The sequence below is a fragment of the Myxocyprinus asiaticus genome, chromosome 4, assembly GCF_019703515.2.
Source record: "Myxocyprinus asiaticus isolate MX2 ecotype Aquarium Trade chromosome 4, UBuf_Myxa_2, whole genome shotgun sequence".
Classification (NCBI taxonomy): Eukaryota; Metazoa; Chordata; class Actinopteri; order Cypriniformes; family Catostomidae; genus Myxocyprinus; species Myxocyprinus asiaticus.
In genome coordinates, this window is record NC_059347.1 from 6,682,292 (window position 1) to 6,826,470 (window position 144,179).

The window sequence follows — 144,179 nt, forward strand, 5'->3', positions numbered from 1 at the left end:
TGTGTGATTTTGATGAAAATTCAACTGTATGTTTGGTAATGGGGGATGATCACATGGATGTGGCTATTATGGGTCATGGTCATAGCACCACCATATGGCAGCAGGAAATATGGCACTTTTAACAGACTTTGAAATAGCCCTCTTATGTTTACATTAATTGCTTCAAAATTCTTTAAAATTATGTCAAGACACTGCTGATGTAAAGCTGTCAAGGGATATTTGATATCTTAAATAATGTTGCCATGGCAACACATTAATTGCTATTATTCCTATCGTCCTATATTTGGTTGTTTTTGAGGCACTTGGCATGCTTAAAATTTCATGAAATTTTGCACACTCATCAGAGTTGTTGGCCATTAGGGCTGGACAAAAGTTCACGTATGGGCGCTTAGGGGGGGCTCTGTAGCGCCCCCTTTAAAATGGGCATGTAAAACAGTCACTGTAGCACCCCCATTTTCACCAACAGTCACCAAAAGTGGTACATATATAGTTCTCGTCAAGCAAGACAACTTTCAAAATTATAGTTATTAGCTCCGCTCAACAGGAAGTCGGCCATTTTGTATTTTCTTTTAATATTGCAGTCTCTGAACTTTTAAATACTCCTCCTAGGGAGTAAATCAATGGTGAAAAATGGGAAACAGGAAGTGTCACATATCTTCTGTGTGCAAAGTGTGATTTAGATCAAAATTGAGATGTATGCTTATTCTTGGGGGCTAATCACATGGATGTGACTTTTTTGGGCCACAGTCATAGCGCCATCGCCAAGGACAGGAAGTGTGGCTTTTACAACAGACTCTAAAATAGTCCTCTTATATTTACCCAAATTGCTTCAAAATTGTTTAGAATAATGTCAAATGCCAAATGCATGTGTCCACCTTGCATTGTTTTCCGAAAGCCACCGGGCAGAAATGGATCCATGGTACTTGGGCCCATCACCCCTGCTTGCAGCTATATTTTATTTTGAAACTGCAATCACACTGTGAAATTTTGGTATGAACTTTGTATTATCATTAAGACCAGCATTAAATCTGATCTGATTTTACTTAACATGTCTTATTTGGTTTTCATAATTATGAAAGAGAAGGCAGTAGAAAGTATTATGCAATTAATCTTATGTTTCTGTTGGCAAAGTATCACATACATAAATGCAAATTTAGTAATTCAAAACCCTGTATTGCTATATTTTTAAATGAACTGCAACAATATTATAGTGCCATAATGTGCTCAAAACACACTTAAGCGATTAGAACTGTGCTTCTGTTGGAGTCTTACCACATATGTGAATGATTTTTTTCCATGTATTTATTTTTTCTCTTATTATGTAAATGTTGTTTTTTTTTTTTTTTATAAATGTACCTCTTTCTTACACCCTGATAATTGTTACAACTAATGTTGTGTTGTCTTATTTTATGTGAGTTATATCTTTATTAATGTATTTTTCAATAAAAAATAATTAAAAAACAGATTCTGGAGGTACCTTCATACGCAAACGGTGTCTGTTGAGTCATTGACTGGTAGGGCAGCGAGGCAACAAGACAGTCCACATCCCTGTCCATTATGGTGAAATTATGAGTAGTTAGATCCCATAATTTTTAAGGAAATGTGCTCCTAAGTCTGAAAATCACTACTAAAAACATATTCTCTATAATTAAATCAAACTTATGGGGTTTAATCTAAGATATAATGTGTTCATATATAATATGAACTGTTGAAATCTTAAAATTAATGGTTGGTTGAACATAACATTTTGTCACTAATCACGTCACTACCAAAACTTTATCATATGTTTAGTTGGTGACTGCTTTGGTAGAGACAATTTTAGCTCATTTTGAGCATAACTCAAAAGTGCTAGCCAACACATAGCTGGCAAACACAGTTTTGAACAGTAATAAATAAAATATAATATTTTAGATTAAAATGTAAAAATAAAAAATGAATTGCAGAGTGTGTATGTATGGAGTGTGTGTTTCGTATTGACAATTCTTAATGTTACACACTGATTTACACAGGCTCACCAAAACTGGACAGTTAAAGACTGGAAAAACATAGCCTGGTCTAAGGAATATCGATTTCTGCTGAGGTACACAGATGGTAGGCCCACTGCAGCCTCAGCTTTCTGTTCTTGGCTGACAGAAGTGGAACCCAACATGGTCTTCTACTGTTGAAGCCCATCTGCTTCAAGGTTCGACGTGTTGTGCTTTCTGAGATGCTATTCTGCTCACTACAATTGTACAAAGGGGTTATCTGAGTTACCGTAGTCTTTCTGTCAGCTCAAACCAGTCTGGCCATTCTCCGTTGATCTCTCTCATCTACAATGTGTTTCCGTCTAAAGAATTGCCGCTCACTGGATGTTTTTTGCTTTTATTTACTCATTCAGAGTAAACTCTAGAGACTGTTGTGCTTGAAAATCCCAGGAGATCAGCAGTTACAGAAATACTCAAACCAGCCAGTCTGGCACCAAAATTCATGCCATCACTGAGATCATATTTTTTCCCCATTCTGATGGTTGATGTGAACATTAAATGAAGCTCCTTACCCGAATATGCATGATTTTCTGCATTGCACTGCTTCCACATGGTTGGCTGATTAGATAATCACATGAATAAGTAGGTGCACAGGTGTAAATAATAAAGTGGTCACTGAGTGTATCATAAACTTTCTTAATTTTTTTAATAGTTCTTTTTTTTGTGGGATGCATGCACAGCCATTGGCCAATTACAGACCAGGTCAATGGGGCCAGTGTCAAGTCGCAAAGCCCATCAATATTGAAAACAAATGTTTTTATATGATTTTGTGGGTCCCACATCCTATACAAGGCCCCTTCAATGGTGGCCTCTATGAGGGCCCTCTATATCCCTCTTTTAGGACCCTTTTGCCTCCCTGTTTCTAATAAAAAAAAATAACCACTCTTTAACCATATAAAGCCGCACATATCATATCTGATACATGACTTTCTAAACCCTCTACATCATCAACATGATCAATACTGATCAAAACCTTTTGTATGCAATGCATGTCTACTGCCTCTTGGTGAATGTTTCCGTGCTTAATATTGTGATGTACATGTCCTTTTGCTTCTAAATTATTTTATTATAGTAACATGTAAAAGTAGCTATATATTCATACTGCAAAGTCGCCAGCTGTGTTTGTCATTGCATTCCACTTATGTAATTATATGTTTTAAATACCACCTTACCTACAGATATCCAGGGTTGACCTCAGATTATTGATTCTTCATTTCACATTTTATCCTTTTTCTCCTAAAATCGTAATTACTTGAAAAATTTATAAATCAGCCTATATAAGCATAGAAAATTCATTTAACCACAAAATACATTTAGTTATTCACAATATTTATTTACAAAATACAAAGGAGTATTAGAAATCTAAGAATCTGTACAAATTACTACCCTATCAACAAGTTGGCCTACTTCCTCCACCCAGAGCCAGGAAAACTGTGACTACCTATTTGGTGCTTTCTTCTTGATGGGAACCTGTTATTTAGTAACACAACTATTCCTGTTCTCCCTAAATCTGGATACTTAGATCCAGTGGTGTAACTTGGTTCTTGTGGGCCCCAGCGCAAAAAAAAATGTCGGGCCCCCTTCTTGGGGGGCCTTTGTCATCTCTCATCACCCCTCAAGCCTGCTGTCATTTTAATGGTTTCTTTTGGTTGACCATGCTTGGATCCATCTGTAAAAATGTCTACCAAATGTAAGGTGAAAAAAAAAATTAAAACAGAAGACTGGATGGTTAAGGCAGTCTGGTGGAATGATGGTAGTAAGGAAGCTTCTGGAATGAAGAAGAAGACAAGAGCGGAGCCACGAGGAGCAATCAGGGAGACAAGGAAGGTGACTGTGACAGTAGAGTCCTAGGCAGGCGACTGTGACAGTAGAGTCCTAGGCAGGCGACTGTGACAGTAGAGTCCTAGGCAGAGCATGAGAGGTAAATACCAACCAACTGCACAATACAACACACACAAGGGAGTTATATAGGGAGGGAGAGTAATTAACTAAACAAGACACAGGAGAGACTAATCAGGCCATGTGCTAGCATGAGCTTCCACCCCTACCGGGAGACCCCACATTTGTTACCAGCACATGGCAAACAAAAACAGAAAGGAACACTGGTGGACTCAGGAGGGGGAGGGGAGAAAACGTGATGCAGTGCCCTCTAAGAGGCAACTACGTGCGAGAAAACGTGATGCAGTGCTCTAATGGGTGCACTTCCAATGGAAAAATTGTGATGCAGTGCCCTCTTGGGTGCCACTATGTGTGAGGAAATGTGGTAAATTGTCCTCTTGGGTACCCCTATGTGCAAAAAACTTGATGAAGTGCCCTCTGGGTGCCCTTCCAGTGGAAAAATTGTGATGCAGTGCCCTCATGGGTGCCCCTATGTGTGAGGTAATGAGATTAAGTGTCCTAGTGGGTGTCCTTCCAATGGAAATAATGGGATGCAGTGCCATGTAGGCTGCCCTACATGCTAGAAAATAAGTTGGCCTCTACGTGCTCCTACATGCAAGACAATGTGCCCACATGGGATGCCTCTATAGTGGAAAATGCCCTTCTGGTGCCCCTGTTTTTTATTTTTTATATATCCTTTTAAAAAACAGTTTAGTGGCAGCTTGATTCTACCTCAATTTCATTTCTGTTTGGAACCAATAAACTCATCCAGGCAGTTTTTAGAATATTTAGCGTGTAGAAGTTAAAAGGTTAGCATGGATAATTTAAATGTAAAATTTGTTTTGTTCCCTCCTATGGGGCGATTTGCTATGTTCACAATATTTTTATTATATATATATATATAATCACAATATCTAATTACATCATCAACCCCCCACCTGAGGGATCGATGAATATTCTTGATTTAGTGATTTTGCATTGAAAATTAATTTCATTTATTTAAAACTTTGGTGCCCCATCACATGCAACTGGTGCTCTTTTTTATTATTTTTTCTCCCCTGCCTTACAGACAGCCTGAGTTCGCCACTGGAAAGGAACACAAAGGGAATGATGTGAACATGCAGACAGAGCAGACTCACCGAACAGATCAACCAGCAATCCTGACAACCAAAATGCTGTTTGTGGAGGTGAGGGTGTGGTCGAGCGTTCGTCTGGGGTGAGAGGATGTAGTAAGGGTTTTCACCTGAGATGAATTGCTGGTAATTACTGTTTCTATGTTCGTGCTGAGAGATGGGGAAATAAAAAGGTACCCAGTCCATAGAGTGAGAGAGAGAGTAACAGATGCCACAAAGCTGTGTGTGTGGATGTGACTGGGAGAGACACCTTAAGCTAATTATGTGTTGGCCATTGGCATATATGTTTTGCCCTGTGAAGCTTCACCGTTACGCCTGATGCGAATGTGTTTATGTTGAAGAGAATAAAGAGTGGCATACCTGAGTTGGAATCGCCATCTCCCGCTTCCTCATTCATTGAACCTTGTTACACTGGTGCCAAAACCCGGGAAAAGAGGAAGAAGGATATGCTATCATGGAGTCATCGCCGCTGGAGGAAGCCTTCCAGGCCGGGCATTCACGGGGATGTTCGCTGGTGGTGTGCAGCATGCAATGAATGTCAGCTAGTGAATCTGTCCACTACGCGTGCTGTATAAATGATTGGGTATTAAATATATTGGGACAAGCGTGTACCATCCACAAACGTACAGCTTGGTCGAACGATTTAATAAGACCTTAATGAATATGATTCTTAATTTGTGCATGAAGGAAAACTGGGAGGAGGGAACTTCACAGAGCAAAAATGAAATTCAATACGTTCTTGACCTGAAAGCAAAACTCCACACACTGGGGCGACTATCACAGGAGAATTTGCAACAGGCACAAGAACATCAGTCCCAGCTGTATAATGGGAGCTCGGCTACAGGAGTTGGCACAGGGAGATAAAGTACTTGTATTGCTGCCCACGTCGAGCTCAAAATTACTTGCAAAGTGGCAAGTGTGACCTCAAAGTGGCCCTTTGAGGTCACACGGCGAGTTGGGGAAGTCGACTATGAGGTAGTGCGTACGGATAGGGGTGGGCCACGTCAGATTTACCACCTCAACCTACTAAAACCATGGAGAGAGGCGGTTCCTGTATCTTTTGCAACGGTAGTTCCAGAAAGGGAGGAGCTCGGACCGGAGGTGAATCTAAAAGCCAATCAGTTGACCCTGGTCCGTTGTGGAGGCCATCTCTCGTCGTCACAATGTACGGAGGTTGCCAGGTTGCAAAATAATTTCTCGGATGTGTTCTCGCCTCTCCCCAGCCGCACTAATCTCATAAAACACCACATCGAGACAACCCCAGGGGTAGTGGCACGTAGTCGTCCCTACCGCTTACCCGAACACAAGAAACAGGTAGTACGGGAAGAATTAAAGGCCATGCTCAATATGGGGGTAATAGAAGAATCCCACAGTGATTGGGCCAGCCCGCTGGTTCTGGTACCTAAGACGATGGCTCGGTCCGGTTCTGTGTGGATTATAGAAAAGTTAATGCGGTGTCGAAATTTGATGCTTATCCAATGCCTCGGGTGGACGAACTGCTCGATCGGTTGGGCATGGCTCGCTTTTATTCAACATTGGATTTAACAAAGGGATATTGGCAGATCCCCTTAACGCCAATGTCCCATGAAAAAACTGCCTTGTCCACACCATTTGGTTTACACCAATTTGTGACCCTTCCGTTCGGTTTGTTTGGGGCCCTGGCTACGTTTCAGCATCTTATGGACAGGGTCCTTAGACCGCAAGCTACATATGCCGCTGCCTTTTTGGATGATATCATTATTTACAGTAATGATTGACATCTGGGGGCCTTTCTGAGGTTGCTGCGATGAGCAGGGCTCACAGCAAACCCGAAGAAGTGCGTAATTGGGTGGGTGGAGGTACGGTATCTGGGGTTTCACTTGGGTCATGGTCAGGTGCGGCCCGAGATTGATAAAACCACAGCGATTGCGACCTGCCCAAGACCCAAGACCAAAAAGGAGGTGAGACAGTTCCTGGGGCTGGCTGGCTATTATCGAAAGTTTCTGCCTAATTATTCGGACATCACCAGTCCACTGATTGATCTCACTAAAAAGGGTGCTCCAGACCCAGTCCAGTGGACGGAGCCATGCCAACAAGCATTCACGCAGGTAAAAGCTGCACTTTGTGGCAGGTTGTTTCTGCATTCCCCTGACTTCTCTTTCCCTTTTGTTTTGCAGACGGACGCATCGGACAGGGGGCTGGGTGCGGTAATGTCCCAAGTGGTGAAGGGGGAGGAGCACCTGGTGCTGTTCATTAGTCAGAAGCTCTCTATGAGAGAGATGAAGTACAGCACCATAGAGAAGGAATGCTTGGCCATCAAGTGGGCAGTCCTCACTCTCCGCTACGATTTGTTGGGACGAGCATTTGGAATATGCCCCGCTCCAATGGCTCCACCACACGAAGGATGCCAATGCCCGGATCACCCGTTGGTATCTGGCACTCCAGCCGTTTAAGTTCGAGGTGGTCCACAGGCCGGGGGCGCAGATGGGTGTCTCGGACTTCCTCTCCAGAAAAGGTGTGGGGGGGGGGGTGAGTAGGCAGACCAGACGGTTTCCCCAGCCCCAGAGTCAGGCGGTGGGGGTATGTGGAGGCGAGGGCGTGGTTGAGCTTTCATCTGGAGAGAGAGGAAACGGTAAGGGTTTTCACCTGAGATGAATTGCTGGTAATTGCTGTTTCTATGTTTGCAGTGAGAGACGGGGGAAATAAAAAGGTGCCCAGTCCATAGAGTGAGAGAGAGAGAAACAGAAGCCGCAAAGCTGTGTGTGTGCGACTGGGAGAGACACCTGAAGCTAATTGTGTGTTGGCCATTGCCGTATTTGTTTTGCCCTGTGAAACTTCACCGTTACGCCTGATGTGAACGTGTTTATATTGATAAGAATAAAGAGTGACATACCTGAGTTGGAATCATCGTCTCCCATTTCCTCATTCATTGAACCTTGTTACACTTTTATTTTGTTTTATTGGTTAATAAGATATTTTGGGTGATTCCATGATTGCGGTGCCATATGGGACTTTCATCTCTTGAAAATTAAACTAAACTTTCTGTCAATTATCAATATTTAATCTAAGAAAACATGCTTTTAGCCATTTAAAAAGTGTTTTTGCCTATCTCAGCTCATAATATTTCATTTTTTATGTTTTGTTTTTTTTTGGACAATGGCTGCATGTTTCTCAACACTGTTACTAAAACATTTTCAATTGTTTGAATATTATTTTGTATTGTTTATAAAATTAAGCACATATAAAACATGATTCCTTTTTATTAAATAAATGGTTACACTTAAAAATAATATTTGTGCCAAAATAATGACCATATTCACGTTATTTGCTTTTCAATACACAAACCCAATTCTGTCCAGTTTTTAGAGCATTTTATTTATTAAAGCAGTAAAAAAAAAAATATGGACCAAATGTGATTGAAAAACAATCATGAAAAACATGATTTTATTTTTCATTTTGTGATAAAACAATAATGTGACAAGTTTGAATGCCACTGTGGGGATGGGGGCATGGTTGTGTGTCTGTATGCGGGAGAGGGAGAGCGGTAAGGCTCATCACCTGTGCTGTCATTATCATTAACACCTGTCTCTCGTTATAGTGATGGTGGAGGGAGACCTGAAAAGGCCGACAAGGTCATCAGTCGGCAGAAAGTGAAGCAGAGAGAAAGTCGGCTGTGTGCATGTGACTACAAATATTTTTTTTCTTTTTTTCCTTTTCTTTTTTTTATTGAACAAAACACAGCCGCTCCACCACCGCCGGCAAGCACAACCAACAGACCCCCCTGACACAGATACCAACCCCACCTCCGATCCACCTGGCCCCCCCTCCCCGCCACCGGCAAAACCCAACCCCCCTACCATCGGTTAAGCCTCTGTGCTCCGCTGTGTCTTCCTCCACAAAGGTTGCTGGGGCACCACGACAGGCACCTCCAAATCAAGCTTACCTTGTCTGTTTTGACATGACAGATAACCAAAAATAATTGTTTGTTTGCCCTTTTTAGATTGTAATCTGTGGCTGGAACCGTGGTGTGCACCAGTTAGCTCCCCAGCCAGAGACACCACATCCAACCCAGATAGCACTCCGACACAGTCACGATAAATGAGAGAAGGGACCGCCGGCAGGGGCGGCAAAGGGAAGGGCCAGACAAACCAAAAACCGAACCGGTAATGCACATGCCAAAAAGACGTGCCAATCGCACCTACTGACAGCACAAGAACAGCTGCCAGACCCAGACAGTTTATAAAGTATATAAATTATATGTGTTTATATATAATGTTTTTGGAATTGCATTTTATAAGGGAGGAGAGAGGGAAGGAGGACAAATTGTTCTATAATAATATAAATATCAATACTACTACCACTACTACCACCACCAACAATAACAATAATAGCAATAACAATAACAATGATATGCTAAATTTACAAATATAGAAAATAAATGAAATAAAGTATAGCATATAGAACATTATAATAATATATAAATGACATCAATCTATAAATAATTGTAGAACAGTATATTAAAGGGGCAGTGGTGGCTCAGCAGTTAAGGCTCTGGGTTACTGATCAGAAGTTCAGGGGTTCAAGCCCCAGTACTGCCAAGATGCCACTGTTGGGCCCTTGAGCAAGGCCCTTGACCCAATCTGCTCCAGGGGTGCCATATCATGGCTGACCCTGCACTCTGACCCCAGCTTAGCTGGGATATGTGAAAAAAAACAATTCACTGTATATGTGCAAAATGTGTGATAAATATAATAATAATTATTATTAAATAATACTCGTGACTACGAATATTGATGTGAACTCTCATTTGATTTGCTTGTGTGTTTATTTGGCCACAGAGTACCCTTTTTGTTTAAGTTTTGTCTGACGCTAAAGGAGTAATAAAAATACTTGCGTTGACTGTTCCGCTGCCTCCTGACTCCTCCATTTGCCCTGAAACTACAAACTCTGTTACACTGGTGCCAAAACCCGGGAACCTGGAGGATAACATCGTCATGGACCCTTCACCACTGGACGAAGTAATCAAGTCCCTCGCAAGCATCCAGCAGAACCAACACGAAGCCCTGATGGATTTACGCCTGGAGCAGGAACAGCGTTTCCAACTCCTGCTCCAGGCCCAAATGGAGGATCGGCAGGCGTTCCGGAGCCTGATCACCAGAGAGGGGGCTGCAGCTGCAACCCCGGTGCCCACAATCCCTGTTACCCTCATCAAGATTGGGCAGAGCGATAATCCCAAGGCCTGCCTCGACTTATTTGAAAAGACATCCAAGGTGTGGAAATGGCCACCCAACCAATGGGTGGCCCACCTGTTAACTTTTCTCTCCAGGGAAGTGAAGCTAGCAGCCCAGCAACTTCCTGCCACCAGCCTCCTCAACTACGGAGATCTGAAGAAGACGATTTGGCCGTGGTCCTGAGTAGAACCGCCAGAACTTCAGGACCCTGAACCGCCACCTGTTTGCCTTCGCACAACAGCTCCGGGATGCCGTGGATGTCGTCGACCTGGTGACACTGGAGCAGTTCATCTCTCAACTCCCTCAGGGGATGGCCGAATGGGTCCAGTGTCACTGCCCGGCGTCACTGGAGGAGGCCGTCCAGCTGGCAGAAGACTACATGATGGTGTTTCCAGGAGACAGAGGCTCTTTCTCTTCTACCTCTCAACCCCGTCCTGTTCCAGCTCCCCGGAAGTGAGGAAAACCCTTCCCTTGTCTGTGTCTCTCCCCTCCCCCCCAGGTTGTCGAGACTGCCTCCATGGGCATGGTAGGGAAGCCTGGGCCGGTCTGTGTGAGCTGCGGGAAGCCGGGCACTGCCAGGATCGGTGTCCAGTGATGGAGGTGGGATGCTGATCCGGATCCCTGATGCTCTGCAGGCCGCCCCCGATCAGGCAAGGACATATCGGATACCGGTGAGTTTAATAGGGGATCTTTGTCCAGTTGCGACTTCAGGCTGTGGGTCAGTTTCAGAAGTCGCTTCTCTTCTTCTGCCGGGTTCACCGTACTGCAAGCAGATAGGAGAAACCACATCGGATAATCATCCATACAATTAAACACAGCACCACTAATCTTAGGCCTCCTCCAACTGTATAGAGTATGTATTTCCCTATTCCGATCACTATTTGTTCAGATGCTTCTATGAATTCTTCCCATGCTTCTTCCACAAATTCTTCTACTGAGTCTGTAATGTCCGTAAATATTGCTCACACTGTAAAAGCAAACATCCAAGCTATTGCTAGTGCCGATGGGTCTGACAAAAAGGGACTTCCATTAGACCTAAGCCACACTGAGTTCAAGTATTCATAACCTTCAAAAACTTCCGTAGACTTGAGTTGATTCAGAAAGGCTTCAATGTACTTGCACCCTCTCTGCTTTTAGTTTAGGGAAATATTCAGTGCTATTTTCTATCTTGGCAAAACGTAAATCTCTTTCAAAACATTCAATAGTTCGGCATTTCTCTGCTGGATGCCACTCAGGCCCTATTGCGTGCACAATCTTGTGAGTTGTGCACCTGTCACCTCTAGGCATCACTTGGAGTTCTCGCATCTCTTGTACTGACGGAATTGGTCTGAAGAATGGACAAAATTGTTTTTCTTGATCAAACCGTTCATCCCCCGTGGCCACATCCATTACGTGTGGCCACATAAACACTTGAGACGGGCTAAAATCCTTCCATACTAAGTCATCCACCTTCAAGGGTATGCACAAGCTAGTTTTCCTACTAGCAACCACTTCTGAACACAGATGAAACATGTTTAAATGCATCCAAGCTGTAACATTATAAACCATGGAGGTAGCACTGTTACATGTTTCCAAATGCTCATGCAGCTGTTCCATTCTTATTATTGGCTTAATTGCAAACATCATGGCGAAATCGTATTGTATTAAAACATCAGTAAAATTAGCCCATGTGTAGTCTGAGTTCACAAAAGTTGAATTACATATCTCCCAGGGTGCTGACATAATTTTTGTACCAGTCAGTTTCTCAGCAATAGCTACACATTTTTCAGCCAATCCTGGAGGAAATCTGTCAATAAACCACTGTTTGATTTCTCTACCGAGGCATCGTTCTACACATATCATCTCCTTCCAGGGGTCATCTAATTTGGTATTCCTTGGCCATGACAGGGAAAAGGCATTTATCAAGGGTAACCCGTTTGAACTTCCATTCAGATTGAAACACTTTGTTTTATTCATTCTACCCAACTTCACTTACCTGTCGCAAATCACTCTATAAGGCCTATCTGAGTCCCATCTTACAGCATGAACCTGAACAGGTTTAAGCACATTCCATCTCCTCAAAAACTTATAATTTACAATGTCCTGGTATCATTTGGAAGAGGGGTCTGGCTATTATATTTTTAGAAAGGTAGCTCTGTACCATGGATTTAACCACTTTCTTTTAATCTAATTTGTCTTTAGCATGTGGTAGGAAGTAGAACATGACATGACGTGGGTCTGGTGCTCTAGGGTGCAGCGGTAATTTCAAAGCTTTGCCTCCTGTGATTACGTAGGATTCCTCCTCTTCAGGAGTTGCTCTTTTACGTCTTTCTGATGTAGTAACGGGGTTATGATGTAAAACATATCTACTGACTCGTTCAACAGGGAAGTTACAGGCACTTTGATTTTCGTGTGCTAGCATCAAGGGAATCCAGCTGAGAGAGCCAAAATTAGCCTCAAACACATTCACTCCTCCTTTGTTCACCCACGCCTTTCTATAATATGAGGGTACTCTCTGGAAAATTTGGGGATTGACCAAGCCAATAGGTCACCATGCTATTGCCGTCCAAACGATTACATTTCTGTTTGCCATTAGGCTCTAGGAAAGATTGATATAGTGCTGGATTTAGTTTTAGACCCTCTTGTAAATTTTGCCTTGGATATCTGACCCATGATGGACGGCTACCAAAAAATTTGAATCCACATGAGAAATGATAATGCAACCATGATTACCAGCACAAGTGAGAGAGGGATGACTCACTTTCAGCCTTTTTTCTCTGCAAACTTCTTTTTGCAGAATTAGCACCTTCAGTAAGTCTTCTGGGTCAGCCATCTGTATCAACAAGAGACTGGTTCCAGAATCAGATTAGTAAAACACCCAAATACAAACACATGAATGCATTTTTTTTTTCGATTAACATTTTTTTATTGATTCAACCATTAAATATATACATAGCAGAACACACATATACAGAATCAATATACAACACCCACTACACCCCCACCCCACCCCACCCCCACCCCCAATCCCCCACCCGACCCCCAACAACACCCTAGTGGTCACACAACCATAGACACACAACAAAAATACATTAATTAATTAATTAAAAAAAAATAATAATAATAAATAAAACAAATCACACACATAAAACCCCTACACCTCTCTCTCCACTGTCCCTCCCCGAGAGCCCTCCAAAAAAGACAGATATCTGCCCCACTTCTTCTCAAACATGTCCAGACTCCCCAGTCTTCTGGATACCCCCTCCTCAAGAGCTGCCACTCTGGCCATCTCTGAACACCACTCCTGAAAAGGGGGCGCTCCAGCCGACTTCCAACTCCTCAAAGTGATCTGTCTGGCGATCATAACACTAGACAGGACCCAGATTTTCACGTGCTTATTCTCCAAATTAATGACTGCCCCATCTCCCAAGATACAGAGTCTGGGGTAAAATAAAATTTGAGAGTCCAAAACCTCACACATAAAACTCTGAATCCTCATCCAAAATTTCTGCATCTTAACACATCCCCAAAAGACATGGGTTGTGTCTCCATCTTCTAATTGACATCGCCAGCAGGTGGGTGTCTTTAAGACCAAGCCTATGCAATCTAGAGGGGGTCCAAAAGACTCTATGTAAAATCTTAAATTGCATGAGGCGAACCCTTGCATCTCTGGATGTAGATTTGACATTTTTTAGAATCCCAGCCCACTGTCCCTCCTCCAATATTAAATTTAGATCTTTCTACCATAATCTCTTAAGAGAAGTTGAAGTTCCGTCTCCCATACTCTGAATTAGTAGGGAGTAATACACTGATGCCTCGTGACCTTTCCCAAAATCAGTAATCACCTATCCCAGAGTATCTGCCGCTTTAGGAGGGTGTAAACCACTCCCAAAAACAGTACAGAGCAGGTGACTCAGCTGTAAATACTTATAGAACTGAGATCTAGGAATCCCAAAAAGTTGAACCAAATGTTGAAAGGATCTCAACACTCCATTCTCATACAGGTCACCGAGTGTAGTAACCCCCCTCCCAATCCACTCTGACCAGCAAAAAGGGGACTTGTTGATGCATAGTTTGGGGTTCAGCCATATGCTCGAGGCAACATTTAAAAAAATGTCAGAATTAAACAGTCTGGACACTTTAGTCCATACCGAGTTCAAGTTCGAGATAACGGGATGTACTTCAGCTTCTCCGATTAATTTGATAGAAAGGCTCTGCAGTGGCGAAATAGGGGCAAGAACTTCCTGTTCTATACAGAACCAGGGAGGGGCTCTCTCAGGTGGAAGCGACCAATGAGCCAAATGTCTGAGACCGAATGCATAATAATAAAATAAAATCTTAGGTAGGCCTAGCCCACCTTTGTCAATCGGCCTATGTAACTTATTGAAATGTAATTTGGGACGCTTACCATTCCAAATGAAAGACTTTGCTATGCTATCAAATTGCTTGAAATAAGAGAGGGGGACATCTACAGGGAGAGACTGCAGTAAGTAATTGAATTTTGGAATACAATTCATTTTAATAACATTAACCTTCCCAATCATAGATAAATGAAATGAAGCCCACATGCCCACATCGCTCGAAAACCGTTTTATTAAGGGGTCAAAATTAACTCTAACTAAATCACACAAATTTGCTGGAAATAAAATACCCAAATACTTAATGACCTGTTTGGGCCATTGGAAAGTGCCCGGCTGGAAAGCCGTTTCTGGGCAGTACGCTGTCAGAGCCAAAGCTTCGAATTTAGACCAATTGACTCTAAATCCTGAAAACTTAGAAAAGGAATTAATAATTCTGTGGAGGAAACGCATAGATCTACTGGGGTCAGAGACAAATAATAGAATATCATCTGCATAAAGCAAGAGTTTATGCACCATACCTCCCGCCACCACCCCTGGAAAATCATCCTCCTTTCCTATAGTGGTTGCTAATGGTTCCAGGGCAAGACAGAACAATAATGGGGAAACAGGGCAACCCTGCCGGGTGCCCCTGTCCAAAGTAAAATCATCTGAAATTAGTCCATTTGTTTGTACCGCCGCTACTGGGTGTCTATAAAGTAACTTAATCCATCCAATAAATGTACTCCCGAACCAGTATATTTCCAAAACCTTAAAAAGATAATCCCATTCTACCATGTCAAACACCTTTTCAGCGTCAAGTGAAATGGCAGCGACCGGAGATTGATCATACGCTACTGACCACATGATATTGATGAGACGCCTAATGTTATCAGAAGAGCCACGGCCTGAATAAACCCCACCTGATCTATATGTATAAGTGATGTCATAAATTTACTTAATCGATTAGCTAAAATTTTTGACAACATTTTTACATCTAACTGGATCAGGGAAATTGGACGGTAACTTTTACACTCGCTTGGATCTTTGTCCTTTTTAAGAATCAGACTGATCCGGACTTGTGTCATGGTTGGAGGAAGCTTTCCGTTCTTTAATGATTCTGTATAAACTTCTAGCAAAAGTGGAGCCAGTTCTGTAGCATAAGATCTAAAAAATTCAGCAGCAAAACCATCTGGCCCCGGAGCTTTGCCAGTAGGTAAAGCCTTAATTACCTCGTCAAGCTCCTCCAAGGTTATCTCAGAATCAAGACAATTTCTTTGCTCAGTCGTCAGTTTAGGAAGTTTTAATGGTTCCACAAAGTTTCTAATATCTTCATCAGTAGATGAAGACATAAAACTATAAAGATCAATATAGAATTCTTTAAAAGCATTATTAATATCAGTGGCCGAGGTAAATATTTCACCACCAGCAGATTTCACTGAGGGAATTGTAGAAAAAGACTCTCTCTGCTTTATATATCTAGCCAAAAGCTTCCTTGCTTTGTCCCCTGACTCAAAGTATGACTGTCTTGCCCTGAATAATCGAAACTCCACTTTCCGTGACAAAATAGCATTATATCTGTATTTCAATCTAGTCAATTCTCTGAGGCCATAAGACGACATTCTGCACTTCAGCTCTGCCTCTGCACTTTTAATATTCTCTTCCAACTCCACGAGTTCTCGTGCTTTGGATTTTTGGTGAATGAGGCATACTGTATGATCCGACCCCTAAAAACTGCCTTAAGTGCCTCCCAAGCCATGCCCACAGAGGATACTGAGGACCAGTTGGTCTCCATATAAACACTGATTTCAGTCTTTAACATTTGTTGGAATTCAGGATTTTGCAACAGGGACACATTAAATTATATAATTATAATTTTCTTTATTTATCACACATTATACATTTGCACATATACGGTGAAATTCTTCTTTTTCACATATCCCAGCTAGGCTGGGGTCAGAGTGCAGGGTCAGCCATGATACGGCGCCCCTGGAGCAGATAGGGTTAAGGGCCTTGCTCAAGGGCCCAACAGTGGCATCTTGGCAGTGCTGGGGCTTGAACCCCCGACCTTCTGATCAGTAACCCAGAGCCTTAACCGCTGAGCTACCACTGCCCTAACGCCAACTATATGATTTATTTTTCTCTATATAGGGCAACATCTCCAAACTCACCAGGGCGTGATCTGAGACTAAGATGTTTCCAATTGAGCAATCCGCAACAGATGAAATGAGGGACTTAGATATCAAAAATAAATCTATTCCAAAATCAATCTTATGGACTGATGAAAAAAATGTATAGTCCCTACCAAAAGTCACCAAATATTCGCAAGACCAAGATTTTTACACATCTTGTGAAGTGTCACTGTTGCTCTAGGGGGCTTACACACTTTTGCTTCACTATGATCAAAGACTGAGTCCATCAAAAGATTAAAGTCTCCTCCCAATATTATATCATGAGGGGTGCCAGCGGCTTGCAACATCCCTTCAAGATCTATAAAAAAGCCCTGATCATCAGTGTTAGGCACATAAATATTAGCCAAAATCAACCTTTGCCCCTGAATTTCAGCGAAAACAATAATGACTCTTCCTATTTTATCTTTAATCTGTTTGAGAAATTTGAATTGTAGATGTTTATTTACCAATATAATGACTCCCTTGCTTTTACTTGAGCCAGCACTAAAAAAAACATGTCCACCCCATATCTTCCCAAATTTTTCAGCTTCCTGCGGGGAAAGATGTGTTTCTTGAAGAAACACAATATCATATTTCTTATGCTTAAGAAAAGAAATAACCTTCCTTCTTTTTATGGGATGCCCCAACCCATTTACATTCCATGTGGAGAGAGATAGTACACTCATATTAACATTTGACATTTTGATATAATAAAAATATATAAATTGTGTGTCAAAAACAAGATTATACAGACCACATTCCCCATTAATGCAACAATCAAACCCTGAACTTCCCCCCCGAACAAAACATACAGAAAAAAGAAAAACGTGCGCATTAACCCCGCGCACGACAGCGCCAACCGGCGTCCATCCCTTAAAACTCAAAGAGTCCATGTATGCCTACGAGAGCCCCTGCGACAACTTTGCCATCGGATTGCTCAAGTCCGGTGCTTCTATACAAATTTTGTAAGGCAAAATTACATAACAGAAAATACTTTGTAAAACAGACCCCAGCCAACAGGCAGAATAACAGAAAAAACATGTAGATTCATTCACAGAACCGTCTCGAAGGTGTGTTCCTCCACAAAATAAACTCCAGCTGATATAAAGCCGTTCAGTTTTCTCGGACAGACAAACAATTGTTCAGTGAGCCAGCTGTTATGAGTTCAGTGGATGACATAATCATTCCATTGTCCCGCAAAAATACTCAACAAAACAGACTCCAGCCAGCAGGAGGAATAAGCACGAAGAACAAACAGATTTATCCACAGCTGTTCCAAAGGAGTGATATTCAACAGAACAAGCTCCAGCCGCTAGGCGGAGCCAGCTCGAAAAACAAAACCGGCATCCCGGTTCCTCGGATGATCAAGAGCCAAACTAACTGGGAGGCCGAAAAAAAAAAAAAAGAAAAATACATCATAACTTACTCAGCCCATAAACTTTATAAAAGACGTCCTTTATGTGAGCATGTAGATATTTTGCGGTCATCCATAGTGTCCACTCTCAATCTGGCCGGAAACTTCAGTGTAGAAAAGATCTTCCGTCAATGCAAAAGTTTCTTGGAGTCATGCCACAAAACAAACTCCAGCCGCTAGGCGGAGCCAGCGCAAAAAGAAACAAAAATGGCACCCAGCTTCCTCAGATAATACAGTCCCTGAACCGCGAGTCAGTCCACTAATATAAGAAACATCAAATGGCTTACTCACTCCAATGTATTTATGAAGGAGAGTGCCAGTTTTGGACAAGTAAATACTTTGCGACCATTCTTCGTTTCTATTCTCAGTTTGGCCGGAAACATCAGAGCAAACGAGATCTTTTTCTGATGTAAGAGTTTCTTACATTCCTTGAACCGATCACGTTTCTCTCTTGTCGAGTTCGCAAAGTCTGGTAACAAGAAAATATTATGGTTCTTCCAAGAAAGCTTCCCTTTGATCCTCACCTGGCGCAACACGAGATCTTTATCGGATGATCTCAGAAATTTGGCCAGAATGCATCTCCCTCAGCAGATCTGTGAGCTGGGACTCTGTGAGCTCGCTCGATTTCCAGCTTGTGGCCTGTTATGTCGAGCAAACTCGGGAAGAGCTCGTTCAGGAATTTCACCATATCTCTGCCCTCTTCATGCTCAGGAATTCTAACAATTCGTATGTTATTCCTTCGGCTCATATTTTCAAAATATTCCAGGTTTTCCTAAATTAATTCTAAATCCGTTTTGGACGCGGGCGGATTAGCGGTTAATTCCCTTTCCGATGACTCAAGATAATCAATTAGTTTTTCAACTTCTGTCACTCTTATAAACAACTTTTGTTTCCATCGCCATAATCGATCGACGTATTACAGCGAGATCTTCCAAGTCAGCAAGAACCTTCGTCAGCATCACCGACATATTGGACAACTGACGCTGAATTTCATCTACCGACGTGCCATCCAAATCGAGACCCCATCTCGCAGTCCCGTCAGAGGCCTCAGCTTGAACACATAAGTGTCTTTTAATGTCTCCAGAGTCTGAGGATTTTGACTTCAAAGAGCAAGTATGTATTCGAATCTAACCAGATTATAACATGAAAATAATTAAAAAACTAGCAAAGTTCGCAGAGCTCGTGTCTCACACGTCTGCTTCTCGTATGGCTTCCCCAGAAACTCTCCACATGAATGCATTTAATATTTAAGGCTAACTTATGAAGTATGGCAGTTGTTTAGTTGTGACCTTTCTCGATGAGTTTCACCTGTGACCAGTGTCTCCACACTGTACTTATTATTTATTGTCAATAACACCTGATAAGGCCCATCAAAATTTTAGACTTAGAGGAGAGAAAATGTATTGCTGTAGCATCACAGTGTCTCCTAGTTCAGGAATGGCTGGCATGTTTACTTGCTCTTAATTATCTTTGTCAGATTGACACTGACACTAATCCTAGTACCTTTTCAGGCAGTCATCTAAGGCTCTTAAATAATTTTGAAGAGCATCTTCCAATGGACCTGACAGTCCCTCATGCTGTAACAGAGCATCCCAAGGGAGACACGTGTATCTGCCAGTCATTATCTCAAAAGGACTGATTTGAGTCATTTTGTCTGGGCTGGCTCTCATGCTAAAAAGTATCATGGGCATTGGCCAAGTGCCATCCCTTCCCTTTTTGCTGATCAAATAGGCAAATATAGCTAAAATTTTGTGTTTTTCTTACTCTTTCTTTCTTTGTAACCAATCAAGTTGCTGTTCGATTTTCCAATCGGAATTTAAACCCTGACTGACCATCTTTATGATGAGCTCAGAAAACTTTTTAGATTTCAAAGCTTCAGAGCAAAGCTGTTTACAGCGTTTGCCCTATTCTGTTTCACCGTTTGAGCTATCATTGCTCCTCATTTTTGAGGACATATCTGGTTCACATTTTCAACCCAAAGGAAATGGTCACAATAGCAGTATTTCAGTTAATAGTGAAGATTTAAAAGAAAAGAGCTTAACTTATGCACACTGGATTTTGCAAAGGACCTCTTAGGACATTGGCCCACTGGTCTGATCGAATTAGGGCCAAATTTACTTCAGGACAGATGTCATTGTACCCCTTATCAACTGTTCCTAAATCTATTCATTTTTACTTATTCTGATAGCAGCTAGGATAGGAAAACCCTCATCACTGACTGTCTGACCGCTAAATTCGGTGATCCCCTATCTGAGTGGAAAATCTTGAGAGAGGTGTCGGTGACTGTGCTGCAGGCGACTGTATAGGACTTCTGCCCTGTCTAAACAGTGATCCATGCTCCTATTTGAGTATAAAAACTCTACTAAAACCCAATGTGAGCTCTTAGTGTGTAACTGATATCCCACATATTTATGGAACAATTTACGATTTCCACTGACCTCATTGTGCTTGGTACCATTTGTCAGAATCCACTGACCTAGGCCTACATCTCAACAAGGGTGCAGCCTGCCACACTCAACCTCCTCAATTTTTCCCACCAGATAACCCTAAGAATGAAATCTACCTACTTTATCTGTTGGTTGATCAGGGGTTACACTGAAAATCTGCCCACATTCTCCACCATAAAGCTCTAGGGGAATACAGCTTGGGCCCGTAGACCAGTAGGCTTGGAATGAAGACCAGGAGTCGAGGTTTCAATCAATTTGTTGAAGTTTTTACTGAAGAAAGTTGTTTGCAAAATCAAATGGCAGAAGTCATCGATTTTGTCATTGATCTTTAGTGGATTCAAGATGGCGCCAAGTATGGCTGCTGCATTGTGAGCTCTGACACAACACTGCAGTTTTTTGTTTGTTTTGTTTACAATTCTATGTTTTTTGTCTTGGATGTTGTCTGCCTTATTGTCTACAACAGACAAACACTTTTGACATTGGTTCTGCAATAGCACACCAAAAACCGGACTTTAAATACCTCAATGCCGACCCGCTGTTTACAAACACACCAGCGGAGCCCTTTGCCTGGGCAGCCCGGCCGCAGAAACACAGAAGGAAAAGGGGAAATAGAGCCGGCATTCTCATCAGAATAAGACATCGCGCAAATCGACCCCCGCTACCCAGTTTTCTACTGGCAAATGTTCAGTCTCTGGACAACAAGTTCTGCAAGTTGAGAGCGTGGATCTCTTTCCAACGAGAGTCGAGGGACTGCTGCATTATCTGCTTTACAGAGACTTGAATGTCTGCTGAGATTCCAGATTCAGCCATCGAACCCGTGGGGTTCTCCGTGCACCGAGCGGACAGAGCGAAAGACCTCTCAGGTAAAAGCAGAGGTGGTGGTGTATGTTTTATGATCAACAAATCCTGGTGTGACCAGAGGAACGTACATTTTATCAAGTCTTTCTGCTCTCCTGATCTGGAATTTCTCATGCTTCTGTGTCGACCATTCTGGCTACCGAGGGAATTCACAGCGGTCATTATCACAGCTGTGTACATCCCGCCACAAGCCGCCACAGACCGGGCACTCAAGGAACTGTATGGGAGTATAAGTGAACAGGAAACCGCGCACCCTGAGGCCGCATTCATTGTTACCAGGGACTTTAACAAAGCCAATTTTACATCAATTGCACCAAAATACCACCAACACATCAGTTTCAACACACGAGGGGACTGGGTTTTGGACCACTGCTACTCTCCCTTCTGAGATGGCTACAAATCCCTCCCCCACCCACCATTTGGCAAATCGGACCACTCTTCCATTCTGCTTCTGCCCACTTACAGGCAGAAAATGAAACAGGAAACACCCGCCCTCAGAACGATCCAGTGCTGGTCGGACCAATCAGATTCCACGCTACAGGACTGTTTTGATCACGCGGACTGGGAGATGTTCCAGTCCACCTCTGATGACGACATCAAGATTTACGCTGATAGCGTAATGTGTTTCATCAGAAAGTGCGTAGAGGATGTTGTTCTGACCAAAACAATACAGATCTACCCCAACCAGAAGCCATGGATAAATAGCGATGTAAGCGCTGAACTTAATGCGTGGACCTCCGCTTTTAATTCCGGGAATGCGGAGGAACATAAACAAGCCAGTTATGCAGTCTGCAAATCTATCAGAGCAGCCAAACGCCAGTACATGGACAAGATTGAAGGACAGTTTAACACCACCAACTCTAAAAGCATGTGGCAGGGAATTAACATCATCACGGAATTTAAAGGGAAAAAAACTCCGCCGTGAACACTGCTGCCTCTCTCCCGGATGAGCTAAATACTTTCTATGCTCGTTTCAAGGGAAATAACACTGCCATCGCGGAGAGAGCTCTCGCGGCTGAAACTACAGAGGTTAGTTCACTCTCCGTCTCTGTAGCAGATGTAACCCAATCCTTCCGACAGGTGAATATCCATAAAACCGTGGGTCCAGACGGCATTCCGGGCCACGTCATCAGAGCGTGCGCGAACCAACTGGCAGGTGTTTTTACGGACATTTTCAACCTTTCCCTCTCTTTGTCTGTGGTCCCCAAATGCTTTAAAACATCCACCATTGTGTCTGTACCAAAGCAATCCAAAATCACTTGCTTAAATGACTGGCATCCTGTTGCTCTGACCCCTATCATCAGCAAATGCTTTGAGAGACTAATCAGAGATTACATCTGCTTGTGCTGCCTCCATCACTGGACCCATTGCAGTTTGCTTACCGCAACAACCGATCCACTGATGATGCCATTGCATCTACAATACAGACTGCTCCCTCCCACCTGAAAAAAAGGAACGTTTATGTGAGAATGCTGTTTATAGACTACAGCTCAGCATTCAACACCATAGTGCCCTCCAAGCTTTATGTGAAACTCCGGGCTCTGGGCTTAAACAGCTCACTGTGCAGCTGGATCCTGGACTTCCTGTCAAGCAGACGCCAGGTGGTTAGAATAGGCAGCAACATCTCCTCATCATTGACCCTCAACACTGGAGCCCCACAGGGCTGTGTTCTCAGCCCACTCCTGTATTCCCTGTACACACATGACTGTGTGGCAACACACAGCTCCAATGCCATCATTAAGTTTACTGATGAAATGACGGTGGTAGGTCTGATCACTGACAATGATGAAACGGCCTACAGAGAGGAGGTGCACACTCTGACAAGCTAGTGTCAGGAGCACAACCTCTCCCTCAATGTCAGTAAGACAAAGGAGCTTGTGGTGGACTTCAGGAGAAAAGACTGTATATGTATATTTTAAATACTGTATATTTTATATATACTATATATACTATTTTTATTGTATAATGTGTATTCTATACTGTGTGTATGTGTATTGTATATTGTGTGTATTGTATACTGTACAATATTCTATATTGTGTGTTTACAATTCTTATGTTTTTTGTCTTGGATGTTGCCTGCCTTATTGTCTACGACAGACAAACACTTTTGGACATTGGCTCAGCGATCTCACACCGTAAACCGGACTTCACATTCCTCAATGCCGACCCGCTGTTTACAAACACGCAAGCGGAGCCCTTTGTCTGGGCAGCACGGCCGCGGAAACGCAGGAGGAAAAGGGGAAACAGAGCCGGCGTTCTCATCAGAGTAAGACGCTGCGCAAATCGACCCCCGCTACCCACTATTCTACTGGCAAATGTTCAGTCTCTGGATAACAAGCTCTGCGAGCTGAAAGCGCGGATCTCTTTCCAACGAGAGACGAGGGACTGCTGCGTTATCTGCCTTACGGAAACTTGGATGTCTGCGGAGATTCCAGACTCAGCCATTGAACCCGCGGGGTTCTCCATGCTCCGAGCGGACAGAGCGAAAGACCTCTCAGGTAAAACTAGAGGAGGTGGTGTATGTTTTATGATCAACAAATCCTGGTGTGATCAGAGGAACATACATTCTATCAAGTCTTTCTGTTCTCCTGATCTGGAATTTCTTATGCTTCTGTGTCGACCATTCTGGCTACCGAGGGAATTCACAGCGGTCATTATCACTGCTGTGTACATCCCCCCACAAGCCGACACAGACCGGGCACTCAAGGAACTGTATGGGAGAATAAGTGAGCAGGAAACCGCGCACCCTGAGGCCGCGTTCATTGTGACCGGGGACTTTAATAAAGCCAGTTTAAAATCAGTCGCACCAAAATATCACCAGCACATTAGTTTCAACACACGAGGGGACCGGGTTTTGGACCATTGCTACTCTCCGTTCCGGGATGGCTACAAATCCCTCCCCCGCCCACCATTTGGCAAATCGGACCACTCTTCCATTCTGCTTCTGCCCGCTTACAGGCAGAAACTGAAACAGGAAGCACCCACCCTCAGAACGATCCAGTGCTGGTCGGACCAATCAGACTCTACGCTACAAGACTGTTTTGATCGCACGGACTGGGAGATGTTCCGGTCCGCCTCTGATGACGACATCGAGCTTTACGCTGATAGCGTAATGTGCTTCATCAGAACGTGTGTAGAGGAAGTGATTCCGACCAGAACTGTGCGAATCTATCCGAATCAGAAGCCGTGGATCAACAGCGATGTTCGCGCAGCACTTAATGTGCGGACCTCCGCTTTTAATTCCGGGAACGCGGAGGAGCATAAACAAGCCAGTTATGCCCTCCGAAAAACTATCAAAACAGCAAAACGCCAGTACAGGAGTAAGATTGAAGGACAGTTTAACACCACCAACTCTAGAAGCATGTGGCAGGGAATTAACATCATCACGGACTTTAAAGGGAATAAAAACTCCGCCATGAACACCGCTGCCTCTCTACCGGATGAGCTAAATACTTTTTATGCTCGTTTCGAGGGAAATAACACCGCCCTCGCGGAGAGAGCTCTCACGGCCGAAGCTACAGAGGTTAGTTCACTCTCCGTCTCTGTAGCGGATGTAACCCGATCCTTCCGACGGGTGAATATCCGCAAAGCCGCGGGTCCAGACGGCATTCCGGGCCGCGTCATCAGAGCGTGCGCGAACCAGCTGGCTGGTGTTTTTACGGACATTTTCAACCTTTCCCTCTCTTTGTCTGTAGTCCCCACATGCTTTAAAACATCCACCATTGTGCCTGTCCCAAAACAATCGAAAATAACTTGTTTAAATGACTGGCGTCCTGTTGCTCTGACCCCCATCATCAGCAAATGCTTTGAGAGACTAATCAGAGATTACATCTGCTCTGTATTACCACTCAATCTTGACCCGCTGCAGTTTGCTTACCGCAACAACCGCTCCACTGATGATGCCATTGCATCTACAATACACACTGCTCTCTCCCACCTGGAAAAAAAGAACACTTATGTGAGAATGCTGTTTGTAGACTACAGCTCAGCATTCAACACCATAGTGCCCTCCAAGCTAGATGAGAAACTCCGGGCTCTGGGCTTAAACAGCTCGCTGTGCAGCTGGATCCTGGACTTCCTGTCAAGCAGACGCCAGGTGGTTAGAATAGGCAGCAACATCTCCTCATCACTGACCCTCAACACTGGAGCCCCGCAGGGCTGTGTTCTCAGCCCACTACTGTATTCCCTGTACACACATGACTGTGTGGCAACACATAACTCCAATGCCATCATTAAGTTTGCTGATGACACGACGGTGGTAGGTCTGATCACTGACAATGATGAAACAGCCTACAGAGAGGAGGTGCACACTCTGACACACTGGTGTCAGGAGCACAACCTCTCCCTCAACGTCAGTAAGACAAAGGAGCTTGTGGTGGACTTCAGGAGAAAAGACAGAGAACACAGTCCAATCACCATCAATGGAGCACCAGTGGAGAGAGTCAGCAGCTTCAAGTTCCTGGGTGTCCACATCACTGAGGAACTCACATGGTCCGTCCACACTGAAGTCGTTGTGAAGAAGGCTCATCAGCGCCTTTTCTTCCTGAGACGGCTGAGGAAGTTTGGAATGAACCGCCACATCCTCACACGGTTCTACACCTGCACTGTGGAGAGCATCCTGACTGGCTGTATCTCCGCCTGGTACGGCAATAGCACCGTCCACAACCGCAAAGCCCTGCAAAGGGTGGTGCGAACTGCCAAACACATCATCGGAGGTGAGCTTCCCTCCCTCCAGGAAATATATACAAGGCGGTGTGTGAAAAAAGCTCGGAGGATCATCAGAGACTCCAGCCACCCGAGCCATGGGCTGTTCTCACTGCTACCATCAGGTAGGCGGTATCGCAGCATCAGGACCCGCACCAGCCGTCTCCATGATAGCTTCTTCCCCCAAGCAATCAGACTTCTGAACTCTTGATCTCCCACGATCAAAATACATCATCCCTGCACTTTATTAATCTTATCTCACACCGGACTGTCATAAATTATATTACTGTCATTATATTATGTCTCTCTTAACAACTGACTATCAACCGACAGCCTGAATGTCAATACAGTACAATACTGTACATTCTATATATATACTTTTTTCATATATATTTTAATTTTTATTGAATAATGTGTATCTATATAGTATCTATATAGTAAAAAAACAAAAAAAAACAAAAAACAAAAACAGCATATTGTATACTGTGCAATGTATGTTATTATTGTATATTGTTGAGTGTAATTGTGTATAACAGATGTTTAAATTGTGTTGTGTTAATTTGATGTTTTAAGTTGTGTAATTATGTATAACAGATGTTTAAATTGTGTTGTGTTAATTTGATGTTCTAAGTCGAGTTTAATTATGTATAACAGATGTTTAAATTGCGTTGTGTTAATTTGATGTTTATTGTAGATTGGTATATGTCTCATCACTGTCACGACTGCTATGTTGATCGGAACTGCACCCAAGAATTTCACACACCATTGCACTTGTGTATATGGCTGTGTGACAATAAAGTGATTTGATTTTGATTTGATTGTATACTGTACATTATTATTATTTGTATATTGTGTTGTAATTATGTGTATATGAGATATGTTAATTGTGATGTGTAAATCTGTTTATTGTAAATTGGTATATGTCTCATCACTGTCATGACTGCTATGTTGCTCGGAACTGCACCCAAGACTTTCACCCACTATTGCACTTGTGTATATGGTTGTGTGACAATAAAAGTGATTTGATTTGAAGTCAGCAGTACAAAAGCCTCTGAGTTCATAGACAGGAGAAACCCATGCAAAATTACGAACTGAAATCAGGTCCAAAAACGTTAATACTTATAGTCAGAGGTGAGTCGCGTGGCGCCATGCGAGGTTCGGACGTGTGAACGGCGAGCTCTGCGCACTTTGCTAGTTTTAATACTTTTTGTGTCATAAACCGGTGAGATTCAATACACCCTGATTCTTAACTGTTCTAGGAAGACAATATGTCAAAGAATTCAAAATCCTCGGGCTCTGGAGATATTAAAAGACACTTACATGCTCAAGCTGAAGCCCCTGAGCAGCAGGCCGAAAGACTGGGAGTCAATTTGGATGGTGAAGTGAAGGAAATTCGGCGTCAATTGATGAACGTGTCGGCAATGCTGACAAAAGTCATTGCTGACTTGAAGGATCTTGCTGTAATACGTTGATCAATCACTGCCATGGAGACGAAATTCACTGAGATGGTTACATACAAGAGTGGCGAATGTTGAGAAATGGATCGATTATCTGGAGTCATTGGAAATGGAATTAGCTGCTAACCTGCTAGCGACCAAGGTAGATCTGGAGTGCATCTAGGAAAAGTTGGAAGACTTGGTGAATCGTAACCGGCGAAACAACATCTGAATTGTTGGAATTCCTGAGGACGAAGAAGGCAGAGATATGGTGAAATTCCTAGACGGGCTCTTCCCGAGTCTGCTTGACATAACAGGCCATAAGCTGGAAATTGAACGAGTTCACAGAGTCCCAGCTCGGAGATCCATGGAGGAAGACAGACCCTGATCAATTCTGGCCAGATTTCTGAGATCATCCGATAAAGATCTCGTGTTACGCGAGGCGAGGAGTAAAGGAAGGCTTTCTTGAAAGAACCACAGCATTTGCGAATTCGACAAGAGAGAAACATGATCGATTCAAGGAATGCAAGAAACTCATACATCAACGGAAGGTCACTTTTGCACTGATGTTCCCGTCCAAATTGAGAATAGATGCTAAGGATGGCCGCAAAGTATTTACATGTCCCCAACAAACATTGTCCTGCATAAAGTCAATGGAGTGAGTAAATCATTGTGTGATACTCATGTTGCAGCCAAGTGGGCCTGACTCACTGAACATTCACTTGACTGTCCGAGGAACTGAGCACCTTTTTTGTTTCTTTTTGTGCTGGTTCTGCCTAGTGGCTGGAGTTTGTTTTGTGGAATAACACTCCTTCAGGACATGGGTTGTGGATTTATCTGCACATTTTTGGTGCTTATGCCTCCTATTGGCTGGAGTTTGTTTTGTGGAATTTTTCTTGCAAGACATTGGAGTGATTAGGTCATTGTTGCACTCATGTAACAGCTGAATGAGCCGGCTCACTGAACATTTGTTTGAGTGCCCAAGTGTGAGAAATATAGATTTGCTCTCAGTTTCAGGCCTACTTTTTCATTTTGGGCCTCCATTGCCACTAGTCTTTACTGACACATAGCACTTGTCTTTCTGTTCCTTCTGCTCTCCTTATCTGAAGCTCAAGGATTTCTTAAGCTCGTCTTTTAGTACAAACTGGTATAAACTGGTATTCTGATAGCGGAGAGCTTAGACTGGCACACAGATAGAGATGTCTGTTATTGACGTATGATGATTTTCCTTGACGCACTTTTCTGGTATAAATATGTTTGATTGTCAATAAACCTTTGAAGATGCTTTGATATCAATTTTGTGTCAGAGTCTCTTCCCTTGAAAGCATATTCCTGAGTGAAAGGACAACAGAGAGTGCTGGGGGCGAAAAGGTCGAACTACATAGATTATAGGAGAAATAATCTAACAACTCTGGTGACCCGTACGGGGATTTCTCCGGACAGGTAAGAGAAACATATTTTTGTTTTCACTCCTGTCCGCAGAGAAATACATTAGTTTTCGCCCAAAAGATCTTTAACATATTTCAGTATATGTTATTATAACAGATCGGTTCTTCCGCTGGGAAGTGGAAGCCTCATGAGCTATAGATGTGGGAAGAGGAATAGATGAAATAATTTTCTGAAACTTTTCAGTGGGATCCTATTCCTATAGTACTCTTTGTGTCCTTTGCTCATGAATGAATTTTTATACCTCTTTATACCAAAAAGAGTGGTCAGAGCAAAAGTAAAGCCTAAAAAATACATATATTTTTTGCAGAATATTTGGTCATCAAATTGATTGTGTCTATTGTATCACTGAGGAAGAAACATCCTTGTTGAGTTGTGAGAATGGGGAACAAGATAAGTCTGCCAATTCCAGGGGAAACACCCAGAGACTGGATGTTCAGAAATAATAAAGGCTTTAACACAGAACCATTTTTGAGTAATCTGGCAGGATGGTCAGAGGGTAAAACTCAAATAGATCCTTATCCAAGGGAAGGTTCATTTAAAACTGCAGACATGGCTAGCATGAAATCTATGGTCACGGGAGGCTGGGGAGACCCAGCATGGGATTATAATTACATGAAAACTTCCTTTTCTATATGGAAAGACATGAAGCCGTTTTGGGAGAAGGGCCCCGTGAGAAAAAGAACAGTAGTCAGAATCAACAATCGACCTCTGGGTCATGGGCCCAGCATGCTTCCGCTGCGCAAGTTGCTCTAGGTCTAACCTTTCCGCTGAGTGCCCCTCCTTGTGTCTCCCCCCTCAGTGCACGGAGGTGGGAGACACACAGGATCGGCCGCCGCCGCCGCAGTATGAGTCTGTTGTAAAACAACAGCTGTGCCCTAATCTAAACACGCTGTTGAAAAGTCAAAACATCTCTCATGAGATATAGAGTGTTGAAAAAACACTCCTTACGCAGACTTTCGATCCCCCACCTGTTAGCTCTGTCCATGCGTTTCCATTCGTACAAGTCCCAAATGGTTACAAAATACCTACTCTCTCGGTGACAAAAGCAATGGCTATCTGTAAAGAACTTCCAAACCCCATTAAGAAGCCACATCAATATGTGGCGGTGCTTAAACGTCTGACTTCCAATAGTCAGCTTACAGGCAGAGACTATCATTTCATACTCTCCAAAACTCTCCCTTCGGAATGCAATGAATGTGAGTTGATAAAAGAGGTGCCCACACTAGATCCAAAAAATTACATGCCCATTGAAACTAACAAAGTGGTGAGGTAGATGAGGTAACTGAACCGCCAGAATTATTATGGGCATCCACTGCCTTTGTTGAAGGTTTCTTTAAACACTTGGATAAATTCTTGACTACTCAGGCAGCATCAAAACAAGACATTTCATATGCTGCTAATACCAAACAAAAGAAGAATGAAACACCAACTGCGTTCTTTATCAGGTTTAAGCAGGCATGGACTGAAGAGTCAGCCCTACCAATCACGGAAGCTCATAGACAGTTGTTTCTCAACACACTTTTAAATAACATGGACAAAGAGATCGCCTCTTTAATTAGAATCACAACCACTAATTTAGGTGATATTTCAGTTGAGCAGGCTGCGTGAACTGTCTAGTGCAGGGGCATATACAGATTCTAAAATGCATGCTTTCGTCCAGGTTCCAATGAAAACTCCACAATGTTATCATTCCTAATTCACCGTTCTCATTGCTCGGACGTGACTTAATGCATAAGATTGGTGCAAAAATCTCATTTGATGATAACTCTGTACAACTCATTTTTCCTGCAGTTTTTTCTCTCACTACAGACACAGGAACTGCTGAGATAGCTGCTGACACACAGACTAAAGAGACACAGGAAGTAGCTAACATTAACCCAAAGTTGTGGGCCGCCCACAAAGAAGAGGCAGGATTTATTGACGTCATTCCGTACAGAGCAGCGCTACAAACAGATACACCAGTATATTGTAAACAATATGCTCTCTCTGCTGAGAAAGAGCAAGGTATTCGACCAGTTATTGCTGAAGGGCATCCTGGTTCCCACTCACTCACCATACAACACACCCATTAACCATGTAAAGAAATCAAATGGTACTTGGAGATTAAGGACCTTAGGAAGATCAATAGTTTGATTAAGCTATTATCTCCTATTGTTCCGGACATGCAGACTTCCATTAATTCTATTCCATCTAATCATGAATACTTTACAGTGATTGATTGATTGATGTTCTGCTTTTTTCAGTGTGCCGGTGGATCCCGTGACACAGCCACTGTTCGCATTCACGCAATGTGGGGTCCAATACGCGTGGACACGCCTTCCTCAAGTGTTCAGAGTTTCCCTGGCTGTGTTTTCTGCTGTAGTGCACAATGCCCTGAAAAATGCACAACTGCCTCCCGACACCTGCCTGTTGCAATATGCAGATTATATTCTGGTCACTCGACAGTCTAAAAACTTGTGTGTTGTTGCATCCACCACTGTTTGCAATATCCTCGCTGCTGCAGGATTTAAAGCCTCCAAAGCAAAACTTCAATGGGTCCAGAGGAAGGTGGAATACCTGGGACATATCCTCACAGGTGGCATAGTCTACCTGTCTCCAGACAGAGTGAAAACTATCACTACATTCACTCATCCAAAGAACAAGAAACAGATGCAAAGCTTTCTGGGACTGGTGAATTATTGCAGATACTGGGTGCCAAACTGTTCTCTATGTGCATGAAGGTGGGGGCATAGCTGCGGGGATCCTGGCCTAAGAGCATGGTGGTAACTACAGACCTGTTGCATACCTGTCCAAAACACTTGATGCAGTTGCGAAAGGATTTCCTGGTTGTCTGCTGGGAGTAGCTGCCACAGCTCTCATGGTACAAGACACTGAGTGAATCATCTTATCACACCCCCTTGTGGTGCACACATCTCATCAGGTAGGTGTTATAATGCATAACATAATAACTCAGGGTATGAAGCAATTTTATTAGCAACTGCAAATGTAACCCTAAGTGAGTGAACATATACACTGATTCTAAATACGCATATGGTGTAGTGCATGATTTTGCAAAATTATTGGAAGAGAGAAGCTTTAAAACTTCAGGGGGAAAACCAATTTCTAACATAGCATTGTGGCCGATTTTATATCTGCAGCACATTTGCCTTCTAAGTTGGCAGTAGGCAAGGATGCTGGACATGCTGCAGGAGACTCAGATGAGGCAAAGGTAAACAGATTTGCAGACGAGGTTGCCAAATGGGCAGCTAAGGAAGCAATGGTTAGTCCATTTCTGGACAAAGCGGGCACGGACGTGCCTATGATGCATTCTACGTTAACTGAGGATTTAGACATTAAAGTTTTACAAGCAAACCCAAGTCAGAGTGATTTAGAACATTGGACTGCGAATTATGTAAAACCTGATGCACAAGGATTTTTGAGAGACAAAGAAGATTAGCACTCCCAAACACTGCTCTAGTAATGTTGTGTAGACACTATCATGGTATATCACACGTTGCCAAGGAAAAGTTGTTAAAAACATTAACAAACTGTACTGTATCCTGAATGTGAGAAAGATTGTCTCTTTTTTGCTAGATTCCTGCTTGGTAAGCGCCCAGACGAATAGGCATAAATCAGTGGCCCATGAATCCCTCCCACATCCGGAACTGCCTTTCCAGCATCTACAGATAGACTTCACATGCATGCCACCTCATGGCAACAGTAAGTATATGCTTGTGACTAACAGAACTGTTAAGGAGAGAATAACTAAAGCCTGCTTAGATACAGGATTAAAGTGGGTAGATGTACTTCCTATGGTGTTAACAGAGATAAGAATGACCCCATGCTCAACCACAAAGATGTCACCTTTTGAAATATTAATGGGTAGACCTTTCCCGACCCCATGGGTCAAAGGTCGTGCTGGCAATCTTTCCACAGGAGACGTGGAGGTGCTGATTTCAGATTATGTGGATTCCCTAATTAAAACTTTGAATGGAATCAATGGTGATGTTTCTTTGTCTCTTCCTACCATGATCCCTCACGTTACAGTAATTCAAAACATAATGGAAAAAGACATGGACTGCCTTTTCTTCTACAGCTGTTGGCTGGTTTCAGATGCATCAAAGAGGAGTTTAACTGTCCATTGTGCTGGTTTAGGGGCCATTAAATCCTTGCCAAATAGCCCTAGTCCATTAATGATAAGTCCACATTTTGCACAAGAATTCAAATTTGACGTCTGCGTGGAGAATGTTAAAGGCAGTGTCTCTGTGGGTGAACTTCCAACAAACAAATGCCTCAAACGCGTAATGTACTGTGAAGTTGATGAACAAGCTTTTCATAGAAGTGATACAAAGACATTCAATTTCTGGCGTCAGACACCACCTTCAGGTGTTACCTTTCACTAGTTAGCACCTGGCCCTGGAGGAATGAGAAATTTGGAAAACTGGTACTGGCTTTGCAGATCAAAGTTCTACATCGCTTTGCCAAAGGACTGGACAGGGAGATGCGCACTAGTCACTCTCGCAGACTACGCACTGGGACTGAGACATCCACAAAATCCACACATAAGGAATGTGCATGACTTCTCTTCTAGAGTACAAACCTCTAGCCTTGAAAGAGACAATCCTGTACCTATGGACTACCACTGAGAAATTCTTTGAAGCATTATTCCCTGGTGTGGGAATTACGCAACTACAAATGGAAGTAGAAGTCACCAGATATGAGCTAATCTCCTTCATCAATAGCACTACTAACACACTGATTGCAGCAAAGGAAGAACTGCGGGGGATCCGACTCACTGCCCTGCAAAACAGACTTGTGTTAGATCAGTTAACTGCTGCTCAAGGAGGAGTTTGTGTTCTTGTAGGAGTAACATGCTGTACATTTATCCTTGATAATAATGCTGATGGCCATTTGATTGATGAAGGTTTGCAGAACATGTCAAGAATTGCTAATGATTTACGAAATAGAGAAGTAATTGATGCTGAAAATGGTATTTTGGCCTGGCTGAATAGCTGGAAGAAGCTATTTCTGAATGCATTAATACCCATTGGTGTAATCCTTTTGATATTAGACTTTATTGCTTGCTGCATTTTGCCACTGCTTAAGTCTTTGATTAACAGAGCAATGAATACCCTTGTATCTACTCAGTATGCTCTTTTTCATGCTAGAACTGAATCTATGTACAACTAAGAATACCACTCTTTGATTATTTGTGTAACCAGAAATCAATTGTAATCAATTTGTTTCTGAAATCAATTTCATTGTTTTGATTGGTAATCAGATTAGTGGATGCAAATCTTTTACTCTCTTCTAGTCAGTTCAGGAGAGAGATGTTTGGTTTGTTGTCCGAATAATGGTACTATACAATACGTTTGATTGGTAAGAAAGTAGGTGACCCATGATTGGTCAACAGACAGTGCAGAAGGATAAACTGGGTTGTAAAGTACCACTCTTGAATAGTTTAGGTCACATACGGTATTTTAAATCATGCATTTACTGAACTAAACTGAGAGCTCGTGGTTCTTTTAGAACCAAAGCAGACACTGTGAGAAATATAGATTTGCTCTCAGTTTCAGGCCTACTTTTTCTGTTCTTTCTGCTCACCTTATCTGAAGCTCAAGGATTTCTTAAGCTCATCTTTAATACAAACTGGTATAAACTGGTATTCTGATAGCGGAGAGCTTAGACTGGCACACAGATAGAGATGTCTGTTATTGACGTATGATGATTTTCCTTGACGCACTTTTCTGGAATATGTTTGATTGTCAATAAACCTTTGAAGATGCTTTGATATCAATTTTGTGTCAGAGTCTCTTCCCTTGCAAGCATATTCCTGAGCGAGAGGACAACGGAGAGTGCTGGGGGCGAAAAGGTCAAACTACATAGAAACTGAATGGCTGTTTTTGTGTGTGTGTGTGTGTGTGTGTGTGTGTGTGTGTGTGTCCTGGTTGCGCTAGCAGCTGGAGCTTGTTTTGTGGAACACACCTTCTGGACAGTTATGTGGATGAATCTACACACTCTTTGTGCTTATGCCTCCTATTGGCTGGAGTTTGTTTTATAGATTATTTTCTGCTGTGAAATTCTGTGTCACAACTGGACTTTCACAATCCGACAGCAAAGTTGTCGTGAGGGCTCTCGTAGGTGTACATGGACCGTTTGAGTTTAGACAGATGGACGTCAGTTGGCGCTGTCGTGCACAGGGTTAATTTGCATGTTTTTCTTTTTTTTGTTTTTTGTTCTGGGGGATGTTCAGGGTTTGATTGTTGCACTAAGGTTGGAATGTAGTCGTTATAATTTTATTTTTGACACACAATCTATTTTTTTCTAATATGTCAAAATGTCAAATGTTAATATGAGCAGATTGTCTCTCTCCATGTGGAATGTGAATGGGTTGGGGCACCCCATAAAAAGAGGGAAGGTTATTTCTTTTCTTAAACGTAAGAAATATGATATAACGTTTCTTCAAGAAATGCATCTTTCCCTGCAGGAAGCTGAAAAATTTGGGAAGATATGGGGTGGGTTTTCTTTAGTGCTGGCTCAAGTAAGAGCATGGGAGTCATTACATTGATAAGTAAGCATCTACAATTCAAATGTCTCAAACAGATTAAAGATAAATTAGGAAGAGTCATTATTGTTTTAGCAGAAATTCAGGGGCAAAGTCTTATTTTGGCTAATATTTATGCACCTAACGTTGATGATCAGGGCTTTTTTTATAGATCTTGAAGGGATGTTGCAAGCCACTGGCACCCATCATGATAATATTGGGAGGAGACTTTATTCTTTTGATGGACTCAGTCCTTGATCATAGTGAAGAAAAAGTATGTAAGCCCCCTAGAGCAACAGTGACGCTTCACAGGATGTGTAAAAATCTTGGTCTTACAGATATTTGGAGACTTTGAACCCATCTGGTAGGGACTATAATTTTTTTTCATCAGTCCATAAGATTTATTCTACAATAGATTTTTTTTTTTTATTTCTAAGTCTCTCATTTCATCTGTTGTTGTTTGCTCAATTGGAAACATCTTAGTCTCAGATCACGCCCTGGTGAGTTTAGAGGTGTTGCCACATAAGGAGAATAATACAGTATGCCTCATTCATCAAAAAATCCAAAGTACGAGAACTCGTGGAGTTGGAAGAGAATATTAAAAGTACCGAGACAGAACTGAAGCGCTGAATATCGTCTGATGGCCTCAGAGAATTGACCCAATTGAAATAAAGATATAATACTATTTTGTCACGGAAGGTGGAGTTTAGGTTATTTAGGGCAAGACTGTCATATTTTGAGTTGGGGGACAAAGCAGGGAAGCTTTTGGCTAGATATATAAAGCAGAGAGAAATCTTTTCTACCATTTCCTCAGTGAAATCTGCTGGTGGTGAAATATTTAACTCAGCCATTGATATTAATAATGCTTTTAAAAAAATTATATCTTGATCTTTATAGTTCCACGTCTTCGTCTACTGATGAAGATTTTAGAAACTTTGTGGAACCATTAGATCTCCCTAAACGACGACTAAGCAAAAAAATTATATTGATTCTGAGACAAACTTGGAGGTGCTTGACGAGGTAATTAAGGCCCTGTCTACAGGCAAGGCTCCGGGACCAGATAGTTTTGCTGCTGAATTTTTAGATTGTATGCTACAGAACTGGCTCCACTTTTGTTAGAAGTTTATATGGAATCATTAAAGAATGGAAAGCTTCCGCCAACCATGACACAAGCCCGGATCAGTCTGATTCTTAAAATGGACAAAAAGGCATTTCTTCAATATCATGTGGTCAGTGGCGAATGATCAGACTCCAGTCGATGCCATCTCACTTGATGCCGAAAAGGCGTTTGATATGGTAGAATGGGATTATATTTGTAAGATTTTTGAAATGTACAGGTTCGGGAATACTTTTATTGAATGGATTAAGTTACTTTATAGATACCCGGTAGTGGCGATACAAACAAATGGATTCATTTCAGATTATTTTACTCTGGATAGGGGCACCCATCAGGGTTGCCCTCTTTCCCCATTATTGTTCTGCCTTGCCCTGGAACCATTAGCAGCTGTGATAAGAAAGGAGGATGATTTTGCAGGGGTGATGGCAGGAGGTGTGGCACATAAGCTTTTGCTTTATGCAGATTATATTTTATTATTCATCTCCGACCCAACTAGATCTATGCCTTGCCTCCACAGAATTATTAATTCCTTTTCTAAGTTCTCTGGATACAGAGTTAATTGGTCTAAATCCGAAGCTTTGGCCCTGACAGCGTACTGCCCTGTAACTGCTTTTCAACCGGGCGCCTTCCGGTGGCCCAAGCAGGGCATTAAGTATTTGGGCATTTTATTTCCAGCAAATCTGAGTGATTTAGTTAGAGTTAATTTTGATCCTTTAATAAAAAGGTTTTCGAGTGATCTGGACAGGTGGGCTTCACTACATTTATCTATGACTGAGAAGGTTAATATTATAAAAATGAATTGTTTTCCAAAATTCAACTACCTACTACAGTCTCTTCCCATTGAAGTTCCCCTCTTTTATTTTAAACAATTTGATAGTATAGCTAAATCCTTTATTTGGATAGTAAACACCCTCGATTGCATTCCAGTAAGTTACATAGGCCAATTGATAAAGGTGAGTTAGGTCTCCCCAAGATTTACCATTATGCTTTTGGTCTCAGACATTTGGCACACTGGTTGCTTCCACCTGAGAGAGAGACCCTCCCTGGCTCTTTATCGAACAGGAGGTCCTTGCCCCTATCTTCCCATTGCAAAGTCTTTCTACCAAGCTGCCCAGAGAAGTAAAGACACATCCCGTTATCTCGCACATGCATTTAGTGTGGACAAAAGTTTCCCGCATGTTCAATTCAGACATTTACCTGAACATTGCCACAAGTATTTGGTTGAACCCTAAATTATGCATTAATAAGTCCCCTTTCTGCTGGAGAGAATGGATTGAGAAGGGTGTTGCTACACTGGGTGACCTGTATGAAAATGGAGCATTGAGGTCCTTTGAAAATATAATACAGCGGTTTGGGATTCCCAGAACTCAATTTTTTAGGTACTTACAGCTGCGCCATCTACTCTGTACCATCTTTGGGTGTAGTACGAAGCCCCCCTAAAGAGGAAGACACTCTTGAGATGGTACTTGCTGCTTTTAGAAAAGGTCATGAAGCTTCAGCGTACTATTCCTGGCTAATTCAGAGTCTAGGGGATGGGGTTTTAACATCTCTTAAGAAGTTATGGGAGAGAGACTTGAATTTAGTACTGGAAAATGGAGAATGGGGTAGGATTTAAAAAAATGTCAAGTCTATGTCTAGGGATGCAAGGGTGCGCCTCATTCAATTTAAGATTCGGCATAATTTTTATTGGACTCCCTCTAGATTGTATTGGCTTGGCCTTAAAGACACACCTACTTGCTGGCGATGCCAGTTGTAGGATGGGGACATAGCCCATGTGTTTTGGTGCTGTACAAAGATTCAAGGGTTTTGGTCGAGGGTTCAGAATTTTATCTGTGAGGTCTTGAGCACTCAGATGTTATTTTGCCCCAGACTCTGTATTTTGGGTGATGGGGCAGGTATTAATATAATAAACAAACATATAAAAAACTGGGTCCTTACCAGCATGATGATCGGCAGGCAGGTAATTCTTAGGGGATGGAAGTCAGCTGGCACATAACTGATAAAAGTTGATTCCATGTATTCTTATGCTGTTTGTTTAAATATGTGTATGGAATCAATAAAAAAAATGTAATGACAAAAATAAATATATCAGATGTTACAAATAAAGCACACAGGCATTCAATACAGAAGCACTTTGTGTCTACACATTTTGAATTTTAGGGACATTTTTGTTACTTTTGATGGCATTGTGGCAGGGCGGAGGGCAGGGCCGGGTCGTGATCCACACACCCGACCCCTAATTAGGCTGATTAAGCCTGAGAGGGATAAGGCTGACCGGAGATGGCAGTGCGACAGAGAGAGAGTTACAGACTGCTGTCCGACACCTGTGTGTGTGTTTGTCTTTTTGGTTACGTCTATCATTAAACTATTATTTATATTGTAAAGCCGGTTCTCGCCTCCTCCTTTCCATTGATGTGTTACATTGGTGCTGAAATCCGGGAAGGAGGGATACACCATAGTAGAGTCCTCGCCAATACCAATCCCAATGAAGCAGCCGCGGCTATTTGCCGGGGGACGGAGGAGCCCGGCCGCAAGAGAACGGAGGAACGGCCGCCGACCACGAGGGGAGGAAGGGCTCCTAACTGACCACCAGGAGCGGTCAGGGCCACTGCCAGGGGCGGAGGAGACCCCTACCAGCCGCTGAAATGTGGCGGGGTCTGAGACCATGGACTGCAAACGGGGAGGGGCTCCTGGCCGACCGCCTGGAGTGGGAGGACTGCTGCCAGGTGCGGGGGAGACCCCTACCATCCACCGAAAACGCAGCGGGGCGTTCCATCCACCAGGGGCCGGAGGACTGCCTCCAATCCGCCTGGGGAGGCACGGCTGTCATCCACCAGAGGGTGGAGGAGTGGCCAAGGACCAGGCTACAGCGTTTTTATTCTCTCTCTCCTCTCTCTCTCCCGCTGCCACTCCATGTTGGCCTTTCCCTCTCTTTTTAAATATTATTTTTATTATATTTTAAATTGGTATCATCACCGTTACGGTGTGTATGTACCATGTTTTTGTTGTTGTTGTTTTCCCTCCCCTTGTCCCCTCCCAGTTCCAGGAAGGCGGAGACAACCTGCTGGCAGATGGGGCCGGAAGGGGGGGGGTGTACGTCAGAGAACGAGGGAGGAATGTGGCAGGGTGGAGGGCGGGGCCGGGTCGTGATTCCGCACGTCCGGCCCCTAATTAGGCTGATTAAGCCTGAGAGGGATAAGGCCGACAGGAGACGGCAGTGCGACAGAGAGAGAGTTACGGACAACTGTCCGACACCTGTGTGTGTGTTTGTCTTTTTGGTTACGTTTATCATTAAACTATTATTTATATTGTAAATCTGGTTCTCGCCTCCTCCTTTCCATTGATGTGTTACAGGCATTTTTGCCCTTAGCCCCTGTTAATTTGTGACCCTGTTGGAAACCCTGTTTAGATGTTGATAACTAAGTGATACTCAAACTGGGATGTCAATGCAAGATCTCATGGAGAGAAAACTCAGCACCAGATGGCAGTCAAGGCTGCTAGTACTTCTCATTGCCAAGAGGGGTTCTGAAAAATGTTTGTTCATTCTATCAATGAGAATGTCTGGCCAAAAGTCATTGAGAAACACTAACTCATTGGCTTCTCTGTGCAGATCAGGGTTTACATTGACTTCTTGATAAAATAAAAATGCAAAAATGTTCTTAAAAAAATAAATAAATAAAATACTTCTGCCAGTCTGATACATCATCATGTTGATGTCAATGTTATAGTCTTCTAGGATTCTGATTGGTTACAAGCATAGATAACTATAGAACACTTCTGAACATGGTCATCGTGTACGTCGTTTTTCTCATTGACTATTTGCATGACGCTTTAGTTCTGTATATAGGCTCCAATGGTCCGAGTGGGTTGTAGGCCTCGGACAGTCATCCCTTTATGGTCATCCATAGGTCTCTGATGTCCAGTTGTCCACATCTAGACTGCTATTCTAACTTCACTAGACTCCTGAAACAGAAATACTTGAGGGAAACATATTGTATGTAATGTATTATGTAATGTGAAATGTATTGAAGAAGAAAAGAAGTGGTGATTCAGGCGTCCACCCCTTCAACTGATTTTGGGAATGAATTGGCCTGATTTTAGGAAATTATTAAGGGTAATATGTGTGGATGGGTCCTGTAAAATGTTGTCTCGGTGTGTGAGGTGCGATGCTATGGCAGGGCTGGCGATGTCTGCTCTGTGTCATGATGATGCAAGAGAGGGAATTCCCATCCTCAGGGGGTTTCCTGAGGGGGATGTCCCTCTAGAGCAGTCACGTGACGAGTCCCTCAAACACGCGTTTAACCAAGTGAGAGTCATCGATGGTCAACAACTCCAGCCTGATGTCCGACTGGGGGCTGGGGGTGGTGGTCTTGCAGGAGATGGGAGGGGAGGAACGGCCGGTACTGTTCATAAGTCGCAAGCTCTCCTTAAGGGAGACAAAGTACAGTACCATCGAGAAGGAGTGTCTTGCGATCAAGTGGGCTGTCCTCACCCTCCGCTACTACCTGCTGGGGCGGGCCTTCACCCTCTGTTCAGATCACGCTCCACTCCAATGGCTCCACTGCATGAAAGATACCAAAGGTACCTGGCACTTTAGCCATTTAAATTAGAGGTAATCCACAGTTTATTTGGCCACATAGAGCCCTTTTTGTTTAAGTTTTGTCTGATGCTAAAGAGTAATAGAAATACTCATGTTGACTGTTCTGCCGCCTCCTGACTCCTCCATTTGCCCTGAAACTACGAACTCTGTCACCGCCATGTAACTGGATTGAACACAGAGTAAGAATTGGTCTCTATTCACTAAATTTACTATGTTTGTGTTCTCTGGCTTTGCCCCTCTTTTTCACACTCTTAAGCCCAAACTTTTTTTAGCATATAATTAGCAAACACACAAAATATGGCTTTCTAGTGTCTATACTAATGCCATGTGGACATTGAGGAAAGATTGACATAAAATGTATTTATTTGTAATTAATAAAATACTTTAATCTATAATGTAGGAAATAGTGTTGAAATTTGACCAGTACCTCCTCTGTAAAGGTCACAATATCCATTTTTATTTGTATAGCGCTTTTAACAACACACCTCGTTTCAAAGCAGTTTTACAGTAAATCATGTATAAACAGAAAATGAAACTGTAATAACTGTAAAGTTTTAGATCATCATTGTGTAGTTTGATTAAATATGATTGTAAATTGTGTAAAAAAAAAATTTCATCATAATTGTATTTAGAACCCCAGTGAGTAAGCCGAAGGTGACTGTGGCAAGGAACACAAAACTCCATAAGATGTTGGTTAATGGAGAAAATAACCTTGGGAGAAACCAGGCTCACTGTGGGGGCTAGTTCCCCTCTGGCTAACCACCATGAATATAATGCCAATATTAGTTATTTATGTGCAGTGCAGGTCATGGTTTAAAATTAGTAAACTAAGTAAGTGTTAAGGGCCAGTATGAACTGTAAGATCTGCTGCCTTATGCTTCACAGAAACTTGGCTGAGTGAAGCCATTCCGGACAGCAGAGAGCGGATCGCATCGCGGAGTTAACGGGGAAAATGAGAGGCGGTGGAACATACTTTTACATCAATGAAAGTTGGTGTACAGATGTAACAACGGTAAAGAGGATGTGCTGTTCTAATTTGGAAGTGCTCTTTATTAACTGTAAGCCGTTCTACTCGTCGCGGGAGTTTTCCTCGTTTATTCTGTTGAGTGTGTATATCGCGCCAAATGCGTGTGTGAACACAGCGCTGCAACAGCTGACAACAATACCTGGACTCAGTTATTATTATTCTTGGGGATTTTAACAAAGCAAATCTCACATGTGAACTGCCCAAATACAAACAGCACATTACATGCCCCACCAGAGACAGGAACATACTGGATCATTGTTACACAACAATAAAGGATGCATATCGCTCTGTCCCTAGAGCAGTTTTGGGACTCTCTGATCACTCTCTGGTTCATCTTCTTCCAACCTACAGGCAGAAATTAAAATCAACCAAGCCAGTAGTAAGGACTGTAAGAGTGGCTAAAAGAAGATACTCTGAGAAGCTGAAAAACAAGTTTTCAGCTAACGACCCTGCATCAGTGTGGAGTGGCATGAAACAGCTCACAAATTACAGGACTCCTACCCCCAACCCTCTGGTGGACCAACAACTGGCTGACGACCTGAATGTGTTATACTGCAGATTTGAAAGGCCCAATCTCACACCCCACACCAACTCTGACCTTCACTTCACACAAACACCAACACCTCCTGCAACCCCCCTCCTGCTACTCAACCTGCACTTAAGATCTGTGAAGATGATGTGAGCTGGGTCTTTCGGGAACATAAGACGAGGAAATCTTCAGGGCCAGATGGCGTCTCACCAGTGTGTCTTTGATCCTGTGCTAACCAGCTGGCCCCCATCTTCACACAGATCTTCAATAGATCACTGGAGCAGTGTGAAGTCCCATGCTGCTTCAAACGCTCAATCATTATTCCTGTCCCAAAGAAACCAAAAATCACAGGACTTAATGACTACAGACCTGTCGCCCTGATGTCTGTGGTCATGAAATCATTTGAGAGACTGGTGTTGGCCCACCTGAAGAACATCACTGGACTCTTTCTAGATCCCCTTCAATTTGCTTATCGAGCAAACAGGTCTTTGGATGATGCTGTCAACATGGGTTTGCATCATATCCTGCAGCATCTGGACAGACCAGGGACATATGCAAGGATCCTTTTTGTGGACTTCAGTTCAGCTTTCAACACCATCATCCCAGCTATACTCCAGAATAATTTACACCAACTCTCTGTTCCCATGTCTGTCTGTCAGTGGATTACCAGCTTTCTGACAGACAGGCAGCAGCTTGTGGGACAGGGGAAACTGACTTCCAGCACCTGTACAATCAGCACTGGTGCCCCCCAGGGATGTGTGCTCTCCCCACTACTCTTCTCCCTCTACACCAATGACTGCATCGCCAAGGACCCCTCTGTCAAGCTCCTGAAGTTTGCAGACGACACCACTGTCATCGACCTCATCCGAGATGACGAGTCTGCATACAGAAGGGAGGTTGAACAGCTGGCTGTCTGGTGCAGTCAAAACAACCTTGAGCTGCTCAAAACGGTGGAGATGATTGTGGACTTTAGGAGGAACACCCCAACACTGACCCCCCTCACCATTCTAAAGAGCACTGTGGCAGCAGTGGAGTCATTCAGCTTCCTGGGCACTACCATCTCACAGGACCTGAAGTGGGAGACACACATTGACTCCATTGTGAAAAAGGCCCAGCAGAGATTGTACTTCCTTCGCCAGCTGAGAAAGTTCAACCTGCCACAGGCGCTGCTGATACAGTTCTACTCAGCGGTCATTGAGTCTGTCCTCTGTACTTAAATAATTGTCTGGTTTGGTTCAGCTACGAAATCAGACATCAGAAGACTACAAAGGACAGTTCGGAATTTTAAGAGAATTATTGGTTGCCCCCTGTCCCCCCTTCAAGAACTATACACTTCCAGAGTGAGGAAAAAGGCTGGAAAAATCACTCTGGACCCCACTCACCCTGCCCATTACCTTTTTGAACTGTTGCCTTCTGGCCGACGCTTCAGAGCTCTGAGCACCAGAACTGTCAGGCACAGGAACAGTTTTTTCCCTCAGGCTATCCATTTTATGAAGTTAAATTGCCCCATTGAGCAATAACTATGTGCAATACACAGTTTAGTCTTTTTTATATTTATCCAACACATCCAACCTCTTCTGCCATTTCATTCATCTGAAAAAAACAAAAATATTTGTACTGTACATAACAGATTTGTATTTTGCACTGTACATAACAGATAACAGATTTGTATTAGATTTGCACTACGTATGTGTATGTATGTATGTATGTATGTGTGTGTCTGTGTGTGTATGTACGTATGTGTATAATAATTTTTTATTTTTTATTATTATCCATGTCTTTCTGCGGTTTTTGTATTGTTTTTGTATTGTTGTACACTGGAAGCTCCTGTCACCAAGACAAATTCCTTGTATGTGTCAGCATACTTGGCAATAAAGCTGATTCTGATTCTGATTAATGACTAATGTCTTTGAAGTTCATCCTGGATTAACTGCAGAAGTTCACATAGATGACATAGTCACATAGTTCACATAGAAGTCCTTTGTTAGTTGGCCAATAAAGGCTTTTGTTGGCAAATAATTGAAAGTCTATGTATTCCATTTTAAGAGTGAAGTTCATCATTAGGCCAGGGTGATGCAGGCAGAGATCAGTGAGGTGCATCGAAGTTCAACCAGTAGGTCATTTCGGTGACGTCTATCCCACGTCCAATGTTCAGGCAGTGGCTTATGAAGTATCCCATGTCTTATGGTTGGAGTTGGCATCAGTTCATCCCCTGAAGTCCATCGTTATTGACTGAAGTGATGTCTGGCTGGCAGCGGCTGTGTTTAGTTGTCATCACTCTGATAAACATAGCAGTGGAGTCCGACACCAAGCAGGAACGGAGGTGGATCTGGCCGGCTCTGGTAACCTCGGTATATGAATCCCTAGGTTGAGACAGGAAACACAGAAAAAAGGATGAGAAAACATTTCATCTTCCCATGGCATTCAGGAAATTAAGATGATGTCACTTCCCGTTGAACATGTGATTTGTGGAATATTTAGACAAAAATCTAAAACATTTTAGATTTAAGAGAAAAAATTATCATGACCAAATGTGTTTTAAGTATAATACAGACAATGGATCTACAATGCAAAATAATAGTAATAATAATTTTTGATGTACATGCTTATTTTTCAATTAAAGTGTAGTCTCGGAGCAAAAAAACATGAGAAATTTGTTTTTTCAGCTTTGAAAATTTTATGTTTTAGCTTATTTTATTTTAAATTACATGTATGTGATCATGAAGGTCATTTACCTTAAAGGAATAGTAAAATTTTCTCACCTTAATGCCATCCCAAAGAAGACTTTCTTTCTTCTGCTGAACTCAAATGAAGATTTGTAGAAGAATTTCTCAGCTCTGTAGGTCCTCACAATGCAAGTAAATGGGTACCAACATTTTCAGCTTAAAAAAAGCACATAGAGTCAATACAAAAGTAATCCATAAGCCTCCAGTGGTTAAATCCATATCTTCAGAAACTATATGATAGATGTGGGTGAGAAACAGATCGATATTTAAATAATTTTTCTCTATACGTTCTCCTCCCTTCCCAGTAGGTGGTGATATGCACAAATAATGTGAATCGCCCAAAATACAAGAAAAAGAATGTGAAAGTAAAAGTGGACATTTATAGTAAAAAAGGTCTTAGCTATTGATCTGTTTCTCAGCCACACCTATCAGATCGCTTGCCTTTATGTGCTTTTGGAGCTTCAAAGTGTTGGTCACCATTCACATGCATTGTATCAACCTATAGAGCTGAGATTTTCTTCTTTAAAAAAAAAAGCAGAAGAAAGAAAGTCATACACATCTGGGATGGCATGAGGGTGAGTAAATGATGGGTTTAAGATGCATATTGGCAAATGTTAAATTAGTGGGACGCAAATGGCGCCGAAATCGTGAAATCGCCATTTTCTCTCTGCTTGTGCCTGTTTGCCAGATAACCTTATGGAGCATGCGTGGCATGCGTACACAATTTTCGAGTCAAGAGGCGGTAGTTTATCATCTGAGACCATCCCATGAAGTGACGCAAGCGACGCATTGGGGCAGTGAGGTTACAAACTCTCCGCCAAATGTTAATGTAGCGAACACCTTTCAGTTTTGTTGCAGCTTTCCCAGTTTCGAATCATATTCATACAATTTAGCAGTATTTATCGTTTTTAAAATAGTTGTTTTATTTATTTTACGAACAAATGGCTACACTCCGAGCACTGCAAAAACTATGTTGGCATTCTCATCATCAGGCATACAGCTTTCACATGTCGGCTTCAAGGTACGTGCAATTTCCGGTTACTGTCTTCTCTTGTTTGTAGATAGATTAAACACGGGTAATTAATTCAATTTATTTATGCACTGTATAATATGCTATTGAACGTCACTGCGTTACACCGCTTTCGTTAAACTGCTTGTCATTTGCGACGGAATAAGTCTGTGGAAAGCCTTTATCTGCAATTACCTCGATTGTTGTTGTTATCTCAGTAATACACTTCGTTTCTGAATAAAACCATCATAATTAGCATGTCGTCTGCGACGGGACTGCAAGGTTCTCTCTATGTTTTAGTTATTATGTAACCTACAAACGCCGGTTTAAATACTCCATTCAGCTGTATGCCCGCACCGTGGCTTGCCGGCTGTTAAAGCTGATGTAATCGCGCAGACTGCTTGCACGGCATTAAGTTTCTACAAGAGTTTTTGGACACCGCTGCTTCTAATTGCTCGGTTCATGTGCTGGGCTTCTTCTAATGCTTTTGCACTTGCCCGATTGCTCAAATTCAGTGCATACCGATTTTATTCATAGCATGTTACTAATGCTCCATGTCGCCATTGATTTAGTCAGTGTAATGAATTTAAGCGCTGGGCGAAATTGTCAACACATGACTTATGCATGACCGAGACATCTACAGAGACTTAAGCGCGTGACCGAAACATCTTAATTATGTCATTTTACATTGTTAACAATACAACTCTGAAAAGAATAAAAGTACGCCGCATTAAATCATGACGCACACTACACGATTACGATTACTAGATGCTCTGGATAAACTCTAAACTGTCAGAATAAGTCATCATACGCTACTAACTGATCAATGAGTTTGCGGGGAAAATGTAAATCAGTAAAGGTAGTGTCAGGGAGCGAGATAAATGCTTTGACTGTGCATAAGGCTTTAAAAAAAATAAATGACTTGTATTGTAATGTAATACGCGGTCTAAGTACACTTAAAGGGGTCAAGACGTAGGGTGGACTGAGTACAGTTGTAAGACTTTTTGCTTTTTGCCCACAGAAATACTGTCTAGAAAACCATTCCATTTCATTTATGTGATGCCTGTATCTGTCAACCATCAAAATAAATGTCAAAAACGCGTTCCCAATTTCGACAATTAGTGTCACTACAAGGAGCACATTTGTTACAACTGTCCTCATGCCAGGTACTGTTGTAACACTCATTTCTAATGTGCCAAAAAGGTATTAGACCTACAGTATAAATTCATGAGTGAAATAAACTGACACATTTTATAATAATATCTGGCAACCAGGCTAAGCCTTCCTCAGCCTTACACATGCTCAGATGATGTCATGATTTATGTTATTAAAGGAAGTATTCAATATAGTGACAGAGAAATCACTTCATGGCATTTTGAGTTATGAAACAACAGAGCTGAAATATTCTTCTAAAAATCTTAATTTATGTTCTGCAGAAGAAAGAATGTCATACACATCTGAGATGCCATGCGGTAATTCAGTGACACTCGCAAAAACCAAGCTTTAATCATGCTGTTTCAGTTGGGAAGCATATTTAACATATATAACTTGCCGAACACTAGATTAATGTACGTTATGGAGGCATTAATAAAAATAAAAAAAGGATTTTTGAAAGTTGTTCAATTTACTTAAATAAAATGAACTAAAGCAACACAATTCTAAAACAGTCTTGATTTCATTATGTTCTATCCAATTAAATTTGTAAAATTTATGTTTACTTAACCCTTCTGCATCAATAAAAAAAAAAGTTATTCAGAGGTCCTTTGAGGACAAAAATGTCCGTGTCAAAAAACTGCCATAATAATATTATATATTCATATTATTTTCCACTTTCAATTAGTTAATTTTTTTTAACCAACATAAGTCCTGATCGTAACTACCAAATATTCATTCATTTTCAGGATTTTAACCCTTTAAATGCCAGTTTGTTTACATAATGCCACTGTTGTTTTTTTTTTTATGAAAAAAACTCAAAAATGAATTATTTTCCATATACTAAATGCAAAGGGTAATTTTTATTTTTTTATTTTTTTTTTGGGGATTATCACAGTCTGGGATATGTCAGTGATTAGCAACAACATTGGTTTTGATGCATTATTATTTTTTGTGCAGTGTCAGATAAAAAAAGAACTCGCACTCAGGACCTTAGAGGACAAAAATGTCTGCGTCAAAAAACTGCCATAAAAATATTATATATTAATATTATTTTCCAACATCAGTCCTGATCATAACTACCAAATATTAATTATTTTTCAGGATTTTAACCCTTTAAATGCCAGTTTGTTTACATAATGCTGCTTTTGTTTTTACACACACACACACACACACACACTTCTCAATACACACATACAAAACACACTCTGACATCCATACCAACACATCCACACAATTTTAGCTGCATCATTTATTCAATTGGCCTGCAGTGCTCTATAATACAGCAAACAGAAAATAGGAAAAAGCATGTATTTGCTCCATAGGCTAAACATGAGAAAAATTGCGCATTTTGATGCCAGGGAATGAAAGCATAATATCATAGAATGCATGATTTTATTCTTTAATGGCACTGGGATCAAATATTGCAGTTGTAATGGGTTTCAATGGGGACATTTTTGTCCTGAAGATCCTGAGTGTAACTATTTTGTGTACACAGTGTATTATAGATATATTATAGGAACTGAGGTTGAAATATCAAAATTCCCCTCAAAATACACACCTTTGGCAAAATTGATGCAATTGGCATTAACACAGTCAAAATGATCGAAAAAACTAAAATTAAAAAGACAAAAATGTCCCGAAGGTCACACAAGGGTTAATCAATTTGAGTTAGGACTACATGAATACTTTTTGTAGCATTGATGAAACTGGGCAGGAGTTTTCCATTTCCCAGCATGCTTTGCAGGGGACTGGATGGGGTGAACAAATGTTGAAACTAAGTGTCATTTTTATGCATTTTTGAGTAAGATAAGAATAATTTCAAAGGATTGTTTGTTAGGCTGGAGTTTATGGAGTTACCATTGCGGTGAAGATTGCTGCTTGTTCTTAGGTTGAGGATAGACTCTCACTTTTGGTGAAGTTTGATTTGAGTGCTGTTTAGCTCTATAAACAGTTGCTATCAAACTGACATACAGTATACTAATGGTTAAAAAAATTAATTTAGTTGGACCAACTTAAGACAGTTAAATAGATCTTACCTTGTTGGTCTGACAAAATGAATTTAAGTTTGTACAACTAGAATAAGTCAGTTAAAACCAGTTATTTTTTTGTTGGAAAAATGTAATTTAATTGTGTGGAAAAGTTTTCCTCAATTTAATTAAATTCAGTGATTTCTTCTTTTTATTTATTTTTTTGAGTGAGGGACGCTCATCTTGCTTAACGTCACTGAAGTGTCCTCTACAGACTATAGTGTCCTCTTGCAACTATAAATCTGAAGGAAATTGGCACTGATGTTGGTAGTGAACAATGTACTCATGTACTGTACTAAGAGTAGTTGTAGTTCATTACTTTATATCTCTGCTTTAAATTGACTGCGAGTTTATGATGACTCAAAAGAAGTTTACATTGAGAACACTTTAAAATGGGCCTCTCTTGTCCTTTTTACAGCCAGAGGACTGACACATTCACTTCCATTGTAAGCGTCTCACTGTAACCTTGATTTTTGCTTAAATAAAAGGAGGGTCGAGTCTAAATTCATTTTTGTGCTAATCAACATTATGCCACAAATACTGTCGATTGCTTAACTTGTATTGAACCTGGAATACTCCTTTTAAATATCCTTTAAAATGTTTAATCCAAAATAACATAAATGAGAAAAAACACAAGGATGCTCTTACATTGTTCAATGCACCATTTTATTATAGTTTAATTTTCATGACAGATAAAATCCAGTATCTGTAATCTTTAGTTACTGTTGGATCAATTTATTTTCCAGATGTCTTCATAGACTATCGTCTATCACACCATCGGACAGCCTATCTTTAGACAAGGTCACCCATGAACTATCACTCGTCATTGTGGGTGTCAGTGGATTGTTGGATGATGCTTGCACAGCACCTTTTAATTATTATTAGAAATTATCTTAATGTTTTGTTGATTATTTCCAGGGACTTGTGTGAAGTGAACGTACAGTATTTGGTGCTTGTGTTGTGAGCAGAACCAGCTGTTGTTTGTAGAGAAATTTTACCCCCAAACCTTGACGTTTTACTTTCCAGAAAAGAGGCTGTTGTCATCTCAGGCAGGAGGCTGGCACGTCAGATTCGTGAGGAGGCACGTGCTGACGTGGAGGAGTGGGTTGCTGCTGGAAACCGACGGCCTCACTTAAGTGTAGTATTAGTGGGGGACAATCCAGCCAGTCACTCTTATGTTCTCAACAAGACCCGTGCAGCAGCTGATGTGGGTAAGAGCATGAATACATTCTTACCTAGTTCCAGACAGGAGTAATTCTCTGTTGACTGTTTAATCAGTGCAAACATTTCTTACTGTCTTAAACTTTTTTTATCTAAACTTGTTTATGATTAAATGCTTGAAATGAGTTTTAAAGTGACTATGTGTTCATTTTCCTACATATTACAGCATGATTCATTTACAAAAAGTTTTACAAAGAGTTTTAAGTTTGGTCAATACATATTTACCATGCTTAATTGTAAAAAAAAAAAATTGATTTAATGACTATTATTCTAAAATGTGGAAAAAAATGTACTAATAAATAATGAGTAGATGTGTCTAAACTTTTCATTTGTAGTGATCCTTAAAATGAGTACACTACACTACCTAAAACTTGTAACTGTAGGTCTGGTTGACAGCGTTGCTTTAGTTGACCATACGTCCTCTGTTTCCCAGACATGTGCGCTTGTCCTCTTAATGTCCTCTTTCCTATCCCATGCCGGAAAAAAGCATCTGGCCGGGATTTCAAAATTGGCTAAAAATGTCCAGGATTTGGTTTTGCCTTCATAATAATGTGCTCTCTACAGTTAGGACTATCATACATTCATTGTATTTGATATTGCTCATCTGTTGTCACGTTAAGTGCCCTATGTGATTATTCTGGCAGAGAGTGGCAGAGCACGCACTTTAAAAAAAAAACAATTTTTAATCTCTCTCTCACTCTACCGCTCACTCACTCTCTGCGTGTGCGCTGTATGTGTGAGATAGACCTTATTCACACTAGCTCCATCTTTGATTTTTAATGGGAATGACAATGAGGCTGTCTTCAATGGCACGAACGGTATAAAGCTGTAAAAAGCTCCAAGATCACATCTGATTTTTCCACAACTCATGTTGTCTGGAGTTCTTTGTATACTGAATATTCTTGGACAGATATTATATCAATGTTTTGTCAGCGAAACAATCGAAAAACACTTTAAACTGCAGTACAGCCAATTGAAGAGACTGTACATCTATCCCTCACAGCCTTGTTGTCATTCCCATTAAAAATCAAAGATGGTGCTAGCGTGAATAAGGTCTATTGCCAGAGTGTTCTGCTGTCAGCCAGAAAAATGAATAATGTAAGTACCTTTTATAAAAGTACGTTCCCCAACTCTGCAAAAAATGAACATCTGTTTCATTAGACTCATTTGCACACTACTACGCATTGTCATTTGTAACTGAAAATGTTGACTAGACAACATCAAATATACTACGGATCAGGGAAACAAGCCCTGGGTGGGGGTGGAGGAGGAGTATCTCTATTCACATACTATCCATACTAAATATTATGTGATGAGCTCAAAACATCAGCCTAAAGAGAGTTTGTCATAAAACATTTATGTTCGGGGAAGAAGGCTACACCTGGGCACAGTAGGAGGACTGAAAAGCTTGAAGTGCAGTAGTACAAAAAATATTTTTTTAATGGAATCGGATTTTCTCTTTTAATTTTATATGGTTTTATTTTATGGCCATTATTAAATGTATTAATGTATTACATACATTTAATGAAAGATGTGGACTCCTCCTGGTCCACAGTGTCCTCTTTGGAGAACCACAATATGGTCACCCTACTCTTGAATGTACTGTATGCAACCACAAGGATAAGTGAGTATAGCTTTCCACTTCTTGGCTGTTTATGTAAATCTATTTTGAGTGTACACATGGCTCCTCTCACAGGTTCTCTCACTCAGACAAGCAAATTTGATCAGACATACAGAGCGCTGTGAAGAAAACTGACTTTCTATATATATACAGGTGCATCTCAAATTAGAATGTCGTGGAAAAGTTCATTTATTTCAGTAATTCAACTCAAATTGTGAAACTTGTGTATTAAATAAATTCAATGCACACAGACTGAAGTAGTTTAAGTCTTTGGTTCTTTTAATTGTGATGATTTTGGCTCACATTTAACAAAACCCACCAATTCACTATCTCAAAAAATTAGAATACATCATAAGACCAATAAAAAAAAACATTTTTAGTGAATTGTTGGCCTTCTGGAAAGTATGTTCATTTACTGTATATGTACTCAATACTTGGTAGGGGCTCCTTTTGCTTTAATTACTGCCTCAATTCGGCGTGGCATGGAGGTGATCAGTTTGTGGCACTGCTGAGGTGGTATGGAAGCCCAGGTTTCTTTGACAGTGGCCTTCAGCTCATCTGCATTTTCTGGTCTCTTGTTTCTCATTTTCCTCTTGACAATACCCCATAGATTCTCTATGGGGTTCAGGTCTGGTGAGTTTGCTGGCCAGTCAAGCACACCAACACCATGGTCATTTAACCAACTTTTGGTGCTTTTGGCAGTGTGGGCAGGTGCCAAATCCTGCTGGAAAATGAAATCGGCATCTTTAAAAAGCTGGTCAGCAGAAGGAAGCATGAAGTGCTCCAAAATTTCTTGGTAAACAGGTGCAGTGACTTTGGTTTTCAAAAAACATAATGGACCAACACCAGCAGATGACATTGCACCCCAAATCATCACAGACTGTGGAAACTTAACACTGGACTTCAAGCAACTTGGGCTATGAGCTTCTCCACCCTTCCTCCAGGCTCTAGGACCTTGGTTTCCAAATGAAATACAAAACTTGCTCTCATCTGAAAAGAGGACTTTGGACCACTGGGCAACAGTCCAGTTCTTCTTCTCCTTAGCCCAGGTAAGATGCTTCTGACGTTGTCTGTGGTTCAGGAGTGGCTTAACAAGAGGAATACGACAACTGTAGCCAAATTCCTTGACACGTCTGTGTGTGGTGGCTCTTGATGCCTTGACCCCAGCCTCAGTCCATTCCTTGTGAAGTTCACCCAAATTCTTGAATCGATTTTGCTTGACAATCCTCATAAGGCTGCGGTTCTCTCGGTTGGTTGTGCATCTTTTTCTTCCACACTTTTTCCTTCCACTCAACTTTCTGTTAACATGCTTGGATACAGCACTCTGTGAACAGCCAACTTCTTTGGCAATGAATGTTTGTGGCTTACCCTCCTTGTGAAGGGTGTCAATGATTGTCTTCTGGACAACTGTCAGATCAGCAGTCTTCCCCATGATTGTGTAGCCTAGTGAACCAAACTGAGAGACCATTTTGAAGGCTCAGGAAACCTTTGCAGGTGTTTTGAGTTGATTAGCTGATTGGCATGTCACCATATTCTAATTTGTTGAGATAGTGAATTGGTAGGTTTTTGTTAAATGTGAGCCAAAATCATCACAATTAAAAGAACCAAAGACTTAAACTACTTCAGTCTGTGTGCATTGAATTTATTTAATACACGAGTTTCACAATTTGAGTTGAATTACTGAAATAAATGAACTTTTCCACGACATTCTAATTTATTGAGATGCACCTGTATATGTATTTTTTCTGGAGCTTTTGGTAATGTTTCCGGAGTAGCCACTGCTGCATATTCCTGCATATTTGTGCTGATAATCCACCGGTAAAATAACATGAAATGGCTGCATTGTGCAGGTGCTGATGGTTTTGTGCACCCCTGAAAATGTTTTTGGATTTTCTCCCCGTTTCTCCCCAGTTTGGCATGCCCAATTCCTAATGCGCTCTAGGTCCTTGTGGTAGCATAGTGACTCGACTCAATCCGGGTGGCGGAGGACGAATCTCAGTTGCCTCCGTGTCTGAGACAGTCAATCCGTGCATCTTATCACGTGGCTTGTTGAGTGCGTTACCGCGTAGACCTAGCACGTGTGGAGGCTTCACCCTATTCTCCGCGGCATCCACACACAATTCACCACACACCCCACTGATAGTGAGAACCACATTATAGCGACCATGAGGAGGTTAACTCAACGTGACTCTACCCACCCTAGCAACCGAGCCAATTGGTTGCTTAGGAAGCCTGACTGGAGTCACTCAGCATGCCCTGGATTCGAACTTGTGACTCCAGGTCTGGTAGTCAGCGTCTTTACTTGCGGAGCTACCCAGGCCCCTGAAAAATGACATACTTAAATCAAAATATAGTTGCAGTTCATGAACCCTTCTTAAGACAGACATAAACCTGGTCTTTCTTTGAAAGTCCACTAATAATATGTGTGTGTGTATTATAAATGTGCATAAATATAAAGACACCGGTTTATTCCTGTGCTCTTTTACGCATCTTAAACTTAATGTAGTTAACTACAGTGCATCCGGAAAGTATTTCCAGCGCTTCACTTTTTCCACATTTTGTTATGTTACAGCCTTATTCCAAAATGGATTAAATTCATTATTTCCCTCAAAATTCTACAAACAATACCCCATAATGACAACGTGAAAGAAGTTTGTTTGAAATCTTTGCAAATTTATTAAAAAGAAAAAAGAAAGAAAAAAAATCATATGTACATAAGTATTCACAGCCTTTGCTCAATACTTTGTTGAAGCACCTTTGGCACCAATTACAGCCTCAAGTCTTTGAGTATGATGCTACAAGCATGGCACACCTATTTTTGGGCAGTTTCTCCCATTCTTCTTTGCAGGACCTCTCAAGCTCCATCAGGTTGGATGGGGAGCGTCGGTGCACAGCCATTTTCAGATCTCTCCAGAGATGTTCAATCGGGTTCAAGTCTGGGATCTGTCTGGGCCACTCAAGGACATTCACAGAGTTTTCCCATAGCCACTCCTTTGTTATCTTGGCTGTGTGCTTAGGGTCGTTGTCCTGTTGGAAGATGAACCTTCGCCCCAGTCTGAGGTCCAGAGCACTCTGGAGCAGGTTTTCATCAAGGATGTCTCTGTACATTGCTGCATTCATCTTTCCCTCGATCCTGACTAGTCTCCCAGTTCCTGCCACTGAAAAACATCCCCACAGCATGATGCTGCCACCACCATGCTTCACTGTAGGGATGGTATTGGCCAGGTGATGAGCGGTGCCTGGTTTCCTCCAGAAATGACGCTTGCCATTCAGGCCAACGAGTTCAATCTTTGTTTCATCAGACCAGAGAATTTTGTTTCTCATGGTCTGAGAGTCCTTCAGGTGCCTTTTGGCAAATGCCAGGTGGGCTGTCATGTGCCTTTTACTGAGGAGTGGCTTCTGTCTGGCCACTCTACCATACAGGCCTGATTGGTGGAGTGCTGCAGAGATGGTTGTTCTTCTGGAACGTTCTCCTCTCTCCACAGAGAAACGCTGGAGCTCTGTCAGAGTGACCATCGGGTTCTTGGTCACCTCCCTGACTAAGGCCCTTCTCCCCCGTTCGCTCAGTTTGGCCGGGCGGCCAGCTCTAGGAAGAGTCCTGGTGGTTCCAAACTTCTTCCATTTACGGATGATGGAGGCCACTGTGCTCATTGGGACCTTCAATGCTGCAGAAATGTTTCTGTACCCTTCCCCAGATCTGTGCCTTGATACAATCCTGTCTTGGATGTCTACAGACAATTCCTTGGACTTCATGGCTTGGTTTGTGCTCTGACATGCACTGTTAACTGTGAGACCTTATATAGACAGGTGTGTGCCTTTCCAAATCATGTCCAATCAACTGAATTTACCACAGAAGGACTCCAATCAAGTTGTAGAAACATCTCAGGGATGATCAGTGGAAACAGGATGCACCTGAGCTCAATTTTGAGTGTCATGGCAAAGGCTGTGAATACTTATGTACATGTGATGTTTGTTTTTTTTTTTTTTCCGTTTTTTATTTTTAATAAATTTGCAAAGATTTCAAACAAACTTCTTTCATGTTGTAATTATGGGGTATTGTTTGTAGAATTTAAAATAATGAATATATTCAATTTTGGAATAAGGCTGTAACATAACAAAATGTGGAAAAAGTGAAGCGCTGTGAATACTTTACGGATGCACTGTACATTAGTTAACATGAACTAACAATGAACAATACTTAATCATGGTAAATGTTAATTTCTACACACACTGCATTTTAAAGTTGTTTATGTTAACATTAATTAATGCAATATGAACCAAAATGAACTAACAATGAACAATTGTATTTTTATAAATTAACATTAACCAAGATTAATAAATGCTGTAAAATGAATTTACTGATCTTAACAAATAGAAGGTTATTGTAAAGTGTTTCTGTAATTATTACACTTGCAATTTCCATGACCTCATTGAGACTAGTTTATTTGTACTTATAGAAAAACAGTTGAAAGAAATGAAGATGAAATGAAGATAAATGATGATATATACAACTTTACAGTTCAAATAATACATGTGTTTTATTAGAAGAATTAAGGTGCTTTTATAAAATGTTAAGCTTCACATTTCTGCCTAAACCCTCCAAAAATTGGGTCAGGATGGTTACTGAGATTAAGCAAGTAGTATTCGGTTGGTCATGTGATTCTAACACGGCTGCCCCCATGAGGGGACCCTCTCCACCTAGAATAAAACAGCTTTTATAAGGTTAATGATATGACTGGAGCCTTTATCTCATATGAGTGGTCATGATTATACATGTTTCAAAATTGCAATTAATTTCTGCACTTTTAAAGCTAATATTACCAACATCCAACAAAATGAGAAGTCAGCAAATGTAGTTATAAATAAAATAATTTTATATACTGGAACGAAAACAGAATTACTGCGAGGCCATATTGTTCTTCCCCACCCATCTGTTAATTATATAGGTGGGAGGATGATGGCCAAATATCACACACTGAAGCATTTTAGTCTTTGTCTTGGGATGGAGATATGAATAGACTAATCTGAAAAGCTTATAAGCTTTTAATAATTTTAAATCAGTGCCTTCATAGCTGTAAGGCTGGGCAAGTTTTGAGGACTGTAGATAATTCTGTTTATTTTAAAGCAGATATTGAGTCCAGACAGCAGGATGCTCATGCATTGCAGGGCTCATGAGATGATGCGGTCATACTGCTGTTATTGTTTGGATAAAATACAATTATTTTGTGTGAGATGACAGCATAGCAGGCTCATTCTAGCTTTATAATTGTTAGGTTTACATGCTTAATCTATGTGTCTTAATGCTAAAACTCAAAATGCTTAATGCCTAAACCTAGATGAGATGTTTTTGTGTTGACAGAAAGACTGATCCTGTTGTTAGACATTAGTTCTTGTGCAGTATATCAGGATGCATTAGTAGTCACACAATATACTGTGTAGTACAGACAGAACCACATGTAATGCAAATAAATAAATTCAGACATACTGTACATAAAAATTGTACACAAAAAGTCTTTTAAAGCAACTTTGAAACAATATCCGTTATATGAAAAGCACTATACAAATACATTTATTTTATACTGAATTAATGTCCACATTATTTTCCATATCACTTTTTTTTTTTTCTTGGACATCCTGCAAAGACATTCAAAAGAAAGAGGATAGCAGGCAGGAAAAATACAGGACAGAAGAAAATCAAATTACAGTTATATTTCAAACATCATAAAGCATCTTACTACTGTACAGTGGCATGCAAAAGTTTGGGCACCCCTGATCAAAATTTCTGTTGCTGTGAATAGCTAAGCGAGCAAAAGATGGCCTGATTTCCAAAAGGCTTGAAGTTAAAGATGACACATTTCTTTAATATTTTAAGCAATTTTACTTTTTTATATTCATCTTTTACAGTTTCAAAATAACAAAAAAGGGCCTGAAGCAAAAGTTTGGGCACCCTGCATGGTCAGTACTTTTTAACACCCCCTGGCAAGTAGCCAGCTAAGTGTCTTTCAGTTTTTGTTTGGGGGATTTTCACCCATTCTTCCTTGCAAAAGTCTTCTAGTTCTGTGAGATTCTTGGGCTGTCTTGCATGCACTGCTCTTTTGAGGTCTATCCACAGATTTTCGATGATGTTTAGGTCAGGGAACTGTGAGGGCCATGGCAAAACCTTCAGCTTGCGCCTCTTGAGGTAGTCCATTGTGGATTTTGAGGTGTGTTTAGGATCATTATCCTGTTGTAGAAGCAATCCTCTTTTCATCTTCAGCTTTTTTTACAGATTGTGTGATGTTTGATTCCAGAATTTGCTGGTATTTTAATCCATTCTTTCCTCTACCAGTGAAATGTTCCCCTGTGCCACTGGCATCAATACAAGCCCAAAGCATGATCGAACCATCCCCGTGCTTAACAATTGGAGAGGTGTTCTTTTCATTAAATTCTGAACCCTTTTTTCTCCAAACATACCTTTGCTCATTGCGGCCAAAAAGTTATATTTTAACTTCATCAGTCCACAGGACTTGTTTCCAAAATGCATCAGGCTTGTATAGATGTTCATTTGCAAACTTCTGATGCTGAAATTTGTGGTGAGGATGCAGGAAAGGTTTTCTTCTCATGCCTCTTCCATGAAGATCATATTTGTGCAGGTGTCGCTGCACAGTAGAACAGCGCACCACTACTCCAGAGTCTGCTAAATCTTCCTTAAGGTCTTTTGCAGTCAAACAGGGGTTTTGATTTGCCTTTCTAGCAATCCTATGAGGAGTTCTCTCTGAAAGTTTTCTTGGTCTTCCAGACCTCAACTTGAACTTTCTTAATTTCATTATGAACTGAGGAAACGGCTACCTGGAAATGCTTTGCAATCTTCTTATAGCCTTCTCCTGCTTTGTGGGTATCAATTATTTTAATTTTCAGAGTGCTAGGCAGCTGCTTAGAGGAGCCCATGGCTGCTGATTGTTGGGACAAGACTTGAGGAGTTAGAGTATGTATAAAGCTTTGAAATTTGCATCACCTGACCTTTCCAAACAATGATTGTGAACAAGCCATAGCACTAACAAGCTAATTAAGGTCTGAGACCTTGGTAAAATTTATCTGAGAGCTCAAATCTGTTGGGGTGGCCAAACTTTTGCATAGTGCTCCTTTCCATTTTTTCACTCTAAAATTGTACAAAATAAAAATACACTAATATTGCTTAAAATGTTGAAAAGAATGTTTCATCTTTAACTTTATGCCTTTGGAGATCATTTCATCTTCTACTCACTTAATTCACAGCAACAGAAATTTTGACCAGGGGTGCCCAAACTTTTGCATGCCACTGTATCTGTTTAAGCCTACTTGTTTTTAAGGCCCATTAAAAAAAAATGTCTTTGTAAACTAAGGAATACAAATATTGTATGAATATTTTTGTGTTTTTGATTTTCCTTTAACCTACCAACATTTTTCATCAGCAAAAACAAGGCAATCTTAAATATAACTGGTTATGACAGAGCTCCTGATAAAAGCTTAAATGATTGGGACCGGTATTGGCTGATCAGATGACAAGAAAATCAATGATCAGTATCGGCTGTAAAAATCTTGATCGGAACATCCCTAAAAACAATGTACAAAATCTATACTATGGAATTGTTTTATTAATTTTTTATTTTGAATTATTGTGAGAAGATAGCACTTGTACAATATTTGCATCTTTACTTTCTATTGTACTTCTCTCTTACTCTTTAGGTATTTGCAGCGAGTCCATCTTGAAACCTTCTAGTATTAGTGAAGAGGAGCTGCTTGATCTGATCAACAAACTTAACTTGGACCACAGAGTAGATGGTCTTTTGGTACAGTTACCCCTTCCTGGTAGGTTGAAATGTATTGGGATTTTTTCAGTCTCGGTCAGCTAACAGATCACACAAATTCAGAGCTACTTCTTGAGGGAATCAACTTATCAGTGGCTCTGCACATTATAATGGAATAGAAAAAAATATTTTTAAATGGTATAATGTTTATTTTTGGGGGGAAATTTACATTGTCAGTGCTGTGAACTGGGTTTTTAGAAATAATTACATTTGGCTCAAAGTTGAATGTGAAACTGATGAAGATTTCAAACATAATTGAGAAATGTTGACCAGTTCAACAAGATTCAGTTTACTGCAGTCCAGGTTGAACAAGGAAAGAAATGGATTGTGAAAGTTTATAGGTGCAGAACAAACTTAAGCTTTATCAGGACTCGAATATACCCAGTGATACCCTGGAATTGCAGTCAAATTCCCTTGGTTCTCTTGCATACACAGATCACATTGATGAGCGACGTGTATGTAATGCTGTATGCCCAGGGAAAGATGTTGATGGTTTCCATGTGGTTAACGTTGGTCGCATGTGCCTGGACCAGTCAACTATGTTGCCTGCCACCCCTTGGGGGGTTTGGGAGATTATCAAACGTACAGGTAAGAAACACATGACTGAATTGTTAGGTGGTATGTCCCTTATTTTTGATAAATAGATTTTACCATTTAACTACCACTACATCATTAGTCTCACGTAGCGAGACTAAATGGCAAATGGCCTGGCCTGTATTGCAGTTTATTCTGGCCAAGAACTGCCCATTGAGACAGGAAGATCTGTCTAACTGACGTGTAAATTGACTAACCACAGATTTTGTTTTTATGTGCTATTAAGGGATGGGGTTATTTAAAGGAATAGTTCACCCAAAATGATAATTTGCTGATAATTTACTCACCCTCAGGCCATCCAAAATGTATCCGAGTTTCTTTCTTCATCAAAACAGTTATGAAGCTAGTTGGTAAGGTCACGCGTCACGTGGAGGAGTCAGGGAGCGCGTTATTGTTTACATTTTCTTTTTTGTTTTTGGAAATTATTTTTTATTTTATTTTATATTGTTTTGAAATTGTTTTGGACCGTTTTGGTTTGTGAACGGCACAAGTTTCTCTTATAAACAATGACGCGCTTCCTGCTACCTTACCAACAAGCTTATGTCATCCCTCTCATGAGCGCACGTCACAGAGATGTACGGAAGCGAACATTTGTAGTTAAAAAGTATATAAGTATTGTTTTGTTTTTAAAAATAATCAATCGTTTGCGTTCAAAATAACTTTATTTGTCGACTGAAGTCGTGTGGATTATTTTGATGCACCCTAAATATGCATTTTGGACCGTCAAAAAACGGAGGTCATTCACTTGCATTATTTAGAGGAGGAGGCCTGAAATGAAATCCTAAAAGTCTTAAATTCTGTTTTGATGAAGAAAGAAACTCAGATACATCTTGGATGGCCTGAGGGTGAGTAAATTATCAGCAAATTTTCATTTTTGGGTGAACTATTCCTTTAAGTTATATTATACCAAAATAATAGACTGGTGAGGAAAATAACTTAAAATAATTGGCAAAAGATTGTACAGAATTGTTTTTTTTGGAAAATGTATGGATATTCTAAGACTGTTTCACAGACATAACTAAGAAAACAAAGCAGAATATACAGTTCTGCTTGTCGATATCTAGTTTATTTAATCCTCAAAAGCACTCGTTTTAACGTGGTACACAACTTTGCTTCCACACGGACTGATAGAAAAAGCCTATGTGCAATTTAAATGCATGTCATTTTTAGGCTTACTGAATCTTTCTTTTCTCATAGGCATACCGACATTGGGTAAGAATGTGGTGGTGGCTGGTCGCTCTAAGAATGTGGGCATGCCCATTGCAATGCTGCTACACACAGATGGACGACATGAAAGGCCAGGAGGTGAGTCTACAGTTAATGGTTGTACGGAAAAAATAAACAGCAAAATGGGCTACTCGCATTTTTAGTTTTAAGAAATGTTTCATGGACACCCAGCCATTATATTGCTTAACTTGTGTGTGCAGTTAAGGTTATTATAGAGGGCAATTAAGCTGTGATGAGGTTCTGGTATTCTAGAGGGCAATTATTATTATTATTATCGTTCAGAAATCACATTCCTGCCATCACTTTTGTTTCAGGTGATGCCACAGTAACCATCTCCCACCGTTACACTCCCGAAGAACAACTCCGTCAGCACACAAAAATTGCTGACATTATTGTTGCTGCTGCAGGTACAAATTTCAAATTTCATTTAGTAAACTAGTTTGGAATTTCCTGAAGGAAATACCAAAAGAATAGTGTTAAGTTTTTGGTTAGCTTAGGTTTTAGGCTTTGGTTCTTTGTTAATGAAATGCTGCATCAGAGCTGTGGCCTATACCATTAACCCGGTTTTGGTTGCTATCCAGGTAAGTTTCAGTTTAGTTTACGTCAACCCTGGGTTTTAGGTACCATGAAGGTTGGTCGGCTTTTAGTGGTGTTTATCACCATAGTAACTTATGCTACACTGCTAACCTGTTCCGTGGCAGGTTTTGTTCTGGGTAACAGACGCTAACACTCAGATATTGAACCAATCAGCTGAGTAAAGTGGCATCTCTGACACAATGTTTCTCTTAAAGTGCACTTTACAGAAAAAAATCTTTGAAATCCACAAAATCAACTCTTTATGATAAATTATTTATTTGAGAGTCTAAATATATATATACGACAGTCTTTAATAAAACAATAATAGTTTTTCATTTATTTTTCATTTTAAAAATAAAATATCTATAAAAGAGCTAGTAAGATGGATTAATAAAATGCCTGCCAATAATGATCGATTTTTAAATATCGAAAGTTTAAATCACTCTGCAAGAATATTTATCTAACCCTAACGCTAACCCTAACGCATTCCAGCATGTGAACAGCACCTAATATGTTTTCAAACATTGTGCTGAAATTTCAATAAATATTTTGAATATTAGCTAACATATAGGACTATGCAATTATACAAACACTGTCAACACAAGTTGCGCCAGCTTCTAGCAGACTTAAAACTAATAAACGAATGCAGAGCTGAATACTGTGGCTGTTTACTTGCAAAAAAACTTGGAATAATTTCACGGCTCCCAAAAGCTATCTTGTTAAATACAAAGAAAGGAATATGTTATGGTGTTTCTTTTAACAGCACTAATCGGCACAAACGAATGACACTGGTTCGGAGCGATTTGCACCACATTGGGTGGAGAGTGACGTCACTGCTACCGAATTCTTATTTCTAAAAATTCAGGGAAATAGATACAGTGCTTTTTTAATGGCACAAATTGAGCACAAATGAACAACACTGGTTTGGAGCAATTTGGACCACATGGGGTGGAAAGTGACGTCACACAGGCAAAAAAAATAATGTCTAATATCTCAAACACCGAACCAGCACAAACGTTAATTTCTGCGGCACAAACGAATGGTATAGATTTGGTACTGATTTTATTATATGGTGTGCCAACTTCACGGAGGTTACAGACATACAGTTTGTAGTGGATGTAATCCAGTACATCATCGCGTTAGAGGCTGCAGCGAGGACAGACTCAATAGCCTCGTTTGAGATGAGCAAGTTTTGTACAAATCCGATCAACAGTGAATGTCCAACTTGCTGTGATGTCATGAAGACAAATGTAGAAAAATTTCCCACGAGAGTGAGGTGGCAACAGTTAAAGCAAGCAGGCGGCACAGTTGCTTTTTCCGAGTTGCGCGAACTGCAAGCACGATGGGAAATGACTGTCTGATGACACAGCTTAATGCTCATTGGCTTAAACAACCGTAATGTTTTGTTATCTTCTAAAATGTTAGATTTTTTTTTTTTTATCTATAATATCATGTTTTTATGTGTATAAATTATATGTGAATATTCCCACCACTATGCAATCTCTGTATGGGATATGTGATAGGTATCATATTTCTGTGCCACCTGCCTGCTACAACTGAGGCCGCCTCGCTCTTGTGGGAGTATCTTTGACATACATGGTCATGACAGCAAGTCGGACAGATTTCTAACCGACATGCACCTGTACGTGATCACCGGTGATCGGTTCTGCACAGAACTTAACCATCTCAAAGGAGCCTAATGAAATGCATTCCGTTTTTTCTTCAATCATTGGATTGGATCATAAGCAGAGAATGTGAAACGTAAGTAGCACATTTCTAAATTGTGTGATTTAGATCAAAATAGACCTTTTTCACACTTAGGGTTTTGGAACGCGGAAGTAAAAGTTTGCAGGGTAAACTTCGACAGCGGTGAATGGGAGTGAATAGGAGATCACAGCAGATATTATTTTCACTTACCCATTTGCTCCAAGAGCAAAAGAAAAAATCCACTATTGCAACTGAATGACTTTCCAGAAGAGGAAAAAAAATAGAGAGTGGTGGATTAAGAGAGTAAAGTGGGAGAAGATGCCAAATTTACTGCCACTCTCTCAGCAGCTGCAATAGAGCCCACTTGCAGCTGTGGTAATTAGTTTTTTAAAATTAATTCCAGGGTAATATAACACAAAGCATAATGTTATAAATTCACACTCAATATTTTAAAAAATTTATTATATAAAAAACTTGTGCGATTTGCATGCATATACTGTATATTCTCTGGAAGCAAAGCTTTCTTCTGCAAAACATAAACAGGCAGTATAAAAGTAATCCATAAGACTCCAGTGGTTAAATCCATATCTTCTGAAGCAATACAATAGGTGTGGGTGTTCTCACAGATCAATATTTAAGTCCTTTTTTTAACAGTAAATCTACACTTTCATTTTCACATTCTTGTGTGGAAGTGACTTTTACTTTCACATTCAGCCACCTACTGGTTGGGGTGGAGATTAATAGTAGAAAAGGACTTAAATATTGATCTGTTTCCTCACCCACACCTATCATATCGCTTCGGAAGACATGGATTTAACCACTGGAGTCTTATGGATTACTTCCATGTCTCCTTTGTCATTTTTGGACATTCAGAGTTCTGGTCACCATTCACTAATGCATTGTATGGACCGACAGAGCTTAAATATTCTTCTAAAAATCTTCATATGTGTTCTGCAGAAGAAAAAAAGTAATACGTCTGGGATGGCATGAGGGTGAGTAAATGATGAGAGAATTTTCATTTTTGTGTGAACTATCCCTTTAATGGTTAATGCCTGGTATTATATTTCTGGGATAAGCCCACCCCAAAATGACACGTAATGAGAGAACCAACTGTGATTGATCATTTTACATGTCAGTTAGATGGCTCTTCCTGTCTAAGTGGGCGGTTCTTAGACAATATAAGCTGCCATACATTCAGAGATTATTTTATTTAAAGAGATCACACTCTCCATTGATAGAGCCACGGAGGTTATCTCTAAAAATAAAATAATCTCACTCTCTATCATAGGAGAGAGTGTAATGGTCAGCTAGCGTGCTACAACAGTTAAGTCACCATTTGTGGATGCTTTACAAATGAATGTGTAGAGCCATTAATTGACACCTACCTGTCACAAAATTGTCCGTGACTTATAAAACAGCAATTTTATTGAAGTAAACTCCATATAGCCCATTCCAAAAGGATTTAGTGTAAAACATGTTGAAGATTAGCGGAAAGGCGGTCAATTCATTAAGTGATGAGCTTTTTCCTCACAAAAGCAGTTTATTCAGCACACTGAAGCATCTCCTCCATAGACATCCATTCAAAATGAACAGCCTTACAGCCTTGGTACCGCCATAGAATAGAATGTCTATGGGGCTGCCACATTATGCTATTTTATGCTAAGCTTGTAGGCTCCCTTTGGAAGGTCTCTGATACAGTTCAAGCCTTTGCAGTTTTAGTCAAATGTCTGCATTCCTGACACGAGTCAGACCCACAGTCAAGGACAGATTAAGAACTGAGAGGCCCATGGGCCGGTACACCATGGAGGCCCCCCCATGACGTGACTATGTTCACCTTCATGCACTACAGGATGCTTGCCAGATTTGGTTGGATTTTTCAAATTGACGAAAGAAAAGTTTGGAGCAATGTCTTACACGGCCAGTTATATGTACTTTTTAATTATGAACCAATCCAAAATCATGCATTATTAATAGGGATGTGCATGGTATTCAAATACCAAAATCACTATTCGGTTTTTCTGCATGTGTTTAGAGGTCTTCAACTCGATTTGTGTCCTACAGTACCCGACAAACCTACAGGTTTTGGGCCAGGTTCAGGTCAGTTTTTCAAGTAGTCTATAGGGCGAGTTACGGGCTGTTCACGTGTGTCGAGGCCATGTAAACACGCACTGGACGGACGTCTTTGATCGTTGTGCCACAACTCACTATTAAGTTTTAAAGAACTTTAATATTTATAAACGCTCAAGACACCTGCGTTCTGTTTCACAGTTTGTTGCACGGCATCAAGCTTTTTCAACGCTGGTGTCACAAACTGACATTATGATGAAGTTCAGGTTGCAAAAAGGAATGTGACTGTTACACATGATTCCAGATTGTTTTTCACCTGGCAATGTTTCAGCGCTTGAAAAACAGTGAGCCAATGTTTTTTCCCCCTTTTGCGCTGGTGAGCAGACAATAATTACACAAGTTAAATGCTGAAACATTTAAAAATCAAAGCATCCCGAAGAAGTCCTATAATCCGGAGTGTTCACTGACTCATGGAAAGTGAACCTGCCCGGGCAGAATTACACATTTTCCATTTATTAAGAATAGGCCTAGGCTACTATGTTGCAGGCAGTGACAGATTATTTTTGTTAGACTTTAATGTGATTTTATCATTTGAAGATTTATGTATTGTGCTATTTAGGCTCATTGCTCACTGCACTTTATTCCCCGCTATCTGAGATTGTGTTTGACGCATCCATGGCAATAAACGGTCTTTATTCCCAACTCCTGACAAATAACACAATAACTGTTTGTGAACTCTCGTTTTTAACCAAATATTACAAAAGGTTACTGTGCACATATTTAGGGTATTAAGGCACCTTTCTCTTTATCATTAAACATTAAATGCATGCAGGACTTAAACATTTTAAAGTCCTCTATACTGTTGCACAAATTCTGTTGCTTATGAATTTAAACCATCAGCTTTGTACACAGCCAGGGAAAACTGCACATTATCTTTGTGTTTGAAAGCGTTTTGTAAATCAAACGCTGTTCTCTGTAGTCCTTCAACTAAATGCGCTGCACCTGTGAGACGCAGATTCTCTGAGCGTGCACTCGAGTGCTGTGCTCACGCTGCTGTTGTCCAGCACGCATTCCGCCAAACAAATAGTATTTCACATAAGGCTGACATTTACGTGGATTTATAATAGGTATCTCAAAATAATAATTGATTTAGAGCTTGGGGCCCTTTGGGTTTAGATGCCCCTGGGCAATGGCCCAATCAGCCCAGTGGTTAATCAGTCCCTGCCCCCAGTCACCCCTCAGATACCAAATACAAACATGACTTCTAGTATTCATGATTAAAAGCATAATCAAAATAAATGCATTTGATTAGGAATACTGAGATTACCTTTTAATTATATAATCACACTAATGTCTATATATTTCTTCAGGTATTCCTAATCTCATCACTGCTGATATGATAAAGGAGGGTGCAGCTGTTATAGATGTTGGTATCAATAGAATACTGGACCCCTTGACTGGCAAAAACAAACTTGTTGGTGATGTGGATTTTGAAGGTAAGGAGCTAGCACAAACTAGATGTTATACTAGTGAAATTTGTATCATTTGCATGTTAATAATAGGTTAAAGGTCTACCTGGTATTCTTGGATAAAATCTTTTACAGTAATAAACTATTTTGATGATCATTTATAATCTTTTTATCTTGTTGCCTACTTTATCTAATTTATTTTTTTAATAAATGCATTGCAGTTGACTGGATCGAAGTTCACAAAGACTATTTCATTTTCATTTTGTCAGGACATTGTGGCTTTTAAAAGTTTGTTAAACCTTTGTCTCCACAGGTGTAAGAAAGAAGGCCAGTTATATCACTCCAGTTCCAGGCGGTGTTGGACCCATGACTGTAGCCATGCTAATGAAAAATACCATCAAGGCAGCAAAAAACATCATTCTAACCTCACCTCAGTGTGTGCGAATGGCAGCGTCCTCATAAAATCCTCATCCTCTGCTCACTTCACAATCCACACTGTGCCCCCCTCCATTTATTTTTTTATTTATTTTTTTCCTTTTATGAGGGACTCCAGGTGGAAAAGCAATAGCTTTAACTGCTGTTTTTGAGGTTGACTGTCTATTTTTAACCTACCATGATTAGACAGTTATCCAGAAAGAGCTTTCGGTGTGTACTAAGGTTTGAGAAAATGAATTTGCATTTTCATTCAGATATCTCAAACTACATTACATAACATTATTTAGTGAATTTGTTATATAGTTTTTAAATGCATTGCCAAGCATTAGATGCAGGTTTCATACTTTCGTTTCTACATTGTTACAGCTTGTTTTTTTTTTTAGCTTTGTTTAAATCTAAAAAAAAAAAAAAAATAGATTTGTCAGAATTTCTGGATGTTTTGAAGCATATTTATTAATAAGAAAAGTTCTTGAACAACTGTTTAGACAATGTTGTTTAGACCATGTTGTGTTTACTTGAAGAAACAGTTGTCTTTGTGAAATTTTAATGTTGATCAGTTGTGAAATATGAACGTGTGGGGTGAACTACATGGTCAGTAATGGTCAATAGCTGTGAGTCAGCATGGGCGATAACTGATCAAATAAGCATTGCAAAGACACACTGTTTATTCATTTATTACATTCTTAAAAGGGCTACTGTTACTGCCCATAATGACTGACATGGAAAGGAATATAGGGGTTTGTAACTGAACTGACCCATCACCTCTATTTTTCTTAATTGTTTCCCTCTTCTGGCTTTTGCTAGAAATGATTATAATGTTTAGTGGTTAGGCAGAAACTATGCATTCTATAAGGAGGCGAGAAAATTGTGTTTAAACATAAGAAGAGCTGGGCACGTTGGTGCTGTAGAAATACATTATTAAATTTTTATTTTATTTTTTTTATTTTTTTTTAGCATTATGTACAATGTCTTATGAAATTTACAATTGTGTTTCTCATAAAAACATAAACCGCCTACTCTCATTTACTTTTAAGGCGAGGCGTTGGCATCTCAAACGAGCCTAATTGTGTCAAGTGTGGTCTAAGACATTTGATGTACTGCTACATTGCAAGGCACTGACAGAGAAAAATTCCACCTCTCAGATCATCTATGGAAATCAACAGCTTGACATTTCAAACCCGACTATAAGTGCTCAGAAACAAGTCAAAAATATACAATACTATCTAAAGAAAATATAAGTTGACTTTTTAAGGATTTTAAATTTATTCTTTTCTCCTACGTCTTCGTTTCACACTCCCTTCCAGTAGGAGGCGGAAATGCGCCTCTAGCTTATCAAACCGCAATAAAAGGGAAAAAGAAGAAAGGGCTAAGAAAAGCAGTCCACAAAAGAAGTCCATGGCGGAATGAAGAGTGAAGCAAGGCAGTACTAAATAGAAATCAAGCACTCAGGACGGTAGGAAGATCCTTCTCCTGTAATGATCTCATTAATTAAAAGAGAGCATCTGCAATAGTAAGGATTAACTAGAGTAATTCGCGTGGCTAAAAGTTTTTGGTGGGAATTTTGTAATATCTGTTTAGATATTGAAATAAGCGAAGTGTATCTTTAGGAAGATTTTAAGAGATTCAGAGAAACAGTAAATAAATGGCGGATACACTTGCTATAACATACGTTGATAAAGCAGAGGATTTTAGCTGAAGCCTATGTTAAAATAGAGCAATATTACTTACATTTAAAGGAATAGTTCACCCAAAAATGCAAATTTGCTGAATTTACTCCCTCTCAGACCATCCAAGATGTATCTGAGTTTCTTTCTTCAACTAAACAGAATTTAAGATTTTTAGGATTTCATTTCAGGCCTCCTCCTTTAAACAATGCAAGTTAATGTCCTCCATTATTTGACTGTCCAAAATGCATATTTAGGGTGTATCAAAATAATCCACACAACTCCAGTCGACAAATAAGTTTCTCCTGAACCCAAACGATTGATTATTAGAAACAAAACAATACTTATATGCTTTTTAACTACAAATGTTCGCTTCCGTACATCTCTGTGACTCACGCTCATGAGCGGGATGACGTAAGTTCGTTGGTAAGGTCACGCGTCACGTGGAGAAGGCAGGACGCGCGTCATTGGCTGTGTCTCGTTTGGAAGGCTGCATGTTAGGTAGGACGCGTCCTTTGAAGGCTGCAGTATATCGAGTGTCCTCCTTTAAACAAGCTTCGTTTAAACGAGACCGCCTTCATAGAACAAACGGAACGTATCATGGTTGCTATGACAGCACGCCACTCTTTAACAAGCGCGAGCGCTTTGAGTGAGAAGGTAACGAAGTCCCTCTGGAAGGGAATGTATGATGTACATTTTAGGAGAGTTATAATGATGTAAAGAGAAAATAAAATAGATTTTACAGTTGTACTTTTAGTCTAATACTTTATATTATATACTCTGCACCCATTTACTGAGGTACTGCAACTTGGGAATTAACATTCCTTGTGTTTAACATCATATTTACGGGCAAATTGGCGTAATTTTTTTTAGAAATTTCTATTGAAGCAAAGAATTTGGGTTGTGAGTGCCCACGAAGGATACGCCTCATGCATCCTCTGAATTCCCGTGTAAGAAGGTCTCATTCGAAGGCTGCGTTTGAAGTGCTTTTCTGAAACGAGACCGCCTCGATGACGTGTGCGGCCGACAAATGCGACCTCCGGAGGACGCATCCTTCCAAACGAGAGACAGCCATTGATTACAAGAGGAACTTGCACATACCAAGCGCCGTTCACAAACCAAAACGGTATAAAATAAAAATAATTTCCAAATAATAATAAAAAAAAAATTTACTGCACTAAATGACCATCCGTTATTGAGCAATGCCGTTGCGTTATCTACTTTTGCTTTTTCTTTAGCAGAAATATATAGGCTATATGACTGTCACACAAGTTGTAGTTAGTGAAACCAAGTGCGAGAGTACTTACTGAGATTCACAGGGTTTACACGGTGAGACCAGTGGTACAGGTGATATCACATAGAAGAGAAGCGTCACAAACTTATTTATGCAGGCAGTGATGAGCGAGTGAATTGAGTGCAGATGCGGTGAATTAGAAATCGGGTGATGAGCAGAGCGCTGAGGAAGGCGTAACAATGACAAACTCTTCACACATACCCGAGTTCGCTGGAAAACAGCACGGGCACAGCCGATGAATTCAGATATCAACCCTTTGTTTCTTTATATGGTCTGAAATCCTCAGGGGTAAAATGTTCACTGCACACCCTCCAATATTTTAGAGAATGTAGAGGTGTACTGATATCCACGTTCAGCGCGATAAGCCAGAGCTTCAATCGTTCATGATCATGTACAGGTGCATCTCAATAAATTATAATGTCGTGGAAAAGTTCATTTATTTCAGTAATTCAACTCAAATTGTGAAACTCGTGTATTAAATAAATTCAGTGCACACAGACTGAAGTAGTTTAAGTCTTTGGTTCTTTTAATTGTGGTGATTTTGGCTCACATTTAACAAAAACCCACCAATTCACTATCTCAAATTAGAATACATCATAAGACCAATAAAAAAAACATTTTTAGTGAATTGTTGGCCTTCTGGAAAGTATGTTCATTTACTGTATATGTACTCAATACTTGGTAGGGGCTCCTTTTGCTTTAATTACTGCCTCAATTTGGCGTGGCATGGAGGTGATCAGTTTGTGGCACTGCCAAGGTGGTATGGAAGCCCAGGTTTCTTTGACAGTAGCCTTCAGCTCATCTGCATTTTCTGGTCTCTTGTTTCTCATTTTCCTCTTGACATACCCCATAGATTCTCTATGGGGTTCAGGTCTGGTGAGTTTGCTGGCCAGTCGAGCACACCAACACCATGGTCATTTAACCAACTTTTGGTGCTTTTGGCAGTGTGGGCAGGTGCCAAATCCTGCTGGAAAATGAAATCGGCATCTTTAAAAAGCTGGTCAGCAGAAGGAAGCATGAAGTGCTCCAAAATTTCTTGGTAAACGGGTGCAGTGACTTTGGTTTTCAAAAAACACAATGGACCAACACCAGCAGATGACATTGCACCCCAAATCATCACAGACTGTGGAAACTTAACACTGGACTTCAAGCAACTTGGGCTATGAGCTTCTCCACCCTTCCTCCAGACTCTAGGACCTTGGTTTCCAAATGAAATACAAAACTTGCTCTCATCTGAAAAGAGGACTTTGGAACACTGGGCAACAGTCCAGTTCTTCTCCTTAGCCCAGGTAAGACGCCTCTGACGTTGTCTGTGGTTCAGGAGTGGCTTAACAAGAGGAATACGACAACTGTAGCCAAATTCCTTGACACGTCTGTGTGTGGTGGCTCTTGATGCCTTGACCCCAGCCTCAGTCCATTCCTTGTGAAGTTCACCCAAATTCTTGAATCGATTTTGCTTGACAATCCTCATAAGGCTGTGGTTCTCTCGGTTGGTTGTGCATCTTTTTCTTCTACACTTTTTCCTTCCACTCAACTTTCTGTTAACATGCTTGGATACAGCACTCTGTGAACAGCCAGCTTCTTTGGCAGTGAATGTTTGTGGTTTACCCTCCTTGTGAAGGGTGTCAATGATTGTCTTCTGGACAATTGTCAGATCAGCAGTCTTCCCCATGATTGTGTAGCCTAGTGAACCAAACTGAGAGACCATTTTGAAGGCTCAGGAAACCTTTGCAGGTGTTTTGAGTTGATTAGCTGATTGGCATGTCACCATATTCTAATTTGTTGAGATAGTGAATTGGTAGGTTTTTGTTAAATGTGAGCCAAAATCATCACAATTAAAAGAACCAAAGACTTAAACTACTTCAGTCTGTGTGCATTGAATTTTAATACACGAGTTTCACAATTTGAGTTGAATTACTGAAATAAATGAACTTTTCCATGACATTCTAATTTATTGAGATGCACCTGTATAAGCAATCGATGAAAAGTTTATATTTTTCCCGGCGTGCATTTTCTTTGGGGTTTCTGAAGGTTGAAGCATCCAGGATACACACACCAAACGACCATTATGAACAATACAAATCTACAGCAAAGTCGATTAAACTTTTGTACAGTGCTTCTTCTCTTGTAAACAATGACGCGCTTCCTGCCTCCTCCACGTGACGCGTGACCTTACCAACTAGCTTAGGTCATGGTCTCATGGGCGTGCGTCACAGATGTACGGAAGCGAACATTTGTAGTTAAAAAGTATATAAGTATTGTTTTGTTTCTAAAAATAATCAATCATTTGGGTTCAGAAGAACTTCATTTGTCAACTGGAGTCGTGTGGATTATTTTGATGCATCCTAAATATACATTTTGGACCATCAAAAATGGAGGACATTCACTTCCATTGTTTAATGGAGGAGGCCTGAAATGAAATCCTAAAAATCTTAAATTCTGTTTTGATGTAGAAAGAAACTCTGATACATCTTGGATGGCCTGAGGGTGAGTAAATTAAGCAAATTTTCATTTTTGGGTGAACTGTTCCTTTAAGAGGAATGAGGAATGTTTAGGCTGGTTAATGTGATTGAAAACAAGAGTCTTGTTCCTTATATTTTGTGGTTTACAAAAAGGATGAAACACTGCTCTCTTGGTGCAAATATAAGAAAGACTTAAGCAATAGAGAAGTATTGGAGGGAGCAGTGGTGGAAAGAGTAATGATTTTTTTTTTTAATCAAGAAAGTACTGGTTCTGAAGAAATATTTCATAAGTAGAAGTACTAAGAAATATTATGACTCAGGTAAGAGTAAATAAGTAGCTTGCTGAAAAACTACTCAAGTAATTAGGTTACTTTATGAAAATTATATATAGTATATATGCTTCCATTTTTAGAACACACAGACAGTTTTGTTCTTGAAAGAAACTTATGCTTCCTTTCACCAAGGATGCATTAAATTGATCAAATACTGTCAGTCATTAATTGCCAATATTATTACGGTTTGAAATTGTTTGAAGTGATATTCCGTTTTTTCTTTACCCGTGATGGCAAACATATACTGTCACCTATTCCTTAAAGCATTCTAAAGTGCTAATTGGGTACTCAAGAAGATTTTCTTATTATTAGAACAATTGAAAATGGTTGCGCTACCATGCGGAAATCACAATACAGTGTTTTTTTTTCCCTCGTTTGCTGAGATATTGAGTTCTTACAAGTTGCTTTACACTTGCAAGTCAAATTTTGGTTTTAAAAATAGGCAAAAAGAAACACATTTCTCCTGAAATTCTATTTTCTCAAAGTCTATTGTTTTAGAGAGATGAAGGCTATTCCATGCATTACTGTTTTGAAAAAAAGAATCTCTAACCAGGCTAGAGAGGGTAGTGGATGGCCAGATGCACAACAAAAAGACAAGTAAATCAGTCTCTAGTTTGAGAAACAGACTCCCCACAGGTCTTAAACTAGCAGCTTCTAAATACCAAAGACCTGCATGAGGATACTTGGACAAACAGAAAATTAAGAATACAACATTTATTTAAATAGAAATAGCCATTTGTAACATTCTAAATGTCTCTAAATCATCTCTAAGCTACATAATGTGCATTGTGACACACACATTCCTATTTCAGGTTTATTCTCATTCATGTATGTCCAAGTATTTTGGCTATTAAGTTAACATACTGTACAAAACTAATATAATGCAGTATCATAGAGAAGGAATTTTATCCTTTGTGATATTGCAGCAATTATCCAGATATGGAATGAGTAAGCAAACTGGAATCAGCTCCTACATGCCAACTGAGTTAGGCAAAAATAAACATTTCACACAGTGTTTAGTGAGAGGTATGATTGTTTCAAACACTAAAAGTGGCTGTTCTGTGTATGTATTGTATTACAGTTATAATAAAGTCTTAACGTTATGGATATTTAACATTTATTAAGTAAATGGTAGCATTTGGTTACATTATGTTTTGAGATTTCTCATACCTTCTTTATATAACATCCATCCGCACTTTTGGCTTCTAGCGGGTGAGGCTTTTCAGACAGATAAACAGCAGAACAGGGAAGGTAAGTACAGTACAGCACCGTGAGCGAGAGTGTTACCCGCTAGGACAGTTTATTTTGAACAAGAGGGGCGAACGGTTACGGAATTTAACGCGAGAGTACAATACCGAACTGATGCATATTGATAGAAGTGATCAAGTGGAGATCCTGATGGTGCGAGGAACTGGATGGTGGGAAAAAAATTAATCTTCAGTGAAAAGTCAAAAGAAGATCGCAATGTATGTAATTGTAACTATATCAGATATTATTAATAAAACATGAATTCGTTGCAAGGGCTTTTTTTTTTTTTTTTCATATTTTGAATTTGCTCAGAGTCCCCGTTAATTTCCAACGCTATTAGCATTGTATCTTTCTAAGGTATTTAAAAAGTTTGTTTTAGACATAGAGTAGCAAGTAAACAAGATATCCCCATATATATGTCAAACTACATTGTGTTGATTTAAACATTGCCTACCTTAAAAGTGAAGTTTGATCAGTTGTTAAACGTGTTCAGATGGTTCCCTTGTACCTGAATGAATGGCACCTTTCCAGAATAAAATAAAATATGCAGAAATTCATTGTATTACAGTTCTTGTATAGTGACAGGGCAGAAAGTCTTGGAGAAGCTAGAGAAGAGAGGACACCGGCAACAGTTTGAAACCTGCTGTGCCCTGTGGGCTTCCGTCGTGCAGTGTACCGCGTGTTTTAGTTTTTAAACAGATTTCAACTGTTTTTATTATAAGAGATTTATAACTTCCCAAAAATTCAGAAATATATATGTATTTTTTTTTTTGTACTTTTGTGGTGAAAAATTGTAGTGCAGTTGAATACTTCATTTTTAATAAACTCAGGTAAAAGTACTATTTATTTATACTTAGTTGAAAAATTCGAAAAATGTACTCAAGTATTGTAACGAAAGTAGTTGTAATTCGTTACTTTCCACCTCTGGGTGGGAGTGTTTTGTGGAAAAACCGTACGGTATGTTAAAATTTAATTGTAATAAAAAGGCACAATGTTTATCTAGAACTTCATGTTTTGGTGAAACATGCAAGTCAGAGTGGGATCTTTAAATTACAAGAGATATATCCAATAGAAAACGGTGGGTCATTTAAAAAAATTGACATTACAAAATATTGAAATATTCAGTTTCCACTCAAAGCTAAAGAGAAAAAAAAAATTTACATCTTTTATTTTTTTTTTATAAATCTTTAGCTTGACTGTTTTATTGTTTCACGAAAGAAGCAAGAGTTGCAACACCAGTGATGATAACACCAGTGACAAATTCTCTTAAAAGAAGAATTTGGTAAGATGGGGTCAGTAGCATCATAAAACACACCCCACTGGACAGATTAAATTAATAAATCATACCATTAAATATTTTTTGTAAACAATTTTCACCTGATCAAACACTGTAACACCAATGACATATTAAAATGTACTATGGAAAAAAAAAATACAGTAATAATGTGTTCAACTTGGTAGGAAAAATCACTGCGTGCAGGTGTACCTGGAGGTTAGGCCTTGCTATGCGCCCTTAACTAGGGATGCATGATATATTGGCGGCCCATTTATTATTGGCTGATAACTGGGAAAATCTAAATATTACTTTTGCATATACATGCTATTGCTATATGTTGCATTTAGCAGAGCTAAATGCAACATATAGTATACATATGTAGAGTATGTATACTGTATATGTATATGTAGAGTATACTCTAAGTATACATATACTTAGGCTGAAGTCATTTAGTGGACAGGGAGGGATTTTTTTATTTATTTTTATTTATTTTTTGTATCCCTTGCAATAACTATCCATTCCTTTTGAAAATGAACCATGGTTTTATTACAGTAAAACAATCATGTGATTCTAACATGGCAGCCCACATGAGGGTGAACCTCCATGTAGAATAAGGTTAATCAAATGACTGGAGTCTTCATCTGATGCGAGTGCTCAGTTTTAGACAAATGTTTAAAATTTACTAATTTCTTTAGAAGTAAAACTTTTTAATGAGGAAAGAATTACTGAGTGCACCTTTTAAAATGAAAACCGTTATCCGCCAGTGTTTTAAAACATCTGTAAATGACCATAACATGGAATATGGTTAACACAGTCTCTGCATATTACATCTTGTGCAACTCAAAAAGGTTTTTGGCATTAGCAGTTTTTTGGGCTTGTCACAACTTTTATTTTATTTTTTTTAAGCTGTCTGTACCTGTTTTGACACCCTCTAACAGCACAAATTCTTTCAGTCCACTTGGAGGCCATCTTTGGAATGCTCTGAAGCAGCTATTTTCTATGGATAGTCTATGGAAGTGTCATAGAAGTACAGTTCATACCTACTTGAATGTAGAAATACTGAAATCCCCAAAACAGTTGGTCATTATTATGATCAAAGAACATATTTCAAATCAGTAGTTAAATCTGACACCAATGGTATCATAAATTGTGCTGCTTTAGCTCAGATCATGCAAAAAATATATATTTTTCAGGCTGGTCCAGCCAATGCTCGTTTTGAGTTGACTGACAGATGATGTCTGTATCTAAAAGGTGATTGGGTATTCATATTCTACATCCAATTTCTCCCTCTCATTTTAATACCAGTGCTTTTGTCTTGGGGCTAAACAGTCTCTGGTGGAAGTGCAGCACATCCCACAAGAAGTCGTGGCCTATTTGTTAATTGTGCTGTCTGCAGAGAAGTGAGGAAATGGGTGGAGGATATGTTGGTGTCATTCGACAAAAAGTAACTTTACATAACTTGCAGCAAGTAACACATTACTGTGAGTTGAGTTGCAATCAATGCATTTCTCTTTGGCTTGAGACATTGGCAGTAGTTGTACTTGTAAACCGTCAGGATGTGGTATGATGCACTGTGTTATGTATTTTGTAACCTGCTCTATGATTACAGTTGCATTTTTGTTTCAGAAAGTTTGCTTTTGAAGTCAAATGGGAACAAAATAGGACTTAATGTTTTATGTCTGTTTTGCTTATAGATTTTCACTAATGGGTCGGAGCGAAGCTGCTACCAGATGTCATAGGTCTAAGAGCAGACACAAAGAAGAGAGAAAATCCAGATCCTTGTCATCTTCAGGCATCGGCAGACAAAGTCCAAGTCCACAAAAGAAACATGAACGGACCTCTGGTAAGAGGAAGTATACCAATATCTGCCAGTACCCTCACTATATTTTATTAGGGCCCAAACACAAGGTGCGGAGGCCCTGTTGTTCATCTAAGGATTATTATTATTATTATTATTATTATTATTCTTTTTAAGGTTTTCTGTACTTTTGGGGTACTTAAGCGTGAAAACTCTTGAAATTTTGCACACACATTAGCGTCGTCGGTCATTAGGGCTGGGTAATGTTGAAGAGGGTTGGGTGGGGTGTGCAGTGGGGGTTCTGTAGTGCCACCTTTAAAATGTGCATGTAACGGGTCTCTGTAACTCCCCCAATTTCACCATGAGTCATTAAACTTGGTACATAAATTGTTCTCATCAAGCCAAACAACTTTCATACTTAGTCATTAGCTCCGCCCAACAGGAAGTCGCCATTTTGGATTTTCTGAAAATCGCAGGTTCTGACCTTTTAAAATACTCCTCCTAGGGAATTCATGTGACTGGCACCAAATTTGTGCAACATCATGCCAAGACATTGTAGATGCTAAATTGCAAACTGATTTTTTTTATATTTTGAACTGTCGCCATGGCGAAGCAATACATTTATGGCAAAAAATGGGAAACAGGAATGCCTTATATCTTCTGTGTGCATTGTGTGATTTTTGATAAATTCAGCTGTATGTTTAGTAATGGGGGCTGATCACATGGTTGTGGCTATTATGGGTTATGATCATAGTACCACCAACTGGCAGCAGGAAGTATGGCACTTAACAGACTTCGAAATAGCCCTCTTATCTTTGCATGAATTGCTTTAAAATTCTTTAGAGTAAAGTCAAGACACTGCTGATGTAAAATTGTCAAGGGATATTTTATATCTTAAAGTGTTGCCAAGGCAACACAATTGTTGTTATTCCTGTATTTGGGTGTTTTTGAGGTACTTGGCATGCTTAAAATGTCATGAATTTTTGCACACATCAGAGTCCTTGGCCATTAGGGCTGGGCAAAGGTTCACGCATGGGCGTGTGGGGGGGGCTCTGTAGCACCCCCTTTAAAATTGGCATGTAAGACGACCTCTGTAGCACCCCCATTTACAGTTGAAGTCAGAAGTTTACATATACTTAGGCTGAAGTCATTTAAAACATTTTTTTTTTTTTTTTTAACCACTCTACAGATTTCAAATTAGCAAACTATAGATTTGGCAAGTCGTTTAGGACATCTACTTTGTGCATGACAAGTAATTTTTCCAAAAATTGTTTGCAGACAGATAGTTTCACTTTTCAGTGGGTCAGAAGTTTACATACACTTCAAGCTTCTATCAAGTTAACTGTGCCTTTTAGCAGCTTGGAAAATTCCAGAACATTATGTCAATTAGGCTAATTGGCTATTTGGAGTCAATTGGAGGTGTACCTGTGGATGTATTTTAAGGCCTACCTTCAAACTCAGTGCTGCTTTCTTGACATCATGGGAAAATCAAAAGAAATCAGCCAAGACCTCAAAAAAAAAAAAAAATTGTGGACCTCCACAAGTCTGGTTCATCCTTGGGAGCAATTTCCAAATGCCTGAAGGTACCACGTTCATCTGTACAAACAATAGTACGCAAGTAGAAACACCATGGGACCACGCAGTCATCATACCGCTCAGGAAGGAGACGCAGTCCGTCTCCTAGAGATGAACATGATTTGCACTTTTCGCACCAAACTAATCCCAGAACAACAGCAAAGGACCTTGTTAAGATGCTGGAGGACACAGGTAGGCAAATATCTATATCCACAGTAAAACAAGTCCTATATCGACATAACCTGAAAGGCTGCTCAGCAAGGAAGAAGCCACTGCTCCAAAACCGCCATTAAAAAAAGCCAGACTACAGTTTTCAAGTGCACATGGGGACAGAGATCTTACTTTCTGGAGAAATGTCCTCTGGTCTGATGAAACAAAAATTTAACTGTTTGGCCATAATAACCATTGTTATGCTTGGAGGAAAAAGGGTGAGGCTTGCAAGCCAAAGAACACCATCCCAACTTTGAAGCATGGGGGTGGTAGCATCATGTTGTGGGGGTGCTTTGCTGCAGGAGGGACTGCACTTCACAAAATAGATGGCATCATGAGGAAGGAAAAGTATGTGTTTGCATATTGAAGCAACATCTTAAGACATCAGTCAGGAAGTTAAAGCTTGGTCGAAAATGGGTCTTCCAAATGGACAGTGACCCCAAGCATACCTCAAGTTGTGGCAAAATGGCTTGATGACAACAAAGTCAAGGTACTGGAGTGGCTATCACAAAGCCCTGACCTCAGGCTGACCTCAATTTGTGGGCAGAACTGAAAAAGCGTGTGTGAGCAAGGAGGCCTACAAACCTGACTCATTTACACCAGTTCTGTCTGGAAGAATGGGCCAAAATTCCAGCAACTTATTGTGAGAAGCTTGTGGAAGGCTACCCAAAACGTTTGACCCAAGTTAAACAATTTAAAGGCAATGCTACCAAATACTAACATCTAAACTTCTGACCCACTGGGAATGTTATGAAAGAAATTAAAAGCTGAAAGAAATCATTCTCTCTACTATTATTCTGACCTAAGACAGGAATGTTTTCTACAATTAAATGTTAGAAATTGTGAAAAAATGAGTTTAAATGTATTTGGCTAAGGTGTATGTAGACTTCAGCTGTATATAGTTCTCCTCAAGCTGGACAGGTTTCATAATTATAGTTAGTAGCTCCACCAGACAGGAAATTGGCCATTTTGTATTTTTAGAATTTTGCAGTCTATGAAGTTTTAAATGACTCCTAGGGGATTTATGAGACTGTCACCACATTTAGACAATATTATGCCAAGACATTGAAGATGTTATATTGTGAACAGATTTTTGATATATTGAACTGTGTTGCCATGGCGAGGCATTAATGACAAAAAATGGGAAACAGGAAGTGTCTCGTTTCTTCTGTGTGCAAAGTGTGATTTGGATCAAAATTGAGATATTTAGTCTTGGGGGGGGGGGGCTAATCATATGGATTTGACTATTTTGGGTCATGGCCATAGTGCCACCACCTGGCAGCAGGAAGTGTGGCTCTTACAACAGACTTTAAAATAGTCCTCTTATATTTACCCAAATTGCTTCAGAATTGTTTAGAATAATGTCAAATGCCAAATGTAGGTGTCCACCTTGCATTGTTTTCCAAATGCCACCTGGTGGAAATGGTCCCATGGTGCTTGGGCCCTTCATTGCAGCTTGCAGCTATATTTATTATTATTGTTGTTATCCCTATTCATAATTTTGTGTTCATATTTTTTATAACTTAGTTCAACCAAAATGGAAAGTCTGACATAATTTACAGTCTATGACTTTCTTCTATGGAACACAAAAGGACATATCCTGCTGAATGTGAGCTGCTATTTCCCATACAGTGAAAGCATATAGTGACCAAGCTCCAAAAGGACAAAGAACCCCTTACATTATAAATTAAAGTACTCAATATGAGTTGCACACTATTTTCCAAGTCTTCTGAAGCCATACTATAGCTTTGTGTGAGGAACAGACCTCATTTGGAAAAGAGCAGCTTGTGTTTTCATAGAAGAAAATCATACAGGTTTGGAATGAAATTACATTTAATGGATGATTTTTTCATTTTTCAGGATTTTCTTTTTGTGGGCAAATATTTCTTTTAAGCATATCACAAGGCCCATATTAAAGTATCCATGAATGGTCATCTGTCTGTTTGTAATGACAGTAAGTTTAAATATAACATGTGTACATGTAATTTCTAATACAAAATCAGAGAAGATGAAAAGGAGGAGGAGTCCTTCAACCTCTTCATCATCTTCAAGCTCCTCTATCTCATCCAGTGAAAAAGAGGCCAAGAAGAAGAAGAAGAAGAAACACAGAGAAGCCAAAAAGAAAATGAAGCATAAGAAGAAAAAGGAGAAAAGAGAAAAGAAGTTGCAAAAAAAACTTTCAGAGAAAGCTGTAAGAGAGGAAGTGGCAGCTTCTGTTCAGACTCCTGTTTCAGTTGGTCCCCAAAAATTCCTGCAGACCTGGCAGAGTGAAGAGTCTAAAGAACATGGCCCTGGTATGTGCACACTTGCAGACCTCACAAATATGAATACCTCAATTACAGAATTCTTTAAAATGGCTGAGGAATATGAATAGTACTTCAGTGCCAATTTGGTACTAATATAAAAAAGCTGTCACTACCAATGTTTCTGCATTACCGGTAGTACCAAGTAATCGGACACATTTGACGTGGGGGGAAAATGAATGAACAACCACTCAAATTATAATAGTGATGTCATATTGTGATGTATGATTATTAAACCACAAAAGGATTCAATGCAGTTAAATAAATATACTGTCCTGCATGAGCTGCGTGCTTCAAAGTGAATGTTTTAAGCCACTCATATGGTGAAAATGCCACATGAGCATTACGAGCACTGTGCTTGTTGTAGTAGATGAATGAGCAAAGCGCTCAGTCACTGAAGCATGCGGTACAAGCAGGCTACATATTTGTAGAATTAAATCGCAGCATTTTGCACTTAAATCACACTGGACCATACAATCAGCTGCTTATCCAGAGGTGTGAGGCTACCTATGTTAAAAACACTGAAACTGAAAAGCCCTCACATCCAGATAAAAACTTGATTCAACTACATGTGTGAAATAGAAGAATTTGCACCAGAAATAAATTACTGCTGCATAGTAAAATGTAATATTCACTGCTATAATAATAGTAATATTTAAGCAATATCTCGCAAGCAAGAGTGCTGTTGTACTGGATAAAATTTTCATCAATGTTTATCAATTTGTACTGTGACGCTCTGTGCAGCACTTTATTTGACAAAAAAATAAGACCAATGTTGTGATTAAGATTATGCTGTGAGGATCTTTATTGAAGCACTTGAATGCTATGATATGTTAAAGTAATTGTTCTGTTTTTTTTATTTTATTTTTTTTTATTTAAAGTTTAATTAATTTGATTAGACAGTTTTGATGATGAAATTGAATTCAACTTTAACAATATTAAAAATATATATTTTTTTTTTAAACTGGATTTGGCGGGGGAAAAATAAAACGATTTTGAAGAAATAAGTCCTACTTAAAATTTTTAAACTGTTCTTAATTGAGAAACTCTAGAAAGAAACATGCAATTTTTGTAATTATTATTCACATTGATATTTTTTAAATAGGCTTAATATTTTAAATAGGCTAAAGGAGTGTGTTCATTAGCATATTAACCATTTTTGCTTTGTATTGAGAATCATAACATTTTACTGGTATTGTTATGTAGTACTGAAATTTGTGTTGTCAACCCTAGAATACCTAAAGGAAGAAAGTAAAAAATATTTTGATGGATACAGCTCTGGGGGAAAAAAATAGAGACCACTGCAAAATGATCAGTTTCTCTGGATTTACCATTTATAGGTATGTGTTTGAGTAAAAGTGTTATTTTTATTTTTTTATTAACTTTTTTTTTTTTAATTGATTCTAACACATGAAATGGAAAAGGAAAACATATATGCACAGAATCAACTTTTAACCCCCATTATTCCCCTTACCCCTCCCAATCCCCTACAAACATCCCTGTGGTCAAAGCCAAATTACACACAGAAAAAAAAATCAAAACCCATATATATATATATATATATATATATATATATATATCTCACACTCATTTAAACTATAAATCCCTCTCTCTCCACTGCCCCTCCCCGAGAGCATTCCAAAAAATTCAGATAGATGCCCCACTTCATATTAAACACCCCCAGGTTGCCTAGCCTTCTATCTGACATCTCCTCAAATGCTGCCACCCTGCCCATCTCCGTGCACCACTCCCGAAATGAGGACGCACCAGCCAACTTCCATCGCCTCAGAATGATCTGTCTGTTGATCATGACACTGGCTAGGACTCAATTTCTTATGTATTTATCCCCTATGCTAATGACCACGCCATTGCCTAAAATACGGAGTCTAGGGCAAAACGAAATTTGAGTGCCCAATATGTCGCACACAAAACTATGAACCCTCAACCAGAATTCTTGCATCTTAACACACCACCAAAAAACATGGGTTGTGTCCCCATCTTCTGATTGGCATCACCAGCAGGTGGGTGTGTCTTTAAGACCAAGCCTATACAATCTAGAGGGGGTCCAATAGAATCAATTTAAAATCTTGAATTGCATAAGGCGCACACTTACATCTCGAGATGCAGACTTGACATTTTTTTTAGAATCCTAGCCCACACTCCCTCCAATAACAAGTTAAAATCTTTCTCCCATAATCTCTTGAGAGAAGTTAAAGCTCCATCCCCCAGACTCTGAATTAGAAGGGAGTAATTCTCCGATAACACTGATGCCTCATGGCCTTTTCCAAAAGCAGTAATCACCACTTCCAGAGTATCTGCCACTTTAGGGGGTTGTGTGCTACTCCCAAAAATAGTACAAAGCAGCTGTAAATACCTAAAGGATTGAGACCTGGGAATCCCAAAATGTTGAACCAAAGTTTCAATGGATCTCAACACTCCACTCGTCTTAACCACCCTCACAATCCACACTGTCCAGCAGAAAGGGGACTTATTAATACATAACTTTGGGTTCAGCCATATGCTCGAAGCAACATTTAAATAAATGTCCCAATTAAACACTGGACACTTTTGCCCATACCACGTGCAAATGCGAGATAACGGTGTAACTTCTCCGATTAGTTTGCTAGAAAGGCTTTGCAATGGAGAAATGGGGCAAGAACTTCCTGTTCATTACAAAACCAGGGAGGGGCGCTCTCAGATGGAAGTGACCAATGAGCCAAATGTCTGAGACCGAATGCATAATAATAAAACAAAATCTTGGATAGGCCTAGCCCACCTTTGTCAATCGGCCTATGCAACTTACTGAAATGTAATCTGGGACATTTACCATTCCAAATGAAGGGCTTCGTTATGCTATCAAATTGCTTGAAATAAAAGAGTGGGACATCTATAGGGAGAGATTGTAGCAGGTAGTTGAATTTTGGAATACAATTCATTTTAATAACATTAACCTTCCCAATCATAGATAAATGTAATGAAGCCATCCTGTCCACATCGCTCAAACTTTTTTATTAAAGGGTCAAAATTAACTCTAAATCACACAAATTTGCTGGGAATAAAATACCCAAATACTTAATGCCCTGTTTGGGCCACTGGAAGGCACCCGGCTGAAAAGCCGTTACCGGGCAGTATGCCGTCAGAGCCAAAGCTTTTGATTTAGACCAATTAACTCTGTATCCTGAGAATTTAGAAAAGGAATTAATAATTCTGTGGAGGCAAGGCATAGATCTAGTAGGGTCTGAGACGAATAATAAAATATAATCTGTGTAAAGCTAAAGTTTATACGCCACACCTCCCGCCACAACACCTGGAAAATCATCCTCTATCGCGGCTGCTAATGGTTCCAGGGCAAGACAGAACAATAATGGGGAAAGAGGGCTACCTTGCTGGGTGCTCCTATCCAGAGTAAAATTATCTGAAATAATCCATTCATTTGTACCACCACTACCGGGTGTCTATAAAGTAACTTAATCCAACCAATAAAAGTATTCCCGAACCCGTACATTTCCAAAATCTTAAAAAGATAATCCCATTCTACCATATCAAATGCCTTTTTGGCGTCAAGTGAGATGGCAGTGACCAGAGTCTGATCATTCGACACTGACCTCATGATATTGATGAAATGCCTAATGTTATCAGAAGAGCTATGGCCCAGAATAAACGCCACCTGATCTATATGTATAAGAGATGTCATAACTTAATCAGTTAGCCAGAACTCCACCTTCCGCATCAAATTAGTATTATATCTGTATTTCAATCGGGTCAATTCTCTGAGGCCATTAGACAACATTCAGCGCTTTAGCTCTGCCTCGGCACTTTTAATATTCCCTTCCAGTTCCACGAGTTCTTATGCTTTGGATTTTTTTGGTGAATGAAGCATACTGTATGATCTGGCCCCTAAGAACTGCCTTAAGTGCCTCCCAAGCCATGCCCACAGAGGATACTGAGGACCAGTTGGTCTCCATATAAACATTGATTTCAGCCTTTAACATTTGTTGGAATTCAAGATTTTGCAACTTGTTTCATTTGACTAAAATGTTTCCAATTGAGCAATCAACAGCAGATGAAATGAGGGACTTGTATAAAAACATTCTAGAATAAATCTTATGGACTGATGGAAAAAATGTATAGTCCCTACCAGTTGGGTTCAAGAGTTTCCAAATATCTGTAAGACCACGATTTTTGCACATCCTGTGAAGCATCAATGTTGCTCTAGGGGGCTTGCACACTTTTGCTTCACTATGATCAAGGACTGAGTCCATCAAAAGATTTAAGTCTCCTCCCAATATTATCATGATGGGTGCCAGTGGCTTGCAACATCCCTTCAAGATCTATAAAAAAAGCCCTGATCATCAACGTTAGGTGCATAAATATTAGCCAAAATAAGACTTTGCCCCTGAATTTCTGCTAAAACAATAATGACTCTTCCTAATTTATCTTTAATCTGTTGAGACATTTGAATTGTAGATGTTTACGTATCAATGTAATGACTCCCCTGCTCTTACTTGAGCCAGCACTAAAGGAAACATGTCCACCCCATATCTTCCCAAATTTTTCAGCTTCCTGAAGAAACACTATCATATTTCTAATGCTTAAGAAGAGAAATAACCTTCCTTTTTATGGGGTGCTCCAACCCATTCACATTCCACATGGAGAGAGACAATACACTCATATTAGCATTTGACATTTTGACATATTAGAAAAAATAGATTGTGTGTCAAAAACAATATTATAAAGACCACGTTCCAACATTAGTGCAACAATCAAACTTCAAAGTTCCCCCAGAGCCAAACAAACAGAAAAAAGAAAAATGTGCACAACAGCACCAACTGCTGTCTATCCCTCTAAATTCAAACAGTCCATGTACGCCTACGAGAGCCCCCGTGACGACTTTGCTGTCGGATTGCTCAAGTCCGGTGTTTCTATACAAATGTTGTGAGACAGAATTACGCCACAAAAGATAATCAATAAAACAAACTCCAGCCAATAGGCGGAACCAGCACAAAAAGAAGAAAAAAAAAAGGTGCTCTGTTTCCTTGAACAGTCAAACAAATGTTCAGTGAGCCGGCCCACTCTGGCTGCTACATGAATGCAACAAATGACCTAATCACTCCAATGTCATGCAAGAAATACTCCACAAAACAAACTCCAGCCAATAGGCAGCATAAGCACAAAGAGCCTGCAGATTCATCCACAAAACTGTCTCGAAGGAGTGTTACTCCACAAAACATACTCCAGTCGCTAGGCGGAACCAGCACAAAAAGAAGAAAAAAAAGATGCTCAGTTTCCTCAAACAGTCAAGTGAATGTTCAGTGAGTCAGTCCACTCGGCTGCAATGCGAGTACCACAAGATAACTTACTCCATTGACTTTATGAAGGACATCGTTTGCTGTGGGCATGTGAATGTTTTACGGCCATTCTTAGCATCTATTCTCAATTTGGCCAGGAATATCAGTGCAAAAGCGACCTTCTGTTGATGTAAAAGTTTCTCGCATTCCTTGAATCGATCACGCTTCTCTCATCGAATTCGCAAAGTCTGGGAATAAGAAAATGCTGTGGTTTTTCCAAGAAAGCCTTCCTTTTCTCGCCTTGTGTAACAAGATCTTTATCGTATGATCTCAGAAATTTGGCCAGAATTTATCGGGGCCTGCCTCCCTCCCGCAGCTTGCCAAGAAGGAACCCTGTGAGCTCGCTTGATTTCCAGCTTATGGCCTGTTATGTCAAGCAGACTCGGAAAGAGCCCGTCCAGGAATTTCACCATATCCTGGCCCTCTTTGGCCTCAGGAATTCCGACAATACGGACGTTATTGCGCTGGCTATGGTTCTCCATGTCCTCCAACTTCTCCCAGACACTCTCCAAATCCACCTTGGTCGCTAGCGGATTAGCAGATAATTCCCTCTCCGATGACTCCAGATAATAGATCCATTTCTTGATATCCCCCACTGTTGTAACCACCTCTGAGAATTTAGTCTCCATGGCAGTGATCGATCGATCGTATCGCCATAATATCCTCCAAGTCAGCAATGACCTTCGTCAGCATTGCCGACATGTTCAACATCTCTCGCCGCACTTCTCCGACCAAATCGACTCCATGGCTCGGGGCCTTCTCGGGGGTGTCAGCTTGAGCATGTAAGTGTCTTTTAATGTCTCCAGAGCCTGAGGATTTTGAATTCTTTGACATATATTGTCCTCCTAGAACAGTTATGGAACAGTGTATCGAATCTCACCGGTTTATGTCATTAAAAGTGTTAAAACTAGCAAAGTGCGCAGAGCTCGCCGTTCACACGTCCGATCCTCGCATGGCATCACATGACCTCCATTTATTTATTTATTTTATTCTATAAAGTACTGACAACATTTCTTACAAATTCCAAAAAAATATTGTCATTTAGAGCATTTATTTGCAGAAAATGACAACTGCAAATTGTCCCCCCAGATCATCACCGATCCTCCACCTGGTCGTCTAATGGTTAGACAGAGACCTGGATTGGCCTTCAAGCCACAGTGTCTCGCACCCATTGTGAAATTTGGTGGAGGATTGGTAATGATCAGGGGGTGCTTCAGCAAGGCTGGAATCGGGCAGATTCGTCTTTGTGAAGGACGCATAAATCAAGTCAAGTACAAGGTTATCCTGGAAGAAAACTTGTTTCCTTATGCTCTGACAATGTTCCCCAACTCTGAGGATTGGTTTTTTCCAGCAGGACGATGCTCCAGGCAATCAAGGTGTGGATGGAGGACCACTGGGTCATGGCCAGTCCAATCTCCAGACTTGAACCCCATTGAAAACCTCTGGAATGTGATCAAGAGGAAGATGGATGGCCACAAGCCATCAAACAAAGCTGAGCTGCTTGAATGTTTGCACCAGGTGTGGCATAAAGTCACCCAACAGCAATGTGAAAGACTGGTAGAAAGCATGCCAAGATGCATGAAAGCTGTGAAAAATAAGGGTTATTCCACCAAATATTGATATCTGAACACTTTCCAAGTTAAAACATTAGTATTGTATTGTTTAAAATTAATATTAACTTGTTTTCTTGGCATTATTCGAGGTCTGAAAACACTGCATCTTTTTTGTTATTGACCAGTTGTCATTTTCTGCAAATAAATGCTCTAAATGACAGTATTTTTATTTGGAATTTGGGAAACATTTTGTCAGTACTTTATAGAATAAAACAAAATGTTCATTTTACTCAAACACATGAATAGTAAATCCAGAGAAACTGATAATTTTGCAGTGGTCAATTTTTTCCAGAGCTGTATTAGCCTTCAAACATGATGTACTATGAAATGCACTGTAACTTTCATAACTCAAGACTTCCTCCCCTATCCAAAAGGACCATTGTTGAAACAAAGATTCAAAAGCAACTTATTCTGAACTTCTGTAACTTTTGATATCAGACAGATGAATACATAATACATGACGATCCACATTACAGGTGCCTAATGGGTGAAAAAAAAAAATGGAATGCTCTTAAGTTATCTGATGGAAACAGGTCTGTTGAATAGGAATTAAGTTTTGGCTTCATAGTCCATCACAGTAGGTGGCAGAAATGCACCATAAGTTGGTTTGCCAACTGCCATAAAAAGAAAAATCATCCAGGACGTTGCAGGTCATTGGGTCAGCCATTCAAAAGTAGCAGTGTTTTCCGACTAAATACTTTTATTTTTTATCCAAGAAACTTTTAAATCACAATTATTTCATTACATTATACTACATATTTTTCCAGAGACAGATTGTTTTGAAGGGCTCTTAAAAGTGTCAAGTAGACTTAAAATTTCCTCTCTGTTCCCATTGATTTAATCGGTCACGTGACAGCAGATCCTGGAACTGAGTGGCCACTAACCAAGATTTTAGCCTCCAGATCATGTACTTCCAAGGAGCCCTGTGCTAGCTGAGCAGGTGCCATTAAAATTAATGGGAATGCTAATGGAAAGCTTTCTCCAGGTGATTTAGAGCTCCCTTGTTGCAGCAAAGCAGACACACCTGTTTCGTGCTAACTTCTACCGCTCTTTCCTATTTCTATATTGTTACAAACTCCTTGTGGTGGAAAAAGTTTGTGAAGCTAAATTATGAAAGGGGGGAAAAAAAAAAAGTTACTTACATGGGAGTTATACATGGGGGAAAAAAAATACCCTCAGGGAAAATAAATGTAAAAAAATTATACATGGCAGAAACAAAATACCCTCAGGGAAAAGAAATGTAAAAATTATATTTAAAAAAAAAAACTATATAATGTGACACCTTAAATGCTGAAGATATGATATTTTCCCTCTTACTGTAGTCATGACTGATGAACAAATGGCCAGACTTCACACCAAGAGACCATTGACAAAGGAGGAATATGAGGCCAGGCAAAGTGTCATTCGTCGGGTCTACGACTCTGAGACAGGCCGTACCAGGTGCTCTTATTTAACATAACTTTAATTTCAGTTTCCTGACATTTAATCTCTTTAAATATCAACTTCAATATCTGCTTCATCCATAAAACAAAGAAATGTTAACATTTTAATTAATATATGCAGGCTTATTCGAGGAGATGGAGAAATTTTAGAAGAGATTGTCAGCCAGGAAAGACACAAAGAAATCAACAAGGTGCAGTGCATGTCTTAAATTGTGAGCCATTCTTTTTCCTTTTGTAAATGGTAAAATAAATAAATAAATGAGAGATTTATCATCCTTACCTTTCTTCTTTACACAGCAAGCAACTAGAGGAGATGGTGATGCCTTCCAGAAGAGATTAGGGATCAGCAGGTAGCGAGACTGAAACCAATTTTAAAACCAATTTGAATGATCCTGTAGATCTTAAGACTGGACTGTGAAAATCTTTCAAGTATCCTCCTCCTGCATTCTACCAGAATTCAGCAATTTTCTATTCAGATACTCTTTTGTTTCCGTGTTATTCTTCTGACAAAAGGTAATTCTTACAGGCTGTTTTTTCTGCTACACTTAGTTGGCCAGTCATAACTAAATGTAATCGAAATGTGGTTCTTTTATGTCAGCAGTTCAAACTTCATGTAATGCATATTTAATAATATGCATAGTAACAATTTACTTTTTGCTGTTCCTTTTTAATTAAAATTGACATTTTCCATTTGGAAACATGGTATATAAGATGGCATACAAAAATGTCATATTTGTGTCTTTATTTCAAATGTCATTGGCTGCCAGTGCTGCAAATTTTCTGTGTATTTACATAATGAAAAGGATATTTAAGGCAATAGCTCCTAATACAGGTTAGGGCGGGCTGAAAGGGGTTAACCCTTATAGGTTGAAATAATACTTCAGTAACAGAGGTAGAATGGATTTATTTTCCTGATTTGACTGCTGTTGAAATTCTGTTATATAGTTTATAGCTCTTATCTGTTCATTTTAAAATATAATTAATACTTTATTTAGAAATGAAGTAATTTGCCATTATTGTAAGATGTAAGTCATTGAAGCTCAGCATGTCTGCAATATCACCTATGAGCTAAACACAAAGTTGATGGTGTTAACATTAAGACCACCAGAGGACTGCTGTACCAGTAAATGTTTGTTACACTTTTTGATTCTTTAAAAGAAAAACTAAATGCATTAAAACTGGATACATCACATTTTGAAAGGAAAATATATTTAAAATACGTTTTACCTAAATAAAAATAGTGGAATTTGTCTTTATAAAAATCATGTTAATCACAATTAATTTAATCTTTTTACAGTACAGATCTACTTTAGCATTGATTCATTATATTAGGTGAAAATAAGCACTATTACTCTTCATAATGACAATTAACATGATATATTTACAGACACACTATATCCTGTACATACAAAAGACCTATTCTAAATGATCCATTTTCATCAATTATCAACCATCTGGTTCAAAGATCAATTATCAACCATCTGGTTCAGCTGCATATACCTTTACCTAAAAAAACAACTTTTTGTTTTGTTTCCTTCAAATAGTTTATCTAAATAAACAATCAAAATATCTGTCTCCGCTCAGCATAGGTATAATAAAAATGCAGTTTACAAGGTGGAGTATAATTCAGATATCTTTATTAAATAACTCCTGAGCAAACTGCATTAAAGGGATAGTTCACCCAAAAATGAGAATTCTTTCCTCATTTACTCACCCTCATGATACAGTATCTCAGGTGTGTATGACTTTCTTCACCTGAACACATTTGAAGAAAAGTAGAAAAATATCTTGGCTCAGTAGTTCCTTAAAATGCAAGTGGATGGATGATCAGACTTTTGAAGCTCCAAAAAAGAACAGACAGTCAGCATAAACGTCATCCATATGACTCCAGCTGTTAAACCAATGTCTTCTAATGTGACACGACCACTTTTGGTGCGAAAAAGATCAATATTTAAATACTTTTTAACTCTAAAACTTCGTTTCCGGTATGCACGTGTGACGTAATCACGTTGGCACGTGAGACACATGGAAGAGCAGCGCTGTTTACAACAGAGTAGGAGGAATACTGTACAGAAGCTTTGTTGATTTTGATTTAGATCTGTATTTATGTTTCTTTACTCACAATGGTGCGTTTGTCTGCTTTTCTTGGATGTCTCAACAGAGAAGAGAACATGAGATTATGTCCATAACGTGGCAACGCGAATACATCACACGAGAGACCGCATGAGCTCCACCCTCTCGTGAAGCTTACCGGGAGCATTGGATTATAGTTAAAAGTTACTTAAATATTGATATTTCTTTCGCACCAGAAGCGATCTTATCGCTTTAGAAGACATTAACCACAGGAGTTGTATCGATGACGTTTATGCTGACTCAGAAGTCAAATCGCCATCCAGTTGCATTTTAAGAATCTACTGAGCTGAGAGATTTTTCTTAAAATGTGTTCAGGTAAAGAAAGTCATACACACTTGGGATATCATGAGGGTGAGTAAATGACAGGAGAATTAAAATTTTTAGGTGAACTATCCCTTTAACAGCAGCACCTGTTCAGTCTGCAAACATGCGTTCTTCCACTCTCTTCTCACCTCCAGAGCCACTTCACCATGAGAAGCCTTCAAGGCATAATGTAATGTGACAGGATCTCACATAGCCAGACCTTTGACTAAAACAGCAAAGGTCTGTACTGTATTGCATCTTAAATTAGCCAAAATTCACCCACTTAGACAGAAAGCGCTATCTAACTACATGTAAAGTGATCGATCACAGTCTAATTTCTTATAAGTGCGGTTTAGGGGCAGAGTTATCAAATATACCATCAGTGTTGGGTAGAAACAGATTACATTTGATCTGGATTACATAATTAAAATGTACTTGTAATTGGATTACATTTTAAAATTGCATTATCAGTTTAGTTTTTATCGATTATATTATTAAATTTTTTGATTACATTACCAATCAGCCAACAGTGTGTAATTTACTGATTATGCTCCTAAATTTTAAAAGAGCAGATTGAGCCAAAGCTTGAAAATACGTGTGATTAGGCCTAGCCAGATAGCACTATATACTTTGTGCATTCCCATTCCTAATTTGAACACACACAAATATAACTTATAACTCTCCGGAATTCTAGACACTTCGGTAAAAACATGTAGCAAACAAAGATTTTATAGGTGTTGGTCACACTCACGTGCATCTTTGTTCTTTTGCACCATGCAAATACACTTTGGCCCATGTTTTAGGATGGCAGAAATAGCACCTGTCATAGGTTAAGGCCACACCTTTGATTTGGTACTTAATATATTTAAAATTAATGATTAGATTTATTAAAACATTAAATGAGTAATACAAAATTAATCAGATTAGCTAAAATAAAATCTAAATTATGCTACTGATTACAAATTGTGCAATCAATACTGGATTGCATTTCAGAAGTAATCTAGCTGTTAACACTGTTAATTAATGTTTAATGAAAGGAGTGTTAAATTCATACATGATAAACAGATTAGTTCTCTTATTAAGGGAAGTTTCTTCCCAGGTCTATTGCAAAATAAAAACAGCATGTGATCCACGCTTTCATTACATCACGATTAGACTATTGTAATTCTCTGTACATTGACCTGTCTCAATCTGCTTTATCAGTCAGATACAAGCAAGCAAAATGAGCGCATTCTCCAACGTCCTCACTGTTGTTACGTTGAAATGAATGAATGAAAGTTGAAAGTTACATTTATATAGTGCTTTTCTGATATAGCACTCAAAGCGCTTTACACAGTGAACCGGGGACTCTCCTCAACCACCACCAGTGTGCAGTATACACCTGGATGCTCCCCACGCACCAGCTGTTGGTGGAGAGGAGAGAGTAGAGTTATAGAGCCAATTCATGGATGAGGATTATAAGGTGGCCATGACTGATAAGGGCCAATGGGGGGAATTTGGCCAAGACACCAAGGTTACACCCATACTTTTTTACAGGAAGTGTCCTGGGATTTTTAATGACCACAGGTCAGGACCTTGGTTTAACGTCTCATCTGATGGGTGGTGCCTTTTCACAGTATAGTGTCCCGCCATTATACTGGGGCATTAAGACCCACACGGACCACTGGGTGTGCACCCTCTGCTGGCCTCACTATCACCTCTTACAGCAGCAACCTTAGTTTAGGTCTCCCATCCAGGTAGTGACCAGGCTCAACCCTACTTTGCTTCGTTGGGCAACCAGGCAAGAGCTACAGGGTGATATGGCTGCTGCCATTGTGAAGTCTGTGGCTGTGAATCATTCTGAAACATCCGAATGAACCAAGGCAACCTGATCTCATGAGAAGTCATACAAATTCGTATGAGTTTGCTTAATCATATAAAATCGTACCAGTTCGTTCTCATGAATTCGTACTAATTGTAGATGTGTAAATCCCTGGATGTTTAATGCGGAAGTAAATTAACGTTTAGCATGTCAGAAGATGTTTACATGCTGCTTTATTTTATGTCCTTACCCAAACCCTATTGAATCTAAACCTAACCATAGAGTAGAGTCCCAGAGCATGATTTGAAGTGGAAGGAGTTATGTTATGAATAACGGAATAAAGTAATTGTCATGTTTTAGAAGGAGACAAAGGAGAGTCACCTGACTGGCTTTTGTAATAGTCATACGAACTCATACAATTTAACCAACTGTACAATTTCTCTGTGAGTGTGTTGGAGTGTCTGTCTCTAAACGCGCTCTATGTATGTGCTCCATTTGCGAGTACAACAGCAGCTCTACACGGTTAGGCATGATATGTGCGTTGAGTGGTATGAAAACATTTTACTAAGTACATGAGCCAGTGCAGTGCCACAGCCCTAATTTATACAGCATGTCATAACTTCGAACCACGGAACAAAAAATCAACCTGCGGAAACCATTTAAAAGTAGCCCGATTCCGCAGGAAATCCGCGGACTTGGCAACACTGCAAAAGTTTGCACCAATCGCTGTTAAGTTTTTGTGACAAGGTACCTGTATTTTTTCCAGAATTTCTTGCTAGGTGGAAATATTTTTCATGACAAATTAAAGCTATAAAAACATGTTTTTATTTATGTTTTGACCATATACTATCGTGCAACTGTTATCTATAGATAGTAGCTTTTCGTTTACAAAATATTCTGGCTCGGCCCACTTGCCCTGAAGAATATTTCCATTTGGCCCACTTATTGATGAAGCTGAATATTTATTATTATTCTTGTTTTTTAATAAAAAACATAAAATTTACAAACAAATAGCAATAAACAAAATATTACAGAAGGATAACAAATTTTGTTTACATTAAAACTCAAAGTTTGATTGCTAGCAATACTCTTATGTACTATTTATAAGAGAAAATCAGGTGCTGTTTTTATTTAGAGTATTTAAATATAATTCAACATCTTAGAAATAGTAAAAGCAGCCATTTTATTTGAGAATTTAAATTGATGAATATAGTATTTTGCAAGAAATAGGGGTCTAATTTCAAAAATACACACATTACAGATGCATCTCAATAAATTAGAATGTCGTGGAAAAGTGCATTTATTTCAGTAATTCAACTCAAATTGTGAAACTCGTGTATTAAATAAATTCAATGCACACAGACAGAAGTAGTTTAAGTCTTTGGTTCTTTTAATTGTGATGATTTTGGCTCACATTTAACAAAAACCCACCAATTCACTCTCTCAAAAAATTAGAATATGGTGACATGCCAATCAGCTAATCAACTCAAAACACCTGCAAAGGTTTCCTGAGCCTTCAAAATGGTCTCTCAGTTTGGTTCACTAGGCTACACAATCATGGGGAAGACTGCTGATCTGACAGTTGTCCAGAAGACAATCATTGACACCCTTCACAAGGAGGGTAAGCCACAAACATTCATTGCCAAAGAAGCTGGCTGTTCACAGAGTGCTGTATCCAAGCATGTTAACAGAAAGTTGAGTGGAAGGAAAAAGTGTGGAAGAAAAAGATGCACAACCAGCCGAGAGAACCGCAGCCTTATGAGGATTGTCAAGCAAAATCGATTCAAGAATTTGGGTGAACTTCACAAGGAATGGACTGAGGCTGGGGTCAAGGCATCAAGAGCCACCACACACAGACATGTCAAGGAATTTGGCTACAGTTGTTGTATTCCTCTTGTTAAGCCACTCCTGAACCACAGACAACGTCAGAGGCGTCTTACCTGGGCTAAGGAGAAGAAGAACTGGACTGTTGCCCTCTTTTCAGATGAGAGCAAGTTTTGTATTTCATTTGGAAACCAAGGTCCTAGAGTCTGGAGGAGCCCAAGTTGCTTGAAGTCCAGTGTTAAGTTTCCACAGTCTGTGATGATTTGGGGTGCAATGTCATCTGCTGGTGTTGGTCCATTGTGTTTTTTGAAAACCAAAGTCACTGCACCCGTTTACCAAGAAATTGTGGAGCACTTCATGCTTCCTTCTGCTGACCAGCTTTTTAAAGATGCTGATTTTATTTTCCAGCAGGATTTGGCACCTGCCCACACTGCCAAAAGCACCAAAAGTTGGTTAAATGACCACGGTGTTGGTGTGCTTGACTGGCCAGCAAACTCACCAGACCTGAACCCCATAGAGAATCTATGGGGTATTGTCAAGAGGAAAATGAGAAACAAGAGACCAAAAAATGCAGATGAGCTGAAGGCCACTGTCAAAGAAACCTGGGCTTCCATACCACCTCAGCAGTGCCACAAACTGATCACCTCCATGCCACGCCAAATTGAGGCAGTAATTAAAGCAAAAGGAGCCCCTACCAAGTATTGAGTACATATACAGTAAATGAACATACTTTCCAGAAGGCCAACAATTCACTAAAAATGTTTTTTTTTATTGGTCTTATGATGTATTCTAATTTTTTGAGATAGTGAATTGGTGGGTTTTTGTTAAATGTGAGCCAAAATCATCACAATTAAAAGAACCAAAGACTTAAACTACTTCAGTCTGTGTGCATTGAATTTATTTAATACACGAGTTTCACAATTTGAGTTGAATTACTGAAATAAATGAACTTTTCCACGACATTCTAATTTATTGAGATGCACCTGTATATATAGTGTGTGTGTGTGTTGGCTAATACAGATGTTTGAGGGTGTATTCCTTTTTACAAAATTGTAAAAGTCAATCCAAAACACTTTGCAGTAAACACAATTCCGAAACTGATGGTCAACTGTTTGTTTCTTCAAAGATGAAGTTGAATAGTCCTGTTAAATATAAGGGCAGTGACATAATTATTGACTACACGACAGCCCAGTAGGTGGCGGTATGCACTATGCACATAGTCTGTGAATCTCCATAAAATAAAGAAGAAAGTCGTCCGTGAAGCTCTTTCTGCGGTCGATGCCTTTACATTGATGTTATATTTGTAGTATAGTGTTTGGTTATTTACAGGCAAATTGCTTGATGATTAAACATTAAGGCGCTTGTGTTGATTTATACGCATTTCTCAGTAATCGTTTTGATAAACGCCCATGGGAGTTAATGTGTAGAGGACGTTCAAAGGGATTTTATTTGCAGAAAATATATGTCTCTATGGACAGCAAGGAGTAACTGTGGGGGATGTCTTGGATGCTTTTAGTTAATCACATAATTGCCACCCCTTGGAAACTGAAGTGGCGAGCACCGAACACCGGCATGTGCAACAGGCTTTCTCTGCAGTGGCACAGGCGACAATTAGGATGGCCGTGTGTTTTATTTGCTGGTAAGAAAGACCTAATTGACCTTCCAGTATTAAATGAGGAAGACCTTGATGAACAGTTTGTTCGGGGATCTGGCCCTGGTGGACAAGCCACCAACAAAACCAGCAACTGTGTGGTACTCAAACATACCCCGACAGGTATCGTCGTAAAGGTGAGATCACTTGTGATCAATTCATCATAAAACACATAAAAAGGGAAATTCGTAAATATTATCTAAGATAGATAGCTAATATAAGATGGGTAGATAAGATAATATACGTTTTATCCCCGCTGCAGGTGCTAAATGACCCATAAAGCATTGTTTTCCACAAGTAGGGGTAATACATTTGTTTGGAAAAATGTTAAGGTGCGTAAAAGGCCTTCTTTTGGGTGAGTAAATGATTGGAGAATTTTCATTTTTGGGTGACCTATCCCTTCATCCAAAAATGAAAGTTCTCTCATCATTTACTCACCCTCATGCCATCCCAGATGTTTATGACTTTTTTTCATCTGCAGAACACAAATGAAGATTTTAAGAATATTTCTGCTCTGTAGGTCCATACAATGCAAGTGAATGGGTGCCAAAATTTTGCTCAAATCCACATAAGGGAAGCATAAAAGTAATCCATACTACTCCAGTGGTTAAATCCATATCTTCAGCAGTGATATTATAGGTGTGGGTGAGAAACGGATCGATATTTTTCCCTTTTTTTTTTTTTACTATCAATTCTCCTCCCTGCTCAGTCAGTCTCCTCATCAGTTTCAATTTACCATTCTTCTGTTTTTGGTGATTCACAATTTTAATGCATATCGCCCCCTACTGGGCAGAGAGGAGGATTTATGATAAAGATGGATGTTTCTCACCCACACCTATCATATCACTTTTGAAGACATTGATTGGACCACTAGAGTTTTGTAGATTATTTTATGATCCCTTTTATGTAGATTGTGGAGACTCAAAATTTTGGCACCCATTCACTTCCATTGCGAGGACCTACAGAGCTGAAATATTATTTTAAAAATCTTAATTTGTGTTCTGCAGAAGAAAGAAAGTTGTACACATCTGGGATGCCAGGAAGGTGAGTAAATCATTAGAGAATTTTCATTTTTGGGTGAACTATCCCTTTAAGGTGTGCCTTTTAGCCCCGTTGTACCAGATAGATACAGTTGAAATCAGAAGTTTACATACACCAAGTTAACTGTGCCTGTAAGCAGCTTGGAAAATTCCAGAAAATGATGTCAAGCCTTTAGACAATTAGCTTCTGATAGGAGGTGTACCTATGGATGTATTTTAAGGCCTACCTTCAAACTCAGTGCCTCTGCTTAACATCACGGGAAAATCTAAAAAAATCAGCCAAGGCCTAAGAAAAACAATTGTGGACCTCCACAAGTCTGATTCATCCTTGGGAGCAATTTCCAAACCCCTGAAGGTACCACGTTGATCTGTACAAACAATAGTATGCAAGTATAAACACCATGGGACCACGTAGCCATAATACCGCTCAGGAAGGAGACACATTCTGTGTCATAACGATGAATGTAGTTTGGTGCGAAAAGTGCAAATCAATCCCAGAACAACAGCAAAGGACCTTGTGAAGATGCTGGAGGAAACAGGTAGACAATCAATATCCACAGTAAAACAAGTCCTATATTGACATAGCCTGAAAGGCTGCTGAGCAAGGAAGAGGCCACTGCTCCAAAACCGGCATAAAAAAGCCAGACTACAGTTTGCAAGTGCACATGGGGACAAAGATCTTACTTTTTTGAGAAATGTCTTCTGTTCTAATGAAACAAAAATGTAACTTTGTCCATAATGACCATCATTATGTTTGGAGGAAAAAGGGTGAGGCTTGCAAGCCGAAGAACACCAACCCAGCCGTGAAGCATGGGGATGGCAGCATCATGTTGTGGGAGCGCTTTACTGCAGGAGGGACTGGTGCATTTTGCAAAATAGATGGCATCATGAGGAAGGAAAATTATGTTGATATATTGAAGCAACATCAGCCAGGAAGTTACAGCTCGGTCGCAAATGGATCTTCTAAATGGACAATGACCCCAAGCATACCTCCAAAGTGGAGGCAAAATGGCTTAAGGACAACAAAGTCAAGGTATTGGAGTGGCTATCATAAAGCCCTGACCTCAGTCCGATAGAAAATTTGTGGGCAGAACTGAAAAAGCATGTGCGAGCAAGGAGGCCTAAAAACCTGACTTGGTTACACCAGTTCTGTCTGGAGGAATGGGCCAAAATTCCAGCAACTTATTGTGAGAAGCTTATGGAAGGCTACCCAAAACATTTGACCCAAGTTAAACAATTTAAAGGCAATGCTACCAAATACTAACAAAGTGTATCTAAACTTCTGACCCACTGGGAATGTGATGAAAGGACTAAAAGCTGAAATAAATAATTCTCTCTACTATTATTCTGACATTTCACATTCTTAAAATAAAGAAGTAATCCTAACTGACCTAAGACAGGGAATGTTTTCTACGATTAAATGTCAGGAATTGTGAAAAACTGAGTTTAAATGTTTTTGGCTAAGGTGTATGTCTTCTGACTTCAACTGCAGATAGATGGATAGATAGATAGTTAGCACACGCTCATCTCTGAAATGTCTGTTTAAAAGCGTTTCATCTGGAAAGCATCTCATTCTAATTAACATGAGATAAACAACATACATTTTTACATCATAAATGTGTCAAAGACATCTTTGGAATGTCTTTTTGACATTGTAGAGTAAACATCTTAGACATATACAGATGAGCAAACAACCTAAAAAAAAGTCTTCCAGATGAAAACGCACATTGGATGGATGTTTATTTCATCTGTTGATTTGAAACATTTTAATTAAAAAAGGATGTCATATTCCCTTGCAGTGTCATGAGACCAGATCTGTAGATTTGAACAGAAAGCGGGCACGAGAGATTTTACGACAGAAACTGGACATTGCATATAAGGGTGAGGAAAGTGAGCTGCTGAAACAGAAAAAGGAAACCATGCATAGAAAACAGGACAAAAGGAGAAAAGTAAATCAAAACATTGAAAAAAAGAGACTATTCAAGGAGATGCTTTACTCAGACCAAGGAGATAAGAAATGCTGAAGTGCAAACACGTTTTTTTTTTTTAACAAAGTGAACAAGTATTGCAGATGATAGTTATAAAATTTCACTGTTATAGCATAACATTAGGCCTGTTTATCATGTATGCATTGTGGTGTGTTCACAAAGGGGTCTGTATTATGGTTTAGAAACCTAGACACAGTATTTGGCTCTGCAAAATGTTACAATATATCAACTAAACTAAACGTACTCATTGAGCAAAATTTTACCAATAGTTTTGCTAATCAATTACTTGGTATCTATAATGTATGAGTTACCATTAATATGACACTGCATTAAAATTTGAAAATATTTTATCAAACTTGTTAATAAACAAAGAAACAAACATCAGCGACTTTTACTCTGTATGATTTTTTTCTGAAAAGTTTTCTTCTCAAATTGGTTGGTGCCAAAGAATACCTTCATGAGATCACCTGTTTGGTGAAAAATATTTCCATCATTTTCACATCTTCCTCCTAAGAAAAAAACATTTTCACATCAAATCAAAAAGCACCTTAGTCAATAATGTTTTTGATTAGGAAAAAATAACTGTAAGGGTCATTAAAGACTATCTGGATAACTAAATTTTAACTTATTCAGCCAAGGAGATGTACATTTTTTAAAATATGTTACAAGCTATACTGGAGCCACCAGGGTTTTCTGATTTGAATGTTTTACTGACAGTTAAGTGTGTTTTAAATGATAGTCTGCATTTTGATACATCCAAATAATCTGAGTAGTGCCGTTGTCTCAAATTGTTCCTTAGCCAACTCCTGTTTGCAGTCCTACAGCATAAAATTAATTTTAGACATAAAATGTAATAAACATAAAGGGCATTTATAAGTAACATGAATAGTTCAGAGCTTGCATTTCGGTAGTTTAGAGAGCATAGTTTATTCCCAATTGGGAACATATATTCAGGAAAATCCTCTGATGTACAGATCAGAAGCTATAGCGATATTGCTATATTGGTATGTGTTATAATAGCTTCAAATCAGTTTTTAAACAGGCAATAGAAAAAAAGTTCATTTTCAAGCTGGTGAACTCTGTTTGGAATCCGCTGGATCTGTTTTGAGTGTTAGGACCTTGCATTTCTTTCAGTTTCTGCCAAGCATTCGCGCACCAGGCTTCTGGCAATTATGATGCCTAGAAAGTAAAGCCACATACAAGATGTAGATCTTAGTTACTTTAAGCATAGAGTCAAAAGGAAAAACATAATGAACTGTATGGATATGATTTTTAAATTAATTAATTGTCAAGAACATACAGTTGTGAATTGAGAATTCTTTCAAACAGAAAAATCTGCAATCTTGTGTCTGAGTCTGAAGTCAGTGGTAATGATGAGTGAATTACATTGAACCGTAGCTCTTTAACCAATACAATCCTCAATCTGTGTTGTACATGTTCTAATTTTGATGCATGTTTATGTGGAATTAATTTCATGAAAAATTCATAATAACCTCTTTTAAGCCTCTCCATGGCACTTTTACTCCCAGCATATGTTGGCCTTATTTCCTTACCCAGCTCCTCTATAATGGCTAGAAGTTCAGCATACTTGCTTTGAGGCATTGAGGTTGCAATACAACCCTGCTGAAAAAAATCACAAGCATAATGTAAGATAAACAGAAATGTACCAAATTTTATAGGCTATCACATCACTGTGAAGACATTTTCCAACTATAGGCAAATAAAATGAAGGGTAATAAGCGACAAACACACCTGTGAAAAACTCAGCGACGGAGGTCCAAAATCATTAGGAATAGATTTGTAAGACTGTGTAGCTAAACTCTGAGTCTGGGAGTGCACCACTGCAGCTTGTAATTGAAACACATGAATATCAAGTTAAGACTCATCAAAATTATCAATCAAATTATGAAATTAATCTATTGAATATATGAAAATTTTAACTTTAAAAAAATATACAAATAATTAAATAGTGAAATATTTTACAGAAATACATAGAAGGCAAAGTGAAATATTAAATATACAGTGGACATAAATCATTAGATATGGCTAGAAATGTATTTAATAATAATAATTTAAAAAAAAAACTGCTTGAAGTAGGCCTTAAAGGGATAGTTCGCCCAACAATAAAAATTCTCATCATTTACTCACACTTATGCCATCCCAGATGTGTATGATTTGAACTCAAATTAGATTTTTAGAAGGATTTCTCAGCTCTTTTTGGTGCATACAATGCAAGTGAATGGGTGCCAGAATTTCGAAGCTCAAAAAAATTAAATAATTCAGCAAAAAAATTAATCCATAAGACTCCAGTGGTTAAATCAATGTCTTCACAAGTGATATGATAGGTATTTTATGTGCTCTTTGGAGCATCAAAATTTTGGCACCCATTGCATTGTGTGGACCTACAAAGCTGAAATATTCTTCTAAAAATCATAATTTGTGTTCTGCAGAAGAAAGAAAGTCATACACAGATGGGATGGCATGAAGGTGAGTAAATCATGAGAGAATTTTCATTTTTGGGTGAACTATCCCTTTAAACAGTCACTTTGTTTCTAATAAAACATAGCTGTGCTGGATGTTCTAATTTTATTAAAATTTCAATAATGTTCAATTGGCCTATGCCTATTTTGAAACACTGGTAGAGTTAAAGATGATACAATGTTACATTGATTGTATTCAAATTTAATTTCATAATATATGTAATTCTTAATTTATGCTGTATTTATTTGTATCCATTATATGCCTCTATATTAAACTAGGGTTTCTAAAGAATGGGTCGTTTTTGTCCCCATCTTCAGTTCATGCGCTTCCATAAACGCTGGGTGGCATCAAAGGTTCAAATAGCGTTTACGATCAGAGTCAGACATATTTTTGACCGGGGGGAGGGGGAAAGAGTGGAATGGGACGAATGAATCACCCAAACTACACGCTTTTATTGCCATTTTGTCCTCATCCATTACAAAATTGGGAATTGAAATTATGTTTACGACGCAGTATTCTCCTATTAAACTTTATTTCCAAAGACGTAATCTTCGTGCGAACGAGGGGGGTTACAATTAAATAGTAAAAATGGCGTATACGAATCTGCTGTTGACCCTACAGTATATGAAACTGGACAAAACTGCAGAATTCGGGTTCCCAATGTATTCATTTTATCATAAAATTTTGCATCGTTTTAACCGAGAACAGATTAAACATTTAATATTTGGTCATACCTTGATACACGGAAATTCCTGGAACATGCTGGTGGGCGTTAGGTTTGTAAGACATTCCCAAAGACATTGTAGTAAATCAAATCGCCCTGAAATCACTGCGTTCCTGTATCCCTCCGACAGTTTTTTTGTTTACAGCACAGCTGCACCGCAAATATGGCCGTCACTTATTGACACCCACCTTGCAGAATCTCCAAATTATCTAAGTGGCAAGGAAAACAGCTACGTTACTGTAAAACGTGATTTACTACTACACAATGATTTCAGAATTGTATTCAATATACTGTATATACACACACATTTTCTGACCAAAAATTTCAAAGAAAGAGACATGCAATTATTTAATTATTTTATTCATTTATTTATTTTTTTTTTACATCATTTGTTTGTAGCTGGGAAAGGCTCCAGCACCGCCTACACAGGATAAGCCGTTAAAAAAAAAAAAAAAAGGATGATTTGTTTGTTTGCTTGGATTGAAATTAAAAATGTGCACTGGATGAATTCCATTCATAACTGGGAAGAATCAGCTGGCAGGATATGATCCTATATACATAGATAGCCTAGCATATAATGATTATTACAATCAGGTTAAGACTTGTGCGTTCATGATATTGCAGGTTTTCAGTGATCAGTCTTTTAGATTATTCAAAAAAATTACATATACTGCATTAAGAATGGCTTGACAAGCTTATTGTTTTGCTGTAAAAACACTCAATTCAGCATTCTTACATTTCCATAGGTTAAAGTAATAATGTAGGAAACAATACCTCCAGTGTTACTATTTTAATTAGGCATCTGTGTCCTCGTACCGTAGCACTAGTTTTGCACGGGTGAGCCCGGTGTTGTGTCGAAGTCTGTTCTCCCTATGTTTAATGATTAACGGCACGAGGAACACTAACCTAAGGGAAAACATAAGGGGGACAGACTTCGACACAACACCGGAATTCACTTTACTGCTTCCGCGTTGGTTAAACCAATCACAATCCTGCTCTTGAAGAGTTTGACCAATAAACGATAAGGTGGATTTTTAAAAACCTAGAAAGCCTGCTATAAAGCTGTTTACCATTGCAGGTTGTAATATTTCTTTTTGTGAAATAGCGACCCTTTTAATCGGAACTCTTTTTGGAAAACTAAGATGGGAAAAGGTAACAATGCGTAAAGTTTACGAACGAGCGTGTAACAATAGACATTTATCGATCATGCTTCTGCTGTGATAGGCGTAAAGCAATAAGAAAAAATAAAACTACTATTAATTACTTATTTTAGTGACCGCTAAGATATCACATATATTGTGGAATTGTATTTTTGAGGAATTAAATAATACATTCTGCAACTTGACCCTTTGAGTTGTGCTGTTTCAGGCTGTATGCATCTAATATTTTGAGAGAGAACCTTTGCTCATGTGCCCGTTAGGTAAACTGAAAACTTCAACTTTTGCCAAACGAAGACTCGACAATGTGAAAGAAGCTAAAGAAAACAAACATGAAAAGTCCATGGTAGGAGATGTGCTTTTAGTTACGTATACCTGTGGGAATTGTTGTTATTGAGCGATACTCTGTCATAAAATTTGTTTAAATCTTTTTATAATTATTATTATTATTGTTGTTGTTGTTGTTGTTGTTGTTTGTTTTTGTTTTGCTCGTCACTATAGACACAACAGTGTGTTTGGCTTGAAATGTAAAATCTTATTATGAACATCTCCCTTTGTCTCCCAGACGTGCCAAGGGCAATCAACAATACACAGTTGTCTAAATCCAAGCAAGCTACGCGCCCCACTCCGGAACAGCCCTCTTGCCCCAATTCATGAGGACAATTCTGTAACAAGCAGTTCCCCTAATAACACAAGCAAACCAAGTGAAGGTATTTGTTTAAAATGGTATTAACATTATACAAATGTTTTATACACACACAACGTTTTTGTCCATATCAGAGTTAGGCAAGAGTAGCTAAATAATTGTGTTTGAAAAAGCAGTGTATGCTAAATAGCTACCCAAGTATCTTATGACCCATGCAGAGCTCTTTGTTTTTGGGTGGTCTGTCCTGCCTTGCTGATGCCCTTTAAAATATGCATCTGCATATCCCACCTTTTTAAGTTGCAGAGGTTGATCACTGAAGATGAAAACTCATTAATAACTACCACTTTGAAGAGCAATGTATATCCAGTTCAAAGCAGTCAGTTGATATTGATCTAACATTAAAAGGCCAATCTTACTGTAAAACTAAATGAAACTTGGATATTTATATACATATGGTTTACCACCAGCAAATTATCAGCTGGAATTGTGACAATTGTGACGCTGTAGATTTTGAGAGAGTGGCAGAGCTGGTCCATTCTTATTGAACATAATTATTAAAAGAGCTGTGTAGAAACAAATAACCGTTCCAGTTCAGATACTCTACACTGCATTTCTCTTTCTCTCACTAGGAAAAGGTACAAGTGAGTTGAAAGCACCTAAACAAAAGAACACTGGCAAGCAGATCCAATGGGATCCAATTTGTGGTTCAAATGTGCAGACTGCTGTGCTCCATGAAGATTCTGAAATAACAAAACAAACTAAATCTGGGCCAGGGTCTAACAGCAAAAAGTCAACAAGCAGGAAGTATGTCTGCCTGGAAATATCTAATGAACAGCTGGATGCTTTGACCATCATATAATATCATGTGATTCAGTTTTGGGGTTTTTTCTGTTTGCTGCTGGATCTTTTTGAGTGTTCTTTTGAGTCATTTTTCTATACACTGAGATTTTTTTGGCAGGATCATCTGACCCTGTGATTTGTCTCATTTACTTGTTTCTTTTTGTTTTCAGATTGAAAGGCAAAGATTCTGAACACAATCGAAAGGTCACAGATTATTATCCTATTAGACGGAGTTGCAGGAAAAGCAAAGCGGAGTTAAAGGTTTGTAAATTCTTCCATGATTTGTTGTGCTACCGAGAGACAATTAAAAAAATGTGTTTTTGTTTTCTTAACAGTATGTGTTTGCAATTCTACTTGCCTGTACATTTTCATTTGATAAACCAATTTACATTAAGTATTTTGGCTTTGATTTGTCACTGTATCCATTACATTTACAATCCCAGTGTCTCAAACTACATTATTCTATCAAATCAAGACCTAAACATAAGGCATGTTGTGTTAAAACAGTGCGAAAAGCAGCAGCACATTGATGACCTTATCACAAACAATGTAGAAGTGGGGCTGAAGGTAAGCATTTAAAACTGATCTCTCTGCCATTTGGTGCAAACTTGTTATTTCTGGGTTTAAGCAACTTGTATTTGTCAAACAGGTGAAACATATTGAAGGAAAAGGAAGAGGCGTTTTTGCAGACAGAGAGTTCCAGAAAGGCCAGTTTGTAGTGGAGTATCATGGGGATTTGCTAGAGATTGATGATGCTAAGGAAAGAGAATCTCAATATGCTCAAGACCCAACCACAGGCTGCTATATGTACTACTTCCGCTACCTCGACAAAACATACTGGTGAGTAGTGATCATTTGTGTATTTTATTGTAACATTAGCTTTTGGTGTAAAGGCTTATTCACCTAGCGAATTGCATACACAGATATCATCCAATGATTTCTGCCTCAAAATATTTACAATGAACATGAAGAGTTTGCATAGATTATTCCAGCCATTACAAGCTTTAATACAAGGTACAATTCAACCCATAACAATTTCCAGTAATTTATTTCCAGTAATAATTTCCTTCAATGCCATGTCAAATATACTGTATATACTTGACTTTTGAGGGGAATTGCTATTGGTCACATAGTGATATAAAAGGGTAATTGTTTGTGTACTTGAACTTTTTTTAGTGTGGATGCTACCAAAGAAACCAACCGTCTGGGACGACTGATTAACCACAGTAAAAATGGCAACCTTCAGACCAAAATACATGATATAAATGGCATACCTCACCTCATCCTTCTGGCCTCCAGAGACATCGAGGTAGATGAGGAGCTGCTTTACGATTATGGTGACCGAAGTAAAGAAGCCATTGCTGCTCATCCTTGGCTCAAACACTAACTCGCTTTTATATAAGTTGTTGTTGGCATTTGTATTATAACAAGACACTTGTTCTGTTTACATGTAGTTATGTAAAGATACAAGTAATGTGTTGCCAAAAGTCAATTTACCTTAAAATGAATTGTACTCTGTATTGTGATAGACCCACAGTGCCTATAACTTATTTCTTAAAGGATTGTTATATCGTGGGTTTATGCTGAATGAAGCCCTCTAACATTTTGAGCCATTTGCTAACCTCTAGCTTCATGATAAAGGAATGGTGGATGATTCCATTCAGTTGAGTATTATTTTTTAATAGATTTGTGCAAAATGAAGTGTTTTAATGTGCACTGGAGTTGATTTTAAAACATGTTTGGTCCAATTTTTTCATTGAATTATTTGTATATTTTAAGCTCATTTAAAATGTACATTGTTCACAAGCACAAAATATAAACACTGCTTAAAAACATGTTTTAATAAACAATTTAAAGGAATAGTGTATAAATTGTTTGGATTTCTTTCAGTAGACAAAGTTCAGTGATTAAACTTTATAATTTTCTTAGCCTTTTTCCTTCATTTGGACAGGAATGGAATTATAACTTGTGATTAAAGCCACATTCCATGTAATATCCTTGTAGCTCTATATCATTTAAGAAATTAATTGCATTACAAATCATCTGTTCAGCAACCCCTTAACTAAAATACATTAAAATACTGTTGTATATATTTATGAAGTATCTTCTTAAAAATGCCTAGTGAAATCTCATGCTAATTAACATTATGAATGTGGTGATATAAAAAACAATCATGTGATTTCCTTTCCAAAAGCTGTCTAACCCTAATCCATGTAGCTTCAAACTGATAAGCCTATTGTAATGTCACTACATATTATGGCCAAAAACATCTAGGTTATGAAAGGATGGTAATGAAAGTGGATCTTTTAAACTATTGCCCTCAAACTAAGAGCTAAGGTGTTTAGAGGGTCATTCTACCATTAACATAAATGTATTAATGTTCCACCTCACACTCCGTGAGAACATCAATTAAACAAAGATGAGTTGAAAAATGGCTTTGTACTTGAAAGTATTCAGAAGTAGTTGGAGATGGGCACTTCAGAGGGATATCAAGCCTTCATGCAGTATTACTGTAAAACAACGTCATGTTAGGGGTTTATCTGGTTTCATGTGTATTTGTCTGTGCCATAAAGTAAAGACAATCACTGCAGTTCATTTTTCATTGTTGATTTTTTTTTGTGAGGTTTTGCTGATTTGATAGTTATTTTTGTTGAAATGAGAACCTGAAAAGGAGCAAAAAAAAAAAAAAAAAAAAATAATGTCAGACTTTTTATGTCATAATGCCTTAAATTGCTTCAGAAGACATGGATTAAACCACTGGAGTCTTATGGATTACTTTTATGATGTCTTTCAGCTTCAAAGGTCTGGCCACCATTCACTTGCATTGTAAGGACCAACAGAGCGGAGATATTTTTCAAAAATTATTTGTGTTCTGCAGAAGAAAGAAATTCATACACATTTGGAATGGCATGAGGGTGAGTAAATGATGACACATGGTGATAGTCTTGGGTAAATTAGTACAGTGCTGTGAAAAAGACTTTCTTCTGCTGAACACAAACAAAGATTTTTAGAAAAGTGTCTCAGCTTTGTTGGTCCATTCAAGTGAATGGCAGCCAGAACTTTGAAGCTCAAAAAGGCAGTATAAAATAATAATAATAAAAAAAAAAGACTCCAGTGGTTAAATCCATGTCTTGAAAAGCAATATAACAGGTGTGGGTGAGAAATCTTTTTATTCCTTTTTTTACTATAAATGTCCACTTTCACTTCCACATTCTTTTTGTTTTTGCTGATTTGCATTCTTTGTGCATACTGCCACCTACTGGGCATGGAGGAGAATTTATAGTAAAGAAAGGACTTCAATATTTATCTGTTTCTCACCCACACCTACAGTGCATCCGGAAAGTATTCACAGCGCTTCACTTTTTCCACATTATGTTATGTTACAGCCTTATTCCAAAATGGATTAAATTCATTATTTTCCTCAAAATTCTACAAACAATACCCCATAATGACAACATGAAAGAAGTTTGTTTGAAATCTTTGCAAATGTAAAAAAAAAAAAAAAAATCACATGTACATAAGTATTCACAGCCTTTGCTCAACACTTTGTTGAAGCACCTTTGGCACCAATTATAGCCTCAAGTCTTTTTGAGTATGATGCTACAAGCTTGGCACAACTATTTTTGGGCAGTTTCTCCCATTCTTCTTTGCAGGACCTCTCAAGCTCCATCAGGTTGGATGGGGAGCGTCGGTGCACAGCCATTTTCAGATCTCTCCAGAGATGTTCAATCGGGTTAAAGTCTGGGCTCTGGCTGGGCCACTCAAGGACATTCACAGAGTTTTCCCGGAGCCACTCCTTTGTTATCTTGGCTGTGTGCTTAGGGTCATTGTCCTGTTGGAAGATGAACTGTCGCCCCAGTCTGAGGTCCAGAGCGCTCTGGAGCAGGTTTTCATCAAGGATGTCTCTGTACATTGCTGCATTCATCTTTCCCTCGATCCTGACTAGTCTCCCAGTTCCTGCCACTGAAAAACATCCCCACAGCATGATGCTACCACCACCATGCTTCACTGTAGGGATGGTATTGGCAAGGTGATGAGCGGTTCCTGGTTTCCTCCAGACATGACACTTGCCATTCAGGCCAAAGAGTTCAATCTTTGTTTCTCATGGTCTGAGAGTCCTTCAGGTGCCTTTTGGCAAACTCCAGGTGGGCTGTCATGTGCCTTTTACTGAGGAGTGGCTTCCGTCTGGCCACTCTACCATAGGGGCCTGATTGGTGGAGTGCTGCAGAGATGGTTGTTCTTCTGGAAGTTTCTCCTCTCTCCACAGAGAAATGCTGGAGAATTGTCAGAGTGACCATCGGGTTCTTGGTCACCTCCCTGACTAAGGCCCTTCTCCCCCGCTCGCTCAGTTTGGCCAGGCGGCCAGCTCTAGTAAGAGTCCTGGTGGTTCCAAACTCCTTCCATTTAGGGATGATGGAGGCCACTGTGCTCATTGGGACCTTCAATGCTGTAGAAATTTTTCTGTACCCTTCCCCAGATCTGTGCCTCGATACAATCCTGTCTCGGAGGTCTTCAGACAATTCCTTGGACTTCATGGCTTGGTTTGTGCTCTGACATGCACTGTTAACTGTGGGACCTTATATAGACAGGTGTGTGCTTTTCCAAATCATGTCCAATCAACTGAATTAACCACAGGTGGACTCCAAGCAAGCTGTAGAAACATCTCAAGGATGATCAGTGGAAACAGGATGCACCTGAGCTCAATTCGCTATATGCATGGAACGTTAATTACAACTTCCGGAATAATATAAGCCAGCTCAAAAACTTCCGGTGAAACGTCACTTGCTGTAGCGGCATATTCAGTTTTCTGATAGATAACAGTGTAGCCTGTATCTTTTTATTCTTCTTTATATATATATATATATATATATATATATATATATATATATATATATATATATATATATATATATATATATATAGTTAGGCCTAACAGCTATTCACTTGTTCAAATAGATTTTAAAAATAAGTGAACGAAATGAAAAAGACGTTTAAATTTCAGCGTTGTGAATGGACGACAGCTGAGCACTGTTGCGTCCCTCAGTAAAATTCAATTCGGCTATTAGTTTTCACACTTTCCCCTCCGACGACCAACAAAGAAAGAAATGGATCTCAAATATAAGAAGTCAACCTAACCATCTCTCACCATACCCGTGTGTGTAGTCGACACACAGAGCCGGCTGAACTAGGAGGTAGGCGGAGGCTGAAGCCTGGTGCCGTGTTGTTTCCCTGGAACAATTACTCTCTTGGAGTGAGAAGGCTTGGAGTTTGGGAACGGAGAGCAAGGCCAGAAATTGTGCAGAATGGGGAAGATGTTGGCCCAATATACGCCAACGACCATGATTACGGCACAGCTCCGGACCCCGCATTTGTTGACGCTGTTCTCAGCGAAAACGAAAGAATTCGCGACAAGATTGTACAGTTGAGGCAGCAGCTGGAGCAGTTGTCACTCAAACAGCGTTTTGGGCTACAGCGTTTTTCAGGCTCTGACAGGGACATCCGTTTCTACACAAGGTATTTAAGCCCACTTTTTAAATAGCCTAAGTGACTCCTCACTAATACCTATCATTACCAGTCTATTTTGTTATGTCACGTTTGTTCACTTCTTAAGTGCGATTGACTAATATTTCTTGTTCTGTTATTCAGGCTTGTTGTTCAGGCTTTTTAATTTGTCCTTGGCTAACATAAAAAAACATACAGCCAACTAAATTAAAGAGTTGTCCACAGACGTTACTTATGCCACTAAATGCGACTATAAATCTTGTAAATGTAATTTCCTCATTAACACTTAGGCTACAAGCAAATGTTCTCCAAGGCACAAACGTTTAATGAAAGTTTCTAAGAATGCGAACAGACGGTCATACAGACAGACGAATGCAAGTTACTTGAGATTCACCTCTGACTAACATAGTGAACACGCTATCAAAATAAGAACCTCGAATTTACTAAAATACTTTTCACTTTTAACTAGACTCAAGAAATGAAAAGAAATGCAAGACATATATGCATACCATGACATTTCTATTTTTCCAGGGTCTCCTCTTATGACCACCTGATGCGGTTTTGGCAGCTCATTGAACCATCACTGCAATTCATGGTGCGAGTTTCCAGAGCAAGAATTACAGTGACTCTGCAAAAAGTGCTGCCATGGTATATTATTACAATTACTTTTTACGATTTTATCATGTAACCATAAACATTAATGTCCTATTAACAGTAATAACCTATTCTGCATTACAGCAAATGTAAGAATATTTTTTAAATATATTTCATCTGACAGTCTTTACAGCCAATAGATGAACTGTTCCTCTTCCTGAACTACCTTGCCCTTGGACTGAAACAGAGGGACCTGGCTGATCGGTATGGGGTCCATCAATCTACCGTCAGCAGGATCATCCTTACATGGAGCAGTTTTTTTGTTCTGTATTCTTGGCTCACAGCAAATTTGGATGCCCCAACACAAAATTAATGAGCACTTGCCAGTAGAGTTCAGAGATTACGCAGACACTACCGTAATCCTGGACTGCACAGAGCTCAGATGCCAAACACCTACCGCTCCTTTGCTCCAAAGTGAAGTGTATTCAAACTACAAGTCCTGAATTCCTGAAAGGAATGATTGGCATGGCCCCCCCATGGTGCTATAACCTTTGTTTCTCCCCTCTTTGCTGGCTCAGTAAGTGACAAGCAGCTCATTGCAGAGTCAGGAACACTTACATTACTTAGGCAGGATATGGCAATAATGGTGGACAGAGGCTTTCTTGTGGATGACTGTGTGTCCTGTAAAGTGTACAGGCTTGCATTTCCTTCTGGGAGACCTCAGATGCCAGCACACGAGGTCAAGGAGACCCAGGCTATTGCACATCTGAGAGTGCATGTTGAGCACCTTATTCACCATTTAAAGGAACACAAATTCTTTGACACGGTCATCCCCCTAAATATGTGTGGTAACATTTAACCAGCTCTCTGTAGTTGCATGCCTTCTGTTAAATTACCAGAGTGACCCACTTGTAAAAGCTTGGTCTAAATAGACACATCAAGACCAGTGCGCAGTTCTGTTTAGTATTTAAACTATTTTACTGTTGTTAGCTACTGCTATTGTTACATGATATAGAATGGATTTACATCTCTACAACTTCATACAGGGATCTGTATTTTCCCCTCATTTTCAGTTTCATACTTCTAGTGAATAAACCCACATTTGTTTGTAAATGCCTTTTTTTTTAATGGCTCCCCAAAGCATTGTGTATTTTATTGTGCTTCATTACAAACAGCATTTAAACAATACTATTTTTAGGTATTAATGAGTTATAACCTCAAACATAAATAACATTTATAAGAAAATATGTAATTTAATAAATTAATGATGACATGTTCAACTACATAACATAATTTGTATACATTGTATACTAGAATTCTGTTCTATTAGAATATACACTATATTGCCAAAAGTATTCGCTCATCTGCCTTTAGACGCATATGAACTTAAGTGACATCCCATTCTTAATCCATAGGGTTTAATATGACGTTGGCCCACCCTTTGCAGCTATAACAGCTTCAACTCTTCTGGGAAGGCCTTCCACAAGGTTTAGGAATGTGTTTATGGGAATTTTTGACCATTCTTCCAGAAGCGCATTTGTGAGGTCAGACACTGATGTTGGACGAGAAGGCCTGGCTCGCAGTCTTCGCTCTAATTCATCCCAAAGGTGCTCTGTCGGGTTGAGGTCAGGACTATGTGCAGGCCAGTCAAGTTCTTCCACACCAAACTCGCTCATCCATGTTTTTATGGACCTTGCTTTGTGCACTGGTGCGCAGTCATGTTGGAACAGGAAGGGGCCATCCCCAAACTGTTCCCACAAAGTTGGGAGCATGGAATTGTCCAAAATCTCTTGGTATGCTGAAGCATTCAGAGTTCCTTTCACTGGAACTAAGGGGCCAAGCCCAGCTGCTGAAAAACAACCACACACCATAATCTCCCCTCCACCAAACTTCACAGTTGGCACAATGCAGTCAGACAAGTACCGTTCTCCTGGCAACCGCCAAACCCAGACTCGTCCATCAGATTGCCAGATGGAGAAGCATGATTCGTCACTCCAGAGAATGCGTCTCCACTGCTCTAGAGTCCAGTGGCGGCGTGCTTTTCACCACTGCATCCGACGCTTTGCATTGCACTTGGTGATGTATGGCTTGGATGCAGCTGCTCGGCCATGGAAACCCATTCCATGAAGCTCTCTACGCACTGTTCTTGAGCTAAACTGAAGGCCACATGAACTTTGGAGGTCTGTAGTGATTGACTCTGCAGAAAGTTGGCGACATCTGCGCACTATGCACCTCAGCATCCGCTGACCCCGCTCTGTCATTTTACATGGCCTACCACTTCATGGCTGAGTTGCCGTCATTCCCAATCGCTTTCACTTTGTTATAATACCACTGACAGTTGACTGTGGAATATTTAGTAGCGAGGAAATTTCATGACTGGACTTGTTGCACAGGTGGCATCCTATCACAGTACCACGCTGGAATTCACTGAGCTCCTGAGAGCGGCCCATTCTTTCACAAATGTTTGTAGAAGCAGTCTGCATGCCTAGGTGCTTCATTTTATACACCTGTGGCCATGGAAGTGATTGGAACACTTGAATTCAATTATTTGGATGGGTGAGCGAATACTTTTGGCAATATAGTGTATTTGTCGCAGATGACAATAGTGAGCACATGAAAACTGCTCAGAAATGTAATGAAAACCAAACTATTTGAACTTTGTAAAGTTGTAAAGATTTGTAAAAATTAACAATAGACTCTCTACATTTGTAGAGATTTGTACCAATGATCAATACATATCAGTTAAATTTTTGTATAGATTTGCAAAAATGAACAATAAAACCTGAACCAAAACATATGAACTGATTGAAAGTTAATAATGGAAATTTTCAAGCCAAAAGCATAGGTAGGTAAAAGTAATCAACCTTTTGTTTGATTGTTTTTGACTCTCCCATCTCCGAATATTCTTTGAATAAACATGTTATCTTCAGCGTAGACAACAAAATCACACCATTCTGAACCAGTGATGAGTAATTGGCCCTGTATCAGCCAGTAGTATGCGTGAGATTGTTTGAGCTGTAGCACTCCATCGGAGACACTAAGGTAGGCACAGTCTACATAGCTTCTCACATTTGGGCACTTCACTTCCAGCAGTCCAAACACAGGTTCAGCTTTAGGGTCGTACACCAACCCATCTGGTGATGAGCCAAGCCAAGGTGCATCAGGGTGGATGATGAAATCACAAGGGTAGTGATTTATCTCCTTAACAAAGCAGTATTCCTCTACTGCTTTGGGCTCCATCTGAAGGCCCCTCTTCATTTCTCCTCTCTAATAGCCTGGCCGCAAAATTCTCAGTGCCAGGCTCTCTGCTGAGGACTGTCCTCTCACATGGCAAACTTCTCTAGAAATACATTAACATATACAAACACCATAAGTTTTTAAATAACATGAAAAACAAAAGTTTACAAAGTTTACAATTACCTGAATCTAGAGGAAGTCACACGCGGCTTTCTTAATTGATGCCATTCCTTTTTTCTCAATTTGGTGTGCCATGCCCTCTGATGTTGCTAGAGAATTCATGTGCAGCTGCTGATGGTAGCTTAACACAAAACAGCACTCTGAGGGACCCAGACAGTAGCCATAAAGGGGTAATGATGGTTGTGGTGGTATGGTGGTATGTGGGCAAGTTTATGGTGGACTCCATGCTGGAAGGTGATAAGAGAGAACACTCCCTTCTTGAACTTTTCCAAAGGCACTGTCCACCAATGGTACATCCCCTGCTATTCCCATTGTTGATATGGGTGGAGCAGTTTCCCTTGGCATTCCTTGGTAAATCTCATTCACACGCAGAACTGACATGTCTGGAAGGTCACAGGTCTGGTCACAGGCCCCTTTGTACAAGTTACTCCTGAAAATATACACGACTGAACAGTTAGACAAGCGTTTATGTACTGTTTGTTATTATCATAAATGAATGCTTTTCATGTCAAATTCTACTTCAGTGTTGTGTAGCTCTACGCTACATGGATGTTGTGTGTGTATGTGTGTGTCTGTGTATGGATATTCAGTTCAATTGGAGGTTCATCTTAAGTCTAAAAATACAAAGTACAATTTTACATTTCAAGTACATATTTTAATTCATGTAGCAGACATACTGCCCATTCCTACACATTACCTGATCCCTTCAGCCAATCTTCTCTCCTTGGGCCTAGCTGACAACACCACCATCATATTTGTTGGACCAGGCTTAAAGCACCGTCAAGAAATGTTGTACAAGAACTTATTTACTTTGTGTACATTTTTTTTTTTAGCTCATATGATCACATATTTTCATAAAGAAAGATGCTATATGCAGCCTTGAAAGTTGATGTGACTTACATGACATAACCAGGAAGAAGTGAGACACATAATGTAACAATATGTTAATTGTGCTAGTGTAGAAAACATCACCTGGGTTCTAGGTTTGTGCCACTGCTGCTCAGACCCTGTGCAGCTGTGAGTAGGGGGGACAGACGTTGCTCCCTGCTGGCTGTAATGTGAGGTGTTGTAGAGCAAATCTGCAACATGATTACATAGTGCAAGCCTTGCCACAAATGAGCAATGATAGGCCAACAGCTCAACAGGTTTAGAGTCTTTGAGAACAACCTGTAAAAAAAAAAAATATCAATTGATAATGTAGCCTATGTGTTTTGAGGTTCAGGTAAATAATATTATTGCGAGTGGCTGAGATTACTGAAATACATATTTATTAACAGAACTACATGGAGTCACAGTGTAGCTAGTGATGTGTTTTAACCATGCTCACTGTGTACAATGTCAAATGCTGGCAACCTACCTGCCTCTACTCTCTGGGAATTTTTACCTGTGTCCCCTATGTCTACTAAACAATAAACGTAGATAATGTACTATGTACAGCTGAGTATAATACTTTTTGAAATACACAGTGTAGGCCCTAGTTGGTGCACGGTTCTGTTGGTGCAACAGTAGGCTGTAGGTCCAAACAGCATTACAGTCACTATCTATTCTCCAGCCTATTTTATACTGGCACATGGAATTCCCAGAAAGCAGAAGGTATTAACATTATTGAACCTGCTCTCATTCCCCTACACTCAAGTTGTGTGGTTTCTCTTTTTTCCTCATCGACCTGAAGCAGCCTGCCCTCACAGACACCTCTCCTGCCTCATTCTTGTCAGAAACTGAGAAACAGAGGCAACGAATTAAGCAAGGACCACATAGCAAGACAAAATTTTATGCTAGTGCCAAGCCTGGTTATGTCAAGGAGAGTAGCGAGAGACAGATCTATATATTTCAATGCTGCCAATTTAGCGGTTATATTCTGTTTACTAATGCTAACGTTAAGCTATCGTTGGTCTTTCAACTTAACGGTAGCTAACTTACATTCGGCAACGTTAGCTAAGTTAGCTGTCTATAGCTAGCTTACAGAACGAAAGAATTATAGCGTACTTTTGCTAACTTACCTTCATAGTCATGGATATAGCTGGATATGTACAGCTTAAATCCCTTTTCACGTTTACTTGATGAAGTCTTTGAATTTGACTGAATCAGGCGGTGTACATCATTTATGTTGACTCGAGGTAGATCCTGCAGGCAGCGAGTATAGAACATCTTTGACAACTTTTTCAGGAATGACAGTTGACCGGAAATGCCCGAGCTGGCTCATCTAAACCAGGAAGTAACCGTGCATATAGCCAATTTTGAGTGTCATGGGAAAGGCTGTGAATACTTATGTACATGTGATTTTTTTTAGTTTTTTATTTTTAATAAATTTGCAAAGATTTCAAACAAACTTCTTTCACGTTGTCATTATGGGGTATTGTTTGTAGCATTTTGAGGAAAATAATGAATTTAATCCACTTTGGAATAAGGCTGTAACATAAAATGTGGAAAAAGTGAAGCGCTGTGAATACTTTCCAGATGCACTGTATATTATTGCTTCTGAAGACATGGATTAAACAACTGGAGTCATATGGATTACTTTAATGCTGCCTTTATATGCTTTTTGGAGATTTAAGTAGGTAGGTAGAGAACAGAATTCATGTTTCCCTCAATTACTGCAAATCGCTCTGGCCCTGAAGCAACAAAGCTTCACACCATCTCATTACCACCACCATGCTTGACCATGTATCATGTTCTTTTTGTGGAATTTTGTGGAACAGTGCTTACGAGGCTGTGTTTCATTTGGAAGGCTGCGTCCTCCGGAGGTCGTGTTTGTAGGCCGCATACGTCATCGAGGCTGTCTCGTTTCTTTTTTTTCTTATTTTTTATCTATTGTCAATGCCTTTTATGTACAGGTGCATCTCAATAAATTAGAATGTCGTGGAAAAGTTCATTTATTTCAGTAATTCAACTCAAATTGTGAAACTCGTGTATTAAATAAATTCAATGCACACAGACTGAAGTAGTTTAAGTCTTTGGTTCTTTTAATTGTGATGATTTTGGCTCACATTTAACAAAAACCCACCAATTCACTATCTCAAAAAATTAGAATACATCATAAGACCAATAAAAAAAAACATTTTTAGTGAATTGTTGGCCTTATGGAAAGTATGTTCATTTACTGTATATGTACTCAATACTTGGTAGGGGCTCCTTTTGCTTTAATTACTGCCTCAATTCGGCATGGCATGGAGGTGATCAGTTTGTGGCACTGCCGAGGTGGTATGGAAGCCCAGGTTTCTTTGACAGTGGCCTTCAGCTCATCTGCATTATTTGGTCTCTTGTTTCTCATTTTCCTCTTGACAATACCCCATAGATTCTTTATGGGGTTCAGGTCTGGTGAGTTTGCTGGCCAGTCAAGCACACCAACACCATGGTCATTTAACCAACTTTTGGTGCTTTTGGCAGTGTGGGCAGGTGCCAAATCCTGCTGGAAAATGAAATCAGCATCTTTAAAAAGCTGGTCAGCAGAAGGAAGCATGAAGTGCTCCAAAATTTCTTGGTAAACGGGTGCAGTGACTTTGGTTTTCAAAAAACACAATGGACCAACACCAGCAGATGACATTGCACCTCAAATCATCACAGACTGTGGAAACTTAACACTGGACTTCAAGCAACTTGGGCTATGAGCTTCTCCACCCTTCCTCCAGACTCTAGGACCTTGGTTTCCAAATGAAATACAAAACTTGCTCTCATCTGAAAAGAGGACTTTGGAACACTGGGCAACAGTCCAGTTCTTCTTCTCCTTAGCCCAGGTAAGACGCCTCTGACGTTGTCTGTGGTTCAGGAGTGGCTTAACAAGAGGAATATAACAACTGTAGCCAAATTCCTTGACACATCTGTGTGTGGTGGCTCTTGATGCCTTGACCCCAGCCTCAGTCCATTCCTTGTGAAGTTCACCCAAATTCTTGAATCGATTTTGCTTGACAATCATAAGGCTGCGGTTCTCTTGGTTGGTTGTGCATCTTTTTCTTCCACACTTTTTCCTTCCACTCAACTTTCTGTTAACATGCTTGGATACAGCACTCTGTGAACAGCCAGCTTCTTTGGCAATGAATGTTTGTGGCTTACCCTCCTTGTTAAGGGTGTCAATGATTGTCTTCTTGACAACTGTCAGATCAGCAATCTTCCCCATGATTGTGTAGCCTAGTGAACCAAACTGAGAGACCATTTTGAAGGCTCAGGAAACCTTTGCAGGTGTTTTGAGTTGATTAGCTGATTGGCATGTCACCATATTCTAATTTTTTGAGATAGTGAATTGGTGGGTTTTTGTTAAATGTGAGCCAAAATCATCACAATTAAAAGAACCAAAGACTTAAACTACTTCAGTCTGTGTGCATTGAATTTATTTAATACACAAGTTTCACAATTTGAGTTGAATTACTGAAATAAATGATCTTTTCCACGACATTCTAATTTATTGAGATGCACCTGTATATGCACTTACATTTATACAATTGTTAACCTTTTTTGCATTTTTTATTTATTTTTTTGTTAATGAAACGAGACTGCCTCGATGACGTATGCGGCCGACAAATGCGACCTCCGGAGGACGCAGCCTCCCAAACGAGACACAGCCTCGTAAGCACTGTAAGAAAACAGTGCCGTACACCGCGGCTAACACAAGCACTATGCAAAGACACCTACAGGACCACCTGCATTGTTTTGCATTTTGTGACTTTCAGTTGAATAAAAGACTATTTTTCCAGTCATATATACTACCGGTCAAAATTTTTGAAACACTTCACTGAAATGTTTCTCATGATCTTAAAAATCTTTTGATCTGAAGGCATATGCTTAAATGTTTGAAATTAGTTTTGTAGACAAAAATATAATTGTGTCACCATATTAATTTATTTCATTACAAAATGATTTTTATTTTTTTTTAAAGTTTCTGAAATTGATGACTTGTCCAAATAATAAAGCAGCCAATAAGTGCCCAATATAGAGGGAACTCCTTCAATACTGTTTAAAAAGCATCCCAGGGTGATACCTCAAGAAGATGAGAAAATGTCAAGAGTACATGTCTGCAAATTCTAGGCAAAGGGTGACTACTTTGAAGATACTAAAATATAACATAGTTTTGATTTATTTTGGATTTTGTTTAGTTTCAACATAATTCCCATAGTTCCATTTATGTTATTCCATAGTTTTGATGACTTTACTATTATTCTATAATGTGAAGAAAAAAATAAGAATGAGTGTTTCAAAACTTTTGACCGGTAGGTGTATAGTGTAAAAATATCGTCTCGTTCTCGTGAACTCAGTATTGTGTATCGTCACACCCCTATTCCCTACTGTGCCAAATTTTCTCCATTTGGAGATAATGGCTCTCACTGTGGTTCTTTGGAGTCCTAGAGCCTTTGAAATAGCTTTGTAACCCTTCCCAGACTGATGTATTTCAATCACCTTTTTCCCCTCATCTTTTCTGGAATTTCTTTCAACCTTGGCTAGTGTGCTACTGAGTGAGACCATTTGACCAATTTCATGCTGCTGAAAAAGTTCCATTTATGTGTTGATTTGATTGAACAGGGCTGGCAGTAATCAGGCCTGGGTGTGTCTAGTCCAGCTGAACCCCATTATGAATGCAGTTTCATAGATTTGGAGATTTAGTAACACAGGCCCAGTTGGTATAGGATAACTTTTTTTGCTTCAATAAATAACATTATCATTAAAAACTGTATTTTGTGTTTACTAAGATTGCCTTTGTTTTATGTTAGATTTAGTTTGAATTTTTGAAACAATTTAGTACGAGATATACTTTTTCACAGCACTGTATTAGGAAACAAACCGGCCATGTTTGCCTTCAGGTATGAATACATTTTCTATAGAGATGACTTAAATCATTAAGTGTTTATTTTCATTGGATATTTTTTTACTTGTATATTGTTTTTTGTTGTTGTTGTATTGCTTTGAGAAGATGTCGAGTTTCTTAGGGAAAGTTTATAATAATAATAATATTTATCAACATCAGATCAGACTGAAATGTGGCATAATGTGAAATTTAGAATTAAGGTAGAGTGATTTAAATCCAAGTTGTTTTTAATTTTTAATTTTTTTATTTTGACTATGTTGGTCAAGTTACAAATAAAGAGAAGATTATAAAAGAGGAAATTTAAATATTTAATTCACTGACTGGATTATCCAAAAATAGACAATAAAATATGGTTATTTAATATATAAACTCATTTTTATTGATTTTCCAGAAAAAAAAAAATTACTATATCGTGACATAAAATTGTTCATATCATGGTATAAGATTTCAGTCATTTCGCCCATATTTTTTTAAAATTATATAAACATACACTGTGTTACTCTTTTATGTGAAACTTCAAAGTAATAAATTTAATCTGAATAGTTAGATCTCATACAGTATTTTATGTGATAATATGTATAACTAGAATACAATCTTTTTTTTATTATTTGTATTTTTTTAATCCTCTTTTCTCCCCAATTTGGATTGCCCAATTCCCACTACTTAGTAGGTCCTCGTGGTGGCACGGTTACTCAGCTCAATACGGGTGGCGGAGGACAAGTCTCAGTTGCCTCTGCTTCTGAGACAGTCAATCCACGCATCTTATCACGTGGCTCGTTATGCATGACACCGCGGAGACTATGCATGTGGAGGCTCATGCTACTCTCTGCGATCCACGCACAACTTACCATGCGCCCCATTGAGAGTGAGAACCACTAATCGTGACCACGAGGAGGTTACCCCATGTGACTCTACCCTCCCTAGCAACCGGGCAAATTTGGTTGCTTAAGAGACCTGGCTGGGTCACTCCCTAGAATACAATCTTAAGAAATATATCAGATGTTACAAATAGGCTAAAACATGGAGGAATTCATAACAGGGTTTTTTTTTCACCCCAGTATTTTGAATTTTGGGGGCATTTCTGTCACTTACTGTGGCATTTTTGCCCCTCTGCCCCTGTTTTTTTCTGGCCTTGATAAGAAATGCTTACCTCTTGTAGACCTGTAGTTCCTCCTGGGCCCAAATAACTCTTTTTTTTTTCTCCTGCATAGTGAATTGTGGTCAGTTGGGGTCCTTTAAATCCACAACTAGCTTGTTTGGCCCAATGGCCTGCTACCAAATAACAAAACATAAATTTTGCACAAATAGCCTTATGTAAAATAAAATATAATAAAAGTCTGCATAAAATTGCAATAGGACTCACTATTCAAGAAATCTCAACTGTCAGATTGAGGTATAATGAGCTAAATGAGTGGCTTCTTAATATCTCACAATAACTCCGTTGTACACATGTGATGCAACCTTATTTTTCAGCACACAGTGCAGAAATTATGAGAACTGCCTTACTTACTGAGTCCAGTACAAACTCCCTGGATGATGGAGCCAGAAAAAATGGCTCTGGTATTTTGTGGATCTTTGCATTATTAAATGGGGTTCACGCAAATATAATGCATATTCTTTCATCATTTACACACTAACAGGTTTCTCAAAACCTGTATTTTTTTTTCTTTTTTTTTCCATTAAACACAAAGGATTTATTTAGCAGAACATCCAGGCCGCCCTTTAACATATTAATAAAAGTAAATTGGGACCAGTGGTTGTGAAGCTCCAAAAAGGTCAAAAAATACAACTGGCTTCTTTTTGTTGTATGGAAATAAGAAGCTTGGAAAATCTGCAAAATTACTCCTCTTTTGTTCCACGAATATCAAAAGTGAGTAGATTTATTTTAGGCATATTTTTATTTTTGGGTATAATACCCCTTTAAGAGGAGTAGCAGTAAAATGCATAGTTCACCCAAAAATGTTAATTCTCTTATCATTTACTCACCCTCATGCCATCCCAAGACTTTCTTTCTTCTACAGAACACAAACGAGGATTTTTATAAGAATATCTCAGCTCTGTATGTTCACACAATGCAAGTGAATGGTAACCAAAGCTTTAAAGCTCTAAAAAGCACATAAAGGCTATATAAAATTAATCCATATGACTCCAGTGTTTTAATACGTCTTCTGAAGTGATCCAATTGGTTTTTGGTAAGAACAGACCAAAATATAACTCCCTTTTCGCTATAAATCTTGACATCAGCAGTCTCCTTGGGTATCATGACTTCAAGTTTGCTTACACTTCCTAGCGCTCACCGACTGCTCGTCAATCATTTACTATGGTAACCATAGTTAAAAAATGAATGAACTATTTAATTTTGGCAGAAACTATGGTTACCATGGTAAATATTGGGTGAATTGTATTTTGCAACTCAACAAATTAGATTAACGATACTGCCACAAAAAGTTAAAAAACCACTCACATCGTTAATATTACTACCGGTACTTGAACCTTCTACAACAAATCTATCCAATACATACTTCATATTATCCCGTTCCATCCTGAGCTCCTCCATGGACAGATTGTATTTGTTCACCATGGTTTCAAACATCTCAAGCACACGGACAATTTTGAACTGCAAGTCCGAGAATTCCCGACCACCTGTATTGACTATTAACAGATCTCTAACGATCACGTAAGAAATGTCGTAAACATCTTCAATGGTCAGTTCCAACATGTCCTTCTCGAAAGCTTGCATGGGTGTACTGTCTTGCCACTCTCCCATTCTGAACTCAGGCAAACTATATCAATCTATAAAATAATTAGTATACAACATGAGTTTTCCCGAAGATACGGCAAGTTGGAGATCACCAGTCCAGCGCATTCGCAACTCATCCGACACAACTTCCTCTTACAAATCCAAATGAGCTTTTTACTACACTCGCACTTTACCAGAGAATTTTTAGCAGAGAAGGGCCACTTCTCTTAAAATGAATGGGAGAAATTGGAACGCTCAACTGTCAATGGCTATATTAAGTAAGTCCCGCCTTACAGGTAAAAGAACCAATCACATTTTAGATACAGACATCGCCTGTCAATCAACTCGAGAAAACGCATGTGCATTAGCTATACAAGCGGAGAAAATTGCGTTTTTTTTTTTTTTTTTTTTTTTTTTGTGTAATTTGAGGTAAAGATGCACCATTTAGGATACCAGTGTTGTCATATTTTACTGCTGTTTTGAAATATGTTGTTTGATCATAATCTTGACCACCTGCTTTGGAGATTTCGGTGTTTTCCCATTCAAGTAGCCAGGAGCTGCTGCACTGGCATTGCCGCTTGTGTAATAGAAAAAAATAGCTGTCTGGGAGTGTTCCATAGATGGCCGCCAAGTGGACTGACTTGCTAAAAAGTCTTGTTGTGTGTTTGAGTGACATATTAGCCAGCCAATGAGTGAGTCGCTCCATGAAACAGACAATGATATCATCTATAGTCATGAGTGAAAATTATGTTTAATCAGTTCCTGTCTTGCCAACATACTTCACAGCTTTTATTCTCGAGAACCTCTCCATTACAATCCTGTGGAACAACTGTAGGTGACATAAATCTTCATATTTCTTTTTACATGCTAAATGGGGACACAAAGAGAAAGGTTCTATTTGTTGAATTACTTAAACAATAAAATATGAAAACAAAGCAAAAATAAAAAAAAGTGTCAGTTTAACTCATGTTGTTCGGGTAATTTTTTTAACCATTTACATTTTGTTTCTTTAATAAAAAATGGTATCCTTAATCTGAGTGGTCATCCTTCATCCTTCACACACAAATTGGTCTGGATTCGATGTGTTAAGGCTTTGTGACAAAAAAAAAGTAACAAAAAAAGTAACACTTGTTGTTTCGGGTCAAATTTGACCCAATTTAGGAAATTAATAGGAAAGATTACAACACAGAGGATTTTTTTTTTTTTTTTCAAATAAAAATAAATCAGACACAATGTACCTATAACCAATAAATTATATATTTGTTTAATATGTGAATTGTTGAAAGTGGTGTGTTTTGAGCACTCTATGCTGCACTGAAACTAACTTGATGAGGAGGATGAGAATGAGGATGAAGATGATGGTGCAGCATATCAGACCCCTGATGTTGTGTGCTTGTTTTTATATTCAATAGTCAAGAAATCATTACTGAAGACCCTAAAGAAGTGGCAGATGTTAATCTTCAGACACCTGTGAAACACTGCTTTTCAACAAACCCTAAAGAAATAAGACTGAATTTCATCCTCTACAATAGATGTCTACTTTGACTGAACTAGCAAGTTGTGAACGTGTATGTAAATGCAACTTAGAGGCAGTAAATGTCAGCATGACTTTACCATGTTAATACCATGTTTTATACCATGTTTTTGTTTCAGGAAGTATAATATGGAATAACAGGGCCCGGAGGATTCTCAACAGTGGAGGCTGTGTAGCAAATCATGGGGAGGTTTTGCAGCTCCTTGGCTAAAGATGAACTGGCCGGAAGGATTTTTGTACTCCGTAAGTTAATGCACTATACATTTACATGTTTGTGTAGTATATGAGACAGCAGTTAGTGTAACGCTAGTTTACTTACATTTTTACTTTACATTCATTCATTTAGCAGACGTTTTTATCCAAAGCGACTTACAAATGAGGAATACAGCAACAGCAATACGTCCTTAGCCAATAACATGAGCTGCAGTACAAAGTTTAAAATTGCTCAGAGAAGTACAAGTAGTGAAGGAGGTGAGAGACAGTGGTAAAAGAACGGACTGAGAATGGATAAATGTTTAATTGGATATATGTTGAATGTGTATTTTTGCTGCTAAAACAAGCTTTGTTTTATTGTTTCGGTAACACTTTACAATAAGGTTCCATTGATTATTTAACAACATTAGTTAACATTAACAATTAACAATATTTTTTTACAGCATTTATTAATCTTTGTTAATGTTAGTTAATAAAAATAAAATAGTTTATTGTTAGTTCATAATACATTAACTAATGCAAATGTATTAGTATATTTTAAATAACATTAAGATTAAAAAATGCTGTAAAAGTATTGTTCATTATTAGTTCATGTTAGCTAATGTTGTTAACTAATGTTAACAATTGGAATCTTATTGTAAAGTGGTAACATTGTTAAACTATTATTGTTTCTGACCATGATGATCACAGTAATTCCAGTGTTATGGACGTGACATTTGCAGTGACAACGTCAAATGTAACTTCTCAGAGAATGTATAAATTACCATTATGTGAAACCATTCATATGTATAATCCTAAAGCCCTGCTGGGAGAGTCCAGACATCAGAAAAAAGTCAGTCCATACTATATTTTTTTTCCAGTTAAGATTGGGAAATACACTTGCGTTATGAATGTGACAAGTATGGACATGACTTTTTAAGAGACTACATACTTTGTAGGATCTTGTGAATTGAAATTCACAATTCTGGAACAACAATAGCCACAGAATGTAGAAGGGTTGGCACTTCCAAGAACATGTAATATTATTATTTATTTTATTGTCGTTCTCACATTAATGAGGAAAAAGCTGTGTTATGGATGTGACATTTCTGAAAGCAGCACTTACCTGACTATGTAAAAGCATATAAAATGCTTTGAAAACTTTAACAGAGACATTTAGTGGTTATTTAAACCACCAAACTTTGACCTCTGAGTCATCAGTGTGGTAAGGCTGCACAATTAATCGACTTTGAAAAATTATGTTTCGTTTCAAAATGATCATACTCTTTTCAGCAAGTTTGTCGCAGTTCAATGCGCATTACAGTTTGTCAAAATGATTTGTGTCAAAATGATCACTAGCACTAATTATAGCAAAAGTTATGTTTTAACCAAGTCTAGAAATGGCTGGCATTTGGATTATTTATTAAGAGGAAAAAAGAAGTAGCAACATGATTTTTGCAAAACAGATGTCCAAAAAAGCTGTGTATACAGCACATACAGTATTATCATTTATTGTTTATGAACATGTCTATGAAATAATTTTTACAATAAATATTTAAATAGTTTACATTTAACTTTTTACATACACTTGTAACTGAAAATATCATTGAATGTTGTAAAACGTTGAAATTATGAAATGTATTAAGCAATTAAAACATCAAGTGCTGATTGTCATTCTTATCGGAGGTTGTGAACAAACAAGGTAAATAAATATCAAATAAACATAAACATGAATATGATTAATTAGATGACATTTAATCTAGATTCCTTTCAGAAGACTTGAATTCATGTCTGTTTCCCCATTGTGACATATTGGACCCAAACACCAGCTACTTGCCAAGTAATTATTTTATTTGTCAGACATAGGAGAGAAAGCAAATCTCAATTATAATGATGCTATACTATGGTTTTCGCTATCTTTCCCATTTTTCTCTTTTACTTCCTCATCTTTCTCAGTCTTGCTTGGTCTTTCTCATCTTTCTCTGTGAACAGTCTTTCTCTGAAGGAGTACATTTGCATGGTGTATTTAAGCATACCATAGCAGTCTAAAATAACTTCCCCTCCCCTTATAATGACAAAATAATAAACTAAAATAAACACTGATGTCATCAAAAGGTCCTATTTCTTGGGCTTGTAAATCAGTAGGCAGGTGTAAATTGTTTGTAAGGCTGTGTTCTGTAAGCAGTGTATGGTGAGAGGAATTCGACTTGTTTGGAAATAACCAATTGGATAGGTTTGTTACTTTCCTTCCCTTCACACATATGATGAGTTGTATCATTAACAAAAGTTCAAAAACAACAATTACGATCAAAACTATCCACTCTGACCAGGATAGATTCTCTTGGATTTGTGTCAGTTTCCTCTTAAAACAAAAATATTTTAATTTTTGGTACTTAAAAATCACTTCTTTTGACTTAACCCCTACACCTGAACTGAGTTGTATCATTAACAAAAGTTTAAAAATAACAATTACGATCAAAACCATCCACTCTGACCAGGACAGATTCCCTTGGATTTGTTTCAGTTTCCTCTTAAAACAAAAATACTTTAATATTTGGTACTTATAAATAACTTATTTTGACTTCACCCCTACACCTGAACTGAAGCTTTTCTTAAGAATAGAAATAGAATATGAAACCACATAAAAACTTGAAGGGTTTCAAATTCTTCTGATATTTTACCAAACATAATTTCCATAATAAATATAAAATTATCACAAACAGTGTAACATATACATCAGAGCAACATATAATGTCGACACTCTGGATCTCATAAACTGTGCCAGAAAGAACATAAAACAGGCACATGAATGTGAAGTTTTCACATTTAGGTTTGATTTTCATGCCTAAGTTACAAGATAGAATTTGGTCTAGACACAATTTTTGTTATTGTTATTAGTCAGTGTCACCTTTTTACTAATTTCTGACAATTTTTTCAATTGTTATTAACTATAAACCAGTCTTAAAAATAAAACCAAACAAACAAACAATCAGTCAGTCTAAAAATGGACATGAGTTCAATAAAAGCATAAGTAAAAGTAGTCAGTCCTCTTTCAGTCTTAATTATTCATACAAACATTCCAATGTTTCTAATACTTACAGCCTCCTATGTCAGGCACTCCTTTGTCTGTGATTTATTCTCAATAGCCTCCAAAAAAAATATATAAACAACAATCTTGCACACCGGGTGTGATCCCTTGATGGCACAGTAACAGAATGTTTGGTATTTTAACACTGTGATAAGCTGTTTTAGTAATGCGGTTATTAAAATGCAGTCGGGTTCAGTGGAACTCACAAATGTATAATTTTTTTTGCCAGATTCCTCTAGACCTCCCTTTCGACGCTTCCAGCCTAAAAGCATCCATCCACTTTCTTAACCCATATCACACCTCCCTTCTTAGGCAGGTGCCCAGGGCGATGATACCCTGCCTTTGGTTGCCCCCTTTTGACCATTGGAGAGTCTTACCAATCATTGGGTCATCACCTCTTGCGGGTTACCGTTTTGTTCCCTCTGGCAATCTCTGATAATTTGATTTTAGTAAATATATTAGATATTTATTTTGTTTCAGGGAGTATCACATTAGAACCATCACAGTCAACGGAACCATCTACAATTGCTTAAATATGGAGACATTTCAAAGCATGGTTAAATTCACAAATCATTATTCAACAATCAAATAAAAATGTCCAAATTAAAAAATGAAATAATGTTAAAATTGAACTCATTTACAGAGCATTAATTTCCATTAAGGCTGTATTTCTGATTCTTAACTTCAAAAGACCATGTATCATGGTGGGAACTAAAATCAGACAATAAATTATCACATTTAAGTTTGTTATAAAAATATAAACTCTGTGGAACTTCTAAGAATCTTAATTTAAAAACATCACCTTAATTCAATAATAATCCAAATGGTTTTTGAACCTACATTACTTCTGTCAGATGAATATTCAACTGAATCTCTTATCTTTAGTATAAACACTTAACTTCAAATTGTCCTCTGAATATACAAAATCTTTAAGCATGATGGGGAAAACTGTTTGAACCTTTCCGTCATATCACCGTATTTAACATGATTGTCAAGTCACATAATTTTTGTATGAAATAAAATAACATAAAGGAAGAAAATAAAATACAGGGAGGAAAAAACAATTAAGAGAGGTGCCTTTAGCACACTTCAAAATCTGCTCTTGTGTTTCAGCAAACGCTTATCAAACTAAGACTAAGAGTGAGAAGAGGGTATATTAAATCCTCTATAACAGTTGTTCCTTCTTTTTATTTTTAGAATCTCACAATAATACATTTAAGTTATTCTTCAACAGTGAAAATAGTGATAATTATAATAATTCAGTATTTTCTAAACTGCTTTTCTCACCAAGCATTATTATTAGCATGTTACCAATCCTTTATTATTATTATTATTATTATTAAGTCAATGAAATCTCATAGTACTACTTTCAAAATTCCTCTCCCCTTCTCTACCATTTTATCAAATCAAATAACATAAATCACCAGAAAAGAAAGCAAGAGTTTAAACAGAAGAAAGTAGTAGTAAAATGCCACAATGAAAATTCAAACAAATCTCTTTTCTTGAAATAATCTGGTCAGTAAAATACACTACGCCCTTTTAATTTATCATGTCTCTTATATAATGAGAAGAGCAAACTTTTTCTAGAAAAGTTGCTTTAATCTCTAATTCTTATATCCTAATGTTTCAACATCATTTACACTCAATCCTTCTTTACGGCACTCACTAACCTTTCTATAAAGTGAGGGTACCACTTTCTGGAAAATTTTCGGGGAGCGACCAATTCAGTGGATAACTCTAACTTTGTCATCAAGATTTCCACATACTATTCAAATCAATAAATCAGCGGTTAGATGCTGTTATTAACAATTTTTATTGATTCCAGTCACAGAATAAATAAACATAACAGAAAATACGGAATCAAATTATATGAACATAAAACCCTTCACCCGCCCCGTTTTTTATTAAATAAACCCATGTTGCCCAACCTTCTATATATCATCCCCTCAAATGCCGCCACCCTACCCACTCCTAAAACGAGGGTGCTCCAGCTGACTTCCATCCCCTAAGGATGACCTGTCTTCCGATCATGACAATAGCCAGGACTCAATTCTTTATGTACCCATCCCCTATATTAATAACTGTCCGATCGCCTAGAATACAGAGTCTGGGGCTAAATGAAATTTGAGTACCCAATACATCACACATAAAACTCTGAACCCTCAACCAGAATTCTTGGATCTTAACACACCACCAAAAAACATGGGTTGTGTCCCCGTCTTCTGATTGGCATCACCAGCAGGTGGGTGTGTCTTTGAGACCAAGCCTATACAATCTAGAGGGGGTCCAATAGAATCAATGTAAAATAAAAAATTCAGCGGCAAAGCCATCTGGCCCCGGAGCCTTGTAGGCAAGGCCTTATTTACCTTGCCAAGCTCCTCCAAGGTTATCTCAGAATCAAGAGAATATTTTTGCTCAGTCGTCAGTTTAGGGAGTTCTAATGGTTCCACAAAGTTCCTAATATCTTCATCAGTATAAAGATCAAGATAAAATTCTTTAAAAGCATTATTAATATCAATGGCCAAGGTAAATATTTCACCGCCAGCAGATTTCACTGAAGGAATGGTAGAAAAAGACTCTTTCTGCTTTATGTATCTAGTCAAAAGCTTCCCTGCTTTGTCCCCTGACTCAAAGTATGACTGTCTTGCCCTGAATAGCCAAAACTCTACCATATGCGACAAAATAGTATTATATCTGTATTTCAATCAGGTCAATTCTCTGAGGCCATCAGATTACATTTTGCGCTTCAGCTCTGCCTCAGCACTTTCAATATTCCCTTCCAACTCCACAAATTCTCGTGCTTTGGATTTTTGGATGAATGAGGCATAATGTATGATCCGGCCCTTAAGAACCGCCTTAAGTGCCTCCCAAGCCACACCAACAGAGGATACTGAGGACCAGTTGGTCTCCATATAAACATTAATTTCAGCCTTTAACATTTGTTGAAATTCAGGATTTTGGAAAAGGGATACATTTAAGCGCCAACTATATGATTTCTTTTTCTCTGAATGTGGCAACACCTCAAAACTCACCAGGGTATGATCTGAGACTAAGATGTTTCCAGTTGAGCAATCCACAACAGATGGAATAAAGGACTTAGATATAATTAAAAAAAAATCTATTTTAGAATAAATCTTATGGACTGATGAAAAAAATGTATAGTCCCCACCAGATGGGTTCAAAAGTCTCCAAATATCTGTAACGCCAAGATTTGTACACATCCTGTGAAGCGTCAATGTTGCTCTAGGGGGCTTGCACACTTTTGCTTTACTTTTGCCCCAGCCTATTCATATTCCACATGGAGAGAGATAATCCACTCATATTAACAATTGACATATTAGAAAAAATAGATTGTGTGTCAAAAACAAGATTACAAAGACCACATTCCAATATTAGTGTAACCCCCGAACTAAACAAACAGAAAAAAGAAAAACGTGTGCATTAATCCCGCGCACGACAGCGTCAACCGGCGTCCATCCCTCTAAACTCAAACAGTCCATGTACGCCTACAAGTGTCCCCGTGATAACTTTGCCGTCAGATTACTCAAGTCCGGTGCTTCTATACAGATTTTGTGAGACAGAATTACACAGCAAAAAATAGTCTATAAAACAAACTCCTGCCAATAAGCCAAATAAACACAAAGAATGGGTAGATTCATCCACATAACAGTCCCGAAGGTGTGTTCTTCCACAGAACAAGCTCCAGACGCTAGTGGAACCAGCACAAAAAAAAATAAAAAAATAAAAATAAAAAAATAAAATAAAAAAAAGGGGCTGTTCAATTCTTTGGGCAGTCAAACGAATGTTCAGTAAGCCGGCCGATTCGGCCGATACATGAGTGCAACAAAAGACCCAATCACTCCAATGTCCTGCAAGAGATATTCCACAAAACAAACTCCAGGCCACAGGAAGGATAAGCCCCAAAAATTTGTAGATTCATCCACAAGCTGTCCCGAAGAAATGATATTACACAAAACAAACTCCAGCTGCTAGGCGGAACCAACACAAAAAGAAACGAAAAAGGCACCCAGCTTCCTCAGACAGTCAAGTGTATGTTCAGTGAGTCAGGTCCACTAGGCAGCAACATGAAAATCACCAAATGGCTTACTCACTCCATTGTCTTTATGAAGGACAATGCTTGCTGTGGGCATGCAAATTCTTTATGGCCATCCTTAGTATCTATTCTCAATTTAGACGGGAACATCAGTGCAAAAGCGACCTACCGCTGATGTAAGAATTTCTTGCATTCCTTGAATTGATCACGTTTCTCTCGTCGAATTCGCAAAGTCTGGGAACAAGAAAATGCTGTGGTTCTTCCAAGAAAGCCTTCCTTTACTCCTCACTTCGTGTAACACGAGATCTTTATCGGATGATCTCAGAAATTTGGCCAGAATTGATTGGGGCCTGTCTCCCTCTGCGGACCTCCAAGCCAGAACTCTGTGAGCTTGCTCGATTTCCAGCTTATGGCCTGTTATGTCGAGCAGACTCGGGAAGAGCCCGTCTAGGAATTTCACCATATCTCAGCCTTCTTCGTCCTCAGGAATTCCAACAATTCGGACGTTGTTTCTTACAATTCTCCAGGTCTTCCAACTTTTCCCAGACTCGCTCCAAGTCTGCCTTGGTCACTAGCAGGTTAGCAGCTAATTCCCTCTTCGATGACTCCAAATAATCGATCCGTTTCTCAACATCCGCCACTCTTGTAACCATCTCAGTGAATTTCCATGGCAGTGATCGAGCAACGTATTACAGCAAGATCATCCAAGTCAGCAACGACCTTCGTCAGCATTGCTGACATGTTCTTCAACTGACGCCGAATCTCCTTCACTTCACCATCCAAACTGACTCATGGGCTTTTGGCCTGCTGCTCAGGGGCTTCAGCTTGAGCACATAAGTGTCTTTTAATATCTACAGAGCCCAAGAATTTTGAGTTCTTTGACATATTGTCTTCCTAGAACAGTTAAAATTCAGGGTGTATTGAATCTCACCGGTTTATGACACAAAAAGTATTAAAACTAGCAAAGTGTGCAGAGCTCACCGTTCACATGTCCGAACCTTGCATGGCACCATGCGATTCTCTAGATGCTGGATTTAAATTTAGACCCTCCGAAAATTTTAGACATGAGTAATGAATGGCATTGAATGTCATTCTTAAAAATCATAAACCCAATTGGTGGTATAAAACTGAAATCAACTTATCCAGAGAGAAACTTAAATTCACATTAGAAATAACAAATCAGTAATGATTACCAGCACCAGTGAGCATAGGATGACCTATCTGGTAAAAATCTGTCTCACTTCTTTTTCTTTGTGAGTGAACATCACTTGGAATGATCAGCTTCAAAAGTAGACTATTTACTCCAACCATCTGTTATGATAAGACACTATTTCCAAAAGTTAGTGACACAACAAAAGAAGAAAACTTCCATTGATCCTGATTATCAGAATAAGCCACTTGTCTACACTCACTTTTTAGTGGTGTAAGAATAGTTTTTATCCCTAAAAATTATGTTCTAGGTTTCGCACAGTCTTTTCAGTCTTTTCGCACAACTTCATTTTACATTGATCTGACATTTACAACTGATCTGATTCCATGTAACAGAACATCTATTTACATTACGGCTACCAGTCACAGAAAAAGCCTTCAGGGTTAGGGAGGGGCCCTCTCCCTCTTTATAGCCCTCAACTGTGAGTGTAACAAAACTACTAATACTTAACAAAAGGAGATTTTAACCACTCCTTAAAACTTTCTTTATGTACCTTTTATGAATACTTTAAAAAAAAAAAAAATTTTGTCTTTTAGACAAAATTTTTGTCTAAAAATATACTTTTATTCTTTCTTCCTCCTTTCCTCTTGTTTCTCTAAACAGTGAAATTACAAACATCAAAACCAACTGAATTGCTTATGATCAAGAAAATCCCCAGTCTTCTTTTTAACTCTTGTATCACTGCTTAATCGCCTCCCTTGATCAGAGGTCGATATACCCCAGTTTAATTCAAATATTTTAGAGTTTCACTCCATATATTAATTAACATCATGCTATAATCAAGAAACGTCCTAGTTTTAAACTTTAGCTTACAGACACCTTGTTATCATAGCTTAATTGCCTCTTTTCAAGGATAAATGCCTCTTTCTCTTTCCCGAGGTCAGTTTCCCAATTAAGTTAAAATTGGAGTTTCACTGATCAGATCAAATCAACTAACCAGATCAACCTAACTTAGCCAAAAGCAACCTAAATTAGCCAAATCAAACTTAAATTAATCTTAAATTTATTACCTTAAATTTAGCTATGTCTGACATTTACTAAATCTTGGCAAAACCAACTGGTATTTAATAACACAGTTCTTTACAGCAGTTCTCAGACAATATGTCTCATCACTGACTATTATAAGGCAGACTTAATCAAAAAAAGTCTTACCTGATTGTTCTGAGACAGATGCCTGAAGATGCTGATCCTGTTAATGGTGACACCAAATTGAAGACTTAAATTCATGTCTGTTTCCCCTTTGTGACATATTGGAGCCAATCACCAGCTACTTGCCAAGTAATAACAAATTTATTAATTATTTTAGTTGTAAGACATGGGAGAGAAAGCAAATCTCAATTATAATGATGTTATGCTATGGTTTTCTGTCTTTCCCATTTTTCTCTTTTTCTTCCTCATCTTTCTCAGTCTTGCTTGGTTTTTCTCGTCTTTCTCTGTGAACAGTGTTTCTCTGAAGGAGTACATTTGCATGGTGTATTTAAGCATACCATAGCAGTCTAAAATAACTTCCCCTCCCCTTATAATGGAAAAAACACGTCTCAACTTACACATGCAACACATTCGACTAATGTACAACCTATATAAAGCTTCACATGGCTGTAAGAGCCTACAAGACACATGATGTATAAGCACATATGCAAACTATATAAAGCTTACATATGCAAACTTGACTTACACCAGGCTTTGACTTACACAACATAACATAAAGACAAACGTTTAATAATGTAATACAAATTATCAATAATGCTACTAAATAATTATGAATACTAATAATCATGATTAGTAATACTGATCAGCATGAACATTTTAGTCTATGCTTTCATATTATTTTTCCTTTCTCTATTCTGCCAAGACTGTCTCCGCAAAGTGATACCTCCCCCTGTTGTCTACTTGTGGATTGAAAGTCTGAACCACTTGGTCAGGTGTCACCTAAGCTTTATCTTCCACCATAGGTAAGATGTACACAAATCCAGCATTATCATTCCTTCTCAAGAACTGTATTTCAAGTGTCTCGTGGTCTTGGTTATTCACAAGTTCAACAAACTGTCTAAATGATTTGTTTGCCTTGAACTGGATCAAGACACAATCTCCAGCTTTAATGTTCTTTGCAGCAGTTAACTGGAACTCAGAGGACTGGGGTTCATGAGTTTCAGTAGATGTGGCTTCTGAGAGCAGAAATGTGTGGACACCTGACTGTTCTGCCACAGAGTAGATTTTGTGATAAATTTTTCCCCAGGAGACTGGCTCAATATAATGGATGGACTGAGTGCCCAGAACAGCTGTGATAATGGCCCACCTATCATCCAGCTTGTGCTGCTCTGGAAAAACTGTGATTTCGATGGATGTAATCAGTTTGATTTCAGTGTTTGGGCAACTCTTCCTTGCAGAATCTACAGTCTGCTTTCAGTTTGACCATTTTGCTTTTATTAATTTATTTACTCTTTACAGGTACAGTAAAGAAAAACTCCCAAACAAAGAATTCACGGGATGAAGATGTGGAAATACATGTTGCACAATGACCATGAAAAGCTTGTGATAGAGATGGTGGATGGAGAAAATGAGCATAGGTCAACGCACAGAAATGTACTCTAAAAAATTATTCCTTATCAGTTTAATTCAAACAAATGGTTTAAGTTATTTAAATATGTTTAAGTTGGCTCAGTATTAAATGAGGTCTATTAATGCCAAAGACAATAGCTGCTTTGCCTTTTATCAAACTGTATTGTTTGAAGCATATTCATTTTTTTTAGACCTACTTCATTTTTCATACTCCTCATTTAAGTTAAATTAAATACTTCACATATATTCTGAAGTCATAATATGTACTTTATAAGATTACAGAATTCAATGAACTGAATTAATACTCAAGATTACTTAATCACAACCATGTGAGTTGAAAAATTGTCTTTCATGCATATTTATATGGGCCTAATTGCGGTTTGTAAATTGTTTTTTATTTTTTCATGCACATGTAAACACACTTATATGTTTGTAAAATGTTGTAAATAAATGTTCTTCATGCATTTAAGTGAGATGGTTACACAGATTTGTAAAAATGTATTATTTATGTATTATAAACTATAATTAAAATGCAAGAGAACTTTTTTAGGCTGAATGTTAATTTTAAAAGGTAACATTTATACATTATCACTGCTGCGTTTGGGAAGCCTCACCACGCGACTCATGGATTCATGATTGTTATGAAAGCATAGGATAAGGTTTGGTGAGAAACAAACCGAAATCGAAAGTATTATTTAGTGAAACTGTTGACCGACCGTTGATATCTTGTGTACGTTCATGAGACTGCATGAGAGCAACAGTTCACGCAGCCCCCCAGTGACATGGGACGTTCAAGCGAAAACTCATTTTGTTTATCTAAAAACAGGTAGGCTACACCACAGCCATACTAACAACAGAACACAACACAGCTGTACATAAACCAGACAACCAAACTGACTAAATATGTCTGATGAGTTTGTAGTCAGAGAATAGATGCATTTCTATGACCAGTCTTATTTGTTTGACAGGAGTACTCAATCTAACAGATGGATAGAGGAGGCGGGAAATGTCTGTCACATCTTCTCCATTCTGAACCGGTCAGTATTTGTGACAGATCTCCGCCTGAAGAGAGTGAGACCTCAGCGGAAACACTCGGTGGGTGTAACATTCTTGGCCAAAATCAAGTAGCCTCATGAGATCCTGTCTTTAATATACTGTTATGAGAAAGGTTTTGGACCAGTGCCAGTTCATAGCGGACGGGGATACCCGTCGTGATGCTGCAAATAGAAACCAAGCGATCGACAAATGTACCGTCTCTCATCACGGCTGGTTAGGACAAAAACTGATTAACATCGAAAATATTTATCTCGTGCTGTTTGCCATCAGGTTACGACATGGTGTGACCGTGGCTACCTATAGCATCCTCTGTGTTTCTGTTTGATTTCCAAGTACACCCTTAAAAAAAAAATAAGGCTGGGCATAAAAATGCATCAATTCTTGAACTACAAAATGTTCTGTTCTCTGTTTTTTGTGCAGCTGTGTTGTGTTGTGTTCTGTTGCTAGTATCGTTGTGGCGGACCTGTTTTTAGATAAACAAAACATAGGTTCGCTTGAATGCGCCATCTTTCAACAGATGCTGCTCTCATGCAGTCTCATGAACTCACAGAAGGAATCAACGGTCTGTCAACATTTTCACTAAATAATACATTAGATTTTGGTTTGTTTCTCACCAAACCTTATCATATTCTTTCATAACAATCATGAGTCTCATATAATCATTTATTAGACTTCTGAATTATATTTTGCATAATTTTGAAGCTTGAAGATGTGGCCACCACAAACTGCCATTGTATGACATCACTGAGTAAATTTTTTTTCTTCACAATTTCTCCCTTTAAGAAAAAGAAAGAAAGTCATATGGGGTTGTAACAACAGGGGTGAGTAAACAATCACTGAATTTTCATTTTTGGGTAAACTGTCCCTTTAAACACTGCTATTTATCACCACATGTCCTTTTTAGATGTACAGATTAGGATGTTTTTTTTAGTTGTGTATGCCGTAAATATAAGTATGTGTTCCCGTTTGATGCTGTCACCCTCATTGAGAGCCTTATTGATTTTGCACCAGATCAATACTGCTCCTGTCACTACATTAAGCGAAATATGACAAAGTGAGAAAGACTGAAAAATTTTAACGGACCATTTAGCAAGTTCAATAGCGCTGCAGAACAAACAGGGAATCTCTCCAATGTTGCGTTGCGCGTAGGACGCTTCTATCCCCCCTCGGGTAGGACCTACCACGGGACTTCTCCACATGACATACTTCCAACAAAACTCAGTAAGACCATGCGACGTATTTCCACTCAAATACCCCCCCCCCTCCAGGCGGGGTGTGGTCTCTGCGGTGTCTTCCCCTTGGGAGTGACACCCCCCAACGCGGACACTTATGGCCCCCAGTCGGTAAACGATTTCCACTCTTTTTTGAGGAGAAAAAAGAGGAGAAGAGGCCACGGCTGGGCTAGCCTGTCCCCATTTTTTTGGGCAGTCGACTTGTCCCCGAGTTGCAGGGGACCGGTTACGTGACAGCCTGGTGCGCTGGCTACGAGGCACACAGCGGCCTGCCCGTCTCGCACCACCAGTCCACGTAACACAGTTCAGCTTATTGTGCCATTTTGTATAGGGACCCCTAGTGTCACTACATTGACACAACGTTGAGTGAGTGACAGATAGAGAACATCCTGGTTACTTTCGTAACCTCCGTTCCCTGATGGAGGGAACGAAACATTGTGTTCCTCTCACCACAACACTGAACTACCCCCTGAAATGGTCGGGACCTTGTCTTGGCTCCACCTGAATGAGTGGTTGCGAGCCAGCTCCTTTTATACCCGTATGTCCGGGGGAGTGGCATGCAAATTCCACACGCCAATTCCCAATGGCCTTTTCTCAAAGATCAGAGGTGTTTGGGGCTCCCAAGGGCGACCCCTAGTGTCACTACATCGACACAACGTCTCGTTCCCTCCATCAGGGAACAGAGGTTATGAAAGAAACCAGGACATTTTCACTCTTTCAATTTACTGAAATGAAGGTTTTATCTGAAGTGAAGATGACATAAAATGTTCTTATTTTGTATGAAATTGAATGGTGTGATTTTGTAATTTGGAGCTAAATAGGTTCTAAATACCATACAGTCCCCCCCAAAATGCACAACTTTAGTGTTGTTACTTTAGTAAAATGTTTGTTATTACGTATCTTTAAAAAATTTAGATTACACACGTAGCCTATGTTCAGGTCAGTTTTGACCCACATACAATTTAGAGGACTATATATAGGTCAATACAAGTTAACCTCAATCGACAGCATTTGTGGCATAACAGTGATTACCACAAAAAATATTTTCGACTAGTCCCTCATTTTCTTAAAAAAAAAAAAAAAAATCTGGGTTACAGTAACTATGTTTCCATCCAAGATTCTTTTGTGTAAAAAGGTTTAGCGCATCAAAATAAAGCTGTTGGAAATGCAAAATATCGATAAAAGTGTAGACATAATAATTAATTTAGCGCATAAAACCTATGTTGACATGTCAAATGTTGTGAAAAAGTAGTTTGGAAACAAACCGCAATTTACCGCAAAATAATCTGCATTGTTTAAGTTCTTCGAGTGTCTGAAGTGGATGTTGGCCAACGAGAAGACACCAGAAGAAAAAAAATGCACTTCCTTATCTGTCACTCACTCGACGTTGTGTCGATGTAGTGACACTAGGGGTCACTCTTGGGAGCCCGAGACACCTCTGGTCTTTGATAAAAGGCCAATGAAAATTGGCGAGTGGTATTTGTATGCCACTCCCCCGGATATACGGGTATAAAAGGAGCTGGTATGCAACCACTCATTCAGATTTTCTCTTCGGAGCCGAACGGTCATGCTCATTGAGCTGAATACTACTGTTCATTCACCTCTGCTGGATCTGACGGCGTATTTCAGAGGCTTCTCCCTCCTCTGCACTGGTGCACTGCAGAGAACGCCCCTGGGCGCTTCGGCAGAAAAACAAGAGAGTATATTTTCTGAAAGAGCTTTTCGTCCTCTAAAAGAGTATACATTTCTCTAAAAGAACAGCACACACGGAACGTCTTTTTAAAGACGCGTTTTTTTAAAGATGCCTTTCCGATTGTGTGTTATTCCTGGTTGCGGTCGTTATCTCTCAACTTCGGATGGTCATGATCACTGTCTTTCGTGTCTGGGCGCGACCCACACGGAGGCAGTGTTTGTGGATGGTTCATGTTCTCACTGCGAGAACATGACCATGGCAACGTTGCAGTTGCGGCTTGCTTTCGTTCCTTCTACCTACGGGTATGAGGCCAGCACGGCTAGCACTGGGGGCGATTTGGGGAACCCAATGGGATCATCTCCGCCGGGTATCACGGCGAGTCTGGCTTCTTGTTCGGAGCCCGAGAAGATGATGAGCTCTCGAGCGCAGCATCGGAGAGTGGACTTGTCCAGTCGGACGCAGAAGCCTCAGCTGGGCTTCCCCCTTTGGGGACGATTGCCCAGTCACAGGCCGATGCCGAAATGACGGACATGCTTTCCCGGGCGGCCGCGAGCGTCGGGTTAGAGTGAAACCCTCCGCTCTCCCCTGAACCCTCGCAGCTTGATGATTGGTTCCTGGGCTCGCGGCGCTGCTCAAAGCAGCCACGCCCCGCTCCAGTGCCATTCTTCCCTTAAGTGCACGAGGAGCTGACGAAGTCGTGGGAGGCACCTTTTACTGCCCGGCCACCTGGCGCGGACACCCTAAGCTCCCATCCAAGCCCTGTAGGCTCACGCCGTCCCTGACGGCTAAAGCCTACAGCGCTGCTGGACAAGCCGCCTCTGCCCTGCACGCCATGGCTCTCCTGCAGGTCCACCAAGCCAAGGCATTGAAAGAACTGCACAAGGGTAGTTCTGCCCCAGATTTGATGCAGGAACTGCGCTCGGCGACCGACTTCGCTCTCAGAGCGACGAAGGTCACGGCGCGGTCTCTCGGGCGGACGATGGCCACACTAGTGGTCCAGAAGTGCCACCTTTTGCTCAACCTGGTCGAGATGGGCAAGGCCGACAAGACACGGTTCCTTGCTGCCCCCATTTCCCAGGCGGGCCTATTCGGCGACACCGTCGAGGACTTTGCCCAGCAGTTCTCGGCGGTGAAGCAGCAGATGGAGGCAGTCCGGCACATCCTGCCCCGCTGCGGCTCAAGATCCCGCACCCCATCTGCTCGTCGCCAAGGGCGTCCCCCTGCGCGTCCCCCTGCGGTGACTGCACCGGCTCCGCCGCAGCCCGCCCCTTCAGCCCAGCCCCGGCGTGGAGCCCACCGCAGGAAGCAGATGCCACCCGTCTCACAGCCGGCACCTAAGAACCCACGGAGGTCCTCAAAGCGCCTCTGAGACGGGCGACTCAGGGACGAAGGAACCCACTCACTTGGGGCTGGTAAAAAGACCACTCCATCCCTCGGTGGAGGGCCGGGCGGAAAATCTTTTGTTGCCTTTTTGTTTGATTTCGCCGCATGCCCAAGTGGCTGCGGTACCCAACAGTTCAGCAAAAGGGTGGCTTCCTTCCTCACTGGGTCACATACCCGGTGTGTAAGGTCATCACCACGACTATCGTCCACAGGTTTTTTCTTGTAGGATTGGCGCTCCAGCAGTGGCCTTTCCGCCCCTGAGCACCCAGCTGTGGCACACAGCCGCCCCCGATTTGGCAGTCTCCACAGGTTACGAGGACAGGCCTCTTCCTCCCCCATCCCAGGCTGTTCCGGGGGTGGTCACAGGGAGCCAGGTAAGTGCTTTGATGTCCCTAGACTCAGCACGGCCACGACGTGGTGTGGCACCTCGTGCTCCGCCCCGCCGCGAGGCCCCACCTGCCGGTACGTCTGACGACGTTGTC

The 144,179-nt window shown here is 39.4% G+C and overlaps 6 protein-coding genes and 2 long non-coding RNA genes across 15 annotated transcripts; 6 read left to right on the top strand and 2 right to left on the bottom strand.

Annotated features, from left to right (window-relative positions):
- Nucleotides 1–46,339: 46,339 nt before the first annotated feature.
- mthfd2 (methylenetetrahydrofolate dehydrogenase (NADP+ dependent) 2, methenyltetrahydrofolate cyclohydrolase) lies at nt 46,340–69,510 on the top strand. 2 transcript variants are annotated; one of them, XM_051689830.1, is made up of 9 exons: nt 46,340–46,583; nt 50,780–50,964; nt 52,530–52,598; nt 60,300–60,422; nt 60,857–61,009; nt 62,213–62,320; nt 62,557–62,649; nt 67,963–68,088; nt 68,375–69,510. In XM_051689830.1, exons 1-9 carry the CDS (start codon nt 46,504–46,506, stop codon nt 68,521–68,523), a joined length of 1,086 nt encoding a protein of 361 aa, XP_051545790.1. In that variant the 5' UTR covers nt 46,340–46,503; the 3' UTR covers nt 68,524–69,510. The 2 variants fall into 2 exon arrangements, with proteins under 2 accessions (XP_051545790.1, XP_051545799.1); XM_051689839.1 differs by lacking the exon at nt 52,530–52,598.
- Nucleotides 69,511–69,823: 313 nt separating this feature from the next.
- arl6ip4 (ADP-ribosylation factor-like 6 interacting protein 4) lies at nt 69,824–91,786 on the top strand. Of its 4 annotated transcripts, none has more exons than XM_051690144.1 (6): nt 69,824–69,949; nt 78,467–78,615; nt 82,359–82,649; nt 90,942–91,059; nt 91,183–91,273; nt 91,359–91,786. In XM_051690144.1, exons 2-5 carry the CDS (start codon nt 78,477–78,479, stop codon nt 91,268–91,270), a joined length of 636 nt encoding a protein of 211 aa, XP_051546104.1. In that variant the 5' UTR covers nt 69,824–69,949; nt 78,467–78,476; the 3' UTR covers nt 91,271–91,273; nt 91,359–91,786. The 4 variants fall into 4 exon arrangements, with proteins under 4 accessions (XP_051546104.1, XP_051546074.1, XP_051546093.1 ...); XM_051690114.1 differs by having other exon boundaries at nt 91,183–91,252; XM_051690133.1 differs by lacking the exon at nt 69,824–69,949 and adding an exon at nt 73,922–73,941 and having other exon boundaries at nt 91,183–91,252.
- Nucleotides 91,787–98,360: 6,574 nt separating this feature from the next.
- mtrfr (mitochondrial translation release factor in rescue) lies at nt 98,361–102,182 on the top strand. The gene is made up of 2 exons (XM_051690213.1): nt 98,361–98,910; nt 101,613–102,182. The coding sequence occupies exons 1-2, from the start codon at nt 98,620–98,622 to the stop codon at nt 101,835–101,837; spliced, it is 516 nt and encodes a 171-aa protein (XP_051546173.1). The 5' UTR covers nt 98,361–98,619; the 3' UTR covers nt 101,838–102,182.
- A 138-nt stretch (nt 102,183–102,320) lies between these two features.
- LOC127436265 (cyclin-dependent kinase 2-associated protein 1-like) lies at nt 102,321–105,926 on the bottom strand. Of its 4 annotated transcripts, none has more exons than XM_051690330.1 (5): nt 105,781–105,926; nt 105,017–105,215; nt 103,554–103,642; nt 103,295–103,424; nt 102,321–102,980 (listed from the first exon to the last, which is right to left on the bottom strand). In XM_051690330.1, exons 2-5 carry the CDS (start codon nt 105,081–105,083, stop codon nt 102,913–102,915), a joined length of 354 nt encoding a protein of 117 aa, XP_051546290.1. In that variant the 5' UTR covers nt 105,084–105,215; nt 105,781–105,926; the 3' UTR covers nt 102,321–102,912. The 4 variants fall into 4 exon arrangements, with proteins under 4 accessions (XP_051546290.1, XP_051546299.1, XP_051546275.1 ...); XM_051690339.1 differs by having other exon boundaries at nt 103,295–103,421; nt 105,781–105,925; XM_051690315.1 differs by having other exon boundaries at nt 103,554–103,648; nt 105,781–105,919.
- A 92-nt stretch (nt 105,927–106,018) lies between these two features.
- On the top strand, nt 106,019–109,481 carry kmt5ab (lysine methyltransferase 5Ab). Its single transcript, XM_051689875.1, has 8 exons — nt 106,019–106,158; nt 106,427–106,509; nt 106,729–106,873; nt 107,439–107,613; nt 107,820–107,910; nt 108,157–108,216; nt 108,299–108,489; nt 108,826–109,481. Exons 1-8 carry the CDS (start codon nt 106,149–106,151, stop codon nt 109,034–109,036), a joined length of 966 nt encoding a protein of 321 aa, XP_051545835.1. The 5' UTR covers nt 106,019–106,148; the 3' UTR covers nt 109,037–109,481.
- Nucleotides 109,482–112,612: 3,131 nt separating this feature from the next.
- On the top strand, nt 112,613–116,540 carry LOC127436381 (uncharacterized). Its single transcript, XR_007896385.1, has 3 exons — nt 112,613–113,163; nt 113,683–113,799; nt 113,930–116,540. It is a non-coding gene; the product is annotated as an uncharacterized LOC127436381 (long non-coding RNA).
- Nucleotides 116,541–124,102: 7,562 nt separating this feature from the next.
- rilpl2 (Rab interacting lysosomal protein-like 2) lies at nt 124,103–125,840 on the bottom strand. Its single transcript, XM_051691030.1, is given in 2 exon segments — nt 124,103–124,228; nt 125,421–125,840. Coding segments are annotated over 2 exon segments (429 nt in total). The 5' UTR covers nt 125,724–125,840.
- A 627-nt stretch (nt 125,841–126,467) lies between these two features.
- Nucleotides 126,468–138,873, top strand: LOC127436392 (uncharacterized). The gene is made up of 4 exons (XR_007896388.1): nt 126,468–126,527; nt 127,350–127,473; nt 137,627–137,726; nt 138,223–138,873. It is a non-coding gene; the product is annotated as an uncharacterized LOC127436392 (long non-coding RNA).
- The last annotated feature ends 5,306 nt before the right edge of the window (nt 138,874–144,179 follow it).

Bases quoted from the DNA above. Each gene is read 5' to 3' on its own strand.
- LOC127436265 (XM_051690315.1), bottom strand. From the start codon at position 105,083: ATGTCTTTGGGAATGTCTTACAAACCTAACGCCCACCAGCATGTTCCA. The intron at 103,649-105,016 runs GTATGACCAAAT...TTCAATTACAAG, and splicing joins AGGAATTTCCGTGTATCAAG to CTGCAGTGGTGCACTCCCAG. The intron at 102,981-103,294 runs GTTATTATGAAT...TTTACTTTCTAG, and splicing joins CATGGAGAGGCTTAAAAGAG to GCATCATAATTGCCAGAAGC.
- mthfd2 (XM_051689830.1), top strand. From the start codon at position 46,504: ATGGCTACACTCCGAGCACTGCAAAAACTATGTTGGCATTCTCATCAT. The intron at 60,423-60,856 runs GTAGGTTGAAAT...TTGCATACACAG, and splicing joins GGTACAGTTACCCCTTCCTG to ATCACATTGATGAGCGACGT. The intron at 61,010-62,212 runs GTAAGAAACACA...CTTTTCTCATAG, and splicing joins GGAGATTATCAAACGTACAG to GCATACCGACATTGGGTAAG.
- mtrfr (XM_051690213.1), top strand. From the start codon at position 98,620: ATGTCTTGGATGCTTTTAGTTAATCACATAATTGCCACCCCTTGGAAA. The intron at 98,911-101,612 runs GTGAGATCACTT...ATTCCCTTGCAG, and splicing joins CGACAGGTATCGTCGTAAAG to TGTCATGAGACCAGATCTGT.
- kmt5ab (XM_051689875.1), top strand. The intron at 108,217-108,298 runs GTAAGCATTTAA...TTTGTCAAACAG, and splicing joins ATGTAGAAGTGGGGCTGAAG to GTGAAACATATTGAAGGAAA. The intron at 108,490-108,825 runs GTGAGTAGTGAT...AACTTTTTTTAG, and splicing joins TACCTCGACAAAACATACTG to TGTGGATGCTACCAAAGAAA.
- arl6ip4 (XM_051690114.1), top strand. From the start codon at position 78,477: ATGGGTCGGAGCGAAGCTGCTACCAGATGTCATAGGTCTAAGAGCAGA. The intron at 82,650-90,941 runs GTATGTGCACAC...CTCTTACTGTAG, and splicing joins GTCTAAAGAACATGGCCCTG to TCATGACTGATGAACAAATG. The intron at 91,060-91,182 runs GTGCTCTTATTT...TAATATATGCAG, and splicing joins TCTGAGACAGGCCGTACCAG to GCTTATTCGAGGAGATGGAG.